General features: G+C 46.2%; 8 protein-coding genes and 1 long non-coding RNA gene across 18 annotated transcripts in view; 6 read left to right on the forward strand and 3 right to left on the reverse strand.

Moving 5' to 3' along the window:
* fnbp1l (formin binding protein 1-like) overlaps nt 1-10,976 on the forward strand; it is a 29,494-nt gene extending 18,518 nt beyond the window's left edge. Inside the window, exons 2-16 of one of the 3 annotated variants that reach the window (XM_076989661.1) lie at nt 40-155; nt 2,259-2,309; nt 3,319-3,466; nt 3,561-3,623; nt 4,131-4,235; nt 4,469-4,597; nt 4,789-4,935; nt 5,053-5,256; nt 5,833-5,970; nt 7,273-7,382; nt 7,532-7,664; nt 7,857-7,951; nt 8,222-8,364; nt 8,565-8,723; nt 9,591-10,976. In XM_076989661.1, the coding sequence (XP_076845776.1) occupies nt 40-155; nt 2,259-2,309; nt 3,319-3,466; nt 3,561-3,623; nt 4,131-4,235; nt 4,469-4,597; nt 4,789-4,935; nt 5,053-5,256; nt 5,833-5,970; nt 7,273-7,382; nt 7,532-7,664; nt 7,857-7,951; nt 8,222-8,364; nt 8,565-8,723; nt 9,591-9,598 (1,749 nt within the window). In that variant the 3' untranslated portion in view covers nt 9,599-10,976. Of the gene's footprint in view, nt 1-39; nt 156-2,258; nt 2,310-3,318; nt 3,467-3,560; nt 3,624-4,130; nt 4,236-4,468; nt 4,598-4,788; nt 4,936-5,052; nt 5,257-5,832; nt 5,971-7,272; nt 7,383-7,531; nt 7,665-7,856; nt 7,952-8,221; nt 8,365-8,564 lie in introns of all 3 variants that reach the window. The other 2 variants (XM_076989660.1, XM_076989662.1) reach the window with 2 other exon arrangements.
* A 1,595-nt stretch (nt 10,977-12,571) lies between these two features.
* Nucleotides 12,572-70,452, reverse strand: bcar3 (BCAR3 adaptor protein, NSP family member). Of its 6 annotated transcripts, none has more exons than XM_076989654.1 (14): nt 70,151-70,452; nt 63,342-63,560; nt 58,684-58,798; nt 40,902-41,229; nt 35,010-35,049; nt 21,014-21,142; nt 18,108-18,547; nt 17,662-17,762; nt 16,408-17,144; nt 15,639-15,754; nt 14,277-14,448; nt 14,034-14,145; nt 13,607-13,810; nt 12,572-13,481 (listed from the first exon to the last, which is right to left on the reverse strand). In XM_076989654.1, exons 2-14 carry the CDS (start codon nt 63,429-63,431, stop codon nt 13,306-13,308), a joined length of 2,760 nt encoding a protein of 919 aa, XP_076845769.1. In that variant the 5' UTR covers nt 63,432-63,560; nt 70,151-70,452; the 3' UTR covers nt 12,572-13,305. The 6 variants fall into 6 exon arrangements, with proteins under 6 accessions (XP_076845769.1, XP_076845768.1, XP_076845771.1 ...); XM_076989653.1 differs by having other exon boundaries at nt 13,607-13,813; nt 70,151-70,450; XM_076989656.1 differs by lacking the exons at nt 58,684-58,798; nt 63,342-63,560; nt 70,151-70,452 and adding an exon at nt 52,545-52,948 and having other exon boundaries at nt 13,607-13,813.
* A 3,378-nt stretch (nt 70,453-73,830) lies between these two features.
* paox1 (polyamine oxidase (exo-N4-amino) 1) lies at nt 73,831-78,233 on the forward strand. Of its 3 annotated transcripts, none has more exons than XR_013125062.1 (8): nt 73,831-73,987; nt 74,216-74,403; nt 74,681-75,104; nt 75,458-75,651; nt 76,158-76,407; nt 76,547-76,659; nt 76,835-77,255; nt 77,786-77,924. XR_013125062.1 is itself a non-coding variant. In XM_076989611.1 (8 exons), exons 2-8 carry the CDS (start codon nt 74,226-74,228, stop codon nt 77,930-77,932), a joined length of 1,464 nt encoding a protein of 487 aa, XP_076845726.1. In that variant the 5' UTR covers nt 73,831-73,987; nt 74,216-74,225; the 3' UTR covers nt 77,933-78,233. The 3 variants fall into 3 exon arrangements, 2 of the variants coding, with proteins under 2 accessions (XP_076845726.1, XP_076845727.1); XM_076989611.1 differs by having other exon boundaries at nt 76,835-76,992; nt 77,786-78,233; XM_076989612.1 differs by lacking the exon at nt 77,786-77,924 and adding an exon at nt 77,256-77,779 and having other exon boundaries at nt 76,835-77,036.
* A 145-nt stretch (nt 78,234-78,378) lies between these two features.
* Nucleotides 78,379-79,817, forward strand: mrpl55 (mitochondrial ribosomal protein L55). The gene is made up of 3 exons (XM_076989614.1): nt 78,379-78,567; nt 79,177-79,378; nt 79,523-79,817. The coding sequence occupies exons 1-3, from the start codon at nt 78,524-78,526 to the stop codon at nt 79,673-79,675; spliced, it is 399 nt and encodes a 132-aa protein (XP_076845729.1). The 5' UTR covers nt 78,379-78,523; the 3' UTR covers nt 79,676-79,817.
* A 93-nt stretch (nt 79,818-79,910) lies between these two features.
* slc5a9 (solute carrier family 5 member 9) lies at nt 79,911-86,058 on the forward strand. The gene is made up of 13 exons (XM_076989610.1): nt 79,911-80,260; nt 80,453-80,524; nt 81,125-81,229; nt 81,366-81,530; nt 81,625-81,730; nt 81,802-81,882; nt 82,444-82,649; nt 82,945-83,080; nt 83,214-83,321; nt 83,550-83,700; nt 83,975-84,143; nt 84,416-84,631; nt 84,815-86,058. Exons 1-13 carry the CDS (start codon nt 80,072-80,074, stop codon nt 85,148-85,150), a joined length of 2,040 nt encoding a protein of 679 aa, XP_076845725.1. The 5' UTR covers nt 79,911-80,071; the 3' UTR covers nt 85,151-86,058.
* A 166-nt stretch (nt 86,059-86,224) lies between these two features.
* Nucleotides 86,225-91,028, forward strand: gclm (glutamate-cysteine ligase, modifier subunit). Its single transcript, XM_076989678.1, has 7 exons — nt 86,225-86,610; nt 87,557-87,622; nt 88,579-88,663; nt 88,763-88,819; nt 89,053-89,255; nt 89,469-89,583; nt 89,935-91,028. Exons 1-7 carry the CDS (start codon nt 86,488-86,490, stop codon nt 90,102-90,104), a joined length of 819 nt encoding a protein of 272 aa, XP_076845793.1. The 5' UTR covers nt 86,225-86,487; the 3' UTR covers nt 90,105-91,028.
* Nucleotides 91,029-91,399: 371 nt separating this feature from the next.
* Nucleotides 91,400-98,299, forward strand: dnttip2 (deoxynucleotidyltransferase, terminal, interacting protein 2). The gene is made up of 7 exons (XM_076989570.1): nt 91,400-91,555; nt 92,893-95,369; nt 95,464-95,602; nt 96,096-96,191; nt 97,249-97,413; nt 97,573-97,682; nt 97,869-98,299. Exons 1-7 carry the CDS (start codon nt 91,487-91,489, stop codon nt 97,966-97,968), a joined length of 3,156 nt encoding a protein of 1,051 aa, XP_076845685.1. The 5' UTR covers nt 91,400-91,486; the 3' UTR covers nt 97,969-98,299.
* spata6 (spermatogenesis associated 6) lies at nt 97,801-114,496 on the reverse strand. The gene is made up of 14 exons (XM_076989571.1): nt 114,340-114,496; nt 112,214-112,351; nt 110,143-110,191; nt 109,987-110,028; nt 109,295-109,419; nt 108,969-109,049; nt 106,434-106,679; nt 105,264-105,384; nt 104,856-104,896; nt 104,614-104,780; nt 101,184-101,280; nt 100,014-100,135; nt 98,480-98,670; nt 97,801-98,241 (listed from the first exon to the last, which is right to left on the reverse strand). Exons 1-13 carry the CDS (start codon nt 114,427-114,429, stop codon nt 98,511-98,513), a joined length of 1,479 nt encoding a protein of 492 aa, XP_076845686.1. The 5' UTR covers nt 114,430-114,496; the 3' UTR covers nt 97,801-98,241; nt 98,480-98,510.
* A 1,223-nt stretch (nt 114,497-115,719) lies between these two features.
* LOC143490981 (uncharacterized) lies at nt 115,720-132,410 on the reverse strand. The gene is made up of 5 exons (XR_013125060.1): nt 132,307-132,410; nt 130,623-130,776; nt 126,917-127,079; nt 116,568-116,664; nt 115,720-116,156 (listed from the first exon to the last, which is right to left on the reverse strand). It is a non-coding gene; the product is annotated as an uncharacterized LOC143490981 (long non-coding RNA).
* Between the last annotated feature and the right edge of the window lie 3,638 nt (nt 132,411-136,048).

Genomic DNA, 136,048 nt, shown 5'->3' on the forward strand with positions numbered 1-136,048 from the left:
CCTCAATGCCCTCCTGTGTTCCCTCACTTCCTCCTGCAGGACCAGTTCGAGAACCTCGACAAACACACACAATGGGGCATCGACTTCCTGGAGCGCTATGCAAAGTTTGTGAAGGAGCGGCTAGAAATCGAGCAGACCTATGCAAAACAGCTGCGGTGAGTTACCTAATCATCGACCAGAATGACCATGCTGGCTGACACACAGAGAAACACACACACACACACACACACACACACACACACACACACACACAGGGTTATCTCATGTTTGAATAAATCCTGCTGGGCAGAAAACCATTTACTCCAGACCTTTTAATTCACTCAGCTGCATCGAAAGTCGAATCAGTTGATCAATATGCAGAAAATACCTTCATTAAATATGTATTATTGTAAATGTGTGTCAAATTTATATTGATGTCAGATGGTTGTCAACAGAAGGTTTCTTATATTGGGGAAATCAGGAACTTGAAACTGTAGTTTTCATTATAATCTAAATTTTCATCATGGCCAATGGCCTCTGAGGAAGTCAGTATGTACTTTATTTATTAGCACACAGATCTCTCTCTCTCTCCTGAAATGTTCTGGGGTTGCTGTAGTTCATCTTCAGAGATGTGTTCTTAAGATGTGTTGGTGAATCAGCAGTACAGCCAATCAAAGGCTCTGATTTAAAGTGGCAAGTCAGCCGCTTCAGGTCACTGGGTCACATGTGGTCGCACGTTTGCTTCTCCTCTACAGATAAGTCTGGCGCACACAAAAAAATGACAATAAAAAACATGAAAAATGAAATTTAAAAAGTGAAATGTTAAAAAAAAAAAAACATGCATTTACGAAGTCTCGCTCAACAAATTTCTATAGTAACTATGAGAAATAAAAGCTGCATAATAACACATCTGAGCATGTAGGGTCATTTCTACGTCTGGTGTAGCCGCAGCACACTGCCTGAAGCTGTGCTGTGTAGATCCATAATATTGATGATCTTGATGGCTCTGATGCTGTGAAACCCCGGTGTTAGATGTCTCAAATCACCGACACCCTACGGAGTGTCTTCCCTTGGACGAAGTAAGTGATGATTCTGATGAAATATCAAAAAAGAGATTTAGACACATGAGACATGAGGACACTGCAGCTGTGGCTTGTCCCGCTGTCTCCCTGTCCCCCTCCTCCCCTCCCTCTTTCTCCTCTTAAAGGAAGCCAGGCCCTCGCTGCACTCCCTCTGGGCATTCCACTGTTGCCAGGATACAGCAGTGTAGCCCCTCCTTCAACGCTGAGTATCTGTGATAGTTGTACTGTGGCAACATGCGTTCGGTGTACCTGACAGCAAAGGTTTCAAGGACCTTTCTTGACTAGCACACCTAACACACGCTAGGCCAAAACACAGGCCGCTCTGACTGACAGCGGCATCATATCAGGCAGCTCGGTGCCTTATTTGACTAGGGGCATGTGCAACCTCAGAAGAAATACTGTGATTAAGCGCATGCGAATGAGTAATAATTATTCTGTGGTATTTGGACTTAGTTAGAACCTATCACGGTAAAAAAAAAATTATCACAATGTGCTCTTGCTAGATATACATTCATAATTTATTTTGCCCACGCATGTTTTATTCTTCAGAATCATGGTAGGATACTGTCTCTGTATCAAAACACAACATAATATAGCTATATATTGTCATAGCATGGTCATGAACTGATTCTGCACAGGTCCATAGCCATGTAGCACACTGAGCAGCTGTGTCGGTGTCCTATGTCACTTTGGTAGAGAGAAGCGTTCAGTCTGAACTGCTTTTATGAGGTGAATTGCAGAAACCACACCTAGGGAAGCGGTAAGCATTGCTAGCCCAGTGTGGTGGGCATCTGGGTGGGGGAGGAGATCCTCACTTAGCCCCGCCCCCTCCAACCCCCATCACGTCCCCCCAGGAGCTGAATGAGCCTCAACGTGGCAACGCTGCTTCTAATACAAGCTCTCATTCATCAGCTCTCTCTCTCTCTCTCTCTCTCTCTCTCTCTCTCTCTCTCTCTCTCTCTCTCTCTCTCTCTCTCTCTCTCTCTCTCTCCGTGTTTTGAAGAAGGTCTGGGGCAAAGGGAAGGGAAATGAACGTGGGTGTCTCCTGTTTTTTGCCCTACTTTATCTCTCTGATATGATACATTACACAGACTGAGCTCTTGCACATGGTATAAAAAAGCGTTTCGTGGTCAGAAATGTGATGTTTGAAGCAGTTCTTGTCATGGGTCATTGACCGTGTGCGCTTTGTTTTAACAGGAATCTGGTTAAGAAATACTGCCCCAAGCGTTCCAAAGACGAGGAGCCCAGGTGAGTTTAAGAACACTGTCAACACAAAGTTGAGCCCCATAAATAAGTTTTGACACGTTTCTGCTGTTCCATTGCAGCCCACCATAAAACCGATCAATCCAATCTAGCTACAGTAGTGATATGGATACAGTACAGTGAAATAGTAGCAGCAGGGGGCGTGTACAAGTTGGCCATCTGATTTGAGAATCGGGAAGAGAGAAGCAAACCCTATTCAAATTTTGTTTTGGAAAAGGGAAACCGCCATTATTTAGTTTCTGTTTTGAAGTATAAAATAGAAAAATGGCTAATGCACTATTATCTGATTTCATTTCTTGATATTCGTTTAAGAAATGCATTTTTGCCTCTTTCAAAACTCATTTCCCAGTTTCTATTTTCAAAACAAATCCAACATGGCCGAAACATACATGGATGGACAGAGGCCTCCCAGACCCAGCACATGTCATGTAGTCTTCAGCTGAAGTGGGAGGGGTCTAAATGGGGTGGGGCATAGGAGAGCTGACACTTGCTTTTAATGAAATGCTGCTCATCGCAGTCACACTACATGATGGTCAGAATTTCCACTTACCTGCATGAAACGGCGTGTGTGTGTGTGTAGGGGGGGTGGGATGTCTGTGGGTGGGTGTATGGGGGAAGGTTTTTAATAAAGTGAGTAGGTCAGCCTTGTCTGTCTGGCAATCAGTCAATACAAACAGTCTTTAGTCCTCCCAACACATATTGCAATAAACTGTCCCTGCCTGTTTGTCTCTCTCTACCCCTCTCTCTGTACATAAACGTGTATGCTCAGTACCTAAAGGCGCCCAACACTTCCATTGTAGGGTGATTGACACTAGACTGATTCTGAAGCTATTATGTATGAATACTCATTGTGTTGATGGAAAGGTCAGCATTTCTCAGTAGTTCTCTCAGTAGTGCTTTCAGTACTTCTCTGCAATGTCTATTATTCCGACAATATGTTCAAGGTGACGACTGACAGTGTGTGTCTTCCCCCCCTCCCGCCCCCGTTTCACAGGTTTACGTCATGCCTGTCATTCTACTCCATACTCAACGAGTTGAATGACTATGCGGGTCAGCGTGAGGTCGTTGCCGAGGAGATGGGCCACAGGGTGTACGGTGAGCTAATGAGATACTCGCTGGACCTGAAGGCAGAGAGGAAACACGTGAGCACCTGCATCGCACAGCGTGTCCGTTCAGCAGACCTGAGGCCTGTCTTCTTCAGCCGTGTTTAAAGCATGTGTGTGTTGGGCTCCACAGCACCTACAGGAGGGGAGGAAGGCCCAGCAGTATCTGGATCAGTGCTGGAAACAAATGGACAATGTAAGTGGCTGTTAGATTGTGTGTCTTGGCTGCAGTGTATGAGTGGATGTTTGTATGGGGTGTCCCATCGGCAAAGTCTCATCCAGCTGCGACGTGGTCTCCCCCCATCATCCAGATATTAGAGAGAGAGAGAGAGAGAGACCGAAGGGAATGGTGGGAAGGGTGTTCGCATAAATTAATGTCCACTACCTACATACACACACTGTACACAGCAAAGCAGTCTGTGTGTGTTGTAGATATTGAAGCAGGGTTGTTTTTACAGCTTAACGGTTAATGCTAGTGCTGGCCAGCCACAGCTGAATCTCACATTGACAGTGTCCATTCTGTAATGCCTTAGGTATTCCTCAGTGTTGCACTGTCACAGAATTAAACACAGATGTCCTGACGCACTCTGGAGGCCGGTCTTTATCCCCCCCCCCCTTCCGATTGTTTTGGGGGGGTATGTTGCCGGAGGTTTCCAGAGCTGTTTGGCAAGATTCTGATTCTCTTCCTGTGCGATTATGGCAGAGCAAGAAGAAGTTTGAACGCGAGTGCAGAGAAGCTGAGAAGTGCCAGATCGTCTTTGAGAAGTTGGACAACGACATCAATGCCACAAAGTCCGAGGTGGAGAAGGTGGGGCACACTGCTGGCTGTGTCGGTCATCCCAAAGGACATAACGCTGATCACACCACGCATTAGAATGGATCATTTTTTTCCCCTGTAACATTTTATATATCTTGCTGCCAAAAACATATTTCAGTTTTCCATTTTAGTTTTCAGTCTTGTGATCCACTTTGGTTCAGCTCTAATGGAGAAGGCTGTTTGGTCCACCATTGAGCGAAAGGTCCTTGTCTCTGTGGTATTAGGCCAAGTCCCAGCTGTATCTGAGGACGCACACGGCCGACGAGAGTAAGAACGAGTACGCCGCCCAGCTGCAGAACTTCAATGGTGAGCAGTGGAAGCACTTCAACGCGGCCATCCCACAGATCTTCAAGGTGAACCTTCACTCCGCCGCTCTCTGGCTTTTTGGGTTGTACCTGCATTCAGGTCTAAGATGATGCAGAAAGTCCACCTGCCCCGGCTTGTGCAGCACCGTGTCGCAGCGTTGCCGACAGTGCCGTAGACCAAAGACGCCGTGCTTTTGTGTAGATTTATAGTCTGCGCTCGCTTGTTTGCTTTTGTGTAGAACCTCCAGGACATGGACGAGCGTCGGACGGTCAAGCTGGGGGAGACGTACCGGAGCTTTGCGGAGGTGGAGAGGAAGGTTATCCCCATCATCTCCAAGTGCCTGGAGGGCATGGTGACCGCTGCCAAGAACGTGGACCAGCGCAGGGTGCGAACACACTCATGGGCTCGGACCCGTGTCGGGGCTAGCTCGGACCTATATAAGGCGTCTTTAGGGCTTTCGGTTCTCAGCCGCCAATATTGTCCTGATTTTCTCCTCCTACAGGACTCTGCGATTGTGGTAGAGTCATTTAAGTCTGGCTTCGAGCCCCCGGGCGACTTCCCCTTTGAGGATTTCAGCCAGAATATCCAGCGCACGGGATCGGATGGCACCATCGGAACCCCCAAGAACGACACGGGCAAACCCGACCCTAAACACTCAATCGCAAAGGCCAAGAACAAACTTTGGCTCTTCGGGAAAAAGCCCAAGGTACCTGCACATTACACACACCACCAAGTTTTATACCGGCACAAAATCTTGCACACATGCTAAAACCATGTTCCCTAATTGCATACAAACTCAAAAATTGCTCTGCTGTACAGTAATAATTTACGCATTTTCTGCCAACTGTATTATGCTGAATTATGAATTCAGTGGAATACAAATGATGTCACCTGCCTTGAGACATGTTGTTCCATAAGTCGTATCTTACAAGACAGTAAAGACTTTGATCTGCCAGTGTTGTAAAAAGCTTTAACGTGTAGTTAATAAGTAAACTTCTATTAATGGTGTCGAACCTCATGCTGTCATGCTACCAACCAGTTTACATTCTTCATAATGTGTCGTATTTTCATTCAACATGATTTTTAGTGTTATATATATGATTATGTAACTAATTATGTTCGCGATCATATCTTCACTGATGTATTTCTGTATTGATACTATGGTCCGCACTATGTGACATTTGCTACCTTTCATGAAGCATTTAGCTAGACTGCTGCCGGTTAAACATAGTGGTTTGTATGTTTTTGTTTATTTGTTTATTTTGGTGTTTTGTTGCCCCAGTTACCCCCACCCATTCCTCCTCCACCCCTCCCTAGTTTTGCCTCTGCCCACTTTCAAGTTGAGCGGATAGCTCATTGTCTGAATGAAATGAGAACGGTAAAGTCCAAGATCCCGTCTTTCCGGGGTGTGAAGAGAGGGGTAAGAGCCGTGTGTGGGGTGTGTGTGTGGGCTTGCGGTGACTTTGACTATCCAATACCGAAAGACTTCTTTCTGACCAAGATTAGCATGTCTGAGGTCCACATATCCCACTTCTTAGAGTGCTCATCTTCCATCAGTTCTTGCCTGAGGCAGCTGACACCAGCTCACATCTCTGAAGAGGGTACTGATTTTGTGCAGGGTTAAAATCAAGGGCAGCAGGTGTGTGTGTGTGTGTGTGTGTGTGTGTGTGTGTGTGTGTGTTGGGGCAGCAGAGCAGTAAAGGTTCGTTATCCGTAGCCCTGAGTCACATGTAAGTCCAATTCTCTTAACCGTATCCTCCTCGCACAAATACAGCTGTTGAGCTTTTTCACAGGCAGTCGGGATAATAGCTAACGACGAAAACGTCTTCACGCTGCACTGCTCAGCCCTTTTGCTTACGTTATCTTCCAAAGGATCTCCACCTGAGGCCTGCTGCTTAAAGTGAATGGTGTTCCTTCACCAGCCTGATGAAGCAGCAGAGGTCTGTAGAATGTGCCGGTGTGAGTGGACTAGCATCACTGCACTAACCTAACCCTGTTGTCCTGGCTGCGTTAACCCCATCTTACCCATGGGGACGTTTAGAGCACGGCAGCTGTGCTTGGTTACCTCTCCCCAAGCCTGCTGCTTCGGCACCACGCGGCGCTGTTAATCTCCGCCCGTAACCCTCCTTGGAGCCGCAGTATTGACCAACGCTGACGAGCTACTTTGTGTTGCTGTTTTTCTGTGTGTGTGTGTGTGTGTGTGTGTGTGTGTGTTTTCATGAATGGCGTGGTCTAACCACAACCACTCAGTGGTCGGTGAAGCCGGTGAGTTGGGCGCTGCTATGGTGTGAAGTGCAGTAGACGTAGCTCTGCCTGTGGACATCAGTAGATTGTAGAGTTGTAGGGTCCCTGTCCCTCCCAAAGACCGAGGATGTAATGAAAGTGAACATGGCCTGTTCTCCTTCTCTAATGACATCTGCCTTCATTTCTTTTGGATGAGAATACATGCATATATAAATGAAATGGTGAGATACTGTATTTCAGTTTAAAGATCTTTGCTAATCCTTGATAATCTTACCTCAAAGATACGAGTCCACAAAGAGCATGTAGTTTTGTCCTCTGCTTAAAACGGTAAAAAACAAAAACCCATGGAACTCTGGGAAGGACACCTCTCTCACGTTCTGTTTTCTTTTGGTAGCGCTCAGAGAGCGTAGCTGCATGCAGGTGTTTGGATACAAGTCCCAACACGTTAGCAGCTAAGCACTAAGCTCTGTCTTTCCAGGCCCCAAATCTGGAGGATCTCAGCCACCTTCCACCAGAACAGAGACGCAAGAAACTACAACAAAGGATCGACGAGCTCAGCAGAGAACTGCAGAAAGAAATGGACCAGAGGTAGAACTTCAGTTCCGTGAAATATTGTTGTCTGTTTTACACTTTTGCGTTATTACTATGCATTCCATTGCAGATAACAGTAAGTGATGTGTTTGTGAGATTAATCTCGTGGTCAGCGTCATCGGCTTGTACTCATGTCTGTCTTGCAGAGACGCATTAAACAAAATGAAGGATGTTTATGAAAAAAACCCACAAATGGGTGATCCAAGCAGTCTTCAGCCCAAGATCTCAGAGACCATATGCAACATGGAAAAGCTACGCTCAGAGATCCACAAAAATGAGGTGAAGTGCCCCATGGTGATGGTCATATAAGGAAATGCGTCCCCAAAAGGCACTGCCGGAGAGCCGAGCTGAGCTGCGCTAACTCGCAGCGCTGTGTGATAGTGACACCTGGTGGAGAATTCTACACAGTGCATGTGACTTGTGTGATGGGCTAATTCCTTCTGTCTGTCTGTACCGTGCCCCGTCCCAAAGTCATGGCTGACGGAGGTGGAGGGGAAACAGAGTTCTCGTGGCGACCGAAGGCCCAGCGGTGACGTGAACCACCATGCACCTCATGGCCGAGAGAGGTACGCATGTAAACCTCAGTCTCACAGGCAGACTGGTGACTACCAAACAAAGCACCTTCACTACTGCCAAAGAAATCTGAACTTCACTCATTTACATGGCTCAGTGTTTTTAAGATTTGTAGCCCCACGTTGTCATGTATTAAAAACAAAATCTGAGAGCAAGTGCTTGATTTGGCCAAAAAATGGAAGTCTCTCAGTGAGTGACCAGCATACATTTTGTGTAAAAAAACAAAAGCAAACCAAAAACCAGTAATTGTGTTGGTGTTGTAGTCCTGAGGGCAGCTACACGGACGATCCCAGTCAGGAGCACAGGTCCCCCCCCCAGCCTGACCCCCACGAGTTTGACGACGAGTTTGAAGATGACGACCCTCTTCCTGCCGTTGGCCACTGCAAAGCCCTCTACTCCTTTGACGGTACGCAGCTGTTCCTAACGAACGAGAGCTGGTTGAGCTTGTTACCGTCCTCGCGTCCATCCTTCACCCTGCCCTTATGAAACGCTAACCGCACCTCCACGCGTTGGCACCCTCATGAGCGTGTTTGTGTGTTTCTTTTTCTGTACGCCCCGTGTCTCTCTACCTCCGCGTGATGACTTTGAGCAAATGTGTCTTCACAGGCTCCAACGAGGGCACGTTGGTCATGAAGGAGGACGAGGTGCTGTACGTTATAGAGGAGGACAAGGGAGACGGTTGGACACGCGTGCGCAAGCAGAGCGGCGAGGAGGGCTACGTGCCCACGTCTTACGTGGAGATCACCATGGAGAAACACAGCAAAGGTGCGGTCACCTACATTTGACATCACCCACAACACCCATGACATGGCTGCCCGCGTATGACATCATGAAGGGGAACACCTGCATGTCCGATTGACTCTACACAGCAGCGTGGCCCAATCGTCCTTTGTTCACTGTGTGAGCCCATGGACAAGAGACACACACCCTTATTTTCACTTCTTTCATGTACTTTGACTGTGATGTGGTTTTCCTACCAAGATATGACATTTGCCTAAGTGGCAGGATGCTTTCTTTTTACAACTTTATAATTTATCACCTTTATTTTCATGTATGTCACATTTGAGTTTTTTTGCATGTTGTTACTGCATCATAGTTTTAAGCAAAGTTGATGTCATGAATTGCATTTCTTTGTTTTAGTTTTACTCAACAGTTCTTTCCAGAACGGTGATTATTTTTCCCATTTTGTAATGACGTCTTGTCAGCACAGCTGATTTTTCTATGTGTATATTGTATTCATATGTTCTGCAATTGCTGATTTTGCTACTGCTACGGGACTCCTCTTTGTATCTGTGCTACATGACACGTTTTAATAGGGTCACCGTTTGAGTTCAGAGGGTCAAACCATTATGTGGGAGGCTTTTTTTGGTGCCCTTTACAACTTGTATGTACTTGAGGGATCTTATAATTGAAACTTGTGCAGGCGCTGTTGTCTTTGTCTCAGAGGTGCATTTCTAAAGCCAGCATGTTGGGTATATATATATGTTCAAAATCGCTGATCTTCAAATCACTATGACAAGACAGAAGATCTACAGAATGTTTTTGCACCCTTGTCACTGGGTAATTCCTTGGTCTTTTCTGGCATTGGTGTGTGTGTGTGTGATGGTGCTCTCTCTCTTTCTGTGGCTACAGGTACCTGAGTGGATAAGTGGGGCTCTGTGGTGTTGGTGGAGGGGACATGCTGCTCTGGGTCTGTTAGGTAGTGCAAGGGACTTCAGAGACGGTGAGAGAGAGAAAGAGAGAGAGAAGGGGGAGTTTTGGGGGGCAGGTTGCATGTATGCATGTTGGCTCTCATCACCATTAACATCTTTCCATTGCAGCGTAAGCTTGTGGGATGGGTGTGGTACAGGGGGACATGGGCTAGAGGGAGTAGGATCGTAGCGCATGCTAGTAGGAAGCCCAAAGAGCCAATAGGAACTAACGCTTTCATTCTGGAACCGTTGCCTGGCACTAACATTGCACCTTGTTGCACTCCATTCTTGGATCGTCATGGGAACATTTTGCCCGCGCCATGCCATTCTGCTCACCTTAACACGCATGATCCAAACCTGCCCTTCCTTGAAGGGCCTTGCTAGGATGCAACAACTAGGCCTGTTCACTTCTAAATCCTTACCGCCGCATTTCTGTGATGTCTGCGTCCTTCATCGAGTGTGTTCTCCCATTCCCTGATGTATTGCCTGACGCACCCTACCACCGTCGGTTCTGTGAATACATTGCCATGCTGCATTGAACATGATCAAACCAGACTAGAAGCAGGGCCGGACCGCAGTAGCCACAGCAACAATCCCCAACACGACAACCCAAGTGGCAGTCCACCTCAGCCTGTGCTGTGGATCCAAGGAGCCGGCCGCAGTACTGCACTGGACCAGCAGAGGGCGTCCGGACACAGGCAAACCAAAGTGGACCTGTGGGAAAATCACCTGCGATGCACTCAGCCCTCCAGCAATGCTTTATAACCTTACACATCCCTCTGCTCACCTTCAGCTCATGATCTCGCGTGAAGAACAGGCAGAGGGCCTCTTAATCTCTTCCTAATAGGCGTCCACGCGATCCACAACGTGCATCCTTCAGTGCGTGTATTTGTGAATGTGATTCATGCATATATTAAAAATGGTATGTATGCATATAGATATATGTATACATGTGTATATACCTAGTTAGTTTTTATTACCAAACTGTAAGTATTAACAACTTTTATTTCATACTGAATGTGGTTTTTATCGTGTCTTTTTATAGGGTTTTTTAACCGAGCGGATGATTTCGCTTTTAAGAACCGTGCCGTTATCGCTTTGTAATCATGGCTTTTTTTTGTTTGAACACTATTGTGTACAGGACCCAGGTCTTAACCAACGCACTTTTTTACCCTACTGCATTTGAATTGGAACCTAAATGAGAAGCCGACTGTGGCTGCTGCCTTTTGTATAAATGTACAGTAACACGGTGGTGACCACTATGTTCTGGGTTGTGTTTGATCAAAAGCACGAGCAAACAAATAAATGCTAAACTCTTTCTGTCCCATTCCGTGTGTGGCTGTGGGTTGGGAATGTATGATTTTCAGCATTCAGACTGTGAAATGTAGGTAGGTGGGGGGTTCCTTTTTTACTTCATTTTGATCAAGCTAGCACAATCTATATAATTTTATGCCTCATAAATTTCTCAAACTGTGTTGAGAAAACTCACGTGTGAAATATTTTTTTATGTTGTTCCGTACCACTACTTCAAACTTATTATTCACAAAACCACATCAGATGAGTGGCATTCAAATTGTCGCAAAATATAGAGTTGTTCTTTCAAGATGCTTTTTGAATACCATCCAAATATTAAGGGGAAGATGGACCAGAGTGAAGTAGGTCTTTTCTCAATCACAGTTGGAGCAAACATTAACACTTTGATCAGAAAGCAATAGCTGCAGTATGATGAGGCAGTATGGCTGCAGTATGATGAGGTAGTATGATGAGGTAGTATGATTGTTGCAGTATAATGAGGTAGTATGATGGCTGCAGTATGATGGCTGCAGTATGATGAGGTAGTATGATGGCTGCAGTATGATGAGGTAGTATGATGGCTGCAGTATGATGAGGTAGTATGATGGCTGCAGCATGATGAGGCAGTATGATGAGGTAGTATGATGGCTGCAGTATGAGGAGGTAGTATGATGAGGCAGTATGATGAGGTAGTATGATGGCTGCAGTATGATGAGGTAGTATGATGGCTGCAGTATGATGAGGCAGTATGATGGCTGCAGCATGATGAGGCAGTATGATGAGGCAGTATGATGGCTGCAGTATGATGAGGCAGTATGATGGGTGCAGTATGATGAGGCAGTATGATGAGGTAGTATGATGGCTGCAGTATGATGAGGCAGTATGTTGGCTGCAGTATGATGAGGCAGTATGATGAGGTAGTATGATGGCTGCAGTATGATGAGGCAGTATGATGAGGTGGTATGATGGCTGCAGTATGATGAGGCGGTATGATGGCTGCAGCATGATGAGGCAGTATGATGAGGTAGTATGATGGCTGCAGTATGATGAGGTAGTATGATGGCTGCAGCATGATGAGGCAGTATGATGAGGTAGTATGATGGCTGCAGTATAATGAGGCAGTATGATGGCTGCAGTATGATGGCTGCAGTATGATGAGGCAGTATGATGGCTGCAGTATAATGAGGCAGTATGATGAGGCAGTATGATGGCTGCAGTATGATGAGGTAGTATGATGGCTGCAGTATGATGGCTGCAGCATGATGAGGTAGTATGATGGCTGCAGTATGATGAGGTAGTATGATGGCTGCAGCATGATGAGGCAGTATGATGGCTGCAGCATGATGAGGCAGTATGATGAGGTAGTATGATGGCTGCAGTATGATGAGGCTGGTCGTCACGTCCATCTTGTGCCTTCTGGGTGCTGCAAAGCAGTGGCTGTCATACCGGCCACTAGACAGTGTCTTCATACTTGTTAGTAATTGAAGTTATATTATGGAGTGTTGTAAGATTCTGTATCTTCTCATTAAATTGTTCCAAGGCAATATACAGGTGGTTACTATTCTTTTTTTTTTCCCCAGTAAAATACAAACATGAAAAGGCTGTTTCAAAATAAAACAATGTCCTTCTTGAGTTAGACATTTTATTTAGACATTTGTCTAGATTTCCTGCAACATTTCACAAAGATATTAAAATTATTTACATGTCAGACATTTAAGAATAAAATATATTACACAGACTACCACTCGCGTGCTTACCTTAGTTACAATTATTTACACCATATATTTATGTTTTGTTTCTGGATACACGGCTGACCAGTGGCAACCTACATAATTTATGATTCTGGATAATTAGCTAGGCACCTGTTTTAATGTACGTGTTCTACACACTCCGAGCACTTTCACTGTGTGCAAACGCAGAACTGTGGTAGTTCTCCTCCATCCATGTATGAACATCTTCCTCTCACCATGTGGCCCTTCAAATAATAAGCTAATCATTTTATTTCCACTTCTAGTAAGCGCATGTTTATTGCTCCATTTCTTAATAAAAACGTCCTCACGCTCCTCTCGGTACATCTCCGTCTTTTTGGGTTACTTCATCTCGTTGCACATGTCAGACTGTCAGAGGTTTGTGGAACAGGAAACCCTGTTGTGCTAAGCATCCCCTCACGAGGGTTGTTTCCAACATTTCAGTGTTGGTGTGCATCTGGATTTAGGTGTACAGTGGTGTCTTTGGGAAGTCCATAGTACAAAAGGTCTCTCTAAAGGAATTCCTTATTCTGCACCAGTTTTAGTACATCACATGGTGATTGTGCAGCTACAAGGATTATTTTGTCTTTTTTTCCGATCTGGGATCCGCTGGCCTCAGAGTTCTGTGTGTTTGACGGGAGGCTCGAGTTTTCTGGACAGCGCGGTCAAAATGAGTTTGAACTTTTCGTATCGTTCGGCCTGGTTCACTGCTGCTCCTCTGCTTCCCCAGAGCAGCCGAAGCTGGAAGTCGGTCTTCAGGATCTCCAGCATGTCCTCATCAGGACGGAAACCTTCCCGAGAAAGAGGAAAGGGCAGTGGTGGATGCATATGAAAACATGATCAGGCTGCACTACAGGAAGAGTAAACTTGCGTAGAGAAAGAGGAGAACAATATGTTGTTTTTGGAAGAGGCTCACCTTGCAGGATGCGTTGCGCGTTGTAGGAGTAGGTGTCGGCGTTGCGCGCAACTGCACGGGCCTCCTCTAGGTGGCGTAGCATGATCTCACAGCCCTGGTCGTTGCTTTCCCAGACCTCCATGCCATCAGAGGCAACTATAGGCCTTTCCATCAGAGTGAGGAGGGGCATGAGGAGGGGCATGGTGGCAGAACTCAGTGGCGCCTCTGCTGGAGAGAACAGAACTGCTAGGTTAAAGACCACCAGTCGTCCCCACTAACATCACAGAAAGGAGCATAAAGAGGCAGACCTGCCCAAGAACTCGGAGATTTAGAGACCCTATTCCCTTCCAGCTTGAGGCGACAGCCCAAACTACAATAATCTGAACCTGGAAGTCAACTGACAATGATAATAAGGAATTTGGTGATGTACAAAAGATCAGAAACTTACCATTTCCTTCATAGAGGCTATTGTAGAACGGTCTGAGGGATTTCTCATAGATAATGGCGGTCTGCGTGTATTTTCTGCGTAGGGTGGTCCATGTGTGATCCAGTCTTGTGATCTGTGCGCATATCAAAGAGACTTACTTCAGTCTTACCACACAGCAGTCCTTCTGAATCCTTTATCTTTCGAGGTAACCTCAGTGCCCCGCCCCCCCTGTGAGGTAGCTGGGGCAGTGCTGGTGGGCTCTACCTGAGGCATGTCCAGTGCTTTCATTACGGAGGAGAAGGCATAAAGGTCTCCCATGGAGTCTTTCAGTTCCACAGCAACCAGAATGATCCGGTTTAGCGTGGCTGCTCTCTCCTCCAAGCTTCCTGTACATCCCAGAATGTCCACGGCAACACCAATCGCCATGCTGTTATGCCTGCGTTTGAAAAATAAGGATAATTTAAATATTTGTAATTTACATGAAATTGAGGGAATTCCATATGAATCTACAATATTGCTACCCTAACAATTAAGGATTTATATTTTCTAGTCATAAAAATAAAACATTACAAAGAGTTTACAAAGACTAGTATTAAATTTATGTATTATTGAATAATTGTTTAAAATTTAGTTTATCGAGGGTTAATGTTTAGGTCATAAACACCCTTAGTCATTAATAAGCAGTATTACATATAAACATAACAGGGGGCTCTTCAGTACTAGTACCATGGTGCCATTCTACACTAGGGTTAGGGTTTTATAAGACCACCTTTATCAAAATTAGAAAAGGACAGAAGTGGTCTGGGAACATTCGCTCATTTCATTTCATAGGTTCATTTCTGAACAACAGGACGTCCTGCTGGTGGTTAAATGGCAGTGAATTATCAACAAACGTCTGATGTGATGGAGAAGACGACGTGGGATACCAACAAGATCTTAGATATAACTTAGAGGAATTAATGAATCTTAGATGAAGATCAAGCAACAGGTCATACTTATGTATGTATTATAACTGCTTAATAACTGTTTTAATTGTATTCAACTAAAATAATGACAACTGATAGTAGTTTTACCCTTAGGCGTTTTTGTGAATGGATAATAAAATACAATAGGGTGACCAAACGTCCGTATTTCCCGGGACATGTCCGTATTTCACGTCCTGTCCCGGGCGTCCCGGGATATTTTTTAAAACTGTGGAAATGTCCTGGTTTTTAAATTATGTTAATCGGGCCATTAATTCTACAGGCACTAGACCCTGAGCACGGCGCTGTATGACACGGAATCCCTGAGCCTCATCAGTTGAGCCTCATCATACTCAACTGGCGGAGAACCAACAACTTACGTTCGCCGCCCCCCCCCGCTCAACAACTTACACACAGTGTCCTGGTTTTCCCAAACAAAAATATGGTCACCCTAAAATACAATCACAACTGCAAAGCAGAGTGGAAAAACACATAATCATTACAATATTGTGTCTTTGAAAACGTGTCAAGGTTCTTGCTACTTTTCTGAAGAAAGAAAGAGTAACTTGAAGCTGACGGATGTCATGTGGCATATGCTAACTTTTACTGCGTCGTCTGTGTGAGCGCCATCAGACGCGTTGCAGACAGAGAGGAAGGCGCTTACCTCTCCATCAGATCCTGACGGAGTTGCTTCCCATGAGGAAGCGTCACGAGTTCCAGCCCGGAGGTCACACCCATCTGACCTTTCATCTCCTCGGAAACATTCAGTATCCTGGCAACCTTAAAATGCATATAGCAGTGCATGAACATGGAGCCAGAATGTGCAAAGGAAAAATCTCAAATATTGGTAAATTTACCCTCAAAGATGGAACCAGTAGATAATCATTGTGTTTGTTTTCATGGGTGGGTTCTGGGGTGGATTTAATCCAATGGTTGATATAAATAGTCTCTTTAATCTAATTTACACATATTCAAATGTTCTGCCTTCCCTCAACTTTAAAGAGCACACCAGACAGATGTCTTTTTATCGCAATAATAACACTTTGTGCTCCTGGGTGAATCTTCTTCATGCTTTGCATTTAGCCCTATTGTGTAGTGCTGTCACCCACGTGGACTCTTCCCCGTTTGGGACTCCACCAGGCTGGCAAGAAGAACGAGTCTCTAACGTGGTGTCTGAACATGAGGATGAGTCATATGGAGATGCTAATTATGGACCTGTCACTACTGATTGCAGTCAGGGTTAGGGTGTGGAAGGCTTGGTTATCCTTTGCTGTTTCATTAGTATTTCCATGGCTGGTGGGTTGCCTTTTAAAAGCTGATACAAGGTTTTCACTGGTAGGCTTAGCAACTTCTCACCAGTTTCTGACTGGTAGGCTTAGCAACGTCTTACCAAAACAACCTGACACTGCACTGACATGGTCTGGTAATCTTACCTCACAGTCTACTAGCAGGATGTGCTTGGCAATGGTCTTGGGGTCCTGACTGACCAGAAGTTCTTTGGCTCTCTTCAGCACCGACATCTCCAGCGGCTTATTCTCAGCGGGCAGGAGCCTGAACGCGACGTCTCCCGGCCTGAATGCAGACGCTGTCTCAAACAGGGGCCGCCGGAAACCCGGAACCTTCCTGCCGTCTTTTTCGGGTGCCTTTCGGGCCACGCAGCTATGCTCTTCCTCCCACTCCTCGTCATCCTCCTCGCTGCCATCCTCCAGGGCCTTGATGGCATGGTGGTAGGAACTGCGATCCAGCTTCAGGCTTCCACCACTCCTCCTGTTGTCCTCCATCTTCAACCTCTGCACGTAGCCGTTCGGGTCGGCCCGCGGGCCGCCCATCGGCTCCCACGGCGCTGGGCTGCAGGGGCCCGGCTCAAAGTAGCCCAGCGCCGGGCTGACCGGGCCGGCCGCGTGCCGCTGGGCCGGATCGGCCGTAGTGGCGCGGGCCTGCAGGCGCGGTGATCGGGGGAGCCTTGCAGATGGCACTTTGCTGGGTTTAGGGGGGGGTTTGGGGAACAGCTGACTGTCAGAACCCCGAATGGCCTCACCGGCCTGGCTCTCAAAGGCCATCCTGCGTGGCACTGTGGGGCTGAGGGCGGGCTCGCTGCCCGTCCTGAACACAGGGGACCTGGGACACGACTGGAGCTCCATATGGTGTGTCTGGACCTGAGGCTTGGAGCCTGGAAGCAGGAGAGGACACATTAATTATTTATCTATTTACTTATTCATTATCATCACCGAGAGCCCTTTACAAAAAGCTGCACTGAACGCGAGGAGAGAGATTCAGTCTCTCTTCGCAATGTGCTGAAAGCAGCTAAAGTAGACCAGGGAAATTTCAGTTCCAGGCTTCAATGCATAATACCAAGCTGCAAATTGCTGTCAGTTGGAATTACACGGGCCCAAAATGATTTTTCTGCTTCTTCTCCTTTCTAATTCACTCTGCGTAAGATTCCTTTACAAAGCAATTATTTAGCATTCCAAGTCCAGCGTCTCTGTTCACACACTCTCACGTTCTAGCCCTCTGAAACTCTGCGTCAAAGGTAGGACGCCACATTGACTTTGAAAAGAACTTCGGCCGCAGAGCGAGTGTGCGAGGAGGAAAATGAGCGGTTTTCCGGGCTGTCAGCAGGGCCGGCCATCAGCGGGGAGGCACGACAGGGCGTCAGGAGGGATGAAAGTGGACAGGGGCGTGCTCACCTAGCGGAAGGAAGCTCTCGGACTGATGGGTCTTCAGCGGCCGTCTCCTGTCCTGAACGTGGTTCAGACACGCTGGCTGACTCCCGCACTTGTCTTTAGTGCTGTGAAGGACAGAGACAGGAACGTTTGGTGCTGAGAAGAGGAGCCTCCGCCAGACTCACTACCGTGAAATATAGCAGTCAATTTGATGCATGCTCTGCTTCTGTGTGTGTGTGTGCTGCCTCTGTTCAATATAACCTTGTAATTTTGTTGGGGTGTTTTGTTTTTTTTCTCATTAGGCATTGTGTGTTAGAAGCTTCCACTCCATCTTTATCTACATATGATATTTCTGTGCATTTTCTGGTAAATTCTCGGTATTCTATATCTGTGCAAACTCTTGGTGTGCTAAAATATACAACTGGAGCTGAGGTGTCTACAGTGATGCACGTCACAACCTCGTTCCTCACCTCAGAAGATTCCCACGGCTGAGGGTGTGATCTGGGACGTGTCCGTTCATGATGTTCAAGCTCAGACGCTTGGATGTCTGGTTCTTCCTTTCCCTTTGGCCGGCCTCCACACGTGCCCCTCCCACCCCGTACTTCTCCTCCAAGCACCTGAGGGGCAGGGTCCGGTTGATGGGCTGGAAGATGATGGCCCCCACTACCTCGGAGACGGGCTGACGGTTGCCCACGTAGTACCTCACCAGGGCAGGGACGCTGTCGTATCCCTCCGCCTCGAACAGGTACTGCACCCTTGAGTAGGACTCGTTCATGATCACCACCTGCTTGTTGATCTTAAAGTGCTGGGGACTGTTCTTCCACTGGCAGGTCAGGACATAGTTCCCCGGGCTGGAGAGAGAGTCTCTGATCAGGAAGTCTCCATCCCGCTGAATCAGGTTCTCAGCCACCTGAAGAAAGACAGAAGGTCATACTGGAGATGCTTTTCCATCTCCTAAAAATAGTTTTTTGTTTTTTTTTTTCATTTGTGCGGTCATCTTTGTGTCCTCATTTACATATTATCACTAACACACCAGACTCCATATATTAGCTAAGGTTTAATAGTTTGTTCACCATTCCAAATACCCTTTCGTGCAATTTTACAGCTTGCTGAATTTGATACCTACTTCAAATAAAATCACTTGCTAGGCTTGTAAATCAGGACATTACCAGTAATACTGCCAGCAGCACAAGATATTTCAACAATCTTGTGTTGCTGGTTTTAATTGGTTTCAGGCGTATACTGCTGCCAAATGTTCTTTGCTGTTGAAAAAATAAAAGATAAAAATCTTTGACCGTTGGGCTATTATGTGCGGCAGTGATACACAAGTCATTGTTGGGGAAGTTTTTGAAGACTCTTAAACTTTCCTCAATCTCTCCAATTTACTTTTTGATTACTTAAATACAATATTTGTTGTTCAGTTTTTCATTTGGAGGGGTGCTGATTAATTGGAAAAATAAACAAGTCAAAGTTCTGCTGTCCAGAACATCACAACCTAGACATGAGGGGGGAGGGGGGCAGGAAGTGAGTTGTTAAACCTTGTTAAGATTTCTTCACTATATGAACCAAGACTTACTCCAGACTCTGTCTATGAGCAGTGACTGTTGGAAGGGAAAGACTGTACCTCACACTGCTTCCTTTTACAAACACTTAAAACAGATGAGAGCTGAGACAGTATTGAGAATGACACAAAGGGAGAGGGAGAAAGAGAGACCTCTTCCCAAATGGACCTACCAAAATTTTATAATCTTAACAACTAATTATTGGTCAGAAACGAGGGGTTGGGGGTGGGCCGTGAAATTCGCTTATACACACTTTCTGTACACGCAATCATCGTAAAATCATGGAAACATTTCAGTGTTTTAGTGTAAACTTCAAAGTGTTACATTGCTGGATTTAGTTTGGTCATGTATAACTGGGTTCCAGCAGCTAGTCAGGTGATCATGCTAATGTGATGAAACCTGTCGTAGGTTATAACAGGCTACATCTGTTCTCCACATCTCCCCCCCAATGTCCATGTTTAATGTGGATGACTGAACAAATTATGATTCAAGCTACCGTCTTACAGTAAACTGGTTGTTTCAGTTTTGTAACTGTAACTTTGTAATACAGGTTGTTACCTGCCTACTGCTACATAAAATTAGTGTCATACAGGAAATAATCCTTCACTCTCATCCCCAGCACATTTTCCTCTTTCACTTTTATGACACATACTCCACCCAACCCTTTAGAAATCACCGTCCCTGCCATGTGCAGAAATGGCGATAGAATCGATGAATGATCCTTCCCTTTTATACGGTTTGTTTGGTCAGCCTCACCTGAGGATTTGTGACCGCTGCTATGTGTGCAAGCTCTGCTGAGCTCTGACTGTTCAGTAATGCATGATCGAAAGGTGTGTGGAGCTCAGGGTCTCCCCTTCCACACCGCTGACTAACACACACTCATACAGGACATCATAGACATGGTAGTCGTGATGATTGCGATGTGATGAATGCTATGAATACGAGATGTCTGTTTAAATGTCTCCCTGGTCATACCAGTGATTTAGTAGAGCCATGTTTAGTGTGTAAGCAACATACCTGGAATGCCCCTGGACATTGTATAATATAGTATTATACTAATATTGTATATTAGTATCATTCTAACCAATAACTGACTATGCTGTTTTAGCGATCTAAAATAAGAGGAGCCTGAGACACCAAACCTTTCAGCATCTTTGTGTACTTTCCATTAAATGTTGCTCAACCTGTTCTGGGCCGGTTTGGCTACTGTGGACTGAGTAATACACAGAAATTGCAAACTGAACTCAGTTTGTTTCTAGTTTACCCATAAGAGCATAATAAGGTACGTCGGGAACACCAACGGGCCTGTCCCATCGTAACACTCTTCTTCCAACGTGGCCAGCTAGCAGCACACGGCCTTCAAATGAAACGTTGGGAGCAGCAGAAAAGTCTCACTGAGAAGGTTTTTAAGAGCTAAGCAATACGGCTTATTTTTATACAACAAAATAAAACGAGGTTTAGGGATTGCTGGCCAAATCATGCGTCAAGGGTGGCTGTTTGCAACAGCCACATGCTTCCATTTCATTATCATTTTTCACAAAGAGACTGAATGTTCCTCTGCCAGAGAGAAGGCATGACCCACGAGTCGTTCCACACCAGTAAACAAACAGCCGTCCAAAAACCCTGACCAAAAAAACATGAGTGGTTGTCCCTACGACCCAACACCTACAATTCCGAACCACTCTAGCCTGTCCTATAGGACACAACACATAAAAACCCCCATACAGCAGTTATCCTCAAGCAGTAAGCAGCAACTTTTCACCTCATCCAGATCACAGATGAGGTGTCCAGGCTGGTGCCCTGTGTGGGTATACCTGTCTGGGGATGGCTCCATGGTACCAGGCGTGGCTGCGTGGCTCCTCGCCGCACTGTTTCAGCTCCTCCTCCAGCTCCCTGCGCAGCTTCTCCGGAGGTCCGTCCATGATGTACTTGTCCCGGGAGAACTGCACATAGATAGGAACAACAGAGCCCTTCAGAGACCTCAGTGCCATCCTGGTGTAGTAGACACGCCGCACGCGTGATGGGCCCAGGCAGCACGCCTCACACTTCTCTCCCTCACGCTTCTCTCCCTCACGCTTCTCTCCCTCACTCTTCCCCTTCTCCTTCCTCTGCCTCTCTGTTTCTGTCTTTCTCTAGATGTGACTGAGTGACGGAAAGACCTGTTCTGTTCTCAGGGCGGGTCATTTCCATGACTCTAAAGCCCCTCCCCCTTTTTCTTTGTTCCCGCCTCCTGTGGGCCCTGAGACATACCCTGCCCTTACCTGCAGGCACACATTCACACACACACAAACACACAAACTCGCTGGTTCCTGCTCTGCAGTGTGACTCATTTTGGGAATGGATGACTGAATCACAGAAGGGTTTTGTAATACCGGAAGGGACCGGAAGGGAATTATATTATCAATGGACTGTTTACAGGAAATCAGTGTTCTCCAGAACCAATAAAGTTTCATTATCGTAGTGAAACGCGCCTCTTACTAGAATCAACAGGGTTCACCAGTATTAGTAGCATTAATATTTTTCTACTAAAAAAAATATTTCAGTTAATATATATCAACAGAAATAACCATAACCAACAGAAATATGTGCCATCATATAGCCCTCCACATACACAACATCAATCCCAGAACAACCACAAACCTTTACAGTCACAGTGTTACTGCACTTTGACCTTTGACACATGGGGACTACTGGCCCCGTGTGTATGTCTTAGGGTTACAGCTTCTGGGAACAGAGCTCTTAAAATTAGGCTTAGAACTGAACAAATCTTGTACCAATTTGTTTATTTTTTACCTCCTCCTGAGTCCATTTTGGGAAAGAAATATGTGCTGTTTGACAGAGACCATAATCATGCATTTCTATAAGTATCTCCCTGCTGGGAAGAAAACTGCTCCATCTAAGATGAGAAGTTGAAGAAGTTTGTGCGTCTTGGTCCTTTCAGTTAAGTTTTGAGAATGCTGACTATGTGCGGTCCCCCAACCTCAGAGACCTGAAGCAGCTTCACGCTCACCACAGCCGTGGGACGCACCGTGGCCATCGCCGCTTAACCTCGGGCTAAATCTGCACACGGAGAGTCCCCACCACTCCACACTGAGGTTCCCGTAGCGCTATGAGATGAATGTCAAATAAAACGGGAGTGAGAGTGTGTGTGTGTGTGTGTGTGTGTGTGTGTGTATGTGTGTGTGTGTGTGTGTGTGTGTGTTTGCATCAAAACTCCAATTGATCAAGTAAATGCAGGAGTAGGCGTGTCAGCAGGTGTGTTTAATGAGCCTCGTGCTCTTCCTCATGCGCGGACCTAGCCGCCTTTGGCCAGGATATTTTATTAGCGCTGCTCATTTGAGAGAGAGAGAGTGAATGTCCTTTAGCCTTGTAGCTTAAAATAGCTTTTATAGTCTGATGAACTGGTGGTCTGGTGCTCTTAAGCCTGGCGGTGTGCCCAGCTATTACCACTTGTGATGATGTCACTGTTTCAAGGTCCCGATGTCATGTTTATGTGCTTAGTGTGACATGCAGCGGCATTCAGATTGTGACCTATCAAGTGTGGCGATAAAATACACGCAGAAGGAGAGAGTCCGCTCATAAGCAGAACCACATTCTGCTGCAAACAAACAAATGAGGGGTCAAACCCAGGGGTCGTGTATACCGTCTTAAACGTACACACGATGCCTCTAATGCCATCCGATCCACCAATCAAAGTGGAGGATGAGAAACGAGAGACAACGAGGAGGGTACCGCGGGGTGAAGGGGCAGCTGTCCCACCACCCACACCTCTCCCAGAGGGGCCGACAGCCGGGGCGGTGGAGTTTGAACTTCAGCCCAGCCTCGTGTGCTCTAGCGCAGGCCACCGCTCCCTGTCAGGCGTGGGGAGCGAGGAGTAGGACCATGGGCTGGAGACAGACTCTCCAGAGGTAGCTATGCGCTTGCCTGAGAATAACATATCTAGGAAGAATGGTCCTACATTTCAAGGCAATGAATTGTGTGGTAGGTGTTGTGTCAGGGAATGTAGGTGTGTGGTAGGTGTTGTGTGGTAGGTGTTGTGTCAGGGAATGTAGGTGTGTGGTAGGTGTTGTGTCAGGGAAGTGCTATCAGAATGTTCGTAGATGACAGGTTGTAAACAGTTTGCTGGAAGACTCTGTTTTGCTTTTCAGTTCTGAACTTTAAGCCAAATGTCCACACACACACACACACACATATTACCCTGCAGAGTTCCCACAATTACTGGAGACTGAGACTGAGTCCCAGGATGGCAAAGACAGATTGGAGCAGTATGCACTGGGCTTGGGTTTAGACAGGGTTTAGGAGAGAGAGGTCACGTTATTGTTAGATGACAGCACACTGCAGCATGTAAATGCCTGTCTCTAGGGTGGACCTGTTAGACAGTCAGGCATCAAGAATGCTGACTGGATTTGCACTGTGGAGTAGAACAACTTCAAACTTTGAGTGTCATTGAGATGCAATTAAGCATATTTAAAATTCATAGTAAAAATCCTAGTCAAATGAAATAATTATAAAAAAGTCACAGCGAGTAATTAACTGACATATCAAAGGAACTCTCCATGTCCATACACAGACTTTATTTCTTTTCTTTTTTTGCCATAAATATGGCATATATAGAGACAGTCCTCCCTAGTGCACTTCAGTGATGACTGAAATAAACCCTGATGCCACTGGTGTTGTGGAGGCAGACGGGCGGGGCTCTCTCGCCATGTGGTCAGGACCGGGCCGAGCCAACACCCCACAGGCCACAAATTACAGTGACCAGATGACACATACTTTTACACTGGCTGGAGAAACCATCGCACAGTGGTCGTTTGCACAGTGTCTTTGTAATCACCACGACCACAGCGTCACCAAAAAGTCTTAAGAAGAAGAAAAAAAAAACTCAAAGAAACTGCAGAATGGAAATTCCAAAATTCAAACGATGTTGAGTGTATTTATGCTTTTCTTTTTCCCAGGTTGCTCTGGGGTATAAGAGCTTCATAGCCCTTTGAAGGGCTCCCATGCCAGGGGGCGTGGTTTCTCCGGGCACCTCAAGCACGGGCGTTCAGCAGTATGCCATCACTGAAGCTGCTAATGGCCGCAGGTGTAAACGTTTAAAAATAGCTAAAGTGCGATTACCCAAGAGCGTCTCCGTCTTGCTGGCCGCGCCCCTAACACCTTCAGGAAGACACGTCGGTACTGCACTTAGCCCTCGGATCAATCATCTGAGTGTCTGCTCGTTTAATAACGCTGACATTTATATCAAGTGTGATCTCTGACTCGTCATGCGGAGTCCGTTTGCATGAGTGATCGTGGTGATTCGTTTAAAAGGGCCGGTGTCATCTCTGACACTCTAGCTGTGAGTCAGAAAGCTATTAGCGGTTGCGTTCTGCTCGTGTCTATTGTTGGTCCCTGAGTGTTGAGTTTTTTTTTTTTTTATTGTCATATATGTTTTTTTTTATTGTTTATATGAAAGACTCGGATGAACTAGTCCAATGAAAGGCATGGTTTGATTCTTGTTCATATCCACAAGAAGGATATAATACTACATCACAAACATCCTGAATGACACGCTCAGAGATTTCACATTGAGGTTCAAACATGTCTGAATGTCCTCTCACCGTCACTCAAATCTCCTTTTCCATAATGACCATGTGATGAGTAATTCGCCTGAGCATCAGTTCACATTCCTGTCTCACAGTCCATCAGCACGTTAAACAAGTGCATAAACCATAAAGATGTAAACACAAAAATCGGTTTGAGTGCGACGTGTCACAGAATGCTAACGAGGTCACATGCTAATCACACCCATGTGAATTCAGAGGTTGCGTTTGCTCAAGATGAAACTTTGTAATAATCCCCCTCGTGATTACTTACTTTTGCCTCAAAACTTCCTGTGGAACATAAGGGATAAGCATCAGAAGGGACACTAGGACACCCCAGAGGTTTTGTGGGTAATTAGTGGCCTTTCATGGGTAGTGGTGTAGGGTCTCACCCTTCCTGAGCCAGAGTAAATTGAGAGCACCATCTGAGTCTCCTGCTCTCAGGGGCTCAGAACAGGCCAGACACTTCCAACCACATCACTCCCATTTCTCTGCCCAAGGGAGGCCCAGCTGGTCACCATCACATCTACGTGTGCGCTGTACAGGCTCCGGAAAAGCTCAGGGGAACGTGGGGAATCAGAGAACGGGCTGTGGCCGATGCTCACGGAGGATTTATGGCCCTTTTAAAGTGATTGTGTTTTCTCATCCCTCTGTGGTACAGTACGTAATCTTTGAACCCCCACCTGCTTCAAAAACACAGCCTCATTCAGACATAATCCAGACTTCTCCTTTAGTGCTTGGCCAGGGCATGTAGTTGGTAAATTTGTACATATTGTTTGGATGAAGTGTAATAATGTGGAACCAAAGTCTACTTGAATCATTCCTCTCCAATTCCTCCATGATGACACTCTTTCCTCCTTTTCATTATGCCCATTAGGTTCTGTGTGGTGAATGAATGAATGAATGTTTTCCCATTCATCCATCTATCTATGTTTCCCTTCCCCATCCAGACGTCCCTTCCTGCGTGGTGCTAATCAGAGCTGCTCTGGGCCCATAATGAGAGCAGGCAGTATGGGGATTAGGGCTTAGGGTTGGATCACTGTGGACCACTTTCCAGAATTCCCCCCTAGCACACCACATTTCTGTTATAGATGGAGAAGTATCTTAGTGGCTAAGTGTCTTAGCCTCAGGACTTGGAATTCAAATGAATAACATCGACACGGGGAAGACGGATGCTAATGTAACTGTGTACTGTGGTGAAAGGAATACTACAACTCCCTGTTTTAGCACCCAGGTCTTTCATTTAGAAAAGAGGTCTGGATGAATGGCTGAAAACTTGGCTAGACTAGCAATGGCCACACAGACGGATGAGTACAAGATCCAGATGGGAGCTGGCACACTAACGCAGATCCGTACGGGGCCGCTGTGGAGCCGACGTGCGCTCTGAGCCAGGGGCCCGGTGGCTGATGGGAGCTCGCCAGGATGTGTCAGCAGCTCTTCGGTGGGCTGCCAGTCACAGGGCTTCACACGGTCCCCGGGCCCCTCTGAGCTCACGCTTCTGTCACACTCCTGGACCCAAGTGCCACTTGTGGGGTGAGCAAGCTGGTGAAGTGTGTTCAGCGTGCGTGTGGGTGGAGCGGACGGGGGTGGGGGTCCCAGATGGAGCATGAGACAGATGCAAATGAGGAGGCCACTTATTTGAGTAGGTGAACATGACATAGGGGAGGAGGGGGGCGTAGGACAAACGCAGACTGTGGGGGTGGGGCTTCAGTGAAACACATCCACCAGGGGGCAGTATAGCAGTGTGGTAAGGCAGAGCTGCTCGCTCTCCGGTGCGCTCACGCCCACCCACACACACACGCCACCCAGCTCGCGTTTGCCCAGAGGAAACGAACTTGGGGATCGTCCCGCTACAGAGTTGCCCCTTCATGGCCCGGTCCTCTACATTGCTGGATCCGGTCTGAATAAAGGGTTCATGCAGTGGACGTGAACACTGCCTGCTCTGTCTGCCTCACTCCCCCTGACCCCCACACCAGCCCAACGTCACACCATATACTGGACGTCTCCATGACAACACTGCTCTATATTTAGAAACCCCCCCCACCACCCCCCCAAAAAAAAACAGCCCCAAAAATCTGAGAAGATCTTCAGACACTGCCAAGGTCCAGTGGGCCAGCTGACCAGACGCTAGTGATAACACACACCCTGCTATTTCTCGACAAACTGCTCAGTAATTCTATAATATGGATTACTGAGATTCTTCTGAAGGATTACCCCAGGTAGCCCTAACAAACCTGGTCTCCTTCTCACATTGTCTGCAGTTTTACTCTGACTCTTAACGGAGTTCCACGCCAGCGGTGCAGACGCTGTTGGATGGCACAGAAGAGAGGAGGTAGTGCATTGAACACTTTGCCTGCCGAAAAATATAAATAATTCAATATGCATGTTCTCAAGGTTTCCAGCTGTATGCGGTAGATTCTGTGCGTCCCAAGTGCTTCTGAACTACAGCCTGGCTTCAGTTTTTGTCTTTACATTCAGGCTATTAATAAACAGTTTATTTTAGTGCATTATGACCCATAGGGTCATCTTATATTACAAGCTAGCATCATATCTATATAAACGCATAAGGAACAAATATAGAGCCGGCTATTTCAGGTGCTGCATCCAATACATGGAACATGTCCTAAATAGTTTTCCCAAGCCGTGATCAAACAGACTGATAACTGGACTGTTGTTCACACCGAGGGTCAGCTCAAAGCAGATATAGTTTAAAAAGTATATATTATCTACTATATACTATATTATCTACTATCTAATATATACTATATACTATGTACTTCATACTATGAAGAAAGAATTGACATTGTTTAAATGCTATAGCCACGATGCTGAAGAATGTGTGTAACACAGACACACCCACACACTCAAACCCTCCAGTGCATCTGAAGGAGGGGTAGACGTCTGGCACACGCCACACTGTAACAGAAGCAGCATCTTAAGAGCCAGACTCAAGACTGGCACAGTAACCTGCTTTTAACTACATATCCCCTCCACTCTCTAGAGGTCACACTCCTCCAGGTGCTACCCCAGCCCGGCCAAGTGCACGTCAGCCTCACACACACACACACACACACACACACACAACAGCCACAACTTGCATGCCACGTGTCTGCGAAAATGAACTAAATTTACTTTGAAGTGGGAAAGCCCCAATGCAATACCAAGATTGTTGCAATATTACTATATAGAGGCAGTTGTGAGTCTTTTTGGGGCATATGTAAAGTGTCTGATACTGACCCAATCTGGAGCGAGGCTGTCGCTCACCTTGGCCCCGATGACGGAGCTCCTCTGGTAGACGCAGCACAGGGCTGCTGTGATGGTCCTCAGCACACTGCATCTCTCAGACATTTCTCCAACTCTCAACACTTCCACAGTCTTTGCAGTTAAGTTGTGTGCACCTGCTGATGTCCAAAACTCACATGCTCACTGCAGTCCCCGACGCACTCATCTTTGGGAGCTTGTGCGCTGTGTGTGTGTGTGTGTGTGTGTGTGTGTCTGTGTGTGTGTGTGTGTGTGGTAGCAGCTCAGCCTAACACCGTGAGTGCGCGTGTGTGTATGAGGCCAGCCTTGCATATGCTGTCCCATGCTGTTGCTCTCAGCCCCGGACTGTCCATGTATGGAGTTATGCTTTTCCCATGTGATCCTAGCATACAGCCAATCAAATCACAGCCATCTGTAGTTACTTCACAGTCAACCTCTTAGCCACACCTCCCAACTCTCAGGAAGGGGGAGACGAGGGGTGAAAGAAGGAAAGAGGAAGGGAGAACGTGAAAGAGAGAAAAAGAGGTTTTTAGCTCTTTGTGGGGACTGAATGTCCCTACAATGAAGAAAACTACTAGAAATGAGATACTATGAGTATATGTGTAACCCCCACGAAGTAGAGTTTATGTACATCTACATACACGAGTGGATAGAAATACAGCTCAAAAAGAGAATAATGAAATATACATGGGCACATTCTGTGGGTGGGGGTGAGGAACAGGGCACGAAAGCTCGCAAGAAAGGGCTAGTAAGGGGCGGGGGGGGGCAGAAGGGTCTGAGAGAGGCTGCTTCTATAACCCACCTAAGAAAAAGTACCTTGTTGAGAAGCTGGGAAGTCTAGTCCTCCTTTTAGACTCATTACTGATCAATGGCCTCTGTTATGGTTACGCCTGGAGATGTGTGGAGCTTGGGTTATTATATTTAACCATAACGACTTCTGATTCACCAAAAGATGAAGAACTATGTATTTCTTTGCCAATAATATTTTTTATAGATTTTAATATTTAGATATTCATATATAATAGTTTCCCAATGGTTACTTTACGATACAGTTGAATGCTTTTTTTGTTGCATAATCTCACTCAGACCAAATAGTGCTGGACACACAGTAGTCTCATGACTTCCAGAGCCCACAAGTTAATTAAAGTGTTACTTAAGGTGGTAAAGGTTTAAGTCTTGTCCAATCACTGTGTTGATTAAAGCAAGGAGACTATCATATTTGAAGACTACAGACATTGAAATGTATATCTTTCAATATTAGAAGTTAGAAGTTCACGAGTCATACAAATGTAAATGTTAAATTTCTTTTGAAATTCAAATTTGTCCTGCTTCAGGCTGGCTGACCCTTGCCTGTGCATAATTTTAGCATAACATAAAAATGACAGTATTATTATGCCATGAACACAAAAACATAAAGCATTTAAATGTTAATCCAGTCTCTATTTATCTAAATAACTCTTTTCAGGAACAGGATTTCACATCAAACATTTTCTAAATCTTAATATCACTCCATCGCTTTTGACATTTAAAGCTCATTCCTAAAGAGCAGTGAAAGCTTCTCCCGTGAAGCATTACAAACCAGATGAGGCACTGAAGAGAAGCGGTGTGATCGGGTGTGACAGGCCCGCACCCGTGGGAGCAGGACCACAGCGCAGCGTCTGCCCCGTCTGCACGGCCGCAACTCAGAGGGGAGGGGGTTCGAGTGTGGGGGCATCCCTCCGGGAGGGGGGGGCTCTCCGTCTCCCCCAGCTGGCCTGATCCGTGGCAGGGAGACCGGGGGACCGGCAGGGCCACAGGGGGCTTTGAACGGCCACATGACCGTCACTCAGACGCTAACGCACCGGCCGTTCGCATGCAGACGAACAAGCACTTAGTGTTATTGCCTGAGCGCAGCTAGCTGGCTAAGTGGAGGGACTGTGTCTCGTCGGGAGCAGACAAGGACTTTCTCTTGATTAGCCCGTTTGGTAAGAGCATTAGAGATTCTGTCCTTTCACTGAATTGAGAGCTGGAATGAGTGTAAGGAGACATTCTAAAGACATGGAGATTAAAACACATAACTATTTTGTTTCCAGTTTGCTTGCAAAACAATCGACTGGGCCTGGATTAGCTCATGTAAACTCAACACAGTGCACTCACTATAGTGCAGTATACTCCTGCACCCATACATGTGCACACACATACACCAACTAATGATTTCAGGGTGTGCATTATTAATTACCCGACACGATACAGTACATCCGTTGGCTCAGGGCAAAGACTTTTGGCGCTGCCCACAGAGGACAACATCTCTGTGTTAAAGAAGGAAGAAAAAGCAAACAGAGAAGCATAATTATACACCAGAAAAAACAGCGATGAGGGAAAAGTATGCCTGTCTAATAATACGAGAGAAAAGTTCAGCTAGACTGTTTTAATTACAGCAGAGCCATTTGTGGATGCAAAAAGTTGCATGTCTAACAGCTATCTTCTGTCCCCCAACCCCACCTCCCTCCCCACACACACACACACACTTCACCCCCTAGATCACTCTTAAGAGGTAAACAAAGACATTATGGCTGGCTGGCACACCCTTGGAACTATTCTGGAATGTTCTCCCAGAGGGTCAGCTCCTAAACTAGCTAATTACAGTCAATAAAGCGGCAGAGTCCTGCGAGCAAATACATTTTTCCCCAACCCTGTAGGAAACGGAGTCTGCTTGGTGTTTGTACGCACGAGAGAGTAAAGGACCAGTTTAAAAACAGAGCTGAGACCAAGTGGTGCAGGACAGGGTAAATATACATCCATCCTCAAGGACTTATAGCAGGCTGCATGGGACGGCAGACCGTAACTACGATGTTCTCAGAAGACGCGCTGACAGACTGCGTTGAAAGACCTCGAAAGGAAGTGTATTTATAGCAGACCTCCTTGCCTCTAGGGTATGGCTTGATAAATAGCTGAATATGGGTGTTATATGTAATTATTCACAGAGGATATCTGGGTCTTAGCTGTCTACATGGGCAAAGTCTAGTTCCAGTTTCATCACACCACACAATATGGGAATGGAGTGTTTGGACACTGTACACATGGTATTAGTCCCACTGTGCTGCGTTGAACAAACTAAACCAAACATTATACTTGTCAACATGGACCCGATGTACAAATAATAATTTCTTATATCTATATATATTTGGGGGCAACAACTTGCACCATGAACCTTGAAGGTTTTAGTGTTTATCCTGAAAAGAGACCCTACAATATTTATTTTGGACAACAGCCATTCTCTGTTATATAGTTACATATTGCTCTGTGATAAACAAGTATCGCCACTAGAGGGCAAAGTGTGTCTGTGTGTATGTGCAGTGTCGGTAAGCGGGTTGTGCATTAGCACACAGACCCACTCATTGTGAATGTTTCAAGCCAGGCTATGTTAGCAGCAGCTGGCTTACAGGACCAGCTTCGGTCCTATAACGAAGGCAATCTCACCTAAATCTAGCTTCGATTCAGGGATTAGTGCGTTCGTCACTGTCTGGTTGGAACAGTTGCACTCCTAACCACCCTTAATGTCCCTTATCCGCTAGAAGTCAGCCACAACTGTTCTGAGATCAGCTGTAAGCCTTCTGGACCAGAAGGCAGTTGTGCTGTGAGTGTGGTCGGAGATCAGCGAGGCTGAGGACACCAGAGCTCACGTGGAGAACACAGGCGCCTTGTTTCTATAAAGCTCTTTCATGAGTCCTACCAGCTTACTGTGCTGTCGGCCACTGGGTGTGTGTGTGTGCCACTGGGTGTGTGTGTGTGTGTGTGTGTGTGTGTGTGTGTGTGTGTGTGTGTGTGTGTGTGTGTGTGTGTGTGTGTGTGTGTGTGTGTGTGAGATACTTGTGTGATAGCTTGTCTCCTCATGAGCACATGAAGGTCAGCGGCTGAGTTTCAGTCACGTTCATTCTTCTATCTGCTCGTCGCCCTGGCGGTTTGTGTTTGTTTGTTTTTTGCGGTGTGTTTATGTCCTTACATTCATGCACCTCCACCACGATGAGAAGATGGTTGTCTGGCAAAAACAACCACAGCTCCTCTGCATTGGCAACGTTGGCTAAACGGTATCACAGCAAGCAGTGATAGAGTTTGTAGAGTGAGTTATCACTGTAACGCCTGTTACTCATAACCGGACAGGGCACAGTTTCCTGACTGGTGCACCAAACCTGTCTGGCCTCCTTTATGAGCACCGCGATGAAGCCGTAATTTATGCCCCTCTGTCCAAACATCCTCAGCTCCCTTTCCGGGGGGAGGGTGTGGGGGAGGGGCTGCAGGAGTGGAGAGTGGGAGAGAGATGGGGGCGGGCTGGGTAATTTGCCCCCCCCCCCTTCCCTCCCCGCCACCCAATCAAATGCTATTTTTAAATGTGGAGTCCTCTTCCAAGCAGTTCCCACCCACCTTCCTCCACTCCCGAAGGTGGATGATGATAACAGCCATCTCACATCATCGTGACAGCGATCTCTGGTTCACACGCAATGCCGCTCAGCCCAGTGATTAACACTGCAGGGCCCGGGTGGAGACGGCAGCCCCCTCACTCGCTTTCACTCAAACACGTTACGATCTTGGAGAATTTCTGAGAAAGATCATGGCCTTTTAACTACCACAAGCATTCAGACAGCTCTGGGTTAGAAGTTTTCCTTCTGCACGGACTCTCTGGATCTTGACCCTGACTGCCAGCAAAACACTGGCAAGCACAAAAATGGAACTTCTATTGTGGTCCGGCCACAGGAAGTGACATCAGCATATATGCACTTTGATGTTTCTTCTCTGATTGCTAAAGTCCTGCTAGAGAAAAGCAAACATTCATCAGAAACTTCAAAAACAGTCGGGCGGGATGGAGAGAACGTTCAGTCCATAACCTTAGCTCAAACTCACTTACTCTGCACCATTTGAACATTAAACATAGCTCAAATTTAAACATGCAGCACAATTTATTCAATCTTGATTAAAGATTCAAAATGCTTAGACACATTTTTAAGCAACTTGAGGCACTTCCATACATCACAAACACATGAACTAATAGCCAAGGTGCTACATACTACATACTTTCTGGGGATTAATCCACATAAATCCCTCCTGTAGTGAGTGAGAGACAGAGATACCGCGGTTTTCTCCTACAGGCTGTGTGCATGTGACAGGTGTGCTCTGCTCTGCTGTCTCTGTGGTGTTGGTTAAACAGAACCCAGGAAATCCTACACCAGCTAATGAGGGCGAACTGAGGTTCACCTTCACCACAGAGGCGTGAGAGACAGGCTTGGCCTAGAGGAAGTTCCTGAATCCAGGTATTATCCCACAAACACACTTACACGCAACATACACACACACACACACACAACCTGCGGTGCGCAGACTCTAGTTTGTGCTTCACAGCCGATGAGTGATATTTTGGACTTTGGTTTTGTTTTTTTCCTGTATCATCCACTCACTTAAATCATATCTCCAAGTGTTTGACAGGCTGAGCTGGAGACCTTAAGCTCCACATGGGCTGTACAGTCAGCTCTCCTCAGGTTCCACATCACCATCACATGAACAATACGGCCGAGGAGGTTCGGATTCTCTTCCACCCAGTCACACCTTTGAATCACTGCTCACTATCACACTCCTGCGCAGTTCTGGTGAATCGCATGCAGCCATTGAGCAACTGTGTGTGTGTGTGTGTGTGTGTGTGTGTGTGTGTGTGTGTGTGTGTGTGTGTGTGTGTGTGTGTGAGTTTTACTGTTCATTTTAGACTGTACTGCATGTATGAGGTAAACTTTTGAAAGGCCTGTGTGTGTGTGTGTGTGTGTGTGTGTGTGTGTGTGTGTGTGTGTGTGTGTGTATGTGTGTGTGTGTGTGTGTGTGTGTGTGAGTTTTACTGTTCATTTTAGACTGTACTTCATGTATATGGTAAACTTGTGAAGGGCTAGTGTGTGTATGTGTACGTGTGTGTGTGTGTGTGTGTGTATGTGTGCGTGTGTGTGTGTGTGTGTGAGGGAGCTGGCATCTCAGCTGCCTGAGAGAACAGAATGTGTACTGACAGGGTGAAGCACGGCACGACTGCCCTCATCAGTGTGCACTGCTGCAGGTGGCCCCTTAGAAAACCTGATCCTGATCCCCCCCCCCCCCCCCCCCCCAACAGCCCAAATAACACCACTACTCTCTTCAAGCAACTCTGCACAACAAGGTTACCGAGACTGATGGCAGCCTTTCAGAAACAAATGAAACTCTCTGGTGTCCATACATATGCATCAAATGTGGGGGGGGGTTTGCGGAGCCGCAACTAATGAATGCGTTTGGATCAGTATTAGTGAAGTTACTGGTTCTGAAATAATTTCCTCATCTCCCTCACAATTAAGGCATTATTGCTGAGGATGTACTCAGTAACCTTCTCCAAGATGGATGTGATATCAAACAGAGCTGCTGTGATGTTCCTTGTGTAAACTCTGCCTCTGGGGTTTCCTGTGTTCAAGTAGGAGTTCTCTAGGGCTTTGGAGGGGGGCGTCTGTGTCTATTATCACAAACCTGCTTCCCAACCCTGCAGGCAAGGAGTCCCAGTTCAGCACTACTGTGAGATCCGATCTGAATCTGGCCCAGGTCGTGCCACATCGTACTGAAGCCATTCAGAACAACACGTACATGTGCACTTGAATAACTTTGGCTCTGTGTGTGACAGAAGCCCTGGGAGAGACACGCCGTGCTCTGTCTCGCTCGATCTGCGGAGGCTGGAGGAGACATGGAGGAACGACCGTGACCACACGTGCAAAGATCTGCACTGCAGTCGGCTCCTACTGGACGTGGACCTGGCCACCCAGACGGACATCTTGCCCAGTCCTACCCATTTACAGTGGCATCTACCGCCAGCAGGCATATTATGCAAAGATCGGAGCTGAAGACACACACACACACACACCCACACACACACACACACACAGGCACACACGCTCAACAGACATGCAAACAGTAGCAGGGGAAAGTGGAGTCTTACCTTAACATACTCCATGGTGGGGTCCATGCCTCCAGTGTCCCTGCGGCAGAGAGACAGGACTCGCTTTAGTGAACACATTCACAAACCCCCCGTCCTGTCTGCGTGAATGTATGTCAGAGAGACAGGACTCGCTTTAGTGAACACATTCACAAACCCCCCGTCCTGTCTGCGTGAATGTCTGTCTCTCTCCTGGCCTGTGTGTACTGGGTCTTTGACTGACTGAGGCAGACTGATTCTTTCCTGCCAGTGCTTCTAACCACTGAGTCCTTCACATGGCCATGTGAGGGGACCCCCCACCACACACACACACACTCACACACACACACACACACACACACACACACACACACACACACACACACACACTCACTCACTCACACAGCACTACAGATTATAGATCATATCAGGCTAAATACTGCACAAGAGGAAATACCTTATGAAGAACGACATGGAGCCATGAGGACAGCACCACCAACACGAGCTCACAACGCCGCCCGTCCCGCTAGGACAGACGTCTGGACCGCTGGGCTTGGGTCGGCCCTCCCTCTCCCACTCTCCCTGGCTCTCTCTTTCTTTCTCTTCAACTCAGGTCTCTCTCACACACTTTTTTGCGGACTCCATTTGAAACTCTCTCAGATTCAGCAGCGTAGGTTTCTGTGACTGCCACACCAAGACTGATGAAGTGTCTCACAAGCCAAACCTTCACACCCTTATATCCTTACACCAAACACTACAATATTTGCAAGATAATAGAGGTCTATTTGCGTAACGCCAATTCCCTCCTGCGGCTGTGGGACACATGACTCCCGCTACCTCACTGCAGGGTCCTGCTCGGTCCCGTCTGCTGCTGCAGTGTTTTGCTCTGCGCGGCACGCAGGACCCAGAGGGCGGAGAGGAGGTGTGGGTGTGGTGGAGGAGAGCAGAGGGGGGGGGGGGGGGTGTGGGTGTGGTGGAGGAGAGCAGAGGGGGGGGAGGAGGTGTGGGTGTGGTGGAGGAGAGCGCTCATCCTCGGGCTCCACTCAGCCCTTTCTCCATTTAGCTCCGTCTCCTCCGCCCACGCCCACTGCGGCCTTGCCTGACCCCAGCAGCCAACTTTCATCTCACACTTAAAAAACCCTGCCTTTCTGTGCCTCGTTATGGCTCCCTCCCTCTCTCCCTCTCTCTCTTCCTCTCTCTCCCTCCCTCTCTCTTCCTCTCTCTCTCTCTCTCTCTCTCTCTCTCTCTCTCTCTTTCTCCCTCTCTCCCTCTCTCCCCCCTCCTCTGTCTTGACTTCCAGTAGGGTGTGTGATTGCGTGTCATATTCCCTCAAGGGAAGAGGGCTTGTGTTTGGTGGAACAGCTAGCTCAGGTGCCCAGGGCCTTAAAGTGTCCTCCTGGAGAGAAGTAGCTCCCTTTAGACATGCGTGGGGATGCTCAATGCTTCACTGATGATCCCAAGCATCCTAATCTTCTATTTAATTTCCAGATTTGTTAAACTCCCCTACAGGCACATGGACACATGACTTGATTTAAATATGAATCCTCTAATGCACTGCAGTTGCAATCCCTAAATCTTTCTTCTAGCTGTTTATTCACTGCTTTGTCTATTACTTTGCCACCCTAAGCTGATTATGCATTTACACAACACCCCCGTGAAGTACATATCCTCTGTTACTGCAGATGTGTTACAGGGAGCTATTCTTTATTTACTAAAGGCCTCAGCATGAAAACTTTACTAGCTGGAAGTTTCTAAGCACTAATTAAACCCTCTCTGTAGGAACGTAGCGGGAGATTTATGTTAACGCTCACTCTGGGCTCCTTCAAGCTAACCATAAGTTCTGCGTCCCAGAGAGGACCGGCGGGCCCTGAACACCCATCACACATCCATCGCCCTCTGCTCCATCCGCTCTGCCAAACCACAGCTGCATTGTGTCCCACAGCAGCGGTTTGCGCCGGGCCGAGTGGACCGCGGCAGGGAGAACCCGTCAGGTCACGGAGAGGTGGGCAGGCTATTGCTGGATCTCAGTACACGCCAGTCCTCTGCAAACAAGACACTTCGCATGCAGTGAGCCTCTAATCCACAGCCACACACGGGGCTGCAGTTGAGAGCCCTTACGCAAACAGGCGTGCACACACACTCAAGGGTCTCAGTGTAACAGTGGCCATCGGACACTAGGGGCAGTGTGAGTCTGAGGCTTCATTATAACAGACCCTTCATTATTCAGTCCCTCTCTCTTTCTCTCAGTCCTTCTCTCTTTCTCTCAGTCCTTCTCTCTTTCTCAGTCTTTCTCTCTTCCTCTCAGTCCTTCTCAGTTTCTTGATACAATCACAAACTGCTCTGGCAAGGCAAGCAGCAGTTGAATCCACCTGTGTGTGTGTGTGTGTGTGTGTGTGTGTGTGTGTGTGTGTGTGTGTGTGTGTGTGTGTGTGTCTACATGTGCACGCTTGAGCACAACAAGCAGGAGAGAACTCACAAAGCTGATGGTTAAACAGATCTGTTTACACTTCAGATCAATGCGGCTGACGGAAATCCTCTGAATGATCTCCACGTCTGCACTTAAACCAGCAGTAATGATTATGCAGAAAATGATGCCAAAATCATACTGGACGGGTTTTTAAAAGCGAAGCTTATTCACAATGCACCATAAACGTAAAACCATTACTACATTGTGAAACGTCCAGCAGGTTGGTCTGGCTGGGTCCACATGTTTCGAGGTGAGCGCAGTTGTCGTGATGTTTGCTTGGGCTTATCACAGCTGTTTGTGGAGGATGTTGGTGAGGCGAGAAAAATCGAGCCGTTCCGAGAAGAGCAGGTCCTGTGATGACGTGCCCAGCACACGGGCCACGCAGCCTTCTATCACCCGCATGTTTAATCAGCTGTTATCTGCCCGTAGACCGCCGGGCCCAGATAGAACACACACACACACACACATACACACACACCTCAGAGTACACACCCACACAATCACGCACATACAGACACACACACACACACACAAATTCGCCACTGTTGCTCCCTCACTCTATGTGAATCACACACAAAGCCACGAGCACACACACACACACACACACACTGTCTTTCAGCTGGTTCGTTTTAGCCCCGCTAAAATGCTCTCGCTCTACGATGTCTCACCAAAGCATCAATCCTGCCCGTTACACACGTGCTCTCGGCCAGATCTGCTTTACCATCACCCCTTTCATCTCTTTCTCCAGCCTCCTTCACTCCAGCCGTTATCTCACCTCCAAGCTACAAGTCTTTACCTCTTCTAACCTCAGATCTCTGTAGATGTATATTGTGTGTTTCTGCATGTGTGTGTGTGTGTGTGTGTGTGTGTGTGTGTGTGTGTGTGTGTGTGTGTGTGTGTGTGTGTGTGCGTGTGTGCGTGTGTGTGGAAACAGCTGTTGTCCAAATGCAGATAAATCAGAGCAGGCCGCCTGATGTCCACCACAGGGAGAACGCTCCCTCTTAGGTTCGTGTCGTATTTGTTGTTGTTATTTTGCTCAGAGGAGTCTGCACATGAGGTCACTCCAGTACGGAGGAGCCGTGTCTACACACACCCAGCTCTGCCTTTCTGCTGTGCTGACCACCATGACCAGCCTAAAGGCCCGGCCGTCTGCCCACGGACCAGAGCCAGAAGTCTAACTCCAGCGGTCACTCACCTGCAGACGTCCAGACAGCCAGACAGACAGACAGACACGCCGGACCAGGTCAGAACTCCAGGAGCCCGGTCAAACTACTGTACACCTCAATAGCTACCTTTACCCTTGCAGACAAATCCACAAAAAGAGAAAAAAGGCTCTGTAAATTTCTGACTTGGTAAAAATACTTAATTATTAAACAAACAAACAAACAAAAAACATAAAACATAAATAGAAGTTAATAAAAAAGTTATTCTGATCTGATCTTCTGTATGAAATCCCTCCCTCAGTTCTAATAAAATCTGTTCTTGTCTACAACTCCTCAGTGTCTTTTCCCCTATCTTCTCCTATCTTCTCCTCTCTTCTCCTCTCCTCTCCTCTCTCCCCATATGCACACAGACACTGTGGTCTACCTCATCATCTTTTCCACATGTCATGCGGAGTTGCAGCGAGGTGTCGTTATGGCGATGAGAGGTCACTTCCTGCTCTGTGGTGGGCGGGGCCCTGCTCTGTTATGTAGCGCCGCCATTTTTCACCATCGCTGTTTTTCTCTGGTGCTGAACTAACAGACCAATATTAGATAACCTTCCAAATGTCAGGGGGACAGATGCTGTCGTCCTTGGCCGAACCAGACACACACCAACGCATTAAAACACGTTCACGCAATGACGCACTATTTGTCCGGTGCGTACGAGGGCTGTGTTTGTATTGTCAGAGTCTACTAGAGTCAAAACGCAGGATAGGCCACCATGTAACATCCAGTCTTGTAATAGGAGCAGCTATTATCTCAGTAGGTGATATGTAACATGAGTGGGTGAACCAATTACCCATAATGCCACAGCGGGGATATAAGGTAATAACTCATATGATAAAAGTTTTTTTTGGATGTGCTTGTCACTTGTTAAGAAGGCCTTTGTAGTGCTTCCCCTAAGGGATGAAGACACGAGACACAAGAGAACCTGTGAGCGCACCATTAATGATCTCCAACAGCGGGACAGAGGTCTTGGTTTGTTTTGTCTTTTAAGTAGAGTTTTTAAAAGGAGAATGAAGACAAAGGTTTGGCTCTGAGAGCTGTTGGAGTGTGCCCATAGCTCCCCTCCTCGTACAGCTGCTCTCTGGGGCTGTGGAGAGCATGGAGATCATCGCTCCTTTGGCCAGGACTCCTTTGCTGAGGCAGAGATCCTATCACAGAAGGTGGACCTGTTTATCAGGGCTAATTCAAACACTGCTGCTTTGTTAACCCATTGTGATAAAGAAATCAGAGACAGACTGGCCTAAGGCTGGAGATGGAGACAGGAGGGGAGAGACACGGTGAGACATGGAGTCATGGAGATGGGGGAGACACAGGTTGACAGACAGCGGGGTAACGAGAGAGAGGCAGAATAGAATAACAGAACTGATGACTGGTTAGTAGATTATATCTAAGCTGGCTGGCATGGTTACTGTAACCATGCAATAAACAGTGAGCAAGAGCAATTAGGTTGGCTACTAAACACCAGTGCGTTAGGTCGGCCGTTAGATAAAGTTTTAAACTGCTCGGAGCAAGTGAAGCTCGCATATTAAACCAATTTCACTGGTGTAATTTTACCAGTTTGTTTGTTTTGTTGTTTGTTTTGCGTGACTGCGGCGAGCCTGATGTGTTAGGTATGCGTTGCTTTATTTCACCAGGATGTCAGTGCGGAAGTGAAGTGCACGTGTGAAAGAGCAGGTCATCGCTCGTCCTGACGACGGCGTGTGTCACGCGCTTGTGTTGATCATCACTACCGAAAAAGCATCAGATGGGAAGGGTGGACAGTTGCACTTCCTCCTGTCTGTCTAAGTGTGACCGCTAGGCAAACATGTTTATTACAAAATCAGCTGCCCTATGTGTGGTTGGTGCTTTCCAACCAATTTAGCCTCTGAAAATGTTAACAAGCCTTACAAAAGAGGAATATAAAAACGACGACCCTGCTGCTGCTGTTATGACTGGACCCTTATCAATGGGGAGAAATGAGACGATCGCTGACCTTCAATAAAAACGAATGTCGGAGGGTCAGCGGCTGCCCAATCACGTCTGCGGCGGGAGCAGCGTGCTGGCCTACAGCCAGACACGCCCTCCTTCTAATAACAGAAGGAGCTTCTTGGCAGCTCCCGACAACGGGCAGAAAGGTAGCCGCCTCGACCCTGGAGGAAGCAGGCGGCTCGTGTGTGTGTGCCTGACTGTGAGGTGCGGCCGGGTCCTCACGGGGAGGGCGGAGAGAGGGCGTGCGGTGCTGGGTGGGGACGGGTGGTTCACCTGTGGGCCGTTAGCTCCTTCCGTCCGGCGCTGAGAGGCTGGTGCTCCTCTATCACGTTGCGCAGGAGCGGGGAGGACGGCAGGGGAGAACGGGCGGGGTGCGGGACTGTCCCGCACACCTCCCAGGGCCTGGCGGGACCACCAACGCCTCCTGCCTTCTTCCTGCGGGGCAAGGTGCCGTGGATGGAGCCGGCACGGTAGGAGGGCGGGGCCGTCGGGGGCACACCCGGGCTCAGCAGGTCCATGGAGGAAGCCAGCGGGCACTGGCGCCCCACGTGCAGGTTCCTGGGCAGGCTGGCGAACCTCCCCTCTGCCATCATCCTCAGGTCTGCAGAGAGGTGAGCGCACAGTGGGATGAAGAAGAATGCATAATTAAAAGAGAGACCGTGACCTCATAGGTCATGTATTCCCTCCGCACAGCTGCTACTACGTCTCATAACCAGGACATGCAGTTACTGTATTCCATGCATTTCATACCAGACAAAAGTACAAATTATGCAGTGCTATGATTACATAGCTGCCTGAGGGAGAGAGAAGGGGGGGGGGGGGGGGTTGACAGATATGGCTGCCGCTAAGAGGGAACCTGCCATCTGACCACATGAGCAGCAGATAAGACTCCTGTGCGTTAAAGCTGTTTACTCCAGCATTCCACGGCCTGCCTGTGGGCCCACTGGCTGGTGTCAAAGTGCCTTCATCTGCTTCCCACCAGAGGCGGGACAGACTCGGTGGCTCTGAGATCCTCACTCTCCGCGTGATACCATCTCTTCACTTGTTCTTGCACGTCAAACCACAAGTGTCTTACTCATATCTGGATGTATACGGACCAACAATGTGGACACAGAGTTGTTGTTGTTTTCCTTCCTGTGAAGGATCTCGTTGACTCCTGGTTAATGCAGGTGAGCTGAGTGCTCCTGTCATTAAAGTGCAATCTCAGGACACTCAGGGTTGTCAGGTACAGGTGTGATCTCTATACCTACATTTCTTTCTTTTCTTTTGAGCCCAGGGCTCTGAACCCCCCCCCCCCCTCTCTCTCTCTATTTCTCTCTCTCTCTCTCTCTCTCTCTCTCCATATATGTTCTTCCAACTTCTAGAATAAAAATCACAGCACCACTAAAACATTACAAACAATGCCCCACCCAGTGTGAATTAATGAAAGCCATCATAGGTGTTACATGAGCCTGCTTAAGAAACAGAAAGCAGAAGTGGTGTGTGGCTGAACTGGCCCAGACACAGTCACTGCAGGGTTGTGTGTGACTGAACTGGCCCAGACACAGTCACAGCTGGGTTGTGTGTGACTGAACTGGCCCAGACACAGTCACAGCTGGGTTGTGTGTGACTGAACTGGCCCAGACACAGTCACTGCTGGGTTGTGTGTGGCTGAACTGGCCCAGACACAGTCACAGCTGGGTTGTGTGTGACTGAACTGGCCCAGACACAGTCACTGCTGGGTTGTGTGTGATTGAACTGGCCCAGACACAGTCACTGCTGGGTTGTGTGTGATTGAACTGGCCCAGACACAGTCACTGCTGGGTTGTGTGTGATTGAACTGGCCCAGACACAGTCACTGCTGGGTTGTGTGTGATTGAACTGGCCCAGACACAGTCACTGCTGGGTTGTGTGTGACTGAACTGGCCCAGACACAGTCACTGCTGGGTTGTGTATGATTGAACTGGCCCAGACACAGTCACTGCTGGGTTGTGTGTGATTGAACTGGCCCAGACACAGTCACTGCAGGGTTGTGTGTGATTGAACTGGCCCAGACACAGTCACTGCTGGGTTGTGTGTGATTGAACTGGCCCAGACACAGTCACTGCTGGGTTGTGTGTGATTGAACTGGCCCAGACACAGTCACTGCAGGGTTGTGTGTGATTGAACTGGCCCAGACACAGTCACTGCTGGGTTGTGTGTGATTGAACTGGCCCAGACACAGTCACTGCTGGGTTGTGTGTGACTGAACTGGCCCAGACACAGTCACTGCTGGGTTGTGTATAATTGAACTGGCCCAGACACAGTCACTGCTGGGTTGTGTGTGATTGAACTGGCCCAGACACAGTCACTGCTGGGTTGTGTGTGACTGAACTGGCCCAGACACAGTCACTGCTGGGTTGTGTGTGACTGAACTGGCCCAGACACAGTCACTGCTGGGTTGTGTGTGATTGAACTGGCCCAGACACAGTCACTGCTGGGTTGTGTGTGATTGAACTGGCCCAGACACAGTCACTGCTGGGTTGTGTGTGATTGAACTGGCCCAGACACAGTCACTGCTGGGTTGTGTGTGATTGAACTGGCCCAGACACAGTCACTGCTGGGTTGTGTGTGATTGAACTGGCCCAGACACAGTCACTGCTGGGTTGTGTGTGACTGAACTGGCCCAGACACAGTCACTGCTGGGTTGTGTATAATTGAACTGGCCCAGACACAGTCACTGCTGGGTTGTGTGTGATTGAACTGGCCCAGACACAGTCACTGCTGGGTTGTGTGTGACTGAACTGGCCCAGACACAGTCACTGCTGGGTTGCGTGTGACTGAACTGGCCCAGACACAGTCACTGCTGGGTTGTGTGTGATTGAACTGGCCCAGACACAGTCACTGCTGGGTTGTGTATGATTGAACTGGCCCAGACACAGTCACTGCTGGGTTGTGTGTGATTGAACTGGCCCAGACACAGTCACTGCAGGGTTGTGTGTGATTGAACTGGCCCAGACACAGTCACTGCTGGGTTGTGTGTGATTGAACTGGCCCAGACACAGTCACTGCTGGGTTGTGTGTGATTGAACTGGCCCAGACACAGTCACTGCAGGGTTGTGTGTGATTGAACTGGCCCAGACACAGTCACTGCTGGGTTGTGTGTGATTGAACTGGCCCAGACACAGTCACTGCTGGGTTGTGTGTGACTGAACTGGCCCAGACACAGTCACTGCTGGGTTGTGTATAATTGAACTGGCCCAGACACAGTCACTGCTGGGTTGTGTGTGATTGAACTGGCCCAGACACAGTCACTGCTGGGTTGTGTGTGACTGAACTGGCCCAGACACAGTCACTGCTGGGTTGTGTGTGACTGAACTGGCCCAGACACAGTCACTGCTGGGTTGTGTGTGATTGAACTGGCCCAGACACAGTCACTGCTGGGTTGTGTGTGATTGAACTGGCCCAGACACAGTCACTGCTGGGTTGTGTGTGATTGAACTGGCCCAGACACAGTCACTGCTGGGTTGTGTGTGACTGAACTGGCCCAGACACAGTCACTGCTGGGTTGTGTGTGACTGAACTGGCCCAGACACAGTCACTGCTGGGTTGTGTGTGATTGAACTGGCCCAGACACAGTCACTGCTGGGTTGTGTGTGATTGAACTGGCCCAGACACAGTCACTGCTGGGTTGTGTGTGATTGAACTGGCCCAGACACAGTCACTGCTGGGTTGTGTGTGACTGAACTGGCCCAGACACAGTCACTGCTGGGTTGTGTGTGATTGAACTGGCCCAGACACAGTCACTGCTGGGTTGTGTGTGATTGAACTGGCCCAGACACAGTCACTGCTGGGTTGTGTGTGATTGAACTGGCCCAGACACAGTCACTGCTGGGTTGTGTGTGACTGAACTGGCCCAGACACAGTCACTGCTGGGTTGTGTGTGCTCAGCCCATTAGAGAAGACTGTTAAGCATAGTCACCCACACACACAAGCATATTCATGGCAGTGCTGGTGCTATGATCTGTGCCCTTTGTCTCTTTGCGGTGTATGTGTGTGCACATGTGTGTAACTCAATCTCACACCGCAACATCTTCTCCTCTCATGATCTCATTCCAGCCAGAGGGGCAGATTCCACATTGAGACTACAATAGTCCACCCAAACCCATTCCACTGCCCTGTTACCCCCCTGTAACCATGCAACAACCCCAACAGCATGGCGCACACTGGCGTTTGTCACCCACATGATGATGAAGCCATTCCAAGGTGTGTGAGTCTGCACGCTGAACCTCACCTCACTCACCTCACCTCAGCACTCTCACCTCACATACCTCACCTCTCTCACCTCACCTCTCTCACCTCACATACCTCACCACTCTCACCTCACATACCTCACCTCACCACACTCACCTCTCTCACCTCACATACCTCACTCACATACCTCACCTCACATACCTCACCTCTCTCACCTCACATACCTCACCTCACCTCTCTCACCTCACCACACTCACCTCACATACCTCACCTCTCTCACCTCACATACCTCACCTCACCTCTCTCACCTCACCTCTCTCACCTCACCACACTCACCTCTCTCACCTCACACACCTCACCTCTCTCACCTCACATACCTCACTCACATACTTCACCACACTCACCACAAATACCTCACCTCTCTCACCTCACATACCTCACCTCACCTCTCTCACCTCACCACACTCACCTCACATACCTCACGTCTCTCACCTCACATACCTCACCTCACCACACTCACCTCTCTCACCTCACACACCTCACCTCACCTCTCTCACCTCACATACCTCACTCACATACCTCACCTCACTCACCTCACCACACTCACCTCACATACCTCACCTCACTCACCTCACCACTCTCACCTCACATACCTCACCACTCTCACCTCACATACCTCACCTCTCTCACCTCACCACACTCACCTCACATACCTCACCTCTCTCACCTCACATACCTCACCACTCTCACCTCACATACCTCACCTCTCTCACCTCACCACACTCACCTCACATACCTCACCTCTCTCACCTCACATACCTCACCTCTCTCACCTCACCACACTCACCTCACATACCTCACCTCTCTCACCTCACCACACTCACCTCACATACCTCACCTCTCTCACCTCACATACCTCACCTCTCTCACCTCACCTCTCTCACCTCACCTCTCTCACCTCACATACCTCACCACTCTCACCTCACATACCTCACCTCTCTCACCTCACCACACTCACCTCACATACCTCACCTCTCTCACCTCACATACCTCACCTCTCTCACCTCACCTCTCTCACCTCACATACCTCACCTCTCTCACCTCACCTCACCTCTCTCACCTCACATACTTCACCTCACATACCTCACCTCACCACAGTCACCTCTCTCACCTCACATACCTCACCTCACTCACCTCACCACACTCACATACCTCACCTCACATACCTCACCTCTCTCACCTCACATACCTCACAACTCTCACCTCACATACCTCACCTTAGCACTCTCACCTCACATACCTCACCTCTCTCACCTCACATACCTCACAACTCTCACCTCACATACCTCACCTCACTCACCTCACCTCACCACTCTCACCTCACATACCTCACCTCACTCACCTCACTCACCACTCTCACCTCACATACCTCACTCACCTCACCTCACCACTCTCAACTCACATACCTCACTCACCTCACCTCACCACTCTCACCTCACATACCTCACCTCACTCACCTCACTCACCTCACCTCACCACTCTCACCTCACATACCTCACCTCACTCACCTCACTCACCTCACCTCACCACTCTCACCTCACATACCTCACAACTCTCACCTCACATACCTCACCTCACTCACCTCACCTCACCACTCTCACCTCACATACCTCACCTCACTCACCTCACTCACCACTCTCACCTCACATACCTCACTCACCTCACCTCACCACTCTCACCTCACATACCTCACTCACCTCACCTCACCACTCTCACCTCACATACCTCACCTCACTCACCTCACTCACCTCACCTCACCACTCTCACCTCACATACCTCACCTCACTCACCTCACTCACCTCACCTCACCACTCTCACCTCACATACCTCACTCACCTCACCTCACCACTCTCACCTCACATACCTCACCTCACTCACCTCACTCACCTCACCACTCTCACCTCACATACCTCACTCACCTCACCTCACCACTCTCACCTCACATACCTCACTCACCTCACCTCACCACTCTCACCTCACATACCTCACTCACCTCACCTCACATACCTCACTTACCTCACCTCAGCACTCCTCACCTCACCACTCTCACCTCACATACCTCACCTCACTCACCTCACCACACTCACATACCACACTCACCTCACATACCTCACCTTAGCACTCTCACCTCACATACCTCACCTCACTCACCACTCTCACCTCACATACCTCACTCACCTCACCTCACCACTCCTCACCTCACTCACCTCACATACCTCACCTCACTCACCTCACCTCACCACTCTCACCTCACATACTCACCTCACCTCACCACTCTCACTCAATACCTCACTCACCTCACCTCACATACCTCACTCACCTCACCTCACATACCTCACTCACCTCACCTCACATACCTCACTCACCTCACCTCAGCACTCTCACTTCACCACTCTCACCTCACCACTCTCACCTCACATACCTCACTCACCTCACCTCAGCACTCTCACCTCACATACTCACCTCACCTCACCACTCTCACCTCACATACCTCACTCACCTCACCTCACATACCTCACTCACCTCACCTCACATACCTCACTCACCTCACCTCACATACCTCATCTCACTCATCTCACCACACCACACTCACCTCCTCACATATCTCACCTACCATACACCCATTCCCTACTTATACTGTGTGTGTAATGGCTCATGAAAGCTCTCTGTGTTAAACCTCTTCAAATCTAAACTTATCATATTCTTCAGTATCTACTACAAAATTTTCAGCAGCTTCATTGAAAGTACAGAAAAAAGACTGAGGAATGAGAGTCTGGAGTCTATGGAGGCTTCTCGGAGTGTCAGGAGTTCATGGGAGTCTGGGGTTTGATCCCAGACCCTGCACTGTCCTGAGTGTTTACACCGCAGTATGCCACACCTGGAGCACCTGCGTGCCGTCCACGGCCTTGAAATGCGACACTCCATTCACTCTTACTGCTTTTCATGTGGTGCGGATCGGGTAGCAGGCGTTAACATGCACAGGTCCCCACCACAGTGCTTCTTCCAGCTGCCTGGAACGCACCCGCAGTAGTGCTGTAGTCATCTCCGCCGCTCCACACCTCACCTTTCACTCACGCAGCCAGGAGGACGGTCGGCACGGCCGGATCTGAGCCCCACGGCCCACTCCGGGGCATTCCAGCGCAAACGCCTGCTTCCTCAGGTCAGAGAGCAGTCAGGCGGAACTAGCCGAGCTCAGAAAACAGCGGCCTATGAGTCGGGCTTTCGTAATAACGGTGAGATAGCGATGGACAAAAGATAAACAACCGATAAGCACTACCAGCTTCTTGCTAAGCATGATGGGTATGTGAGTCAGAGAGCCGTGCTGTGTTACTCACCTAAACCAGTATGTTCAGCATGGCGATAAGGTGAGGTGAAAGGTCACCACCCTGCAGCCTAACGAACCCACAGAGAGCAGCATCCCACAGCAGAGGAGGGCAGGAGGCCAGCCATATCTGCCCATGACTCCTCTCCTGACATGCTCTCTGAAATCTCTGCAAATCCCTCGGTCACTCCCTTTCATGCTCGGGGGACGAAACCCCTCAGCACCTCGCGCGCCTACAGCGTGCCGTCATTTTCCGCTGGCATGCATTCAGCGCTTTATATAACCACCGTCTGGCATGTGCGATTGGCGCTCCCTGGTGGAGTGGAGGACTCTGGGTAGTAGGGCAGGAACCCCAAGGCCACAGTGTGTGGCGGGGGAGACAGCTGGTGGCCCTTAAGAAATACAAGGGTTTTACAGGATTACACAGCACAGATAGTTAATGGTTAACTTTTTCCGATAGCCAGAGGTCATGAATATGCAAAATGCAAGATAAATTTGTAATAAATCTTATTTGTGACAGAGTACATTTGCCCAACTTAATGGCCCCATCTCAAATGTTACACTCATTTTTCTTTCTAATATTAAATGTCCCATGGTGCAGTTCATTCTGTCCTTCACATGGCTTCTGTGTCTCGACAGTCATTAAAGACACAGTCCAGTCAGTCAACAGCTATTTCTCATTTATAAATGTCCCTCCCTCCCACTCCTCTATCCATCTCTCTCCCTTTCCCTCCCTCTCTCTCCCTTTCTCCCTCCCTCCCTCACTCCCCCCCCTCTCTCTCTCTCTCACTCTCACTTTTTAACCTTTCAATGCACCAGCTGTTTGTTCCTCATATCATTCTCTACATTACACAACACACACACACACACACACACACACACACACACACACACACACACACACACACACCAGAGGTGGGACCAAGTCAGTGTTTTGCAAGTCTCAAGTAAGTCCAAGTCTTTATACCTCAAGTCCCGAGTCAAGTCTCAAGCAAAGACACTCAAGTCAAGTCAAGTCTCGAGTCAAGACAGGCAATAGTCAAGTCAAGTCCCAAGTCTGAAACTTGGAATTTCAAGTCCTTTCGAGTCTTTTTTTTTTTTTTTTACCAATGTTGCAGGTATATTTTAAATGTAAATAACAGACATGCGTTCTTTTTAAAATCTGTATTCTCCTCAAATCTTGATAAAACATGTGCAACTGAAAACACGAAGTATAAAAAAAAATTAAAATTACACCTCTTTATTGCACAGTTAAATTTGTTAAACTTAGCTGCAAAAATATTCATACTTTAAACTACAATTTTCCAGAAATAAATATTCTGTGAAAAAGTTCATAAGTAGAACTCATGTTTAAATAAAAAGTGCTGATATTTTCACAGTACAATACAAAGAACCATAACAGCATTTTCCCTCTCTTCATCTTATCTGGTTTCTTGGAGAACATGTGTGAGTGACACAAGACAAACAAATATAAGAACTGAACAATTAACAGGAATCTGCAACTTTAGACATTTCAGTAAACTATTCTGCATTGCATTTGCTGGTCAAAAGTCTGTATGTCATTTTGTGCACGATGAATGATGTCCCCATAGCTGAAAACTCGCTCCCACTTTTGTCAATATATTTTTTTTCTCGACGTAGATGTCTTCAAATACACAATCCATGCTGAGATAGAACTGGGATATTATGATGGTGACAGAGAGAGGCTCTCTTCCAGAGTTCAGATACAGAACCCAGGGTTACCAACTCTCACGCATTGAGCGTGAGACACACGCATTTGACCGTCTTCACACGCTCTCACGCCACACAACCGATTTCTCACGCCGGAAAAATTCTAGTTTATTTACCTCTGATCCACATCTATGATTCAATGAGTTACTAGTTCGCTCTGGCACCAACCACTGGCGATCGATCGATCGCGATATAATACTTAATTTGTGTCCATTTTACACCCCGCCCGGTAAAAATTTACGTTCGCCAACCCCCCATTTGATTGGTTGTGCTGCAGCTCATGCACACACACACGTACAGAGTGTGGAAAAGCAGAGGACTGGTCTGCGTCAGAAGGACGGAAATGAAATTAATGGGGCGCACTTATAAATATTATTATGCGTTTTAAAATTTTAGATTTGGGGTAAAAAAAATCAAGTCTTTGCAAGTAACAGGTTCAAGTCCAATTCAAGTCCCAAGTTATTGGTGTAAAAGTCCAAGTCAAGTCTAAGTCTCTGAATAATTTTTTCAAGTCAAGTCAAAGTCTAATAATAATGACTCGAGTCTGACTCGAGTCCAAGTCATGTGACTCGAGTCCCCACCTCTGACACACACACACAGATTCCACTTCTCTGGTTCATTCTGTTTCTGACATTCTGTCATCTAAGTGTGACTTAAGACTCCTTTGTTTTCTGGGGACTCCATGGTTGTAATCTCTGCTGAGTTCCTCCGTACCTCCTCTCGTTCACGGTGAAGGTCTTGTGGAGCCATTCAGCCTCCTCAGGCCTTTGTTTTTAATAAAGCCGCTCTGGACCCATGCTAACTTACTTTAATGCAGATTAGCTGGAAACACTTACGCAACAGTATTAGAGGCTGATGTAGCAAGCGGATCAGAAGAATAACGGACCCATCGCTGGGTCACGTTATTTTTGTGTCTTGCTCATGTAGACACTTGACACAGCTCTGAGAGCACACAGAGTCACCCGCCCACTCTTCAGAGCTTAAATTCATAAGAGAGGCAAATATTCTGCGGCTTTCAAAACAACGAGCGAACTATTCTCATAGCTGGATTCTCTCGGCCCACCCACCCCCTCCTCGCCCCCCACGGGAGCTGGTGGGAATCTCGTGAATAATGCAGTTGCCCTTTAATTAATTCAAACCTGCTTACGGGGGACAAAGGCCCGGGTGAGTGTGTGGGTTTAAAGAGCTCTCAGCACAGCAGCCCGGGAAAGAGAAGGTCTTCTCTACTTCAAATGGAGCAGCACAGTGTCCAAATCGATAAGAACACGTAAGGAAGCCCAACAGGAAACTTTAACATTCTAATTGGCAATTTACTCTGTTTGTTCATTGGGGATTTGGTCTAATGGAGCATTCGAACATGCGCTCTAAATGATCATGTCCACTCTATGTGTTCTGTGAGTTTCTGGTTCTGATCTGCGGTGGTGTGCTCTATTAGAGACAAACGCCACTATTTCTAAGAATTACGCACCCACAAACACAGAATCTCAGTGGACCGGTTACAACAGGAGACAGCATGGGAATGTCCTGTTGCTCTCCTGCACACGGGGAGCAGGACATATGGGCCATACATCACGCCCTGCGCCCCAGACGACGCACTTTCACCCCTCCGTGGCCTTTTTCTCCTTCTGCAACACAGAGTCACAAGAGTGCGTGGCCACAAATCACACCTCAAGTGCCACCGCAGCCTGATTCAGGAAAGACGCCCGATCCATCTCATCGGCGACGGACGTGCAGAAGTGTGAACGCACCGCACACCCATTGTGATCTTGCTATAAAGCAGCCATTTTAAGTGCCACGGTGCAGATCACAAGCGTGTTTTCTGAGCGCGACACAACAGCAGTGACAGCAGCACAGCTAATCCAGCGCTGGAGCAAGAGGACGGGATTAGATGATGCACCCCACGTCTTGCCCAAGTCTCCAGCAGCAAGTCTTGACAAGCAAATTACTGGCACACACACACACACACACACACACACACACAAACAAAGGAACAATACTTTTCACGGACCGTTCCTTTGAGGGGGGGCTATGAGAAGAGATGCCCCCTAACACCCCCCCCCCCCCCCCATGTTGCTATGGTACGACCCGTAGCCTTGCTTTCAGACTGTGAGTCAAGCAGAAAGATGGGAGGCATATCCATCACGAGATCATTAAAGTTCTCAGCAGTGGCTGCCACTCTTACACACACACACACACACACACGCGCGCGCACACACACAGCCCTCCAGCGAGAGCAGTTTTTTTAGACATTCACACCAACAGAGTTATAAGCGTACTGTCACAACCCAGAGGCAGACGGAGTCTAACACTCTTTTTCTCTTCATTTACGGTAAATCCAGTATTACATCAAACTGAATTTTATTTGACATGTACTTTCTTTACTTGATTTGTACTGTATTTACATTTCCCTTACCACAATATAAATCATAAAGACTTTACAGCAAACAAATCACAACCTGATTAAATCTCTGTCCACACATTTTTCTCCTCTCTAAGAAAAAAGGAGCATGTGTTACACCTACAACTGAGCAAACTCAAGTACACAATTTAAACCTTTGGAATCAAACCTCACACTCAGCGCTGAAGCGTACCTGTCTGAACGTAGACTGGAGTATCCTGGCAAACACGCACACGCCGATAGTTCTTCCTTCTCCTAGCAGTGACTGAAAGTAGCTCACAGCTCTGAAGCAGTCATGGTGACCCAGCGCACAGGTTCCCAGTGACGGATAACCGGCGTATCCAGTGACAAGAGCTCTCTGCTTCCTTGAGAACAGACCTGCCCCACTGCCACTGTCCTGCTATGAACTGTGCAGGAGATTTTCTCTACAGGAGTCTCTCTCTCTCTCTGTCTCTCTCTCTCTGTCTCTCTCTCTGTCTCTCTCTCTCTGTCTCTCTCTCTCTCTCTCTCTCTCTCTCTCTCTCTGTCTCTCTCTCTCTGTCTCTCTCTCTCTGTCTCTCTCACTCTGTCTCTCTCTCTCTTGCTCGCTCTTTGGTTCCCCTCAGGGGAGTGATTGAGGTTTTCCCAGACACACCCTCTTTACTGGGCAGAACTTGAGGAGTTGTCTCACACACCCAGCTGACTGGCCAGTCCCTACCCCCAGCCTCTCCCATTCTCTCTCTCTGTGTGTGTGTGTGTGTGTGTGTGTGTGTGTGTGTGTGTGTGTGTGTGTGTGTGTGTGTGTGTGTGTGTGTGTGTGTGTCCTCAGATTACTACCCTCCAACGCAATCTTTATTCACTTGTACACAGTTTTACATTCTGTCATTCATCACACCACTGCTACTGTTAAACAAAGACTTTAAAGAGTTGTTTAAGGTTAACAGTGTTGGTTTCTCAGAGCCTCTAACTCTGTGCTGTGAGAGGAGAGACAGGAGAGCCTGCAGTAAGAACTCTGGTCTGGAGACCCGGTGAAGCAGGGGCCAGTGCTGCTGTGGTCAGTCAAACGCGTACTTTCCCCTCTCTTTGTCCTCAGATTCCTCCTCATTGTCTGCAGGACGATAACAAACAGCTCAGCGATTACCCCTTCCTGTCCACAGCAGGCAGACGGCAACTTTGTTTGGGGTGGGGTGGGGCTGGCTATAGGGATGGGATGGTTGGGGGGGGGGGGGGGGGGTGCATGAGACAGCATGCTTTGGTTTTGACTCCTTGTGAGGTCCTGAGACCTGTACCAGAACAACCACATCTAGACCCTTGAGACACTGAGGTTCTCATCTGAATCAGCGTGTTTTATTGTGGCTGATAAATGCAGGCTGAGAAAACTACAAATGAGTTTAATGGCTGAAGCCGCTGACACAGAACCAGACATCCGAGCTTAAGAGGCATCGTCTCGTGTTCCTCGTGTATGTTCCACATATTTCTCACGGTCATAAGGAGGCATGGTCATGAAATAAAGCTCTGTATCTGACATCCTACAGACTACAGACAACACTGGAGTCATAGCATATGGTTGATAATCTCATATTCCATTGTGACTTTATGCAGTTTAATCCCTAAAGTCCCCAAATGTTTCTACTACGACACCCACAATGAGTGATATGAATTAAGGACAGAGGAGAACTGACATGATTCTACAGCTTTGTCTACCTTCTCTCACTCCTTCTCTCTTTTCAGTCGTCCTTCAGCCTGATAAACTGCACCTCCTCGGGCATCTAAAGTCCAAGCAGGAGTGCCTGACCCGGCCACCTGTAAACCCCCCAGCAGTGAACTCCAGCCAGGGGGGAGGGAGACCTGTCTCCCCTTTCACACTGAAAGTTTTTTCACAAAGCTGAACTGAGAAATATCACTTTTTTTAGTTTCAGTTGGAGAAACCAACAACTGTATTCGAGTTTCATTTCATAATCATCATTTTCATACATTAAAAAGATACAGACGCCACAGCTCAGAATGCTCCCAGGTACTGATGTGGACTGAATGGTAGGTCAGATGTGGAATGTGGCCTGGGTTAGTCACCTCAGAGACTTGAGTAGCACCAGGCACCAGGCTGACAATCAGACTGTCCCTGAAGAACCGACCGTTTCCCCAACACACAGCTCCTGTTTGTCACAACTCTCTCTATCTGTCTCTCCGTCCTCCCTCTCTTCCTCTGTCCTTCTGGTACTTCTTTTCTCTCATTCTTTCTCTCTCTCTTTGTGTGTGTGTGTGTGTGTGTGTGTGTGTGTGTGTGTGTGTGTGTGTGTTCCAAGGACAGTACTCATAGTCTTTTCTTTGCTCTGTCCAAGGCTGAATGAAAGGGCTGTTTACCAGGACATGAAATGTAAACTGTGCTGCTGTTTTTTCGGAAATGCCCCATTCCACCACTTTAGTCAGTAAGGAGGGTCTTGAACTGATATAAAGCCCATTTCCTGCTGAAAGTGAAAACTTGAGGTCAGACTGTAGTCAGGAAAGCACGATTTCCAACTATCTGTAGCTGCTAAGAGCCGAGTACCCTGTATGCATTTGCACACTTAGTACACACCAAAAAGAACAAATCAGCATGGATATGAAAAGATCTGAAAACATGTTTCGTTTTTAACCTGAGGAACAATAAACTCCCGATCTTGTTGGCCAGATCTATTTTGGGACTTCTGCCTCATCAAGTCATGATGTAGAACGTGCTCATGAAGGCCGGTGTTTTCTAGCAGGAACTGAAGGCAGCTCACATGAGCATTACTGACCGTCATGTGCTGTCACCTGTTAACACAGCGCTGTCACCAAGTCCAGTGGCCTTCAGAATCAAACCTAACAAAACACATGCGACCTGATCCAGGATCAGACGAAGCCTTGCTGGTTGGGATTCCTGAAATGGTTGTGAAATGTCAATGTATCATCCCAATTATCCACACTGGAATGAAGTCATATAGCCAGGGTCAACTTGTAGGGTCGCTGAATTTAAACACTTACCTGACCGTGGCTAGTCCATGACTAGTCCATGACTGTTAGCCGCTGTTCGTGAAGACACACAGTCCCAGTTCACGAGTGACATTTGTCAGACAAACGAGAGAGGTTAATGAGGGGAGGTGTGAAAAGGCAGTGACTGTTTTACAGCCAGGCCATCTTCAACCTTGGGAGAAACCGGCCATGTTTGTCACCGTTTTCTCTCTGGATGTGCTGGGTTTCCAAACATGTTTTGATTTTGCGATGTTGTTGTCACTGTTGGTTTTCTGCTTCGTTCTGAACCACGGTAGAGAGGAGCCTGACTGGAAGCAGCAACGTGAGGGTGCTCCTCACGACCCACAGGAGACCACACACCCGAGGAACATTCCGGAAAAAAGAAAAAAAAAGAGCGCAGCCGGCACATACAAAATGTCCGTGTAATGTGAGGGTGAACACCCATGTTGACATCTGACTGCTAGCACTTTACCCAGAATCTCTGAGAGTCTCATCACTGGAATCAAGAACGTCTCTATAGGTCGACTGGAGTCTCATTTTCAGTCTAGATGTCTAACTGCTGTAAAGGTTAGTTGTTTAACGTGTTTAGCCTATCAAATAAATGCCACACTCTCCACAGGCTCAAGAGAATAGAAAACAACAGCACACCACTCCACGACTAACTCATGTGGGAAAACATTAGACAAGCTGCTGAATCAACCACTAAATATCCAACTATACCTACCAGCTACTAAACAACCAAATTCTCAAGAAAACAGCTCAAATAATGAGTCTCGGCTATAAATAATGCACCCAAGCAAGCCCTTCCATGTCCAAATGTGTTTGTGACCCTTACTGTGAATTTATCACGGTCCAAAACACTTGTTCTTACTGATCTGGAATCAGCGCTAACGGTAACGCAGGCTGCATGCTAGCAGCTCTTTAGTAGCTCGAGGCCCCAGCAGAAGCAGCCCGACATGCACCATGTGGCCAACAGCAGCGGGGCCACAAACACGCACCTTTTACAAGAAGTCAGAAATGTTCTGGCTTGCTCCATCTTTAAATAACTCAGGCTTGCACGCGCATTCTTGCTTTTGGTGTAATTGCTGCACACACACACACACACACACACACACACACACACACACACACACACACACACAAACTGCATTGCAAGAATAAGCAGTTTGGAAAGAAATTTGGATTTCTTTCATTTTAATTCAGTGACTCAAGGAATGTTAAGGACTATAGTGTAGTCTCTAAGAGCCTCTCAGCTGGCCTGAAGCTACTCTCATACGGTGCTATTGTGTGGTTGCTTTTACAAGGCATTTGATATGGCAAAGCCAACATGTTTAAAATAATTTTGTAGCTGTTCCTGTAATCACAGCATTTCATTGTAAGTGGAAAGATTCAGTAAAGGTACTAAAATGTTAAACTGAAGTGAATAAAACATTTTCTAAAAACATTTTTGGTGTGAGGAGTCAGAAGGAGTTTTGCCTTGAATAAAACACCAGCCACAACACCCTGTGGTATCGTTTGTTTTGGGAGGAAGTCGCCTCTCAGACCAGAGTGTCCTTCAAGTGTCCAATCCGAGCCACAAAACGCACCTGAGGAAAGCGTGGAGCTGTCTGCTCAGCGCCGCTACTGTGCTGCGTCTGCGTGCCCGGCGTTATCTCCTCTCCCAGAATGTGTAGATGAGTGGGGAGAGGAGGAGAAGCTCTCGGGAGGAGCTGCTAAAGGTGCCAAAGCTAATTCCCTCCAGCTTCCCAATAGTGGGGTCTGCATTGCATGAGCCAGTTGTGGTGGACAACCAGGATTCATTATGAGAGGACTCCAGACCTCTCGTTTGAGGGGACAACTATAGGCTTCTGCATCTGAAGACGTTACTGTACTGTACAGAAGACAAAGAAGCAGACCACCCTCTGCTCAAAGCGTCTGGAGAGGGCTGACCCACGGCAGGCAATACAACAGGCCATTGAGTGTGTGTGTGTGTGTGTGTGTGTGTGTGTGTGTGTGTGTGTGTGTGTGTGTGTGTGTGTGTGTGTGTGTGTGTGCGTGCGTGCGTGTGCGTGTGCGTGTGTGTGCGTGTTTCACTATAGCAATAGAGTGGAGGCGCTGTGTAATGTAGCGACACAAGCTTCAACTTGTCAGTGTGCTCTGAGTGTGTGAGTGTATCTCAACAAGTGGGTGTAAGACTTAATTATACAGAGGACATTGGCCCCCAGGTGTTAAAAGTTTGGGAACCAGTGGAGTTTAAAATTTCTGAATGTATGCCTGCGCATATGTGTATGTGTGTGTGTGTGTGTGTGTGTGTGTGTGTGTGTGTGTGTGTGTGTGTGTGTGTGTGTGTGTGTGTGTGTGTGTGTGTGTGTGTGTGTGTTTGTGAGACTGTGCACACCTGTGAATGTGTCTGTGTGTGCGTCTTAATGCACTGAACACACTTACGTCGGAAGCAGGCTCTTGCTTGACACCCTATCTATGTTGACAGTAAACGTGCATTACTATGTGCTCCTTGGTGCTGATGCCTGCTTGGCTCCTGTCTGCCCTTAATTCCAGCATGCTGCATAATTCCAACACTCATATCTCTTTCATGCTTCCCAGCTGAGTCCTGACATCCTAGCACAACACCTAATTACCCTCTCCTCTGATGTAGACCTCCATAGAGGCTCGGCTGGCGTCAGCAGATCACACAGACAGAGCCCGCTCGCGCACACACACGCAGAACCAAGCGCGCTCACCCCTGCATGCATCCTCTCTGCCGGCCAGCGGGTTTGTCCTGAGTTTTGTCAACTGAACCCTGTTGACAAGTGGTGAGTCCAAACCCACACAGACACTCCGTCTCTAATACAGCAATGCAAAGCAACAGACCGACAGCTACACTCACAGCACAGCACACACAGAAAACGAAATGAATGAGCAACAGACAACGGAGACAGAGACAAAGGTGAGACAGTCGGAGACAGAGACAAAGGTGAGACAGTCGGAGACAGAGACAAAGGTGAGACATCCGGAGACAGAGGGTGCTGTGGCATCAGTGACACAATCCAGCTAGAACAGCCATCCAGATAGACACGATAGAGCTCCTGTTTAGTCAGCTTGTGTTTTTCGGCTGTGTGTGTGTGTGTGTGTGTGTGTGTGTGTGTGTGTGTGTGTGTGTGCATGGGTGTGTGAGATAGAAATGAAAGAAGAGTAAAGTGATTTAATCCCAGCGTGTTTACTGTGGGCCCTCGGTCGTGTGGAGCTGACTCACGACACCGTCACTCTGTGTTTGGACACGACCTGGATCTGCGCTGAGACAGAGGGCTGTGACAGAGGCAGCATGGGGAAGACGCGGAGGGAGAAGTCGTCGTCTGGGGCCCGACTGGGGCCTGTCTGGTATCACTCACCTCGCTTGGTCTCCCTCTCTTGCAGGGTCTGGATGCTGGAGAGGATGTGGATGCGATGGAGTCGGTTATGGACCCCCAAACACAACAAGTCCATCTCTGTAATGTGCAGCAGGTCCTGAGAGTGGGACAGAGAGAAGTGATAGAGCAGAGATAGATGCCATGGGGTTATCTAGTGTGTTTCTCCGCTAACTTGCCTCATACACTTGCCTCTAACAGTCCTCATACACACACACACACACACACACACACACACACACACACACACACACACACACACACACACACACACACACACACACACTAACTCATGTGGTTTAAGCTAGTAGCCTGTCATTACTTCCCAGACCTTGTTTGAGTTCTGCTTCCTGACCTTGTTTGAGTTCCACAACAACAACGTTTTTACTGTCTGCACAAAAAACTATTGCTGCTTTGTTTCACAGAGTGGTCCAGCGTTCCCTTGTGAGACAAAACAACAAGCCGTATAATTGGAGGTGGTGAGCTATTTTCTGCTGTTTAGCATTTCCAGAAGACAAGCTTGGGCACTCTCACATTCACACACCCTTACACACACACACACACACACACACACACACACACACACACCCTTACACACACACACACACACTTACAACTATTTGGAACCTGAAGGTGAGCATTACATTTAAACTCCACGTAACACCTCATCTCATGTTAGTCAATAAAAGGGTTTTAAAAACAGCCGGTCCCTGCTGGTACGACCATGGCGTGACGTCCCATGCGGGATCCCACATCTGCTCCTTTACGCATGGTGTTATGGGAAAGGCTGGTGTTCAGTGGCTGGTGTTCAGTGGCTGGTGTTCAGTGGCTGTTGACCTACGGCTGGAGAAACACGCACACGCTGCATTAGACTCTTTGTGTGTCTTAACTCCCGAGCCCCAGCGGTCCCGTCCCCATCCCGGCCGAGTCACTGCTATCAACAAATACCGTCCCGCTCTCCCCTTTCATCCTGCCCTGTAAAAACAGGCTGGTTTGGAGGGAGGGAGGGAGGGAGGGAGGGAGGGAGAGAGATGGGGATCATGAGGGTGTGGGACCATTGTGCATCTGCCCTGATTTCTCACTCTCCCCCCAGAGCACAGTTGAGCCTAACAAGCCATGACAAAAAACCAACATGCACCATCACATTATGTCTCTGTGCCACGTGTGGTCCTGCAACGATCCTGAAAGTTCATTTAAGCCATTGTGCTCTGAGAATCCAGTACACTGAAAACACACACACACACACACACACACACACACACACACACACACACACACACACACACACACACACACACCTTGACAATGTGTTCACTGGTTACTTAGAATCTCTGAGTCATTAATGTCCCAAGCTAGTACGAACAGCAAAACTCGATATTCCCATTTAGAACAGGTAAGGGTGTGTGCGTGTGTGTGTGTGTGTGTATGTGTGTGTGTGTGTGTATGTATGTATGTATGTCTGTGTGTGTGTGTGTGTGTGTGTGAGAGAGAGAGAGAGAGAGAAAGAGAGAGAGAGAGGCAGCCTGCTTATTCAGAGTGTCTTTGTGACAGTTAAAGCTTTCCAGATCACTGGCTGCGGTCTTTGTTTTTGATGAACGGACCAGCAGCAGGACTGGGAGTCTTCAAAGCAGGTCTCTCTGCAGGTCTGTCTGCAGGTCTGTCTGGGGCTTTTCAATATCCTGAACAGGATATCAGGAACTCACCAGCTTGCAGCTTTCGCTACGTTTGACATGGTCGTCTCCTCCCTCGACCGCAGAACCATCTAGCACGTCTGAAAACACACACAGTGACCTGTGCGGTAGCAGCGCAGGAGGGTGTTACATCACTCCTGCTCCAGGAGGCCCCGTCATCGTGTTCCCACTGCCTGCTTTGTGCAGTAATGGATCAGTAATGGGCATTTCATTAGCTCTCTGCTTCCTGCAGGCTCTGCAGGGTCCCACAGCACTTTCATTACAGAAGCGATAACGCGGGTGTAATTCATTCCCCTCCGTCCCAGCGCCCGGCAACATGTGACTGCAAAATGTAAATAGGGGCCTTCACTTCTCAGTGGGCATAGATGTTCAGCTCTAACTCCTGGCTTTGCTGGGTTTTAAATCGTCTTCTAATATGTCCCGTCTGGCGGGGAACTATTGTGTTGAGGAGCATGATATACACCTTGTAAAGGTTATTCAGGACGTTTACTGTAAATCGTTAAGGTGAACAAATGTCTTTATGAGGTCATTGTACACCAGCCACCTGGGCCTGAGTGTGTGTGTGTGTGTGTGTGTGTGTGTGTGTGTGTGTGTGTGTGTGTGTGTGTGTGTGTGTGTGTGTGAGTGTGTGTGTGTGTGTGTGTGTGTGCATGTGTGTGTGTGTGTGTGTGTGTGTGTGTGTGTGTGTGTGTGTGTGTGTGTGTGTGTGTAATGTATATTAAAGAAGAAACAGGTGCTGGTGGCCAGGTGGTAGCAGCTAATGTCTCATACAAAAGATTTATTGCTCAGCATTTAGTACAGTCAGTACTAAAAGAGAGAGAGAGAGAGAGAGAGAGAGAGAGAGAGAGAGAGAGAGAGAGAGAGAGAGAGAGAGAGTTCCCGAAAAATATTTAGTGAAGACTGTGGTACAGATCCTCTCACAGGGCATGTGTTTAAGACTGTGGTACAGATCCTCTCACAGGGCATGTGTTTAAGACTGTGGTACATATCCTCTCACAGGGCATGTGTTTAAGACTGTGGTACAGATCCTCTCACAGGGCATGTGTTTAAGACTGTGGTACAGATCCTCTCACAGGGCATGTGTTTAAGACTGTGGTACAGATCCTCTCACAGGGCATGTGTTTAAGACTGTGGTACAGATCCTCTCACAGGGCATGTGTTTAAGACTGTGGTACAGATCCTCTCACAGGGCATGTGTTTAAGGCTGTGGTACAGATCCACTCACAGGGCATGTGTTTAAGACTGTGGTACATATCCTCTCACAGGGCATGTGTTTAAGGCTGTGGTACAGATCCACTCACAGGGCATGTGTTTAAGACTGTGGTACATATCCTCTCACAGGGCATGTGTTTAAGACTGTGGTACAGATCCTCTCACAGGGCATGTGTTTAAGACTGTGGTACAGATCCTCTCACAGGGCATGTGTTTAAGCAAAACAGTGTTGTGTCATAATCCTGTGTTTAAGATGACATGTAATGGTAAAGTGATGGTTGTTTTCATTACGCTGAGTGACTCACTCCACCTAAGACAGCTGTTGACAGACATTAGCACTCCTCCTTAAAGCCGTTCCCTGACTCACTGAGAGGAACCAGGAGCTCCAAGTGAGACCAGTTAGGTTTCCAGAAGCTCCAAGTGAGACCAGTTAGGTCTCTCCACTTTGTTCAGGGTAAACAAACAAACAACAAATGATTCCCTCTTTCTCCACTTCCCTGTCAGACAGAGGTGTGCTGTCAGTTACCAATTCCGTGGCCGCCCCAAAACAAAATGTCCCATCAAAGACAAAAGCATCTTACTTTTTTTACCTTGTGTATCAACATGTTAATTTTTTTTTCCAAAAATCAATACTTTGAAAAACTATTACTGTAGATGTAGCATCAACTAGCTACATTAGCTTATCATCATGCATGTATGCGTGTGTATTAATGCATGCACAGATGCCAGCACTGTGTGATCTATGTAAACCTGCTCTCTGTGTTTAGCACACCAAAGCATTCCAACTGGGACTGAAAATGAACAGCTCTGTTATCTCTCTCTCTCTCTCTCTCTCTCTCTCTCTCTCTCTCTCTCTCTCTCTCTCTCTCTCTCTCTCTCTCTCTCTCTCTCTCTCTCTCTCTCTACAGGACCAGTACGGATGGACCGTGTCCCTAGCCTGGTGCTGGACCCAGTAACACCACTGCCAAATGCGAATAGTTTGAGATGTACCAGGGGAAAATCCTGAAGTCACCTGATTCCATAAATAACCTGATTCCATAAATAACCTGATTCCATAAGTCAGCTGCTCAGAATCTACAACATGAAGAGAGAGATTTGCACTCCAAATGGCAGATTAACGCTTTGATAGCAATTTTATTCTGGCTATTCATGTTTTCCAAATGTTCAGTCAACAGAATCTATTATATACATGTCAAATGCCATTTTTGATCTCTAATGTCCCTGTGCCAGCAGACAATATACATATTTTGTGGATCTTCTTAAAAATGTTCCCTTACCTTCCTGACTATATGTAGGTTTACATATCAGTGGCACTGAGTAGCACTCTGATGTTCAATGACTCTCAATCAAAGAGATTACATTCCATAATGCGTGCGTGCGTGTGTGAGTCAGAAATGGGATCTCGAGTGAGTGATGATTTTGGTAATTTGGGATACAACCCCTTTTTTCGCAATGTATTACAACATGGTTTATCGCAAGCAGGAGATTGGAGATAAGCGTCAAATGTAAACAAACGAGGGAGCGATAGCTTCAGCCACGTGGAACCTTTGGCTTTAGGGAGTTTAAAATCCTTGGACATAACAGAAGGACAGCAAGGTGTAAGGAATGTGGGAAACAATTGTGTGTGTGTGTGTGTGTGTGTGTGTGTGTGTGTGTGTGTGTGTGTGTGTGTGTGTGTGTGTGTGTGTGTGTGTGTGTGTGTGTGTGTGTGTGTGTGTGTGTGTGTTGTGTTCTCCTCACCTCGACACCATCATACTCCTCGTCGAAGAGAGGGCAGTACTGTAGCAAGCCCAGCTGACTTAACCATTTGCAGATGGCCAGGTGCTTCATGGTGGACGCTCCACCTCCACAGCCCTCTCCACACAGCCCGAGAGCGCGTCACGGTTTCTGTGGTCACGGTTACTGTGGTCACGGTTACTGTGGTTACCGTGGGTACGATGCAGCAGCTCCCATCAAGCACTGCTTAACAAAAAAATGTAATAAAAATTTAAAGCGCTTTTTAAATTCACACCCAAACACAAGTAAAGGCATTCTTTGACTAGAGAGTTCAAGCACAGGAACACAGACACTCTGAAGAAATATATCTACAGTAATACTGTTGATTTGACTACTATGATAAATACAGTGAGAGAGTGAATTTAAAGCTTAGCAAAAACTACATAACCCATTGGAATTTAAACCATGGATGACAGATTCATACTAGGGATCAAAGTAAAAGATCAACACTGAAGTTTGACCTCACATAGCAAAGGTAAACAACCTACCTACACAACACAGAGGTCAGAACATTCTATCTACAGAACTTTCTAGCAACAGACGGTGTGAAATGTTCCACACTCAATTGAAAGTGGCACTAAATATATCATCAGAATACGATGTTCTACTATGTAGTCCAGAACATTCTACCTGTAGAAGCTTCTACCTGCGGAGGGCTGAAGTCAGAACCTTCAACCTACAGCTGACCTGGTCTAGGTTTGAGGGGAGTGCCTGTCCTTTAGCGCATGTGACAGTCATCAAGACAAAAAGTCTCACCTGCTGCAGACTCAGTATTATGCAAACAGCAGCTATTCTACTACGACACTTAACTCACTTTGCTGTAACTTGTGTATGTGTATGTGTGTGTGTGTGTGTGTGTGTGTGTGTGTGTGTGTGTGTGTGTGTGTGTGTGTGTGTGTGTGTGTGTAGGCTTTTCTGTAGATAAGTCTGAATGTAGCCGTGCGCTGACAGCATTCCAATTATGAATTAATGGTGTGCAGGCAGACAGTAATCGCTGTACAAACTAGCTCCTGTCTGTCTAATAGGTGTTATGACAGGTCTGTATTTCTGCTATATCCTTCTGCCTTTCTGCACACGCTTAGCTGTTCACCAAGACGTTCCTTTAACATGAAGCATGATGTCCAATTTGTAGGTCAGAGATTTCATAAAACATATTTTGACGCAAATTATTCTCAGTGCAGACAAATGACCACTAAAGTGCTTTATTAAAATTGGGATAAAGAAGTGAAACGTTTCGTCTCTCTTGGCAGGATCAGCCAAGTTAGTAAAAAAGCTCTTAAAGGGAGGCCATTACAGTTATTAGATCATTGTGTGTGTGTGTGTGTGCGAGTGTTTGTTTGTTTGTTTGTGTGTGTGTGTGTGTGTGTGTGTGAGAGAGAGAGAGAGAGAGAGAGAGAGAGAGAGAGAGAGAGAGAGAGAGAGAGAGCTAGTGGACCATGTCAGAGAGAAATGCTTAAAGCACTTACACCACAGCTACAGAGCCTGTTTCCTAAATTCATCTCATACTCAGATAAGTGGTACACACCACCATCTTAAACCTCTGATCCTCCATGTAATCATCGACCTCTTCCACAGTCAGCTGGGTTAGAGTGGGCACAACACAAACAGAAGAGACGCAGTGGTCTGCATGTGCTGGGGTGGAGCGAGTTGAGCCTAAATCAGTCAGCGTCTGATCTCCACGGACACCCGGAACAAGCCTTGAACAATCCCAACACACTCTTCCCCGCGGCTCATTTTGCTAATGTGACCGTTCATCAACCGTGCTGCCCCTATTCCTCCGCAGTGAGACTGCATGCGTTCACAACAGCCTGTTAAAGCCACTGCAGACATGGCAGAATACGTCTCATATTTGGCAGGAAGGATCTGATTGTAAGGTTTTATTCTCAAACGTGAGCGCGGCTGTGTTTGCGCGCATCACGTGAAACCACGTGAGCACACGAGCGGGTCATCTCCCACATGAATGTTCATGTCTGTCAGCAGCTCTGTAGCAGAGACATGTGGCCGTGGCCGTGTGGTGAGTGACCTCGGAATGATGAGGTGTTGAGCTGCAGAGAACAGGCTGTTATCCAGCACTTCAATATGATGAATATGAGCTCACGGGCATCTCAGATGTCTTTCTGTTCAATCTGCACGAGATGTGCACCCCCAAAAAAAAACAGCGTGTGCGTGTGTGTCCACACCGGTTACACCGGTATAAAAAGTTCAATTACAATGCAATTCATAAGTATTTGGACATCTACAAAGTTCTGGGGGGATTGGCCTTGCACTCTTGCTGCTTCTGTAATAAAACAATGACAAAATTACTGAAGCTAACGCAGCTTTTTATTTAAGGGCATGTGAATGTGAATGTGAATTAGAGCGCCTCACGGCATTTCAGTCAAGTTTCATTACACCAAAAGTATTTAGCTCACTGGCTGCTCCAGTTGGCCAGATGGTATCACCGCATAATTAAAGCACTAGAGAGCAGGCAGAAGGTGTGTGGAGTCTGAACGCACTGTTTTCATCTGAGGACCAGATGCCAGTGAGGACTGCCACCAGGAGATAGAAAATGTCTAAACCAATCAGAGGTGCTGGCCAAATTGTGGGCCAACTCTAATCCTATTGAGGTTGCATTTCAGTTAGTGTTAGGACTGACAGCAAAACCCCTTCGAAACAATCAGAACCTATAAACATCATAGGACCTTGATGGAGGACCATGATGGAGGACCATGATGGAGTCAAGGTGAGAAGCTCACTCTCATACAAACACAGAAACATATGTCTGCTTTGTGAAACATGCACTGGTATCACACTCAAATTCCTACACCTAAATCTCATTGGCAATTGAACTGTTTCATTTAGGACAACATTCATCTATCCAGCCACGCCTGGTATACTGTGGTACAGCGCCACAACAATCAAACCCATGTAACTGCCAACCGCACTGCAACTGCTGTAGCCCACTAGATCTGGATAAGCAGCTACGAATGATAAGAATGATGATCCTGACGATAAGGAAAGCTGATTGGCTCCCAACTGAGAGGGTAGATTCAATCCCCTTAAGAGCCCCACTGCATTGTGGGTGTATTTTCCTGGTATTACTTTCTAAAACACAAATACATCCATGTATTACACACATACACACATGTACAAAGACGCAATGTTGTCTGCAAAGCTCTGATATTACTTAATTTAAAAAAAAAACTTTTCCAGCTTCCTTCTGAGAACATAAAGGGACAGTTTTTCTTTTATATTTTTCCTTGATGTCCACTTCCTGTGTATGCATGGCATTATATTCCCCCACTCACGATTCATTTTTGTACAACCCTCTGTAACCCTTACAATAGGCATTTGGTGTTTATATACATACATGTGACCGTAAATGTGATTTTATAGAAGTTAACACTATCACAATATACCCACAAATTCAGTTTTCCATGACAATTGCCCTTTAGAACTGCCATATTAAGATCTCTTCCCATTCAATATGCATAACAAATCTCTGCTGTTGGACATCTTGGGTGATTTTACACAACAGCAAAAGACACTAAAGCCAAACATGCATCTTAAACAATTAGCTGTACTTACTTTATTACTTTCGCGAGTACAAATGTTGCAAATACCTTATTCCAAACTATTTTTACCTCAACCAAACTGAGTGCAATGGACACTTGACCTACCACAAATGTGTGACGAAGGTACAGGGACTTATTACTGCACTCTGCGGTCAACTGAGATGTGAAGCCACACACCATACTGCTTACTTCCACGTCCTGTTTGTGACCAACACAGAGGCCAGCTTCCTGGTTTCTCTGTTGTGGTTGCAGATGTGCAGAGAGAGATTCAATCTGGCAGAATATTGGCAGAATATTGGACAACTAGAACTTTATGGTCAGTATCTCTAAGTCACAGTTATTTTGCAATAAATGCTATAAGGGCTGGTGTAATGACATATACCAGTGCTTAGCAAATAAAATGAAGCACAGAATGAATTTGAACATTTTATATTAAAATTACAGTAGCTCCTCAATATACATGGTAATTAATATTAGTGTGAAAACCTTTATAATCTAAGATTTGAATGTATACGAAGTATGTGTAAGAAGGCATATTTGGAGAATACATTGCTGTATATCAAAGGGACCATAATCAAGAAACCAATATAATCATTTATGAATTTTATAGATCTTTAGCACTAGTGTCTGCAGTTTACTTATAAACAAAAATCTGCTATATCATCACCATTAGTTTGTGCCCAGCCTCTCTAAGAACTGATTTGATGTCAAACAGTGAGAGTTCATCACTGCCTGGATCCCTCCAGGCCTGTATAGCATCAAAGCAGAGTGGTTTAGATCTGAAGGCCCCACCCCCTGCCTAAAGGCCCCGCCCCTGCCCGAAGGCCCCGCCCCTGCATGACGCCCACTCCCACTACTCTTGTCCATTGCATTTACCACTGCAATTACTGAGTTTCACTGCTTTAAAACAGGATGGGTTACCACAGATGACAAGTATCTGGATATGGTGGAGCTGCAGAGGTACCGGCTCTCTCCACTCTGCCCAAACTTCTGATCTGCTCTTTTGGGACCAGAACTCACATCACAACAGCTGGACTTTAAACAGCAACAACGATTTGGATTTGTTTCCAAGTAATTATCGTAATTATAGACTAAAGGGAAGACTTAAACAGCTGAGATTATAAACACCTGCTCAGTGAGTATTTAGAAGATGGTGGAACCTTCAGTAAATATGTCCCAGTTCAGCTTGGCCCCTTTATTTTTCCCAGCTGAAGGTATTAAGCAGTTCATCGTGTCAGTGCACAGCAGCTGGACATTAAACAGCTACATCGAGTTGGATTGGTTTTCCAAGTAATTATCATAAATTCGACATAGGCATTAAGAAACTGTCAGATATGTGAAGGCACAAAACATGTTTTCATTTTCCTCTTGAGCCAAGGATCTTCAACATAGGAAAACTTGGACTACCATTAGGAAAACTTGGAAGCCTGACCTTCAAGGGCCACCCTGGGGCACTCTAAAGGGGCACATCAGAGGTCACAAGTATGGAAAGCCAGAGTAGTCAAAATTCATCTGAAATAAAACGTGTTTAGTTTGAGACTAATTTTGAATACACTGGCTTTCCATACACAGATCCAGATCAGGGGCTCCATCCTAACATGTGGTTGGAATACTGAGAACCATATTCCTTTTCAATAGCCTATATTGTACAGGCATAGGTGGGAACAAAATGTATTATAACTCATTCAACTCAATGGAAAACAAAGGAAAACTTCAACAGCTGAGATTATAAATACTTGCTCATTGAGTATTTAGAAGATGGTGGCACCTGCCCCCATCGACGCAGATGGTAATTCTGAAGTGAGGGGGACCAAGCTGTACAATATATACGTTTATGCTTGTAGATGCTAGATTTCGGATGGGGTCGATATAAATCTGGAGGGGACATGTCATCCCCGTCCCCAGTGCCATCTGCGCCCCTGCCTGCCCCAGTTCGGTTGGGTCCCTATTCAGACCCAATCCACAACCCTTTTAATGTGTAACAAAGTATTTGGGCAATTGACATTTTCTATAGGCTAGTAGCTATATTACTTACGGTTGAGGTCAAACAAAGTAATATGAAATGCAAATACACACACAGAAAGCACTCATTTGATGTAGATTTAATTACTACTTCGTGGGTAAATGGTATCAATATGAAATTGAATTCAGAGGCAAGGGCACATTCAAAACTATCCTTTAATTAAGCCAACTGCTGCTTCTGCCAATCAACTGGTGATTTTATTTTACCCAGCTGAAGGTGTCGTTTCAGTGCTCCACAACTGTGGCCCCATCTGATTGAATAGGGAGGACAGTATCCAGAGACGAGGGCCGTGCTCCCAGATTGGGTGTGCGTGCCTTTGGCGGGGGATCCGCACGATGAGAGAGACCACATGAGAAAGCTCCCGGCACGTCTCACTGATGTGGTGAGATCGGAGCCTGCATGCCGCCCGGGGCTTATCGGGTCTCGGAGCCTTTCTGCACCTCCCCACACAACCTCGCTCTAAATTACAACCAAGCTCGCCAGCTGTATCTGCAGCGCACGTGCAGCCCGGAAAGCGCTGCAGATTCACACAGAACCGAACTCTGGAGAGCTCTCGGTCACTTGGCCCAAGAGATCCTTATTTCTCTAATGGAAGCCGGTTGAAACGACTTGGCGTTGATGCCAGAACTATGATGAAAAGCACAAGTTTGTCCACGGAGTTCTGGAAAAGAACCACACCACTGATGACGGGACACCCGGGACAGCAGCGTAACGTGTCTGTGCAGTCAGTCCGGGAGAGGACAACAAATGACAGGAGAGGGAAAAGCGCACTATTTAACTGCAGACTCCCTGGAGATAGTCCTAACGCATGACAGCGCTAATGTGTACTCTCAAGGGAGTCCTCATTTCCAGTTCACACTACATTTAAGCATCACACCACTGTATTTGTTTGAGCTACGCCAACACTACAAGTCTATTCTTGAGCTCTAAATGTACTGATTTACATGGTAATGGGCTTTTAGGTCGTCTCAAGGCCAAGGAATGCAAAGAAATCCGCTTCGTCTGACTGACTGATTTTCCATAGGCTACAACACTTGCAATCAACCTCAAAACAATATTCCACTTGAACTCATTAAATCCCCCCAAAACACTAATGAATAGAGTTATTACTGAAATCTTTATCAAAATTAATTGAAATTAATTTGGAATTGATAACGAAGGCTTGAAGAGGCGGGACTATAAGTTGTTGAACTTACCTTGACGATTTGGGGCAGACCTGTGATGCTGTCAGTGGCGATACAGCCTCACTTATAATCGTTGTAATCCCGGTAAAGACCACGAGCCGCATGAGTCTCGAAGTGCAGAAATAACCGGGCTGCTGCAGTAGTCTGCAGACGCAACGTGTGTCGCAAATCAATTATTTAAGTTTAGGAGTTTTTTATAGTGCAGTCGCGCGGGTTCGCTCGCTGTTCTCGCGCAGCAGAGATGTGTGAGATAATCAGATGATCAGATGATCGGGATGCAAAAGCTCTTCCCCGTTGCCTTTCGTCTCAAGTCGTTTTCACCGGGACGCAGAAAGACGCAGCGTCGACAGAACCAACAGACACGAGCATTCTTATACAGTGCTGCGGATCCGTGCGGATGCATCACGGGCAATTAAGTGTTTACTGCGCATTATGTCCTGGAAGGGACTTGGGAACTTTTAACTTTAATTTCCTCTATTGTATTTTACCAGGACCAATTTACCTCCGTAGAAAAAAACCTTAAAATACCTTAAACCCCTTCAACTAAATATAAGACATGTTCGAATGGTCAAAAACGTTGGACTCGTGTATGTTTTGGACATGGGTAGAGACCCCGAGATGAAAATAGAGACACTTAAAGAAACATTTAAATGAAAAGACATGCTGCAGTTGTTAGTCAGTGGGGGAAATTTTCTGCACCAAGAACTAAAAAAAGAGTCAGTGTTCTTTGGGGAAGTGTCATTAGTTTCAAATGAATGCCTCATCGCGCCTGTGGAAAGATGTGCTCTGTGATCATCGCTTCGAGGCCTCTCCCATTCTGTGAGAAAAAGTGGCACGGCCTCTCCCGTGCAGGCAGCTCCACGCGGGCACGGGTCATGGCACGAGCGACAGCGCGTGCGCGCATCAGAAGACGCACCAAATGTGACATGCTAGTATGGAGATGCGCTGACTGTAATGGATGACATGACTGGTAGTACCAGTCTGGTAGTTCTTGTGTGTGTGTATGTGTGTGTGACAGAGAGAGAGAGAGAGAGAGAGAGAGAGAGAGAGAGAGAGAGAGAGAGAGAGAGAGAGAGAGAGAGAGGACAAACAACCCAACAATGGGTGCAGTGAGAGAAAACAAAGGTGGCATTGTTGGTGGCATATTTTTTTTTTTTTTGCTGGAGTAGGAGAGAGAAGTCACCCACACAGAGTCCTGGTCCTCCTGGGATTTCTGCTCTCCACTTCGGTAACTTGGAACTTGTGTAGCTGGTGTAGAAGAAACCAGAAGCTTTTAGAATTGAAGATAGACACTCTGGGTTAAAACAATAAATAAAAATAAATACATTGTAAATAACTGTAAAATCTTGCTTTAAATAAATACTTGAGTCAAATTCTATCATTTTTACCTAACTTGTGTGTGTGTGCGTGTGTGTGTGCGTGTGTGTGTGCGTGTGTGTGTGTGTGTGTGTGTGTGTGTGTGTGTGTGTGTGTGTGTGTGTGTGTGAGTAAAAAGTGATGCACTGTTTTAGCTGGACAGTCCTGCCCTGACAAGCCACTCCAGCTCACGGTGGAAACCTGCACCATGAGAAAACAGCACTAATCTCTCCCAAACCCACCATGCCTAAAAATACACAGTATTCTCTTCTCTCCTCTATCATCCCTTAGGCTATAAGAACCGTGAAACGCCTAAACAGTATGAAACTAGACATGTCTGAACTGACAAGGTACACAGAGATAGAGATCACCGAGCAAAACCTCAGCGCTACTGACACTTGAGTGCTCTGGGTCACAACAACAACAACAACCAACGTGAGTGGTGGTGTGGTCACGGTCTGGCCACCCTGCAGAACCCCGCGCATTGTCTCCACCATCTGTGGCTCAAACGGACCTCTCCACTCCCCCACAGACAACATCATCTATCACTCACACTCACCTGCTAGCTGGGTGCACCTCCCCCTAAGCCCTGATGGAAAGTGAGACTGCACACAATAACATGGAAAGATGATAAATTAGAGCCATGATAAATTAAAGTCACAGTAAGGTCAGTGGTTCTTTCAGCGTTGGCTCAGATAAAGGGTGACTCAGGCTGTGACAAAGGGGAACCACTGCTGGCTGCTCTGTTGCCCTACCTTCTCCCAGCCCTGCAGGAGAGGGCAACCGCAAAATGAAGCACAATCTTTTAAAAAAAGGGGGGAAACTTGGGGTTTAAAACTGGAGCTGTAAATTCAGTAAATTTTATTGTGTGCACATGTTTGCAAGTGGAGCAAATTTGACATAGATTTAAACATGCAAGATAGATTTGAAATTGATTTAAACATGTAATGTAGATTTGACATAGATTTATAATATGTAAGATAGATTTGACATAGATTTATAACATGTAAGATAGATTCGACATAGTCTATATAATTGGCTGCTAGATCAGCAGGATCTTCTATATGTTCCTTATCTTAAAACCATTTACAGTGTAGCTGCAGTGAATGAATATCAACTTACAACATTAAGGTTGTGAGCCAAAAGAATCATAATAAATCATGTGGAATTTAAAGACTGAAAGGATGCGTGCTGAAGCGCACAACCCCATAAAGGAACTCTGGAAAAAATGTCGAGTGGATCCCTACTGAACTAATTAGCAATGACTATTTGATTATTTTCCTCCACTGCTTGGTCACTCAAGCCTAATACCTGAACTACTGTATTTAGGCCAGCGGTTTTTAAACTGAGCGCCGCGGCCCCCTAGTGGCCCGCAGAGGTACTGATAGGAGCTTGTTGGACAGACGTTTTTCTTTTTTCTGTTTTGCAAAGTAAAGCTCCTTCCAATTTACATACATATATTTTTGGCATATGACCGACAAAGCTAGTTGGTGGGTTAGCATGATACGACGCATGAACTTTAATTAGTGCGTTTCTGAGTGAAACGTTTCTATAGTCGCCTATGAGTTTTACCCCTCATCGATAAATTGGATAAATTGGTTACATTGATTAAAAAAGGACGCATGAAATATCCCGAGGCTGAACCCTCAACAAGTGGAGCGGCCACCGCATCTCTGACCAGGCATACTGGTCTTTACTGTATATGCTTGATGTTTTGTTTGTTTTTGTTATGTAATTATACAATCGAAATTCGATTAGATACTTTGATTGTTTTTCTGTATGTGTTTAGATTTTAATTAGTTGATTACATTTTCATTAATTCTACATTAATCCTTAAACGGACTTGATGACTTCATGACTATGTTAAAAATACAAACAAACAAAAACAACAACAACAAACAGTTTAATGAGTCTCAAAGGATTTTCTTTTCGTCCCATTTTCTTATTTCTCCGCATTATAATATACTGTAGTTTATCCAGCAGATGGATACTGCGTCCGCACCCTCTAGTGACTGATCAAGATTAGCACAAGCGACGCCACGAACTCTTTGTAGCCCCTGAGATCCCACGGCGTCTGGCTGACTTATGACAACACGCAATTTACTAAATAGGACAGTGTGATAAATTATTCCCTCTCTTTGATTAATGACCCGTTATACCTGCCAGTCGCTAGAAATATAAAAGGCTGCATCTGCAGAGACGATAAAAATTACAATAAAATCAATGGCGTACCTAAAAGGAGGTTATTTTCCCAATACGTCAGGTTTCATAATGTTTAGACCTTTTTTTGGTATAAAAACTAAGCAGATTTGGGAAATGGAAAACCAGAAACGCCCCTTTCCAACAAGGAAGTAACTTAGACGAGTATGCAGATGTTGCTCTCCCAAAGCCCAGTTGTGTTCTTTATCACCTATAAGATGTGAACTTCAAATCGCATGCGACATTAATACGGATTTTATCATTCTGGACGTCCGCATTTAATGCAGTATTAAGGTAAGGACTATTGCGTTGGGATTTTGAATATAATTTACCTTTTGTGTTTCATTTTTTTATTTAAAAAATAATTAATTTAAATAAGGTGACCATATTTCGCCTGACACTGGACAGAAACGTGGCACTGTGAAGAATGTCGAAAGCAAATATCAACATAAAATCTTGATAAAAAAATATCAATATTAGGCTATTCAGAAATCCCAGCTTTCCTCTTTTGCACATTTTTAGGTCAACCAAAATGTCCGTCGTTGTGGGAAAAGAGGACGCAGTGTTGCAACAGCCTCGGATTGTGGTGATTGGCGCTGGTGTTGCAGGGCTCTGCGCAGCCACCAAGTTAAGAGAACTGGGATTCACCCAACTCGTCCTCATAGAAGCGTCCGGGACGGCTGGAGGACGAATAGCAAAAACAAACATAGGTGAAGTCCACTTCATGAAAAAAAAACATATGATACTACAACATATAGGGTTGTGCAAAGGGGAAATGGTGTCAAATTGTCAGCACACGATGTCCTAGCACATGATCTGGATTCACTTCTTAAATTATACATGAACTGCATCAACTTTCATGTGACGAGAGCTATTTTAGTTCAGACGAACAACATTGTGAACTAAATGACTATGGAGTCTCATTTACAATTATTTTTTCAACCTGCCGTTTTGTTTTGGCACAAAACATTTGTTTGTGTTAAACAGGCAAAGGATGGGTTGACACTGGTGCCCAGTACATCCATGGTGCCTCTACAGAAAACCCCGTTTACCGTCTTTTTAAGAAGTCTGCCCTTCTCAGCCAAGTCTCTGAAGAGGGTAAAAGCATGTTTTACCGACACAGTGGCCGCAAAGTCAACGAAGATTTAGCCGAGCGCGTGAACGAGGCCGCTGAGAGAATAACTCGCCTTCGTAGTTCTAACTCTGGGAGAAGCTTTGGAGAGCACTTTGCAGAACAAGCTTACAGTGTCTCTGAGAGCTGGCAAGATGAGGAGAAGAAGGATGTCCAGAGTGTCCTGGCCTTGTTTGGAAAAGAACTGCTGCTTGATACTGGGGCCACAGACCTTCACAAGGTCTCCTTAGACTCATGGCAGTATTACATCAACATGGGAGATGACCTCAATGTGGAAGGGTATGTTGCGTAGCGCCAACCTGTTTATCTTATAGTTTATAGGTGTATTGTTTGTCGGCCATGCGCTGGTCCTTCATCGCTGGTCAGTTTCTAGCCACAGGACCATTGCTGACCAGATTATTGTGAGAGTTGTTGGCAATTCTGAACGCAAAAGAGACACTGAGCGTGAAGACCTGAGGGTGGAGAGAGTGTGGGCCAGGGGTACTGATGTTGGGATATAGACTCTGACTGTACATCTACAGGATGCTTCAAATAACTAAGGGATGATGATGATGATGATGATGATGATGATGATGATGACGACAATAATAATATAATAAAACAATTATTATTTTGATTAATTATTTTCTCAGGCTCATGTTTCAAATAGTGGAGGACTTAGTGGAGGAGCTTCCCAAAGAGCAGTTAGTGCTGAATAAAGCAGTGTCTAAGATTGAGTGGGATGGAGCTTTCTCAGGTGCGGAGGGGCAGGGCTTCCCTGTACGGGTGCTGTGTGAAGATGGAGAGGTGCTTCTGGCAGATCATGTAATCATCACCATCTCTCTGGGTGAGCAGTTCAGTTCACTGATAAAAGCATGCACAGTTCACAAAATGTGTCTGAATTTTATCATTTAAGATACCAACTGAGGTATCTTTCAATAGTGAGAATATAATATGATGCAAAATCACCCCTTTGAATCTTGTAGTGTAGAAGATATCTTCACAATGTTTGTCTATATTGGCACATATAGTAAGATAAATTGGATAATTTATAGTAATATCAGATCATTTATAGGATAAAATTCAGTTTAATTGGACAATATGACACCATAGACTGCTGTTACTGAATCTCTGTAAATTATTGTAAATATTTTTTGTGATACATGCAGCTGGTCACTGCTCTTGAACTACCAACAATCTCTGAATTGCTCAGATAAGCATATTGTGATGTAATTTAATGCAATATAAAAATATGATCGTATTGCCCACACTTGCTATGGTGGGATGTTTTGATTGAAGCCCGGTCTGCACATCTCTCTGCACAGACTGACCATACATGTTTATTCCTCGCAGGCTGCCTGAAAGATCAAGCAGCCACTTTCTTCAACCCAAGCCTCTCACTGGAGAAGATGGAGGCAATCAATAAACTGCGCTTTGGAAACATTGCCAAGATCTTTCTGGAATATGATCAAGCTTTCTGGGACAGCGATGTCAGTCGTATTAGTCTTATTTGGGACGATGACTCTGTGGCTTCGATATCCACCAGCACAGCTGAGTGGCTTAGACACCTGCAGCTGTTCACTGTCATGAGACCCAAAGAAAAGTAACTGCCATGTTGAACTATAATTTGTTGATCGTTTGAAATTGTTGATCATGTTCCTTAAGAGGTTCTACGTTTAATATTTCAAATGTCACATTGTTGATTTGAGGAGTTGTATTTGTGCTGTTGTGTTTGTTGTCAGGTTTGGTAATGTCCTGATTGGCTGGTGCCCCGGTCATGTGGCTGATCTGGTTGAAACTTTGACAGAGGAGGAACTGTCCACTGCCATCACCCAGCACCTCAGACTCTTTACTGGTACATTAACAAAGCAGCACCACTCCAACACTCAAAACCACCAATCTATCAGAATAAAATTAAATTAAATACATCAGTCTCTCTGTCTCTCTCTCTATCTATCTCTCTTTTTCTCTCTCTCTCTCTCTTCTCTCTCTCTCTCTCTCTCTCTCTCTCTCTCTCTCTCTCTCTCTAGGAAATCCAGCTATTCCTCTACCTCGGACAGTTCATTGCACACAGTGGTCTGCTAACAACTTCGTCCGTGGTTCCTACACTTTCCTCCCTGTTGGTGTAGATGGGAATGTGATGGATGTCCTGGCACAACCTTTGTTGGGTACAAAGAACCCTAGCAAGGTAGAAGGAGCTTCGTTACACATATATTAAAGAACCCTAGCAAGGTAGAAGGAGCATCGTTACACATATATTAAAGAACCCTAGCAAGGTAGAAGGAGCATCGTTACACATATATTAAAGAACCCTAGCAAGGTAGAAGGAGCGTCGTTACACATATATTAAAGAACCCTAGCAAGGTAGAAGGAGCATCGTTACACATATATTAAAGAACCCTAGAAGGTAGAAGGAGCATTGTTACACATATATTAAAGAACCCTAGCAAGGTAGAAGGAGCATCGTTACACATATATTAAAGATATTTGACCATCCCGGACAGTCTTTCCCCTTTAAACTCAGGTCCTCTACCAGATGCGTGGGATCTTGAGGCTCCTGAGGAGTGTTTTAGTTTCAGGACTGCACTCTTCTGGATCGAGATCTCAGATGTTGTTGCAGGGATCTGCTGGAACCATTCTTCTAGTTTGAGGGTCACAACCCTTTGTGCTCCAGTTACCACTGGACTCACTCACCTTCCACATCTTTGCTAATGCTTCTTCTATTTCTCAAGCATTTCAGGTTCCTTGTTCCTGATGTCGATATCATTTCAGATTACCACATCTGTCACTGTGTCTCTCTTCTGCTCTTTGTCCATCACTACCATGTAGGAATGAACATTTCTAAAACTTGTTAGCCATTATAACATACGGAATGGTGATTTCTGTTTGCAAATATGCATCGAAGGAAAATACATAAAACTTTTAATCATGTAAGTGAGAATTTAAGTGAGAAAAGTGCTCTTTGTTTATTTGTGTTCTAGGACCTTCAGGTGTTGTTTGCTGGAGAGGCAACCATAAAGACACTCTACAGTACAGTCCAAGGAGCTGTGGTCTCTGGGCACAGAGAAGCAGAAAGAATTGCGAGGCATTATCATAGGACAGCGCCCCCTGCTGTTCACTGTGACTAATACACAATTAAAAAAATCCCAGGAATCATATTATGTCCCTCAGGAACACTGTGGTGCCACAACAATTTATGCTTCATTTTAAACAAACCATCAAATAGATAATTTAAAACCTGTAAGAAGGGTGAGATAAAAAATGTAAAATGCAGATTTAATGTAATGTGATTGATGTAATGACTATCATAATGCGAATACTTCTTTAAATGGTGACTAATGCAATAACATGAACACACTATTCAGTGTTGCTTTATTGAAAGAATAATGATGTTATGGTGTTACAAGAGAAGTGCAATAATAAAGTGAGATAAATAGATTAAATAAACCGTCTGTGTTGCACATATTATCAACAATGAACCAATAAGTTAAGATTGTAATAATTTTACGTGAACTGTACTATGAGAACCTAATGTAGGAACCTTGCATTTCCATGTGACATGTTTCTAGACGGTAATAGTTTTGCAAACGTACCGTTTTTCATGTAGCAGGCTGTCTAATTAAACGGTGACCTTTTCAGTCCCCAGTCCGAACTATTTACCATTTTAACTGTTCTTTTCCCGGCATGAAGTAAGGACAAACCACGTTAATGTTATAAATATGGCTGTAAATAAAATGTGGACGTCTCGCTGCAGTATGTTTAGGTGAGTAACGCGGAGCGGTACTGTTAGTGAAGTTAGCTTAGCACAAACTGCGCTAGCTGGACGTCACCCGTTTGGGTGTGTAGTGTAGTTAGTGTAGAGAACTGTTAAAATGTTCCTCCGTTTGGCTACTTCTTAACCCTCAAGCGTTACGGTTAGTTAGTTAATGGTGGTGTTCCTCACACATGTAACCTACATAATGAGATTTGTCAGTAGCTGGCTAGTTGTAGATGAAACGTTTGTCATCCTATCATGAAACCAGTGTCCTGATATGTACCGCTTTGTTCGACATTGGCAGGTATTTAATTCACATCTAAGTGTTTCTATATTTAGGTGTTGTGCTCAAAAGCTATTACATATTGTAGAGTTCTCACAGTGGCGCCTGCTTAGTTTCTTATTTTAATCCCTCAAAACCTAATTTGAATGTCGTTTTTCACCTCGTTTATGTTTAGTGGGTTTCGATCTTACAATTAGACAGTTAAAATAACTGAAGCACTATGGTAGATAAAGGTTCTAAGTATATTCTCCATGAAGTAATGGTATGGTTATGCATCCTAGGTCTTTCTCCTGGATGTCAGTCTCTTAAGTGTGTGTGTCTTTCCTCAACATCAGGTGTCTTCAGCAAGCAGTCTCCCAGAGGTGTCTCCTTGCTGTGTCTTCATTTCACAGCACACAACCTCAATCAGGCTCCAATAGAACCTCTGTGGTGCGTTGTGGTAGAAAGAAATATGAACGCATGTACCCGGTTCTGCTGGTACATCCAGACGGGTCCACCATCAATATCAAATATAAGGAACCCAGAAGAATAATAATGGTTAGTATATAGTTTTTGGTTGTGTAACTTTTTACATTTTTAAGGTAATTGGCATGTCAGTCTCAGCCACGTTTAAAATATATCGGTGAATATGAGGACAGAATGAAGCCTGTCAGTGTTTTTTTTGTTTGTTTATACCGTCAGATGCCTGTGGACATTAGCACACTCTCAGAGGAGGAGAGGAAAGCCAGGATGAAGAAGAGGGATCGTAACAGGGGATTAGCTACACTGAAAGAGGAGGAGTTTGAGGACGACTTCAAAGTGGATGACTACAGCAAGTTTTGGAAGAAATCATGAACAGTCCTGAAATTCAAGAGTTAATGGCTGTCTCGGTGAACTTCACTGCTTACATTTCAGATGTACAGAGTCTTTACAAAAACAAATGTGGTTTTGTTGTTGTTTTTTAATATATCTTGTCATTAAAGGTTTTTGCCATCTAGATAGTTGTGGACCTTTCCTTTTGACTTTATTTACATGCTGCTTAGTTTACATGCTGCTGCAACATATATTAATTTATAGAATCGATTATGCTCTTTTTTAGAAAATTATTTAGTCAGCACATCTCAAATGGCAGTCAGGCTAGTAATTGTTTCAGTACAGCGCATCCTCATTTAGAGTGTTCTCAGCAATGCTTCCAGTTTATGTATAACCCATGAAGTGAGTTCTCAACATTTTTTGATAACAACGTGTCTAATGATTGACCAAATTAGCACTAGCCTCAAAGTTCACGCTCTCTTGTGTAGCATTTTAAAAATGACGCCTGCACCTGAGCTTGTGACGAGCACAGTGGATCCTGGCACAAATGGAAGGTTTACCTTGGAGGTTGCTGATATTGTGGTGGTTGTGGTCTATTTTGTGTTCGTACTGGCAGTGGGAATATGGGTAGGTTAATAAGCTGTCCGTTGTGTGCTAAAGGGTTACATAACGGTGACAGGTGCATTAATTCATGCTTTTGAAGTACATTACTCCTTTCAACATATTTCATATTTCTCCATGTTTAGACATTATTTTAATTCACTGAATGGTGGCTGATGTAGGTACATGTTCAGTTGTTTGCATGCATGTGTTTTGAAGTCATCAGTCAGGGCCAACCGGGGTACCATTGGAGGCTACTTCTTAGCAGGAAGGTCCATGACGTGGTGGCCAGTAAGTTTTCGCTGTTTTGGTTAAGTTGTACTGATGCACTAAATATTTATAGATGTATACTGCATAAACTGTACTGTGCAAATGTCTTTTTTCCTGTTATTGCTGTTGTGTAAGGGAAGGTCACACTAAAAATTTGCAACTGTGACTTACAGTTTTAAATGCTGTATAGCCTTCAACTGTCCTGTATTTTCTGGTTGTATGTTAATGAGACAAAGCAGTAATTATCTATGGTCATTATACAATCGCTAAAACTACAAATCTAATGGGATTTGCACAGTACCGCATGTACAAGGAAATCTTTGAGTTTTCATTGCTCACTTCAGTATGCCCATCAGGAAGGAAGATACCACAGAGCTAGAGATAATACATTTTCTTGGCATTTAGCTCCAGTTGGATACTGATAAGAATAAATGCACATGTTGAAATATTGGTTAAATATAGATAATACAAGCAAGCAAATGTGATTTATAATACTGTCTTTAGGGCTTTTTAGTGAAAGGGAAAAGATGAGGTGTATAAAATCCTTTTACTCTGCATTAGTGATTTGTATTTGAAGGTTTTCTGAGAATTGGACTGTTTCGGTGTGTTCGGCTCTGATAGATTGGCGCGTCTTTGATGTCCAGTAACGTGGGCAGTGGCCTGTTCATTGGATTAGCAGGGACAGGGGCAGCCGGAGGAATCGCTGTGGGGGGATTCGAGTGGAATGTGAGTCCAGCTGTTCCAGGATCTGTTCACTTACTCCACACCGTTACCAATTTAACAGCAAGAAACGCCTTAGACGTCCTCAGTTCAGTTTACACGGGAGCACTGTGTGAGAATCCTTCTGCTGTGTTGACACTAGGCAGCATGGGTCCTCATCGCCCTGGGTTGGATCTTTGTGCCCGTGTACATTGCTGCCGGAGTAGTCACCATGCCTGAGTACCTGAGGAAGAGGTTCGGTGGCCAGCGCATTCGGATCTACATGAGTGTGCTGTCGCTCATTCTCTACATCTTCACCAAGATATCAGTAGGACTCCTGAACGTACCTCGAATAAACGAACAGCACCGCCTAGTGGCACGTACTAGTATAGTATCTCACTTTCTCGTTTCACGCTTTCCAGACAGACATTTTCTCTGGAGCGTTGTTCATTCAGGTGTCACTGGGATGGGACCTCTACCTCTCCACGGTAGTGCTGCTTGCGGTCACGGCGCTCTATACTATAGCAGGTGAGAGCGCGCGGCGGGGACCAGCTGGTGCACCGGGGTCACGTGGCCCTCTAACTGCTGCTGTATTGCAGGTGGGCTGGCAGCGGTGATCTACACTGACGCGTTACAAACGGTCATTATGGTGGTGGGAGCATTCGTGCTTATGTTCATAGGTAATATTACTTTTAACCTTATTATGCCCTTACATCCTTTATGGTGATTAGTAACATGTATTTACCAGCACAGAAATTTACATTGCTAATTTCAAATTGACCTTATTCATACTGTTCAAAAGTAGGGTGAGATGTACTGGGATGGTATAATATTTTTTGAGACAATAGAACAATGGATACTCCACCATCTATAAGAAACAGTTATAAGGTATACAGTCAGAATGAGGAATAGATGGCTGTTATTACCATCATCAAAACAGCAAATGAAGGAATGTCGTACACAAGGCTTTCATGAAGTCTATCGACAAAAAGCATTTTTTCATACATCAAACATTCTTACCATGGCAATGAGGAAATTCAATGTATTTTGGATGTACACCTCTGATATGATGTAATATTTTAGATTTACTACAGCTTTAACTAACTTAATTTATTCAAACAACATTCCCATCAGGGTCAGCAGACCCACGTGTGAAATATATGTGTAGCACTTTTATACTAAAACTGGCTCTTCACACTATTTTCCTCACTAGCGCTATTGTACGTTCTTCCCCTGCTAAGCGTTTAATAAAGTCGGCTGGTACGAGGGCCTGCAGGAGCAGTATAGCCAAGCTGTGCCGGCCATCACTGTCCCCAACACAACGTGCCACCTCCCTCGACCTGATGCCTTCCACATCTTCCGGGACCCATTGACGGGAGACCTGCCCTGGCCGGGCCTCCTCTTTGGACTCACCGTGCTGGCCACATGGGTGTGGTGCACCGACCAGGTGCTGAGTGCAGCTGAGGCAAACCCACATCAATAACACAGATACACGCATTAAAGAGGCCTGCTCTTAATGTACTCGTAGGTTTACGTTGCTTGCAATGTTTGTCTTTTGAATTTGAAATCTAGTTTGACTTGTGTGAATAGGTCAAAGGTCATAAAGGATGATATAGCCTGGAGTTCTGGGCGTTGACGGTGTCCTTCTGTCTGAGCACCAGGTTCTCTTGCCTGAGAACGCAGCTGTGAACAGGTGATACCGATGGGCATCGGCATTTAGTGCTGCGATCTGCCATCTACAGGTGATAGTCCAAAGGTCCCTGTCTGCCAAAAACCTGTCACATGCCAAAGGAGGCTCAGTGCTGGGGGGTTACCTGAAGACCCTGCCCATGTTCTTCATCGTCATGCCAGGCATGATCAGCAGAGCACTCTACCCAGGCACGTCTAATCGCTTTCCACTTGCCTCTCATGATTTGCTGGAAGCCATAGCAGGCGTGAACTCTTGGTGAGGTGTTACTGTTCGGTGAATGTATTTGTGTTGATACACGTGGCGTGTGTATGTGTGCCACAGATGAGGTGGGCTGTGTGGATCCAGCGCAGTGCTTTAAGATCTGTGGCGCTACCGTTGGCTGCTCGAACATTGCCTACCCTAAACTAGTGGTGGAACTCATGCCTGTTGGTAAGACGGCATTCTCCATGAAACCATTAATACAAACAAAATAGCAAACACACTCTGAAAACCATGTTGTTTGAGTGTTTTGACTTGTTTATGAAGCTGTTGATCTGAACCCCTTTCTCTTTCTCCCCCTCCTTCTCTCACTCCCTCTCCCTCTCTTTCCCCCTCCCTCTCGCTCTCTCTCCCTCCCTCCTCCCTTATTTCCTCCTCTTTTCCCTCCACTCCTTGCAGGGATGCGGGGGCTGATGATCGCGGTGATGATGGCTGCTCTCATGTCCTCCCTCACCTCCATATTCAACAGCAGCAGCACTCTCTTCACTATGGACATCTGGGGGCGTGTGCGGCGCCAGGCGTCCGAGAGGGAGCTTATGGTGGTGGGCAGGTACTCCCACTCCCCCCGAGGGCATCAGCACGGTGCTAATGAAGGAAGGGTCTGCTCCCACCCCTGTGTGACTGTGGCACATGTTGAATGTTTAAACCTGAAACCAAAAATGTTAGGGCAGTTGTACTAATATGGGAAGACCTTAGCATATTACTGTATTAAAAAACACATTATTTCTAATCTTTCTAATTTATTTGTTTAAATATCTTGTTTGTCCAGCATCAGGACCACTCCTTTATCTTTATCTTGACCCTGTTGTGATTTGTATCCGTAGGGTGTTCATTTTGGTGCTGGTGGTTCTGAGCATCTTATGGATTCCGATCATCCAGTCAGCCAATAGCGGGCAGCTGTTTGACTACATTCAGGCCATAACCAGCTACTTGGCTCCTCCCATCACTGCAGTGTTTCTTATGGCCATTTTCTGGAGTCGAGTGAATGAACATGTATGATATCCTTCAATATGAATTGCTGAAATGATGATGTCATCTGATCATTGTGCTTTGCCTTTATTAGGCTAATCATTATGACAATATAATAGTGAGTTAGTTTTGAAATTGCTTTTATTCAAGCTCCTTAGCAGTTCAAATCACTGTACAAATACATGCTGCTGTTTCTGTATTTAATGCTTTCTGCCTGAAATAATACTGAAATCTATTTGTTTAACTGTTTAACTTCACAATCATCCCCTAAGAATCGTTGTCTGTCCAACCTGCAGGGTGCATTCTGGGGTCTAATGGTGGGGCTGGTGGTGGGTGTAGTCCGTATGGTAATGGAGTTTGCCTACGGCACGCCCTCGTGTGGGCAGGAAGACCTGCGTCCTGCCCTGCTGAAGGACGTGCACTACCTCTACTTTGCTCTTATCCTGCTGGCCCTGACAGCCCTCATCATCACAGCAGTGAGCCTGTGCACTGCTCCAATTCCAGAAGAACATGTAAAGCTCCCTCTGTCTCCCCACACATGCACAACCTTGACCTGCTTATAATTTACACCTATCACACAAAGTGTCAAACTGTATCCAGGAGCCAGTACATTTCAGTCTAAAGTCCATCTGTGACATTTATTTATTTATAGTTGACCTTTATGGTCATAACGATGAACCTGAATCTCTCTACAGCTCGTTCGACTGACCTGGTGGACGAGACACAGTCAACGGCCACGTGTGGATCTGTATGACCCCTGGGCAGGCCTGTCATCACCTCCCATGACCTCTGACTCTGTAGACCCAGGCCAGGAGCAGGGTAGGGACAGTCCCGCATGCTGCAAACGCATGGCCATGTGGTTGTGTGGGCTGTCCGAAACCTCGCGGCCGCAGCTTAGCAGCGAGGAGCAACAGGCCCTGGAGAAGAAGCTGACCAGCATCGAGGAGGAGCCCATCTGGAGGAGCGTCTGCAACGTCAACGCCCTCATTTTGCTTACAGTCAACGTATTTCTTTGGGGCTACTTTGCTTGACAGCAAAATGCTTTGGAAATATACAACAACTCCGCCACTACGAGCGTTTTGTTATTTTAGAAATTTCAAACCATGATATTCAGCTGTTTGAAAATCAGTACAGCTTAAATGCGTGCAATGTAATGATTGTTAAGTACATAATAATTGTTCAACATTATGCAGTGTACACAGGATAAAAAATAATGTAGCAAAGCGTGTACCCCAGTTGTTTAGAACAGGCATCAGTGTCTTTTCAACTTTGCTCTCTTGTATTTGTCTTTAATTAATCCTAAACTACAGACGCTATTTCTGAAAGACAAAAGACGTCATGCAAAATGCTTGTCTGCTGATAAAAGACCTGGGAGGATTCTTTTCATTTTGATACTTCTGTGTAGCTGCAAACAAGGTGTGGCATTTTTGTGGCATTCTGACATTTCTCAAGTTGAAAAACATTTAGTTAGATATTATAAACTAGCTACTATAAAATTAGTTTCCAATTGAGCTTACATATATAGCCATATTTAGAACATGAATAGACCAGTTTAATTTTGGGCTGTTTACAAACTACAACTGGTTTACAGAAACACAGAAACAGTACTATGATGATCAGATGCTTTCATTAATATGTAACAGTTTACATTATGTTTCCTTCAACTAATGTCATTTACAAGTTGTGAACAGTATTAATATTGTACCTAACACATGTATTGGGTTAATGTTCTTCAGTGCTGTCTATGGCAAATTAAACAGTGATATACACTCGGACATAGTGTATAGAAAAAAAGGTTACATTGTTGAAGCTTGCATGGTAAATATTTTAAAGCAGAAATTCATGCTTTGTTAATCTTACCTGATGTGCAAAATAATATCAGTTAATTGAATTTTTATGTAAAATAATTAATGCCAACTAATGTATTGAATGTGCTGTATCAAACAACTTAATATATAAGTATTATATTATATTAGTGTTATATTGTGCTAACAGCCTGGTTTTTTTTATTGTGCGTGATTTAATATGCCACGTCATGGTGACCATGGTCAATGCAATAGTTTCAGCCATAGGCAGTGGAACCGGTTCGATTCCAAACCAGATTTTCCAATGGATCCTGTTTGAGTAGTGGGAGGCATGCTTTGGGTTTTCGCTTTGATACTTGAATGAACTACCGCAGGCTGCAAACGCAAAGTCGTGTCAAACCGGTAGCTACGTGGGAAGCTTAGTGCAGAGCTGCTATTTATATGAGCTGAAAGATAAAGTGAATCTCAGTCTGTTTAGCAATTTTGACATTACTAGCTTATTAGCTAATAGACTTGAACACACTCCGGCATTTATTTATTTTTTTTAAACCCGAACACGGAATATGGAGCCTGGTGTCAACGCGAAGTTGTTAATCGATAATGCGACGACCCTGAAGCTACACACGGGCAATTTAGTGAACCGCAGTCGACTCAAGAAGAAATGTCCATCTTCCCCAAGTGAGGAGGTAACCGAGCTCGCCGATCACATTCACTCAGACTTACATTCGTACTGTTACAGGTACAGGCGTCATGCGCGCGCGACTGCACCCAGACACGCGCGCGGCTCGTTCGAAGCGCGCGTGCAGTTCCAGTAATAGCGAGGAGCTCGCGCGCTGTGTCGCCAGGTGACTAGCTTAGCCACACGAGCTAACCCGCTATTTAATTTCGTTAAAGTATTAGCTGTACTGCTAGCTCGGCATTAATACAGGAAAACCGCTATTCACATCGATGACCCATACATTAGAAAGAGTTAACAAGCTAGCAGTAGCTTCTGGATATAAACCTACTCGGCGATTATATTAATAATGTGATGCTGGATATCGAGTTAACAGTTAATCCAGAAGTAGAAGTTTAAATGTCCCAGCTGCGTTATATGTCTAGGTAGCGTAGTTAGCATTATATTAGCTAGTCAGGTGATTAGCTGACTAAGCTAGCTAACGTAAGTGGCTTGATGAGCTTGGGTAACTAGTAACAGGAACATGGTGCGAGGCCCGAATGTCAAAGCAGTATTGTACCAAGAACAGTTTCATTTCCCCCTTTAATTTGCGTTTTACATTACACAATATGTTTAATTTATGTTTAATTTTAATTTACAAATGTACACTTGATACTACATCACGATTTATACGAGCATTAAAAACCAAAACTTGCACAATTTATCACACCCATTCTCCAATCTTAAAACTAAAAGTAAATTCAGTTAGTGTAAGTTACTTTAACCCGTGAAGGCACTCATGAACAGACACTGAACTTTCTCCTAGTCAGAGAGACTATTACATGTAGCCCCGAGGCCAGGGTTTACTGTATCTGAAGATATAGCTGCTAACATATGAACTGAATGAAATAATGTGCTGTCTGCGAAGTGTTAGAATGGGCTTATCATATTTGAGTTTTATATCATTTCATCCTCAGCTCCAAGACTGTATCAAAGCAACACTTGGTGAATGGTGTGCGACGATACGGCCAACACTGGAAACAGTAAGTGTTTACAACCACACCCAGTCTGATAACAAAGACAACCAAATGGAACTTGCTTATAATCAAGAATGTGAATGACAAACAGGTTGCTTTGGGCAGTATACACTACAACTCTTAGCTTAATCCTCATGTTTAGGTAGCTAAGTACCCATTGTTAAAATGGTTGTGTTAAAATGGTTTTGTTGGGCTGGGTAGTTTAATTTGAATGGAGATGTAGCACCACACCCTGTTTAACTAAGTTCAACTAATGGACTGCTGGAAGACTGACTCTAGGTGATCAAATAAGAGTAATCAGGTGTTGTGCTAGTAGTGCATGGAAATCATATGTACAAATCAGTACTGCTCAGCCCTGCTGCATGCATTGTCTGACCTGCCCCAAACTGTAAAGGTGTGATGGCCCAGTTCTGGCCCGCGTGCCCCTTGGAATGACGGTGGCGATGACTTTGTCCGAATCCATGCTCCAGAACGTGGCAGTCTACAACTGGGCCAATTTTGGCCCAAATTAGAAGTGCTTTACAGATATTTCTATACATATAGACACATGTACAGCAGTTTTACACGATGGGTGACAAACTACTGTAACAAACAAAGAGTACATGTGTCATTGCCATAGATCTCTTGTAAGTACTGTAGATGGAGAGTGTTGGTCTCTAAATCTTCTGACTGGGGTCATTGAGGCTATGTCACAATATCTGAAGAAACCTGCTTTTTTGTGTTTGAGCACTCGTAGGCAAGGTGGATTTATTTATATAGCACATTTCACACGTAGCAGCAATTATGCTTCAGGATTCAAGATAAATGTGTGATGCTAAATTCAAAAGTTAAAAGTTTCAAGCAGTTCATATTTTGTGCAAATTCACCCCAGATCTTGGGGAGGTGTTTTTTGAGTGAGGTGTTTGCGTTCTGCAGGACCTGCAGTCTTATTGTTCAGTGATCGTTTGGTCTGTATCTTATAGGAATTGCCCTCCATCCTGGATTGCACAATTCCCGAGAATACAGAGCTTATCACACCTGAGGAAAGAGACGAACTGAAAGTTTCTGGTACGCAGCGTTCATCCTTGATCTACAAATGAAACAGATGAACTTGTTTTGACTGTGCCACTGTAATCATGCAATCGTGCAATTTTCTGCTCTCTACAGTCAAGCTGTTTCTTGGCGAGTCTGACTGTCCGTCCATTAGATATGCTGTGGACATGGGTATGTTCCAGTCACCATGATTTTTATAATCAATCTAGAATATCTTGGATAAATGTCTCTTTGGTAGTAGACCTAGAAATCTTTCCTGTCACTTTTGCAACTTGATGAAATACTGTAGCCTCTGTAATGCTCTCTGAACTACTTTGGCATTCCTTTTTGAATTTATTGCTCATCTGCAGCTTTATGATAAGGATACTGTGGCTGATGGTGTCTGCTTCCCTATTCTTATTCAGCGTGTGTGTCGTTGGGCGTGTCCCAGCTCGACTCTGTGATCATTGCCCCTCCCCCGCTGTCTGAGGGTGAGAGTCTCACTCTAGTTCACCTGCAGCCCATGTGGGCGGAGCTGGAGGGACTGGTCCAGGATCAGAAAGCAGCTGCCATCGGCACCTCCGACCTGGACAAGACACTGCTGGAACAGCTCTACAACTGGGCACAGGTAGGAGTGACTGGCGTATCTCAGTCATAGACCCCACTGACCCTTGGGGGACTTCACCACAGCATGTTGATGTTGAAAGATTGGGGAGAAGGGTGTATGTAATTTATTAGTATTAGATATTGCTAAGATGTTCTGAAATGCTGCAGGTATTTTGATTTTTATTCGTATCGTGATGTACAAATTGCCTGAAAGTGCATTTGCTGTCTTGTTAAGGTGAAGCCCAGCAGTAACCAGGTGAACTTGGCCTCTTGCTGTGTAATGCCTCCAGACCTCACAGCATTTGCAAAGGAGTTCGACATACAGCTGCTGACACACAATGACTCCAGAGGTGCTAATTATTTCCTGCTTCCCAGCCAGCTTATCTTAAGGATATCAGCTGCATAAACAACGTGCTGCTTTAAAACTGTGTGTAACATATTCAATTGTTTGGCCGTTTTTTGGAGGGCATTTGGATAATGTTTTAAGCTACAGTCATGCCAAGGCTGTTGTTTTTAGTGTTGTGTGTTCAGAAATGGCAGATATAAATTCCTCTTTAACACCCATAAGAAAAATAAATCCACCACTCTACAAAGCCAATGCCGCAGTTGAGTTACAAATGTAAACTTGCAGTCCATGTACAGTGATCTCGGCAGTGATCTTCTTGCACAAGTGTGACTAACGGTGTTTTGTCTGTGTGCAGAGCTGATCAGTGCAGTGGGCTTTCAGGAGGCTGTCCAGGAGAGTTGCCACAGCCTGCAGGGGGCAGACTGGAGGCTGGAGTGGGTCTTGCGTTACTCCATAATCGTCAAGAGCCGAGGCATCATCAAAGCCAAAGGTTACCTTGTTCACGCGAGGAAGGACGCCCACTAGGGTCTCACGGGGTGGACGAAAATCCCTGCCTGCTAAATTTACAGAAAGCAAGGCTGTTTAGCTTGCTTTTCAGAAAACCTTTGGCAACATTGAAATTGACGGTCCAGTGTGGTGGTAATTGAACTTTAGCTGACCCCCAAACCATGCTGTGAAGTGAGCACCACTGTTTAGATTGAACAGGATTTTGTCTAACCTTTGTATTCTGACCTACTCCACTGCAGCCTTTGCTGTGCTACTAAGTTTACATTTTACATAATGTAACAGATAGCTGACTAACAGGAGTGATGTACTATGCTCAAATGTGGTCAAGTGCCTCGTTTGATTTGTTTTTTTTTTTGTCAGCCATCTTCTGAGTTATCTTGGATCTGCTAACAGCAGAAACGAAACAGAAATACACTACATGTTGCAGAAGATTAGAAGTCATTTTAGCAGGGTAAAAGGTGACTCCACATGGGGGGGGGTGTCTCTGGGGTAAAAATGAACTTTGAGGTAAAACAGATTTGATGCTGTTCTAGTGTGGGATCCACCAACAGTTCAGTTGGCAGTGAAAGATGCCAGTAAAGACCATACATAGTGATACATTATTAAAAGTTTACTAAGAAAGGATTTTTATAGATTAGACATTCATTTTTTTGATGATTTTTTTGATGAATTTTTCCCATTTCACTTATTTTCCTGCTGTTGCTTTGTGTCATTTTACTATACTTAAAATGTGTAATAGATCAATGACTTATCATTTATAGATTTTGATATTCTATTGTTGGCTTGTTATCTGGCTTGGTTACATGCTTTACATATGTAAGACAAATATTTAATAGAAACGGACACATGCTGAAATCATGCATGACATGAAAAGCTCGAGTTTATTGTATATAACACTGGAAAATTCCACACTTGAAGGATTTGCTTTCGAGTATCAAATTGATTGTCTGAAATATATATATATATATATATATATATATATATATATATATATATATATATATATATATATATATATATATATATATATATATATATTTTTTTTTGAAATTTTTTTTTTGCTTGTATATTTATTCATTGTGGCTACCATTGAAATATTTGGATCCAGAAAGATATTTCAGTACTGTACATGCAATTTCTTTTCTCGCTGTTCTTACGTAAGCTATACAATGTTTTTAATTTGGTTTATAAATCTAAAATTCAAAGCCGGCTCTTTTTTTCTACACTATGAAATATGTCGTAGTACTAAAACATGAAATGCACTCCGTAAGATTCCGTGTCGTATCTTCCGAATGTCTTGGATCGAATGAGTGGGTCGGTAGTTGATTGGTCGAGCCTTGGTGACCTAAGAGCACGTGTGAAATAAAGAACCCGGATATAGACGCGTGTTCGTCGGCAAGATGGTGGCCACCAGAAGAGGGCCATGCTTGAGCCCTTCAATCAAGAAAGAAGAAACCGTACTACAATCTGTATGTATTGGCTCATTTTCCGACCTCTGCGATTTGCGGTATATTCATCAACTTGTTCCATGGTTGTAGCTCAACAGCCGCGAAAAATGTATTGAAATGCAGTACATTTTACTGCTAGGTAGTTACGCCTGCAAGCTAACGGAGCTAGGTTAGCTAACTAGTTCATTGCTGTGATGAATTGAGAAATAATATTGATGAGAGGCAAATATGGGCATGGTAATAGCCTATATGATGACTGTAATGTCATCTCGATTTTTAAGTTAATTATCTAATCTATGTAATTATCTAGTATAGTTAAAGGTAACCACAAGTGTCAATATTACTTTTAATTACATGAGCTGTCTTCATATTTATTGCTTTTGATCGGTGTAACTTTTACTTGTTTGTATGTTTCTCAGCCTCTTGTACTTTAATGCTTCTTTGTGACATTTGCTCTGCTGGTGTGAAGTTGTGTTCTTCAACATCCATCCAACCAGGGACTAGAGATGATGTGCCGTTTAGTGTTTTTTTTTTTTATCCTGACTTATCGATTGCGATTATTGTGGTGTCGCCATTAAATAAACAAATACAAACAAAATAGATTTTTTTTTGTCAGAGACAAAAGGGGTGGCCAACCCGTTAGAGACCAAGAGCCACTTTTTTTAACTGTTACAGCAAAGATTTGGGCACGCTTGAACATCATCCATCCCTTCCTCACTCACTCACACACACACACAGAGGCGGTCTTTGCATAGAGGCGTGGCTAGGCAACTGCCTTGGGCCCCTCCCACTGCAGCCCACTGTAGGGGCCCCCTGACTAGCTAACTTATTTCTCGCATATTAATGTTGATGGGCCCCCTAGTTAAATTCGCCTTGAGCCCCCAAATTGCTAAGTCCGCCACTGCACACACACACACACACTCGCTCACTCTCTCTCTCTCTCTCTCTCTCTCTCTCTCTCTCTCTCTCTCTCTCTCACACACACACACACCCCTCTGCTCAGATTTATTATAAATGTCACACAAACAATGTGGGGGCAGTTATGGTCTGGTGGTTAGGGAACTGGTCTTGCGACCAAAGGGTCCTGGGTTCGATTCCAAGGCCTGAGACCATGACTGAGGTGTCCTTGAGTAAGGCACGAGGTGCCAGGCTGGGGGTGCCAACTCTGTTCAAAACGGCTTCTGTTCATATTTTTCATGGTTCTTTATTAATGCTTTATTAATTTGCTGAACTGATGCATGGTTAGTTCAACAGCTCCAATGAATCACTGATGATTTTTGATGATGCATGTTAAGCATGTAGCCCAATGATATGATGTTTGATTTTTACATTTATTTTTTATTTGTTTTACACAACAGGAGGCCACTCCCACCACCAGGATAACGAGACGAAGAACAGTAACGATGGCGAACAAGTCTCCGTCCAAACAAACGTCCGGTTCTCAGCAGGATAATGCAGAAGGGCAGAGCAGAGCCCTGTCTGAACCATCAAGCACACCTAAAAGACACACCAGAAGTTCCAAATGTGCTCCCACGGACTCCAACCACGAAGCGGACGTCTCTGATTCCGAATCTTGCTGTTCTGTAGCATCAGGCGTCCTGGCTGTCGCTGCCACTAAACCGACCCCTAGGACCAGGAGGAGAGCGGCAGCCCAAGCAACACCTGCGTCTGCTGCTGAGCGTGATGCATCTGAAGAGGAATCTTGCTCTTCAGATCCTGTTAGCAAGCCGAGCAGGTCCACGAGAAGCCAAAAGAAACCAACCTCAGTCCTGGCAGAATCCACCAACTCTCGGGACATCCGTGAGTCTGAGGCAGAGTCGTGCAGCTCTGTAGTATCTCAGTCCAAAGGTGTAGACACTCGCATGATCACCAGGAGCCGCAGGAGGACAGCGGTTCTCCCAGACGTGGCCAACCCTTTGCAGGCTGACTCGAGCTCCTCTGCAGTGTCTGGTCCCCAGGGATCCTCTCTGCGCAGATCCGCACGCATCAGAAGGACGAGGCCCGTGGAGCCCATCCCCATCCACTTGGAGCAGGGTGAAACTACTGAAGCTTCTGATTCTTCAGGGCCCAGCAGGACCTTAAGACACAGAAGCAAAGCGAGAACTACAGACGAGAACCAGCCATATGACTCTGAGGGATGTCGGTCTGGCCCTAGCACGAGTCCCTGGAGAAACACTCGCAGTGGAGGTCGTGTTGTCGATTCTGATTTGGACAGTTCTCTGGATAGCCCGTGCTCTCCCAAGGGCAAGGGCACTCCCTGCCGTAGCCGAATGGGCACAGCCAGCAGCAACCGTACGGCTTCCGCTTCCACGAGATGCAAAACGAGAGTCCTGAGCAATGTGCTTGATGCACCTTCAGTGGCATCTGAGGATATAGACATGGAGAGTGAGGGCGATCCGGTCGACACCCCCGTGGATGTGCCGTTGCAGTCTGCACATCCAGCTATGTCTGATGGAGAGGACGCTGAAGACACAGAAGACAAAGAAGACAATAAAACAGTTATTGGTGTTGATCAGGAACACTTGATTTCTGAGGATGGCAAAGGTGATGATACTCTAATGTTTGATGACTCCGCTAGTGGCGGTGCAGGGGCAGAGATGGTTGAATCTGAGAGCAGACACGAGACTGTCTGCATGGAGGAGAACCTCAGCACCAAAGTACAAGAGAAGAATGATGATGATGATGTCAGAGAGGAGTGTGAGACTGAACAAGCCCAGCCTCATTTGCAATGTTCTCAGTCAGGTGATACTGTGACGATGACCAATGAGCCAGAAGACAAAGTAGAGGGGACAGAGTACAAATCTGAGTTGTTGGTGGGAGATCTTGCTAGTAAAGCAGACCAAGACCCTTCTGAACTAGCTGAGAACGGTGGCAAGATTAGTGAAGAGGCTGCAGAAGTCCTAGATGGCTGTGTGCCTCAAAAGGCCTTTGCAGACCACACAGTAACACACAGTGACGTGGCAGATCAGAAGGATGAAGATGAAGAACATGACATGGACAAAGAACAACCCATGAATGTAGATACATCAGCAGATGCTGTCAGTCATATGTCTGAAGACTGGCCTAAGGATGAAGCTGTGGGCCAATTACAGATTGAGGATGAAGCTGTGGGCCAATTACAGATTGAGGACGAAGCTGTGGGCCAATCACAGATTGAGGACGAAGCTGTGGGCCAATCACAGATTGAGGACGAAGCTGTGGGCCAATCACAGATTGAGGACGAAGCTGTGGGCCAGTCACAGATTGAGGACGAAGCTGTGGGCCAGTCACAGATTGAGGACGAAGCTGTGGGCCAGTCACAGATTGAGGACGAAGCTGTGGGCCAGTCACAGATTGAGGACGAAGCTGTGGGCCAGTCACAGATTGAGGACGAAGCTGTGGGCCAGTCACAGATTGAGGACGAAGAGGTGGGCCAGTCACAGTTTGCGGAGGAAGGACCCTCTTGTAGCTCAAATGCCCAAAAGCTCAAGACAACACCTGTCAAAGGGGGGCCGAGTTTGTTGGACAGCAGCGAGGATGAGAGTGAAGATGAGGGATGTATGGAGGAGGAAGATGAGTACTCCGAGAGTGATGCTGAAGTTGTGTCCTCTGAGGAGAGCCAGCCAGGCCAATCAGGGGAAGCAGACTCTCCACACAGTAATTCCCTGTTTGTTATTGATGCTCGTCCCGGGCTTCAACCTTGCAAGAAGTACTACATTGATGAAACACCCCATGAAGGGGAAGACCATACTGATGATTTTAAAGCTGATGATGAATTTGTTGATGATGAGGGAGATGATGATGATGATGATGATGAAGACTCAAAAGCACTCTTCACCAACAGAAAACCAGCATTGTAAGAATTTTCCTCTTACACTTATCAGTATTCCAATTAAATACCTGTTTTCTTGACTGATAATCTGCTTCATCTATTCACCACTTTCTTACAGGACAGAGTTGTCCAGTTCCATTGATCCCGGTCTGAAAGTGAAGGAGCTTGGTGGATTATACATCAGTTTTGATGGCAGCAAATCAAAGTCCATCTCCAACAACTTGAAAAAACTGAAAGACCAGAAGAATCAGGATCAAGTAAACAACCTTTTGATTCTAATAGTGATTGAAGGCATGAATGTGAACACTGCACGATGAGAATTCTAGGTGCACACTAAGACACTGGTTTAGTCTCAGTTGGGCTACAGGCCATTTCTTGAAGTTCCTAATAGCACACAGTTAGCATTGGTTAATGAGAACATACAGAACAACTTCTTGCACCATGACTGCAGTCCAGGCCTTTGGCACCTCTGCGGATGGATGTGGATGAGCTGAACTCCTCAACCTTCACTTCTAATCATGTTAGCGCAGCACTGATGTGAATTTGGGAGGGGGGATTATGGTAGGAAGGATGGAGCAGATCAACTTGTCCTGGATGATGCAGGCTGGCAGTAGTCCTACCACTCCACTACCTACTACACTTCCTACAGCAACTGAAGAGCTATGCTTAAACTGGAAAGTTAATAGTGGTTTGTGAAATGCAGGTGACTTGAACTGGGGTTGACTTTATATTCCTGTTTGCATTTTGCAGCTGCTGAAGAAGAGCATCATTGTTGCAGACTTTGAGAAGAAAGACACTGTTCCACCGTACAAGGAGTCCAAACGTGCAGCTAAACTGAAGCGCAAGGTGGGGTTTGGTCCCTCTACCGAATCGAATGGCGCCTGACATACCGACACCTGTAAACCTTAGTTTTAGTCTTAGTCTTTTGACTATAAGGTCATTTAGTTAGTCATAATTTAGTCATTGGATTTGTTTTTAGTCTTAGTCTAGTTTTAGTCAACTATCAAAAGAATTTAGTTGACTAAAATATAAATGGTGTAATAGTCATTATACACACTTGCACAAAATGAAACATTTATTAACCAGTTACAGAATATTATTGTTTGTATGTGCAATATATACAAAACAAATTTCCAAACAACTTTATTGACCTGAACTTGGTTATTGAGCATAACAATAACAAAACATTGATGACCAGTTGGCCCGCTCTACCTGAAAACCTATGGAGTTTGTTATGAACGATGCATATTACATTCTATATAAAACTGGGTGCCGTAAAAACAATGCCATAGCCCGCAGATGTCGTTTTTCCCGACATCATCCCACATGGTTTACACACTGTCTTCTTTTTCTCAAAGTCAAAGGAGAAATGTGTCCATATATCTCCTCTTATCATTCTCCCTGCTGACATTGTCGAGTGAACTTCAAGTTGAATTTCAAGAGTGACCAGTTCACAGGCTAATATGGTCTTCCCAGGTTCTGTGCGATGTGAAGACTTTAGTACTGATTGGACGCTTACCCGGTTTGTCCCGCCTCTCCGTGTATGCTAAAGTAGTTATGGTTGGATCTCTTAACTTATCCCTACCTTTGACTAAACTAAATCAGGTCTGATTGAATGTCGTCGCTGGCCAATATTTTCGTCTCGTTTTTATTTGTTGACGAAAATGACCATTAATTTCCTCATCGTTTTTATCCCTTCGTATAGTTTTTATTTAGTTATCGTCTCGTTTTCGTCATGAAAAAAAGGTTAGCTGACGAACGAAACTATGACAAATTATTCGTCAACGAAATTAACACTGATACCGACGCCTGTAAACCTGATATACTGAGATGGCATTTCTATGTAAAAAAATTAAATAAATAGATAAAATCTCTGTAAATAATGGTGAACTGCCATGTTTAGGAGGAGAGAGCCAAGACCACTGGGGACAGCTGGTTCAACATGCGAGCTCCTGAGATGACCGAGGAACTGAGAAATGACCTCAAGGCCCTACAGATGCGCTCAGCCATGGACCCCAAACGCTTCTACAAGAAGAACGACAGAGAAGGGCTCCCCAAATACTTCCAGGTCACAGCACACTGTACAAACCTGTGTGTCAGTCATTGTCAGAAGTACATTTTTATTTATTTTTTGCAGTCACGTTACTGCCTTTATGTAAATAGACCAGGCACTTGTACAATCTTTGCTTTCTCCAACGGCCTTAAATAAAGCTTCTCTCCTCCGCAGGTTGGAACGGTGGTTGATAGCCCAGTAGACTTCTATCATTCCAGAATCCCGAAGAAACAGAGGAAGAAGACCATCATGGAGGAGCTGCTGGCTGATGCAGAGTTCAGGAGGTATGTTCAGGCCTCTGAGCACAAGGGCTAGGTGGTTACGGGGTCGTTGGTCTTCATGCTCTTGGCTTGCGTGTCAAACGTGCGCTGAATGGATGAAGATGATTTTGTCTCTGTGAACTACAGTTTAATAAGTATTTATTGGATTTAACAACTGTACCATCACAATATCCTATTTCACTTCCTCAGCTATAACAAGAGAAAATACCAGGAGATCATGTCAGAAAAGGCAGCAGAGGCGGCTGGAAGGATTAAGAAGAAGAAGCATAAAATGAATAAAAAGAAATGAGATCAGTTTTACACTTGAGATTCTGGTTTTAACATGTATTTGCAAGTGTTGTAGCTTGGGCAGAATGTCTGACAAATTATGTAGTTTCTCTGACTGAATTTTTAAATAAAACTTGGTGTTTCACAAAAATTTTAACAAATAGCTTAAAAAAAATTTAGATATAAAACAGCAAGAAGTTAAAATTTCCTGGCTTTAGTGCTTGCATTTCTGTTGTTCCTCTGAATGAGCAGCACCAGAGTGGGAGGACCCCAGGACACGATCAAAGAATTCCTTCTGTAAGACAAAATCAGACTCACTCACTGACTGCATTGCCAATAAATCCTACAAGCCAGTCTCGTATCTGCATTTGATCTGTTCAGAAAACTGCGCCAGCTTCATTATCACATGGATTTAAGCTTTCATTACAGCGGCAGGTAACTCGATTCTCATCAGTTGACAGAACAACACCTTCCATTTCCTTGCATGGATTCAGGATGTTATAATTGGCAAAGGTTTAAAAAAATGCACGCACTGGCAAAATGGAACGGTGAAGTCATCTCAGATTAGTCACTATGTCCAGATGCTTTTCTATACAGGTTCTTGTAGATCTTGCCAAGGCTGTCCTCAAACACTGCTCGGTGTGGCTCTCCACTGTATTTGGCTGCTTCGTTGGTCCAGAATGTTCCGTTATCTAAATGAACACATGGCTCTCCTTGAACGACCCTGCAACATGGAAAACATGGTTTCTGCTGTGCATTTGATTTGAAAGTTACTCTGGATTGGGTTGACAGGGTTTTTTTTCCTACAGCAAAGACGATGTAACCTCATTTGAGCTGCTAAGCTTAGATAAGCGGTTCATGATTGCTGGCTGGGGTGATGGATGACCCCGTGACTACTGCCACTGGTGTGACATTCAGCTGCACCTTTCCCCAAAATCCCCACCTTTTTTTGTCATTTTGCCTTGGACTACAACAGCTTGAACAGGATTGTCAGTTCATGCAGCAACTTTATGCAAATTGTAAATAATAATAAACAAAGATGCTGCAACAACTCTTCTAGGGGGGAGAGGGGAGGTGGAGATAAATTTCATTCTGGTAAGTGTGAATGTCTTATTGTAAAAGGGAGAAGTTGTTGGCTCACTTGTAATTCACAGTGACTAAAAAGTATTTACACCTTTTTTCTTCCACATTTGATGTGTTCAAAAATGGGGATTTTTCACCATCTAATACCAATCCTGCTTTTCAAAGAAACACCCTTGTGTGCGCAGAAGTTTGCTAATTTCCTCTTACAAACCCTCAAAAGGTGAAGCCAGGCTCTTCTCTCTCCGTAGGTACCGTCCTGCCCTAATCCTGACCACATATGCTGAGTGTTCTCGTTGCGTTAGCACGCCATGACCCCTTGGGTTTTTCCTCCACACCCTGCCCAGCTGCTGTTTGGAAACTTGTGTATCGGGTCACGGCGATGCTGAAAACTAAATGTCAGATGCACTTCCACTGCTGCTCCTGGACGTGCCGGGAGGAGAATCAACTCCTGCTGAGGAGAAAGTGGGCCAGTACCATGACTCCACCGCAGGGTGCAGTTATCTCCAACTACCTTAATGCCAATAATATGCAAAAAATAAATAAAATTGGAGGTTATGAAATAGACCAGATAGTGATAATGCAAATTGAAGTATTTTGGAGTGGCCGTCGTTTAAATATGGACGAGAGTGGTTGCCCACTGAGGTCAAAGCCATCATCTCCATGTTTGCTTCATGTCCTCCTCGTTTGGTGCCCGGAGGAAGGGGCTTCCTGTTAGAACTGCGCTGAGGTTGGGCTCCCAGAGATAGCAAGCGGTACAGTTTGTGAACATCTTAACTTTAAGCCTGAATGCACATATAATTCATAATTGATTTCATTTGTTTTGCGTGGGTGTTTTTTAAAGCATGAAATGATCAGCTGAACTTTGTCAACAGATATCTCCAGTCAGTCTGGAATGTTCTAGAGTCCTACCTACAGATCTCTAAAGGTGTGTTATGAGAGCCAGTGAGCCCGTGTTCACTGTGTTAATTGAGAATGAAGGTGGACCTTGGAGGGCTGCGTGGCCGTGTGTAGCGGGAGGCAGGATGGGTCGGGCTATCACACGCGGTGTAGGAGCAGGAAGCAGCACGTTCACGCTGGGTCGCTCCTCCCTTCTCCCGCGGCTCCTCCTGCAGACGTAGGGAGACACGCCAAGATGTTTAGTACTGCATTTTTACTCATGGGGAAATTGATTGGAAATGGGTTTGCAAAGGTCTGGTGGCTGTAACAGAATCTAAAGTGCAGCTTCCGTCTCTGATTAGTATATGAGTGTTTAACGACCCCCCCCCCCCCAAACACACACACACTTCGAGGAGGGGGGGGGGGGGGGGGGGGGGGGTTAATTATGCTTTAGATTCAGCGTTGCCACTGTATTCCAGTGACTAAAATGGGGGAAGTGGTGCGTTTAACCATGAACTGTTTGAACAGTGCTGAACATCTCCATAAGACAAGAAACTCAACAGGGTATAAACGATGAGGGGGAACACATGAACAAACACAGAAGGCCATTACTGCATTCATTTGCTGGGAAATCATTACACAGGTCCGCGTCTCCATTTACCCGTTATCCATCTATCTATCCATCTATTTAATTCACCTAATCTATATGGACAGCACTTTTAATCACATTGTCACAAAGCAGATGTACAGAAAAGGTCCCGGATAAGACGCCCTGAGATGAATCAGCCTCTGGAGGGAGAACCTGCCCTCCAGCTAGTGGACATCAACTGAATGGTTGCAAGGTGAATGGTCCTAGAATCAGACGATGGATACGAGAGAGAAACCACACAGCAAGCGTAAAACACGTGGGGGAAAGAGGGCACGTGTGCAACTGATGGGAAGTGAAGACAGTAGCAACCAGTGGAGGAGCCAGGCGAGGTCAGGTCCACTTGTTCCAAGGTAGTGGAGCATTTACCTGAATCTAAAATTCAGGCTTTTTTAAAGTCTGTACTTTGACAGGAAAACCTATACCGTGGCATTTACACAGCTGCAAAAACTTTAAATTCCTTACCAAACAGGCTAATTTAAAACGCATTAAATGAACCGTCACAGTGGTCGATTTATTGGGTGTCTCCCGCGTTGATTGCGGGGCCCAGACGTGAAGGTCAACATACGGCAGGTTCATGCAGCATTCAAGTTCAGCTGGGACAGAAGCCAGTGGCCTCAGTGGCTACTTACAAACGAGAGTCTGCAGCGCGGGGAGTGAGCGTGTAAGACCCGCTCAACTCGCCGGTGGATCTGCTCCCACTGGGACGGGCTGGACGGGCTCTGAAACCTGCACAGAGGAAAAGATGGATGTGATGGATGCTGGATTTCCTGTCCTTGTGTGTGGACGTGGGGTTCTTCTGACTATGGCTAATAGTTTGATTAATTTCCGGTCACAAATTAGTAACATTTAGCATTAACATATCCATCTATTTGGCCCTTTTTGTACTTGTAAAGCAATGTGTATGAGATTTAAAAACATTTCAGTCTGATGCGTTACCATCATGTAATACCACATTTGAACACTAGTCTGTGCTGTTGTCCCTTGGATTGGGACACGAGGGTGTACAATAGATGGTATGACAAATATTTGAAACATGTTTCACTGAGTCCATGAAGATCAATCATGCATGTGCACAAACACATTTAAGCACGTCTCATTAATGCTGAAATCATGCGCATATTGTGTGCCCAACGTTACACATGAAACGTGCCTTAAGAAGCCCGTGGACAAATGTTCAAAGGGAAAATGCCCTAGTACACTGCTGCGGAGGGTTCTTTCAGGCCATGGACACAGGAGGACACTTATAAGGCAGAGTCCAGACTGCCAGTTGGGCTTTTTATTAAGAAAAAATGAAGGGAAAAAAAGTACAAAAATAAAAAGCCCCACACTATTAAATTTAGATGAGAGGGTGTACATCTCCAAGGGTTTGAACTGTAATGGGCCTAACCCAGGCAGTGCTTCACACGGTTAGCTGTGTCCAGCGATTAGCACACGACAAGCCAACAAGTGGAGCGGGGACGGACCGAACTTCACAAGGCATCATTTCACTTCCCATCAAAGACTTCCAAAAGACGTGCCTGCTCTCTCATTGGGTGAATCTAGCGAACCGGCCGTAATCTGCAGGCCTCTGACTCCGGTCATGCTTTCAATCCAGACAAAAGTATCACACATTTCCTGCTATTTACTCTTCAATTTACTCCTGGCTTTAAAATTGTCTATTGATTTTAAATGTTTGCTCCTGTCCCTGCAGGAGGGGATATGTGTGTGTGTGTGGAGAGAGAGAGAGAGAGAGAGAGAGAGAGAGAGAGAGATAGAGAGAGAGAGAGAGAGAGAGAGAGACAGACAAACAAATAAACATTTGCTGGTTTAGCAGGCTGTTGTTCAGATCAATGACAAGGGTCTCTCAGAATGTATTAAACTGTGCGCTGGGTCAGACGCGTTAGATCTTGCAGAAAGACGATCAATACCCTTTTCCCTTGTTTTCTCAGGGATTTTCGTCTTTTTCTTTTAAGTAATGGACAAACATGACTGGACATCAGATTTCGTCATTCGAAGCCGTGGGAGTAGATTCATTGTGTGTGTCGTCAAAAATCAAATCTATAGATGGTTTTATTTGGCTTTGCTCTTATGAGCTTCACATTTAGTCAATATCACATAATTGGATATTCATAGGGGACACACCATGAGGTGGACCTTCACTTTATTTACCCTCCATATGTAGACTGAACATGGAACAAAAATAATAAATATAAATATATAGATTTTAAGAAAGGACTGGAAAGTTCCCCCCAAGGCATAAAAAACGACAGCTTTGGATCAGAACACTGACAGTTCAGTAGGAACCGTCTAGTCTAATGGCCACATTAATAAACAAAAGTGATGTTTAAAATACATGAAATATGTGTATTGTTTGGTGGTGGTACGTGTGGAAAAATAATGGGAAGGTTTTTGAGTACAGTGCAGAATATCTGTAATGTAAATCTGATATTTTTCCAGATGCACTATGTACATTCCTGGAATTCCAAGCGAAGGACATTTCCCTCTGCGTCTACAGCAGGCGTGCGGTGTGCGGCGTGGTGTGTGCGGTGTGGTGTGTGCGGTGTGCGGCCGCATGGAGCCTGCTCTGTAATCTCAGCGTGTCAGTGTAAAGTCTCAGGGTCTTCTTGACATCATATCTTCAAAGCTGAATCTCCATTCAGATATTGTCCAGCAGAACATCATGCTTTCATCAGGCACGTCTAAACAGACGGCTGCATGTTAATTCTCGTGTAATCACTTCATTTAACAGGTCCCACATACCACTCTCAAAGAGTCAAGCAATTACGAGCCACCAAGGTTTTACATGTGGTTTTTCAGCTCTGATCTGAAAAGCGACCTGCACACCACTGGAAATAGGTGCTCTGATGGGTAACTATGTGGTATGTGTTTTAATAGACCTGGCCTTTCTTGCGGTTATGGAAATATTGGCACGATATTTTTTGCAATGACCCTAAATAAATAAATAAACAAAATTAAATAATTAACAGGAAGTATGCATGAACAGGTTACAATATTATATCTTGATATAGTTTGATTAAGATAAATCATAGTAGTAATAATAATAAATGTTTGTGGATTGATAGAAATATGGATGGAGAGGGTGCTTACATAATCTGTTAAAAATGGCTGTGCAATATGACCAAAATCACATTCTGGTGTAGGTCATTTCATGTCCAAAAAACAATACGCACCACAATATAACAATTTCTGTTAATAGAAAGAGCAAATCATATATAAAATAGTTTATATTCCATGGCCATGTGGAATTTCTACATATTCAACAAATGGAGATATTCTCTCTCTCTCTCTCACACACACACAACATGTACACAAAGTGGATGAACTTGACTGGCCTGTACAGAGTCCTGACCTCAACCTTATAGAACACCTTTGGGATGAATTAGAGTAGAGACTGAGAGCCAGTCCTTCTCGTCCAACATCAGTATGTGACCTCACAAATGTGCTTCTGGAAGAATGGTCAAAATCCCCATAAACACACTCCTAAACCTTGTGGACAGCCTTCCCAGAAGAGCTGAAGTTGCAAAGGGTGAACAAATGCCATATTGAACCCTATGGATTAGGAATGGGATGTCACTTAAGCTCATATGTGAGTCAAGGAAGGTGAGTGAATACTTTTGGCAATATAGCTTATGAAATGACATTTTTCTGTCATCACCCAATATACAACGTCATATTGCACAGCCATACTGAAATACTAAAGCCATAACTGCTCTTAACCCAAGGAAACCTGTATATTTGATCCATTCTATAAATCTCATGCCCTGTGTGCATACCAGGGTTCATTGAAGGCAACAAAACAATCACTATTGATTATGCTTGACAATAAAAAGATGATACCGCAAACCATAAACAATTTTGCAGGTAAGCAAAGGATGAACTTTTCAGTGGCGTGCACAAAGCCGCCCAGCGTAGCGAACGGATCCCTTTAACTGGTGTAAGCAGGAGCTCCAGGGCACCAGCATGGTGCTTCCGAGGGAAAAACAGAAATTCCATTATCGCGTCTTAGCTGTGAGCAGACGGCAGACGGCCGCATGGCTGGGGAGCTGATGTTTATCTTACCTTTGTCTGAGCGAGGCCCGGCTCAGGAGGGGACTCCGGTCTGCGTGGCCGCCGGGCACTGGGGTGGAGTGGTCAGCAGGGGGCTTACACTTTGGAGGACTTCTGGGTAACGGCGCAGACGGTCCTCCAGGGGATAAACGGCACCCACTCAGAGAATGACCTCCTCTCTGGAGATAGAGAGGAGTTATTTTTGCCTATATAAAGTTTTCATGTGGTTTAATTTGTGCTTATATGTAACTTACCTGAAGAGGTTTTGACCTGAAGCTTCCATAAAGTGCAGAGTCTGGGGAGAGAAAATAAGAACTCTGATGAAAAATCTTGAAGTACCAGCAGTAAAGAATATTAAAAAAGACAGGAGTCATGGCCTTTTCTCTGCAGCTCCCCCGAAGGCTCCAGTGTATGACCCCAGTGTATGACCCCAACGTTTGACCCCAGCATATGACTAACATGCGCTGACCACACAACTTCCCCGAAACAGCACAACTCGTACATAGCTGCTTCATGTGGAGAAATTGAATCCCGTTAAGTGAGTGTGTGCAGTGAAGGAGTTACAATTCAGGTACACAAGATGTTTCACAGTTGAAAATCAGGTACTTCAAAACATGCATGAAAAACAAAAAAGCAAAACAGCACAGCCTGCGTGTCTGAACCTGCGAGAGCTGCGGTGTGGCGTCCAGACGGCTCGTGGACGGAGCTTCTCTTGGGTGAAGCCAGCAGAGCTGGAGGAGATGTGGGGGCTTCAATCAGAGAAGAGTTTGGACTACAAGGAACCTGCAAACACAGAAAGCAATCAGCTTTTAAGTCCCTGTTTAAGAAGACAAATAAGGTGCAGCCTGCGTTTCAGCAGGTGAAGGAGTTGAGCTGCATTACTGCATTGACTCAGCGGCATTATTTATTCAATTGAGTTTGCCTTTCATTCCGGAGTTAATCGCCTGACGCGCAAGGTTAAAGCAGAGAAACTTTGAGACGCAGAGAGAGCTCATTCTTCAGTCGGCCGTCGGCCAGACAGCAATTAAAGTGCCTCTTCTGTAATTTGACAGCCACGCGAGGCTGGTGTCTGATGAAGCAGTCTGTTTCATACAAGCAACCGCACTGATTTCACTTTCACATGTGTAATGTATTTGAGCTAATTTGACAGGCAGAGAGCAGGTATGATGGTCTGATCATGGCCTGACTCTTATTTTTGATAATCGTGACACAAGGACTTTCACTTCCAGAAGGCTCCGCCCCTTTTAAAGATCCGGGAATGGAAAATGCCACGCTGATATCACGAGGTTCGGATCAGAATCTCACCTTTCATAGCATGACAGCTTTGATATTTACACCTCAGGACCTGTTGTTTTAGTGAAAACACAGAGATGGAATCAGGAGGACGGGGAACCTTCCGACACCTTGACAGAATCGGCCAGAGACATAGCTGACGCAAAGCCTACTCACTCACCAACATGTCAGCTTTCCACACCTTCAGAGGTAGAACTATATATATATATATATATATATATATATATATATATATATATATATATATATATATATATATATATATATATGCCAAAATTCTAACAAAAAACCTAGAAAATCGCTCTAAGAAATGAGCATAAAAACAAAAAAAGACAACAGCAGCAAAAACAGTGCAAACTTTAATTTCCGGCCGGTCTGCTAATGTTGGGGTTGCGTGAGCTGGTGTCCTCTTGCTTCTGCACCTGTAGCACTAACCACCACCCCCCACCACGCCACCCCCACCCCCCCACCTCCACCACCCCCCCCACCACGCCACCTCCACCACCCTCCCACCCAACCACCCACCCCCTTTGCCCCACCACGAATGGAGGTTGAGGAGCCGTCTCCTTCCTGAAGGTGTGGGGGCCGAGCTGCAGCTGGCTGAGGCGTTGTCTCATCTCCTCGGAGAGCTGGCACATCCTGCGGTGGGTGTAGGGCGACGGGCATCGGCTCAGCGAGGCCACCGTGGGCCTCTGATAACCACAAGGGGGCGCCGGTTTGGACCTGTGTGCTGCTGCAGGGCTTGCTCTTACACGGCAGGGTTTAACGGGAGACGTGCACCGCGGCTAGAAACCAAGATAAGAAACACACTGTGAAACACACCGAACTGTGTTCCCCACATTTGAATTAGCCGATGTACACGTTGAGTGCTCATATGGAGCAAAGCCAACACTCTTTTGATGTATGTGTGTTCAGACCTGTGCTTGAAAATGCTCAGATACAGTCACAATAATCAAACCCACTACACGCATCAGCCGCATAAAGACACACGGATACACTTTTCTCTTCTGCTCCTTGAGTTAGCCGTCTAGGACCCGTACGCGTGTCAATAGCCCACGGTCAGAACTACTAACCCTTTTATTCACACCACACTTCAGCCAGGTCAATCCAAACACTGGAAACCTGATGTAAGCCTTCTCTCTGGGTTCCAATCTCACCTTCGCAGGCAAATTACTCCAATAACTCTAACAGAATTCAGAGGGCCAATAACTGGGTTCCTGCAGGCGCATCTTAGATAAATACATTTTTTAAAATGTTAATTGCATTTGATGGTCGGTTTCAGACTAATATGATAATGGCATTACATGGATGTAAAAAAAAACTAGGATAATTTAAATGCTAATTGGAAAATTCAGGCATATGAAGTAATTAAAAAAATTAATAAACAATAAGCAAATAAATAAAAAAGCAGAGAAATAAATCATGGTAGAGATTGCTATTTGGAGACAACTGATCTAATGAAATGAAACCAAGTCACTCTCTTCCCTTTATTGTCCTTTCCTTCCTTGTCTTTCCTTTCCTCGTTTTTCCGGCGGAGGCTCAAAGAGTTGGTTTTAAAACCCGAGCCCTGCTTGTCTGATGTGATTAGTGGCTCTGCTGGTGTTGCTAACAGCAGATAAAGTCGCATTGCCCTTGAAACAACAAAGCCGGCACTGCGAGTAGCTTATTAAAGCAGGAACGCGCCCCGTTCCAAACGTGTGCAGATCACACGCAGAAAGCCCCGCTTTAAGAGCGTGCTGTGCTGGGTCCAAACCGGTAGCGTCCACAAAGGCAACGAGCCCTGAGACACCGACAGCAGTGGCGCCGGACTAGACGAACGTCCCAGGAACAGGACAGAGAAGGAGGAAAGAGCAGTCTGCAGTCAGTCTGCGCAGGCGTCAGTCAGGAAGGGTCAACGCAGGCCTAGCCTGATCGCTCAGCACACACAGGCCGCAGGAAGTCATCAGTACCCATTTATGGTCACGAGGAATTCCTGACACACACTGCACATAAGCAACAGTCACTGGGCCATTAGTATCCATTCTGTATCATGACTGTGAACTTTACACTTCCCGTCTCCAGTTTTCCTGGCATTGTCTGTTGTATATTGTTAATGTTTTTTTCTCCCCACTAAGAAAATTGACTTTGGAATTAAAGCAGTTTTCCAGGGGTTGCTGTTAGAGTCTTTGAGCTTTCTGATAAATGGACGAGCACTTTACTCTGACGCAGTCGGCCTCCTAAAAGCCCTGTTCAAGGATACACATATCCGAACCCATTACACTGCTAAAACTGATAGCATCGCTAACGTGACAGAGACCTGAGAGAGATGCGAAGGATCTTCTCCATTTAAGACATTAAAATGGAAATTTTATGCAGTTGTATTCAGGGTGCCCTTTATGCAAAGGACACAGTCATGGAAAAGCTAAAGGAGAATCTACAAATCAAGAACTGATAGACCATCTGTTTCTCCAAACAAAAACAAATAAAGAAGGAACGTCTCAGGAGCTGGATATCAATCCTCCTGATCTAGCACTGTGTAATTAACTGCACAGGAAGAGCCCATCCTTAAGAGTGTTGTTAAACCATTGGGATGTCAGGAGGCAAAGAGATGAGAGATATATAGGGGCAGACAATTAGGGTGATTGACGGAGCTTTTCTATCTGAGGCACCACATCATTCTGTCAATGTCGCCCCAAAGCCACTTCCACCTCATCTCCCTTGCATTACACATTAAATCAATGGGCTTCACAATAAAGACCACGGGCGATATTATCAAAATCTCAAACATTTTAAAGTCAGCAGTTTTTCAGTAACAGTAAAAAACAAAAAACGATAAACACATTCCAACAAATACATAAATGATTGAGATATGTTAGCTCTTTGATCCCCCCTGTAGTCCTACTGTTGCATGACCACACACCACACACACGCGTGTCTTTAAAAGGAGATCACGGGCTTGGACACACTAGCACAAATGAAAGTTCGGTCCTTTTAAGACTGCTAAAGCCCATGGTATTAAATGGAACACACTTCCATTTAATCTTCACTTAATCGGTGAAATGAAAACAAAATATAATACAGAAGATAAAACTCACTGAGATGACTGAACGACCACGTTTCATATCACACTCCTCAATAACGGACGTGGTTGAAAACTCGACTCTAGGAGAGATCCCCTTGAAGGAATGAGAGAATTAAGAAAGAAAGAAAGATAGATAGATAGATAGAGAGAGAGAAGGGGGAGAGAGAGAGACAAACTTTTACAATGATGAAAATACAGAGGGCAAAGGAAGATAATGCCACTCTTGGCAGATCAATTTGCCCAAACAATCTGTGTCCTCAAGCAAATAGCAGGAAAATGGCACTGGCTTTTAAGATGCATCAAAGATATGATAGCACAGTGAGTGGAATAGAGACACACCGGGAAGGAGACAGATTTCTTCATCAGAATCTCTCTCTGTGAACCAGAGGTGTGGGAGGTCAGTCTCAGGCTGGGGTAGAGGAAGTCTCTGGTGTTCTCCTCAAGGGTGGCCAGAATTTCACCCTCTAGGTATGCAGTAGAAACATCAGGGCACAATGTGGATCGCTCCTTGGTACAAGTTCATGCTAACCTGGGACCTCCCCCTACTCCCTGTTCAGTTGTAGTGGATGAGGTTATTGTCAACACAGCCTTGGACAGTCAGGATCATCATCTATAGCTCAAAATGCCTTCAGTGTAGGAGGAGTATGTCATATGCCATTGGCAGCTGGGCATCATCACTGAAGTCATGCATATTTATGTGAATTCATGCATATTCATGTGAAGCAGCAATCCCACTGCTGGACACAGAAACCTTATTTACAAACAACTCTCTGGGGTTCCCAGTAATTACTACTGACAATGGTAATTATAACCAACACTGATGCTGCATTCGGATGGGATTACCATCGTAATCAAATTTACTGGAATTAAAGCAAGAACAAGGGAAAAGCAGTGAACTGCATCCAGTGATAAGTGGCCTGGACGTTTGAGGACAAGTCAGCAGTATCAAGGTGGAACAGTCAATCTAAAGCCGGGATTAAGCTACAATTCAATGAGTGTGAACAGTCGAGATGGAGCAGGACCATCTCTACCTGGAGGGACGAGTTGAATGAGCTCCAAACAGGTCGTATCATCTGCAGGGAAAACAAAAACAAAACAAGAAGGTGTAGGAGTGTTTATTAGTTTATCGATCAGGTGTATATGAGAAAAGAAGTGGAGTGGTGAACAGAGCTCCACCCGGCGCTCACTCTCCAGCTGATCGGCTACATCACCAGGGTCAACTGCTTGTGTGAATCTCTGTTGGGGAGGAAGAGATTGAGAGAAAGAGAGTGAGTACGTTTGGCAGAATTCAGTATCTCATATCATCCCATTGTGAAGACTATGTGGCGCTTATATAACAGCAACATGAATCAATATGTCGAGATCTGTCTGTGTGTGTGCGTGTATGTGTGTGTGTGTGTACAGTGCTGCTTGAAAGTTTGTGAACGTTTGAGTAGTTTAGTTTTTTTCTGTTTTAGCATGATTCTTTTTATGTTCACTCTCTTTATCCGTACAGCGAGCACTCAGAACCTCAAGTTTGACTCGACTCGAAACTGCATGCTTAAAGTCTCATGGAAGACAAAGCTCCAGACTATTCTCTGTCCTGGCTCCAAGATGGTGGATCTTGGTGTATGGTGGATCTTCCATTAGCTGTTCGGACTGCAGAGTCTATTGCTATCTTCAAGCGTAGACTGAAGACACACCCGTTTGTTGACTTCTTAACAGAGCACTTACTCGGCACTTGCCTGTCTATGTGTTATTTGTGCTTCTTGTCAAACGTTTAACTTGCAAAACACTAGGTAATGACATTGACTCCTGTAGTTTAGTAGTAGTCTGACTCAATGGTATCTTGAATTCTGGCCTATCTATACTATTTCCTAGAATGAACTCTGTGATCAGATGCAAAGCACTTTTGTAAGTCGCTCTGGATAAGAGCGTTTGCTAAATGCTGTAAATGTTCATCAGTTCCATTTAGTTGTTTTGAGGGAAATGTGTGAGTTGCCAGCAGACTACATGAAACATGGAATCAGTTCGTGTGCAGAAGTAAATGAACCACAGCTGCATTGGTAAAGTCAATTAGGTGAATGACTCAGATGAAACACATGTGAGTGCAGGAATCCTTGGGAAAAGATGTGAGCCACACTGATTAAAAGGGAGCAGAAACCAACCAAACCACAGATGAACATTGCCAAGAGGAAAGGAGACATCTGAGAACATCAGGAAGAAGGTGGTGACAGCCCATCAATCTGGGGAAAACTAAGATAACCTCCAAAAGATTCCATCGACTGTAAGACAAATCATTTACAAATGGAGGACACTCAGCATCACCACAACTTTGCCCAGAAGTGGATGGACATCAAAACACCAAGAAGCACCAGAAAAATAATAATTCAGGTAAAGGCCAACCCACACGTCACCTCCAGAGAGCTGCAGACCTCTCTGGCAGCATCTGAGATAAATGAACATGCGTCTACAATCAGCCGAAAAATCAATAGACAAGGCATTCATGGGAGAGTTGCTAGAAGGAAGCCTTTGCTCTCAATAAACAACAAAGTTGCCGTTTAAACTTTACCAGAGAGCACTTGGACAAACCAGAGGCTTTCTGGAAGTCCATATTCACAGGCAATATGTTTGGAGAAAAGTCAACACTGTATATGAAGAGAAGAACCTCCTCCCAACAGTGAAGCATGGTGGTGGACATGTGAAAGTCTGGACCTGCTTTTCTGCCTCTGGACCTGGACGACTCCATATTATCCAGGGAACCGCCAACAAGACAACGAAGGAATGGCTTAAGAGAAAGGAGACGCGAGGACACTCGTTTCTGGTAACAGAAGACGTTTGGTTGAAGTAATGGTTGCAAAAGGAGGTGCCACAAACTGCTAAGAGTTAACATACTTTTAAAGTTTTTCTATTTTTAGAAATTACTTTTGTTGAATCAATAATGAAAATATGTATTTTTCCTGTGTCCCTTATTTTGAAGGTCTGTTTTACACAACTGAGATTTGGATGTTCAATTCATAAAATTATTTACATAATAAAACAATGAACAATGTTTGTGTGGTTAAACTTTCATGCAGCACTAATATATACTGTATATACACACACACACGCGTACATATGTACATGTAGATTTAAACATCTACTTTTCATATATATACTGGTTCCTCCTATTAATTCAGAAGCACTTTACTTGCATAGCTGTAATTGATATTTAATTGATGAGTGTTTACAGTATCTGATCTATGACATACTGTATGCAAACTGGGTGGACATCCCTACCTTGATAAACACCATCTTTTCATGTAGCAGAAGAGGAAATGTTGAAGACACACACTTTGTCTTGTGGAACTGCCCCATTATTCGGACACTTAAGTAAACATCCTCTTGAGATGGTAACAGGACTCCTGGACAAGTGATCTAGAACCAGAATCAGTTTTATTTTCCAATTAGGTTACAAGCAAGACAATAAATTGCTCGAGAGCACATGTAACATATCAGACAGCTATACAGAGCACAAAGAATATACAATAAACTGGACTTTTAAAAGATCAAATAAAATAGATTCTTAAAATAAAAGCAATTTAAAAGCATCGCTGAATTTATGGGAAGAGAAGTTTACTCAACAAACCAGCCTCTAATAATTCACACGAGTACTCCCAGAATGCCACATGCCTCTCTGTAGACTTTATTTAGTTTAAATTAAAGGTTGTAAGTCATTGATTTGCAAGTGATTGGTTAAGTCTAGTGTCTTTTATTTGTTTAATCAGCGTGTTAGGAATGAGTGTCCTGTTGTCATGGTGTGGCTGTCTCAGTGATTTGTTGCTCATTTCTCCATTCTAGTCTTCCCTTTCTGCTTGTTTGCTGCTCTAAGGCTCACAGCGGAGGAGTGGGCTAAGCGCCTGCCGGAAAGAACAACCCTCAGCATCAACACCGTGGCTAAGAAGATCACTGCTGCCTCCGACTTTAGACCAAGTGCAGCATAAGTAGGAAACAGATCACTTCCTCTGAGACTGAGTCATGGGTGTCGCTGCTATGACTAGGTGTGCTAGCATTCACTGTGAACCACACACACGGTGGCTGGGAAGGGAATTCAGTGGGAACGAATGGGAACGACCTGTCACCGGTAGCCGAGTGGACATAGGAGGGAAAAGTGGGTTGTTGTTGTTGTTGTTGGTGGTGCTGGTGGTGGGGTGTCTGAGCCCAGTTCATGAAGTCTGGCCTATTCAGGATACATGCATGCTTGGTTTGGATTTCCTTATAGTGGCCAGAGCCATGCCCGACCTAAGGGAGTAAATACTAGGCTTTGTAAGGAGTCCAGGGGTTTGGGGGTGCTGCACACACTGCATCACAGCCAATTGGTGGATCTCTAAAGGCCAGGGAGGGCAGTGTACACAAGCAGCACCCAAAGCAGTAGACAGGAAAAACAGTGCTCACTGTGTTTACAGCAGATGATTGCTGGACTTTGTAACGCACCAGCCATGTTTTAGTGTTTGATGGCATCGACATCCCCAAAGATTGGTGCATCATTAATCTAGACGACCTAGACCACTTCCAAAAAATAAACACACTCAGGTCTGAGAACTGCTGAGTCCTGGCGGACATGGACTAGCTCACCAAGTGCTAAGAGGGATACGCTGTCCCATACGGAGTGTCTGTGTAACTCCACAACCACAATGTATCAGCACTTATGACTGAGGTTTGCAACCAGATGGGCGTCTAGAAGACTCAAGCAGCACAGCTCCATCCACAGATCGACGTGCTCGTGGAGCCGTCACCTGGTCCTACTGGCAAGCTTCTCTGCCATACATTAGCTCAGCAAAGGTCCTCTTACGCGGGGAGGGGAACGCTGTGGAGGTCTGTCAACATCTCTACACCATGCACCATCTTGCCAGAGTAATGCCAGCACGTCACATACAAGCACACGACTCACTGCCAAGGACAGCTACTTTCATCAGGGGTGGAAGTGTGGCTGTTAGACCCGGGCCACACAAGGAGATGCTGACCCACACTTCAGCTGATGAAGTCCCTAAACGGAGTGGTCGCTTAAGAACTGGACCAATCAGGAGAGCAGGACCACGGAGAGGACTCCCAGAATGCCGTGCGCCTCTACGCGGATTTTATTTAAATCCAATGTGGTGAAGCTTATAAACTATATAGTTTAGTGTTAAATGTCTACCGTCATTTCTTAGTTTAATGTTCTCTTTCTGATGGTCTAAATGTTTCTGTCAACAACTAGCTAGCCACAAGTAAACTAATCTAGTTAACTAGCTGGGTTAAGGCTAGCTCGCTAGCACTTGTTGCTAGCAACAAAGGTGCTGATGAGCAACAAAAAGAGAGAGATAGTTAGATAAAGATACGTTAGCTAAGTGGCTAAAAGAAAATATCAACGCGTCGTGTGAACTTACAGCGCGGAGACTGAGCTCTACGGTACATTTGAACGCTTTCGGACGTGCTGGTGAACGTGAAGACTTCTTGGGCGGCGTCCGTCCTCCCATTTTTAAATCATCGTTGTCATGGCTACAGCCGACGCTTCGGTAGAGAAGTTGCTTGAAACGGGAAATGAGGAAATGGTCACGTGATGATGGTCAAGTACAACAACCCACATCCTGGCTTCTTTGTACGCGCGTGCTAAGAGACAAATTAGTGAATAAAGTTTCCCAACTCGAGGCCATGAGTAGTCAGGTTTCAGTATGTATTTCAGCAGGGATATGAGAGAAGACTGAAGAGATGTTATCTTGTCTGTTATCCAGAGACACTTCCAATTGTCAATCATGTTACAGATGTAGGTAAATGTACTTATGCCCACAGACTCTTAATGGTGGAGCACAGCACAGCCAAGGAGTGAACCCCCACTTTCCCACAAGTGGGGGCAGTGTGGTTACCCTCTGCAATATAGCAACCACTGAACAAGAAGCTGGAAGTCCCAGACAGATATATTATGTACATATATTATCATTATGTGCATTTAGTGCAGCTTTTAAAAACACTGGGCAGAAACCAGCCAGTGAGATGACGAGACAGAAACTTGTGTTTAAGAATGGAACATGACAGTGTTGGGGGGGGGTGATTAACATTTTACAGGTGCACAAGGACAAGTAGCCGCTGGTGCGCTTCGTTTACCCATGCAGGCAAATGGGAGTAATGGGTTGAGACACAGGTAAAAAATGACAGCACAGTGGGGAAGGGAAATATTCCGTGCAAAGCACCTTTCGTGTGTATGTGCGTGCGTGTGTGTGCGTGCATGCGTGTGTGTGTAAATCTGTAGATGGATGTGTTTTCTCATTTGCATTAGCTCTCTCCATCTTCTCGTCTACCATATAAAATGGGAGTCATTTGTTTATGCAGGTTCTGACTGATTGCCTCACTTATTCCGAATGACTGGCCTGAAAAATACATGCTGCTCCTCGTGCCACTCCTGACAGATAGTGGGAGTCATGTCTGAGGGAGGGAGAGGGTGGCGCTCCACCAGACAACAGCCACACCGAGAATTTCCTTTGCATATTGTATGGAATGATCTCCAGGAATGTATTAGAAGATAGAGTATGTGTTTAGACATACTCCGAGATAATTAATTTCATTATGAAAGATCAAAAAATTAATTGTTCTTTGCAAGATAAATTTAAATCTAACTATGAACAAACATGCTTAGTAATGCATTTAAAATTAAAAACGTCTTGGCAAAAGCCAATGAATTCTATTCTCAAATACAATAAAACATCACGGTAATCACAATCTTCCTAAACATTCTTAGCCGGCAGAGGAAAGTACCAGGGAATGAGATAAACCCAGAACACAGAAGTCTGAATTTTAATGCATGCAATCATTTACACAATCAGAAGTGCAACTAAATTAAATCTTCTGTGAAGAAGCAAATCCAAAAACAAGAGATTGTACACTGTTGCTGGTATTTCAAAAAGACAAAACAAGGCAAATAAAAACAAGTAGGTAAACATCACCTTTTCATGTATTATCTACACAGTTGGACGTCTTAAAAACACAGCATTGTACAGACAAATCAAAGCAGTCCATATTTTTGTTTCTTCACAAGTTCCCGACATCCCAAATGTCCATTAAGTGATGTGTCTTTGTGCCGGGAACCCTGGGTAATATTGGGGTTCAGGAGTCTCTGCTGCCCTGAAATCTTCTTTCACTCTTCTCCCCATTGTGATTCCTTCCGTTTCCGGCATTATTTCCCTGGTGACTGCTAGATGCTGCATCTAGACTGTCAACAGAAAAAGAATGTTTACAAACAAAAGCCTTAACAACAAAAACCAAAACAGGTCTAGTAGACTCTTGTAACCTCAACTCACATTAGACTTCACTGTGGGGAAAAAACAACTTTTTAGTCTCTGACTTTCTCTTTTGTCTGGGAAGGTCAAGTGAGGGAGGTTCCTTTGTCTCAGAAAAGACTTGCTGGGATTGGAGGGAATTTCCTGGTCATGACCAGGAACCTCCCTCAGGGCTCCAATAAGGGTTCTAAAAGAACCCCAAAGGGTTCTTTGTAAAGACTACTCGCTTCCGGATACAACCATCTACGTGCAAAAAAACTTCGTCTCTAGAAGAAAATAAAAAAATTAAAAAAACAAAACAATGGAAATTTGTTGTGTAAAAGCAGACAGATGACCGTACATACCTGCTAACGTGACTTGTTAGTTTAGTCTCATCAACCAAACTATTGAGTTTATAGTAGTCCAGGAACGTCCGGGCTACGTTCCTACCCAGCTTCATGTCTAGGGAAAGTAGGTTAAGGAGCCAGCACAACCTTTGGACAAATAGCTATCATAGCAGCTCTAAGAATAAACAGCAATAATAATAATAATCACCATAAATATCATTATAATAAAACAAAAACAACAATAACAATAATTTGCATTTTGAAAAATCCCAACTTAAAGACACATAAAACAATCAGGTTTACAAAAATATTTCCTTAACCCATTTCAGGGGGGCCCACCAGAAGGTCCAGAATACCATGTGCAGTTGTTCAGACACCTGGGTAAAAAGGCAAACCGTCCGAGGGCCGTGTAGAGAAACAGTGATCTATGTAGGGTAGGGTCAGACATCTATATGTTTGCTTTGCACTACACAGGGATTAGGGGCCTTGTTCAAGAGCCCAGCAGTCTTAGAGAAGAAGGACACTAGTGCCTCCAGCCTATGATGGATTTTTCATGCTCAGACATTGGCTGCATTCCTAAACGTGGAAGAGAAATCTGTTTTGCGCTGACATTTAAAAGTGAAATCTCCTCAGACCCACTTCGGCAGGCTACCTTTGTGCGTTCAAAGGCACATAAATGGCAAGGCAATACTACTGCACCCCCCGAGCTGCACCGCTGCCACAGCGCCCAGCACCTCCGGGCCCTTAAATCATCACTCTGACGTGCTGCCATCAATTGAAATATAGACAGATAAATACATATAGCTGCAATATAGATAAATAAATAAATAATAAGCGCAGTGTTTAGTGCATATCTCGCCAGGACGATACCTGACAGAATAATGCTGACAGTAAATAACCAGGACAGCGCAGCCACGGCCTGCCGCTGGTGAGCGTAAATCAACCGTGTTTCTGTCAAGTCAGCCAGAAGGAAAGAAAAAAGAGAAAGCAAGCAAAAGAGCGTCCTCTCCATCGCACTGATGTAGTAGTTACTCATAGCCAGGACTTTATTTAAATTCATACAACTACCCTGCAAGCGCTTCTGTGTTCCGCGATCACATTACAGGACACATCTATTATCCCGAGCCCTCCATCATAACAGTAGGCAGGCTTTTAGAGGCCCGCGGCATGGGTGCCACACAACTGATACGGGAAAGCGGAGAGATGTTTCGACACGAAACCACAGAAAAAAAACCTCTCTGCACTAAAGTGCCGTGGCTAATGATATGACAGCATTAGCGTGTCGCTAAAGACTACAGCGCAGGGATGAAGAGGAAAGAATAATGTTTATAGCCTCATAGGTGGAGAGCTCATGGTTCAACAAAAACACCCAAACTTCCATCCAAGTGTTAAGTGGTGTTAGTGGTGAAAGTGCACGCCAGTCTGTAATAGAACATGAATATGTTCACATTTATTTTTAACATAGGGAACTGCTGAGACGACCGTCCGAGGACACACAGCTCGTCGCTTCAGGTCAGAACTAGAGTGTTGGGTCAAAGTGGAAGTGATCTAAGTTAGGGTTGCGTGCCACAGATGGCCAGACTCTACGGACACCTTCCAGCATGTCACTAAAGAGGTCTGAACCATTTGTTCAAAACACACTAGCCTAGAAAGCCTAGAGTATAGCCTAGAAAATTCATAGCCAAGATAAACAAACATGATATATAAATCTTGCCCAGCATATTACTACGTGTTACTCTAGGTGATGCAATAATAAACGTGGTGTTAGCCCACCATAAGCTGTGGGGTGTGGCGGTTGTGGTGACACGGTGAGGAAGGGGCTGTTCACTCCGCCTGTATGTTGTGAGCGCTACATTCTTCTGAGGATGGCCTGACGTGATCAATCCAGACAGAGATGTAATGTTTCACCTTTAGATGTCAGTTAGTTATTGATGTCCAGATATGACATGTCAGACTGTCAGAGTTCTGTGATTGAAACAAGACCTCTGGAAGAAAAACAAGGTAAAAAGTGATTCAGTCATTTTTTATTTTTTATTTTCCAATTTCTCCCAACAGTCAGAAATTACCCGAGCCACATAAATCCAACGTCTATGGTTTAAATCCTATTACCCAAAAACTATTAACTCAAAAACAATCCATTCCTGGCATGAATGGTATCTCTGTGGATCCTTCTTGTATTTGAGCACACACATTCATGTACACGCATGTACACACACACACACACGTGCGCGCACACACACACACACACACACACACACACACACACACACACACACACACACACACACGCAGATTAAATGACATTTCTATCCACATTCCTCTCTGATTTACTATGACACCACAGCGTTATTCATGATTGCCTCAATTTCCAAATATAATATGACAATTTTTCAGCTAAATAAAAAGGCAAGAGACAAGGTTGCTCATCCTATTGGGCACAACATGACCTTGATCAGCAGAGAGGGCATGGCATCTGTCTTTGATCTACACCATTTTGGCTCAGAGAGCAGCAGTTTCCTCATCCCCCCTTGCTCTCTGTATCCCAGCCAGCTACTACAGAGTGTGGAGTCATCCTGGGCTCCATCCTTCACCCAGCGGGCTGATGGGAACTCTCTCCATGACTCCTATGCCTGTCTTCACACCCCATCTGGCCAGGGCTGCCACCTCTGCCGCCTTCCAAAAACAACAAGGGCTATTTTTGGATGCTAGGAGTTGAGCAGGCCAAGGTTCACTTTGAAATTGTGTGGGCAAGTCATGACAGCAGATGTATTTAAATCACGGTCTTGGAACGTGGACAGGTCGGTATACACAGGTACAGAGAAAGAGACGGCACGACCTGTCTGATTTGTCTAAGCATTACTTTAGAAGCATCGAACCACTATTCTAAAGCTTGCCAAATCTCGCTCATGCCTGGCATTTTTGCTGTGACCTCAGAAAAAAAGTTTTGTGTCTCCCCTTGATCAACAGAAACTCCACCAGTGTGTGTGCGTGTGCGCGCGCGTGTGTGTTCGGCGACAGAAATAGACTGGGAGCCTGCCGCGTGCAGATGGCCTCTCAGCTTGTGATGTTACATCGCACACGTCCATACCAGGAAGCCGCTGATGGACAGACCGACGAGGAGGAGCAGAGGACTTCATCAGCGTCGCAGCTGCAAGCAGGCGAGCTCCTCGCCGTTGATTGGCCGCTGGCAGCGTGCCAACAGCAACCCGGGCCTGCTGAAGCGCCCGTGCCGGCGTGAAGAAAAAAAAAAAACACGCGCTCGTGCCCGCAGAGGGCTGGAAGTTTCCGGAACACTCACTCGCCCCTGCAGGAGGGCAGACAAGAGGGGTGTGGCCTGATGACTAGGCGGGAAGGCCGGGTATCCAGAAGCAGGAGCAGGAGCCAGAGGTCACCACGGGGGCGGGCCTCATGCGTCATCGGGCAGCCACAAGGTTCACCTTTAGCACATGGGCAGAAGAAGGAGAAAGATCGCGACAGGCAGAAGGAGATACGCCCGGTGACACGATCCGATAACGATCTGCACTGTGAGCACAGCCGTCCTTTCACAGCAGATATCAGGAAAGATACACAAAGGAGTTTGTATTCATGCCGTTATCATGTTAAGTTCCTCTATGCCTCCATGTCTGTCGAAACCTATCAATACAAATGATGCACTCCTACTATATTTTGGAAGTAGGAATGTCACATTAGGATTGCTTTGTCTCCCTGGAAGAAAACGCCTCGGCAACTGATGGATGGAAACCTACAGCAAAAGAATTTCCACTTCCACTCAGTTTGCTAGCAGTGAAGGAGGAGGGGTGTGTGCAGGCGTTAGCCTCACTGGTGCGCGTGTTGTTGTTAATACTATTACGCACGCCTGCCAGATCGATGCACTGCCTTTGGTGCAACTCAAGGACGAGGCTCCATGGGGCTGATGGGACGCGGGGGAGACGGACGTCTGCACGCACAGGCAAAATGATTTGTTTACCAGGCTGCTTATCCGCAACACGGACAGACAGACAATGATGCCCCGGTGACAGGGAACAAGACACCGTGGTCCTGGAGCCAGCCGCCAGGCTAACGAGCAGACAAATTAGGGCCATCAACGCCATCGATACAGCGGAGTGACAGGCCTGTCACACAGGGGTGTCACGAAGAGCCAATTAACGATGCTAATTAAAACAGCAAACAGGAGAGCGCAGGAGGCGCAGGAGGCGCAGGAGGAGCAGGCAGTCTCCCCCTGCAGCTCCAGGCTCCCGGCCCATCTCGCCTCTCTCCAGCGGGACGACAGACGCACACACACCCTTCTCCGGCTCTGCCGGCGCTCCGTCTGATTTCCGACTCTGCCTGATCTACGCCACAGTCGGGTTTGCAGCGAGCTTTGTTCGTTGCGCGAGGGCGAGCGGCATCCTCGAGGTCCAAACGGAAACAGACACGCAATCCAGGGCGCGATAGGGAGGTGCCGGCCGCAGCGGTCACGGGGGCGGGGGGCACACACGCACGCACACACACACACACACACACACACACACACGGGCCCGCAGGACAGAAGACGGGGTGCTAAACGGCCGAACCGAAAGCCGGCGCTCTGAGGGAGCAGCAGCCGCACTGCGATTGGCCACAGGCCACGACGCACGCCACCTACACAATCATGTCCATTTCATGGCACAGGACTCTCAAAGAGCAGAACATGAGCGGGTCTGATGACCCCTCAGCACCACCCGCTCCCGGGCCGGAGGGGGAGAGAGAGGGTGGAGCGAGAAGAGCAAGAAACCCATCAGTTCTTTTATGGACCATAAAGGCCATTAAAAGTTTCCACAAGTTAACTGCAGTTCGACCCGAGCAGCTCCCGCACACCGCCACCCAGAAACAGAGCGCTGCTGCACTTCTGAAACACTGCGACTGTGCCGACTGCAGCACATTGGCAACGTTTAAAACGAAACCATTTAGGAATCAGACGGTGGCCGTCACCAAATCCCGCCCGCCTGCTGCCGAGCCTGGACAGGTGGGCTTCACGCGCTGCGTTGAGACGCTCCATTCGCAGGCCCCCGGTGCTCTTTACTGTCTGCCCGTCAGAGGGGCCCTTTAGACCGCAGATAGCTGTCAGTGCGTGGAGCGTCCGGCACCGTCTCCTTCTGAAGCCGTGATTGACACTCGACGCGAGCGGGAACCACCGAGCTGTCTGCGGCCGCTCTGTGGCTCTGCGCCGTATCAATCTGGAACTACGCCGTGGCCTGACCCGGCCCTCCAGCCTTTGTCGACACCCACTCCTTCCCAGGCAGCGCAGCACCTAGGTGGGCCGATGACGGAGCCGACCGCTCGGCATGACTGAGCGGGGCTTTTCGAGCCGACGCCCGCGGATAACGGCTCTCTCAGTAGCCATCTGCAGCCTACAGGACAGCGCAAAATGGTGTGGGCTGCCTCTCGCTCGGCTCTGACACGAGAACTTGTTAACCTGTCAGAGCTTAAAGGGCAACAGAGTCCATTCTGGACAGCTGACTCAGAACAGACTTTTCTGGAAGACGATAATGTTATGCGTGCTTAGCTCAAACCTTAGTCCATAAACCCAATCCTACCTCAAACTGTAATCCTAAGGGTAAAAAATATCCTTGCATTATCGAGTCAGCCTTCATTCAAAACCAAAACTCAACCAGATAATATAAATGATTAAAAACAGCTAAACCTCCCAAATATTATAAAATGCTGCTCAAAAAATCAACCAAATTGGCAGTTCTATTTGAGAACGGTCTGGGCGTGGTTCTAATATTCTAATAAGCACGTTCTTTTAATTGACAGCTCGCTGTCACTGACCTACAGCAAGCTGGGCTGCTTAACCTGAGCTGAGTATAATGGTGCAACCTGAGTGATTCAGCCATACAACTCTGTGGATATCGATGCCTCATTCATGGGTGCTGATGGAGTGGCAGGTTTTTAAGGTTTCTATGACAACACCTGGTTTAATATGTGTAGAATTAACTCATAACTCTGCGAGATGCAATCTTGGTGTCACCGATACGCCCTGATGTGTGTGGAACCATGAGATCTATAAAGTCAAATTTAGGCCTGCGTAGAATCTGTTACACCAAGACAATCACTACAGCGGTATATTGATCCATGTGAATGAACGTTGTAATTAATGCTTCAGTCTGACAGTATGGCAATGCTCCCTTACAAGAAACATGCTCAAAATGCAAATTACACTCAACACTGTCTAAGGAGTTTTGCTTGCTATCTAGCAAGGTTGCTCAGACTCGAAGTGAGAAAACTTTACCCAACATTGGAAATTTTGACGAAATAAATTAGTCTTCTACTAAACTTTGGTAGGATATTTATAGGATCCATTTTCTATAAGTGCACTTTCTATAAGTGCATTTTCTATAAGTGCATATACATTCTAATGATGTTTTTTATGTAATAAAAAACATCATTAGAAAGACATTTTGCTTTACAATCTGCCTTGTATGACAGGATTCACACTCTCACCGTGTAACACTCTTAACACCTTTCCAAAATGTAACAACCTAACAAGTAATAAATCATGACCTTAAAAAGCAAACTCTGGGAACCTGGCACCGAGAGTTGTTTTGGAGGGAATTTAACTTTGCAGCAAGACAAGAGAAGGTGCTACAGAGTTGCAGAGGAACCATTTCTCAATCAAAGTGCCCAGCTGAGTTTTGAACGAGCTCCCAGATTCTCCCAGCTCTCATCTGTCTCTGCAGCACTAATGACGGTCTGGCGTCACAGTTTGTCGCCTGGCTTTTTCAAAACAAGTTTTCGGGACAGCCCGGCTCAGAGAACACGACGCTCCCGCGTTTCTAAGGCATTACTTGTGACCAATTAAGCTGTTGTTTGGATAGAGGCATGCGGGACAACAAACGGAGGCCCATTCCGGACGCTCAGAGCTTTTGTAACGACGGTCGAACCTCAAAGAAAGAACTTCCTATTAAAGTGATCTTTATAATTATGGCCGCAGACGTCCCAAAGCTTCCGTTAATCAGACCTGGGCTCTCTGAAAGGTCACGCTGGCGGTCCAGTCCTGTTCTCCTCCACCAGCGCAGCTCCAGGAGGACCTATAAGCATGAGCAGCGGCTCTCCGAGAAGCCGCGATTCCAGCACAGGCATTAGTCAGCCCACGACGCCCGAGGGGACGGTCGACAGGCATAAAAATCGGAAGCGGGCGAGGACGGCACGCATCGTAAGTTTCCTCCATTTTGGGAGAAATTACAGGTGAGGATAAATGATTAAAGGTTGTGAAATATATCCCCCTTGTACGAGCTCCGGCCCATGTCTGGCCCGTTCTCCCTGTCTGTAATGAGACAGGATGGTGTGACTGGGAGACTGGGAGAAAAATGGGGGGGAATTGGGGCAGTTGAACCAGTTCCCTCAGAGATCCAGCAGAGTCTCTTTAGAACGAACTGTAATAAAATACGCCATTAAAGGACAAGGTGAGGTTTCCATTTGCCCGGCTACATGGCAGTCATCAACTGACGGGGCGTGTGTTTGTATGCGTGTGAGCAGTTACGTGCTGAGGTTAGGGGGGGTGAAATCATTTCGCCGCAGCGGGTAATTACATCGGTGTCACTGCTTTTTTCTCCCACTTCTTCCCTGTGCCCCCCCCCCCCCACCCTGATCCCCCCCCCCCCCCCCCCCCCAAGTGGAGCCGCACTCGTAAAAGGTCTTTGTTGATGATTTACACGCTCCATAGACCTGCCCGCCGGCCCATAAAAACGACATGTCAGATTCCGCTGACCCCGCTGACCCCAATCTTTGCACTACATGCGGTGCCACCTGCCCTCTGTCTACCTGGGCCCGAGCTGCAGGCCATCCGCTCTGCGTGTGAGCGTTCTACACGTGCCACCCCCCCCACCCAACGCCGTCTGGGTTTCCCATGTCATTGACTTCGCTTTGGTCTGCCCCTCAACAGGGTCTCCCGCTCTCACACCGCATCACCCTGAACCCCAATCCCGCCATTTGTAACATCTGCATAGGGAGCATCTCAGGACCTCCTCCTAGGTTTTGGCTTGGCTCCCTTCCTGTACCATGCAGTCCAAGCTCCAGCAGCACCCGAGCCGACCCGAGTCACCCCGCCACCAGACACGCCGCTGCCGCCAGGATACAAAGTCACTATCAGTTTCAAGGAGAAGGGCATCATGGGTAAGTTATGACTCCGCCCAGCCAGCCGTAAACCGCCTCTTTTCTCCGCCGGCATCCTTTTTCACTAAGAGAGAATAATCTACGGTGCCGCGGAGTAATTCTACATAGACGGGTCCTTTATTATTGAGCGGTGGCCTAGCAGGCCTTGAAGCTGACAGTTCAGCGGAGCAGCGGACAGGAGACGACACCACGCTGAGATGGGGGAGAAGGTGAGAATCAGTCACGGGGCTTCACTGGCCCTTCTGATCCCAACAGCAGATAAATAAAAGAGGAAGTACAGGAGTGGCACGCAAATGAGAGACTGTCAACAGCTGGGTGGATGACGGAGTGATATGAGCGAGAAAAGACCGAGCGGAGGGAGGGAGGGAAGGAGAGGGAGACAGGGTGAAAGATGGATAGAAGAGAAAGAAAGGCATAGCCACCGAACACGTGTGCATGCAGCACACCCTTCTCCTGCCACTAGGGGGCACTTGGGCTACACACATGTTTGGGAGGTTTGCGCTAAAAAAGCCACTGGGTCTGCGATCTCCTGCTGTGTTCACTGTGAACTTCAGCCATGCTATAGATCTGCACAGAACTCCTTAACAGGTCCAATATCCCCCAGAGGTTCGGTTCACCACTGCTGGAAATTATCTTAATTATCTTATCTTTTTATTATCTTATCTGCTAAATGGATTCCATTTCGATGGGCATCGAAAGTTCAGGAACAAAAGAATGTTTAAAATCCTCTATCCATTACCTTCGAACTGTCTGCATGGGGCAGACTGACCATACCGTCTTTCCAATTAGCTCTTGCTCTTCAGAGTTGCAAGGGCATGCAACTTCTCTCTCTCTCTCTCTCTCTCTCTCTCTCTCTCTCACACACACACACACACACACACACACACACACACACACACACACACACAGCCCTATCGCCAGGTGTCCCTATTATAGTGGAGCTTCAGTATTTTCCAACAGAGTGCATACCCACACAGATCTGGCCCTGCTACCCTGATAATGGCCCCCTGCAATAATTAAGGACTCAGTGACCGAGCGTGGCTAACACCGGTACAGCGCGGCAGCTACATGCGGTTCAATAGAGTGACATTATCAGGCGAGCCTTCATTAGTGAGCTCCGGGCCCGCGGCTTACGTTGCCTAGCGCACAAGCACCAGAGAGATCATGTCAGTGAAGGAGACGGCTGCATGACCACAGACACCACCCTCCCCCTCCACCCTCCCAACACCACCCCCTACCCCGTCAGTCATGTGAAGCGATTCTTTCTGTCCAGTCATCTACATCGAGAGCAAAAGCCCGAGGTGGCTGGAGTGTTCTACAGAGCAGGGTGGAGGTCCAGGTGGAGGTCCAGGTGGAGGTCCCCCACTTGCCCTGCAGGAGACGTGGCAGGTTAATACATGAGGCAGGATGTAGTTGCAAAGCCGCAGCATACAAGCGCACCCCACAGGTGTGTGTGCCCCACGGGTGTGTGTGCCCCACGGGTGTGTGTGTGTGTGTGTGCCCCACGGGTGTGTGTGCCCCACGCGTCTCTCTGCCCCACGGGTGTGTGTGCCCCATGGGTGTGCGTGCCCCACGGGTGTGTCTGCCCCACGGGTGTGTGTGCCCCACGGGTGTGTGTGCCCCACGGGTGTGTCTGCCCCACGGGTGTGTGTGCCCCATGCGTCTGTGTGCCCCACGCGTCTGTCTGCCCCACGCGTCTGTCTGCCCCACGCGTCTGTCTGCCCCACGGGTGTGTCTGCCCCACGGGTGTGTCTGCCCCACGGGTGTGTCTGCCCCACGCGTCTGTCTGCCCCACGCGTCTGTCTGCCCCACGCGTCTGTCTGCCCCACGGGTGTGTCTGCCCCACGGGTGTGTCTGCCCCACGCGTCTGTCTGCCCCACGGGTGTGTCTGCCCCACGGGTGTGTCTGCCCCACGGGTGTGTGTGCCCCACGGGTGTGTCTGCCCCACGGGTGTGTCTGCCCCACGCGTCTGTCTGCCCCACGGGTGTGTCTGCCCCATGGTTCTCCCCTCCCCATGATGATATGGAGAGTCCGTATATCCTTAGAACTCCCCGAAACTCGATGAGGGCCCGAAAATAAAGTCTTGCACGCCTGCAGAGAGGAGACGGCGTCCTTCATCTCTTCATCTCTGTCTCTCCATTTCTCCACCGTGCTGCAGCCACCCGGCGTGTTGGATGGATGGGGGGGGGGGGTGATGGAGAGGGAGAGAAACGGACCTACGGGAGGGAGGATACAGCTGTCTTCTGTGTACGGGATGGGCGTGGCGCTTCCGGCCGTCACGTAACTGTAGAAGGACACCTCCAGGGTGTAGCAGTAGGACGTGTCGTCCAGTAGACCACCCAGGAAGCGCCGGCCCGTGCCTGCCTTCACCACGTCACGGTTAAACGATGTGCTGGACTAAAACGTGTGAGACACACACACACACACACACACACACACATAAAGGGCCGAATACACATACACAGGAATCAAACAACTGATAAGGGCAGTGATTCTAAAAACACTAACTGTAGCTGACGAGAGTTCAGATAAGATATCATAGTATGACTTTTACCTTTTAAAGTGATGTCAGCGGAGAGATAACACTTTACAGATCAAAAAAGCTCTCATGTGCGCTCCGCAGAGACCGCACTGTTGGGAGTCAGAGCATAATTATGCGTGTGTACATTAGCATGCTTAAATAATTAATGCTAATTTTTCCGTGTTAGCAGTCCATGAGTAGGCGTCACACGGCTTTTCCCAGCCAGCCGCTCCCGCTGTGTTCCTAGTCTGTGGGGGCTCCTCAGTTCTACAGGCAGGGCGTGGTGAAGGTGACTGATCTGGGGTCAGTGTGACATGCAGCCAGTGGCCAGGTGTGGTGGAGAACCCCCCCACCTCCCCTCAGCTCCACCCATGGCTGAAAACGAGGGAGGTGGTGCAGAGCTAAAGTAACTGCCCTTGGTCTCTAACTATCACACACGCCTTCACATACATGTACACGCACCCCCCCCCCCCCCCCCCCCCCACACACACACACACCAGTGGCATCAGCACAAAACAGAGGAGCGTTTTCAAAAATGCACACATATGCAGATGCTCACTGTTGCACAAACCTCCACGCATGAACGCACAATCCAGTGGTGCTCACCTCTGTGAATGGCACGCACCAGCAGCGTTTTCACCATCGTGTAAATAGCAGGACATTTGTGTGTGTGCGTGTGTGTGTGTGTGTGTGTGTGCGGGCGCTGCGGCTCTTTGTGTGCGGCTGAGAGGAGGGGCAGTGTGGTCTGCTGAATGGCTGACTGAACAGTAAAGGTTATTCCTCAGGCTGCACACTGCAGGCACAGCTGTGAAATGTCACACTGCATGAGCTCTGAAGGTCAAAAAGATGCCCAACTGCACAAATGTGGGATTAGGGTTAGAAGATGGGCAGGAGATATGTGTGGAGATCTGTGTGCACACAACACACAGAAACTCTCCATTCCACACAAGTATAACATAAGGAATATGCACCCCCCACGTCTTCCAGATATTTCTGCACTGCATTACCAGAAGCGATTCTGATGTCTTCTAAATGCTCCGTATTCGTTTCCATTAGTTTTTTCTGCATGAGCACACACACACACACACACATGAACACACACCATCGGTATGCCGCTCCTAGTGCGTCTGGACGGACACTCTGCAGAGAAATGTTGCCGCAGCCGTCTGGAGAAGCCTTGCCCCCCCACGGCTAAAAAATGTACAGAAAAATGTTCAGTGGAAATGACATTGTGGAAGGTGCTGAGAGGCGTGGGAAGAGCTTTTGGGAAGGAGCAGATGCATCTGTGCAGAAGCGGCTGAAGAGAGAACCCCTCTCCGCCCCCCACAGCCTGCAGGGCCACAGCCTGCAGGGCTCATTAAGAACAGCACACCTGGAAAGTTTCTCTCTCAAAAGAGGACATGATGCAATCAGGCGCTGGCTTAAAATGTCCAATTATTGTAGTGTCCAGCTTTCCTTTGTGCAACAGCGACTCTTACCATAACGGACGTGTTTACAAGGCACCCGTATTTTTCATGGCACAATAAACAAGAAAACAATAAAGAAATGAGTAGAGTGGAAGTCTTGTGAATTGTTGTGAAGGTGAACTGTTGTGAAGGTGTGTTGTTGTGAAGGTGTGTGCTGTTGTGAAGGTGAACTGTACACAAGGTAAACTGTTGTGAAGGTGTGCTGTTGTGAAGGTGAACTGTTGTGAAGGTGAACCGTTGTGAAGGTGTGAACTGTTGTGAAGGTGTGTGCTGTTGTGAAGGTGTGTGCTGTTGTGAAGGTGAACTGTTGTGAAGGTGTGCTGTTGTGAAGGTGTGAACTGTTGTGAAGTTGTGTGCTGTACTGAAGGTGTGTGCTGTTGTGAAGGTGTGTGCTGTAGTGAAGGTGGGCTGTTGTGAAGGTGAACTGTTGTGAAGGTGTGTTCTGTTGTGAAGGTGTGTGCTGTTGTGAAGGTGAACTGTTGTGAAGGTGTGTGCTGTTGTGAAGTTGTGTGCTGTACTGAAGGTGTGTGCTGTAGTGAAGGTGGGCTGTTGTGAAGATGTACTGTTGTGAAAGTGAACTGTTGTGAAGGTGAACTGTTGTGAAGGTGTGTGCTGTAGTGAAGGTGGGCTGTTGTGAAGATGTACTGTTGTGAAAGTGAACTGTTGTGAAGGTGAACTGTTGTGAAGGTGTGTGCTATTGTGAAGGTGTGCTGTTGTGAAGGTGTGTGCTGTTGTGAAAGTGTACTGTTTTGATGGAGTGCTGTTGTGAAGGTGAACCGTTGTTAAGGTGAACTGTTGTGAAGGTGTGTGCTGTTGTGAAGGTGAACTGTTGTGAAGGTGATCTGTTGTGAAGGTGTGCTGTTGTGAAGGTGTGCTGTTGTGAAGGTGTATTGTTGTGAAGGTGAACTGTTGTGAAGGTGTGTGCTGTTGTGAAGTTAAACTGTTGTGAAGGTGAACTGTTGTGAAGGTTTCTGCTGTTGTGAAGGTGTACTGTTTTGAAGGAGTGCTGTTGTGAAGGTGAACCGTTGTTAAGGTGAACCGTTGTTAAGGTGAACTGTTGTGAAGGTGAACTGTTGTGAAGGTGTGTGCTGTTGTGAAGGTGTGCTGTTGTGAAGGTGTGTGCTGTTGTGAAGGTGTGTGCTGTTGTGAAGGTGAACTGTTGTGAACGTGTGTGCTGTTGTGAAGGTGTACTGTTGTGAAGGTGTGCTGTTGTGAAGGTGTGCTGTTGTGAAGGTGAACCGTTGTGAAGGTGTGCTGTTGTGAAGGTGAACTGTTGTGAAGGTGTGTGCTGTTGTGAAGGTGAACTGTTGTGAAGGTGTGCTGTAGTGAATGTGTGTGCTGTTGTGAAGGTGTGTGCTGTTGTGAAGGTGGGCTGTTGTGAAGGTGAACTGTATACAAGGTGAACTGTTGTGAAGGTGTACAGTTTTGAAGGTGTACTGTTGTGAAGGTGAACCGTTGTTAAGGTGAACTGTTGTGAAGGTGTGTGCTGTTGTGAAGGTGAACTGTTGTGAATGTGTGTGCTGTTGTGAAGGTGAACTGTTGTGAAGGTGTGTGCTGTTGTGAAGGTGAACTGTTGTGAAGGTGTACTGTTGTGAAGGTGTGTGCTGTTGTGAAGGTGAACTGTTGTGAAGGTGTGTGCTGTTGTGAAGGTGAACTGTTGTGAAGGTGAACCGTTGTGAAGGTGTACTGTTGTGAAGGTGTGCTGTTGTGAAGGTGAAACTGTTGTAAAGGTGAACTGTTGTGAAGGTGTGTACTGTTGTGAAGGTGTGTGCTATTGAGAAGGTGAACTGTTGTAAAGGTGAACTGTTGTGAAGGTGTGTACTGTTGTGAAGGTGTGTGCTATTGAGAAGGTGAACTGTTGTGAAGGTGAACTGTTGTGAAGGTGTACTGTTGTGAAGGTTGTACTGTTGTGAAGGGCATGTTGGCCTGCGTGTGGGGGGGCGGGGGACTCACAAGGGAGAAGTCAGGTGCGTTATGACACAGGAGGCGGGGGAAAGACGGCCTGCCGCTGGACACGCCCCTCCTCCTCGAACACGTTCCCGTACATGAAGCCGTTCATCATGGTGGAGTGAGAGTGCACGTCGATGTAGAACTCCAGACTCACCTTCTGCAGCAGGAAGAGGAAGAGAGAGAGAGAGAGAGAGAGAGAGAGAGAGAGAGAGAGAGAGAGAGAGAGAGAGAGAGAGAATCAGTGTGCATACAGGTGAAGTAAGAGAGCAAGCGGGAGTCTGAAAAAGGAAATGGAAAGGTGAGAGGTCACACTCCCGTGAGTGTGTGTGGACTCGGTGAGGGTTCTGAAACAGGAAGTGCAGGGTGATGACCGGCAGCAGCGTTGCCGTGGGTGCGGGAGCTACTCTCCGGCAGACCATTTCATAAACTGCCTTTAATAATCACAGCACGGCTGAGGGAGATTCATTTATGTTCCTGTGTCAGCAGGCAGGCCTAATGCCCCACTATCTGGCCAGTACTTCACCCCCTTCCATAAAACCACTCATTAATTTGGTCAGCAGCGTGGGTACAATAATAACTGTCAGGGACTCGCAACACAAAAACCCCAGAACAGACATACAATAACCCCACTGAGCAACCAGTCGCCTGTCACTTGAAAGAGAATATTTACAGACTCTAGGAGAGAGAGGGAGGGAGGGAGAGAGAGAGAGGGAGAGAGCGAGAGGGAGAGAGAGAGGGAAAGAGAACAGAGGATACAATGTGTGTATGCTTCTCTGAATGGAGAAGAAAAGAGCAAGTTAAAAAAAGACTGGGAGTATGCTAGCCGCGTGTGTATCAGAGGAGCGGCTTTCATCCATGAAAACAGCTCAGCTCAGCTCGTGCCACGCTGCAGGAATAAGGAGAGGAAAACCCTTCAGAGGTGCGTCTGCAGCCACCCACGTGCCATTCCGGCTCCGCGCCCGCACCCGCGCTGCAGAGGAAACCGCGCCGCGCGTGCAGCTGGCCGGCTCCAACATGGCCGCCGCATCATTAAGCCGGTGCTCGGAGGAGGAGGATGAGAGAAGCACCGCGTGAGGTTTCTTGTAAGGACGGCCCATCACACTGATGAGTGGGTAGCTGTTTGGAGGGTGAGCGTTTGATGAGCTTTAGTGGTGTGTGTGAGCGTGTGTGTGTGTGTGTGTGTGTGTGTGTGTGTGTGTGAGTCACCACTCACGTGTGACGAGCCTTCACAGGGAGCATTCTGCTCTGTTTGTCTCAGCAGAGACAGTAGGCTTCATCTCCTTTTCTCTTCCAGTTTTCCAGTTTTGCATAGTGTACGCATCTGATAATGCATACAATAGACCTGGCTTTGCACCCCTGACCTCTCTCTGTCTTACTCTCAATCTCTCTCTCTCTCTCTCTCTCTCTCTCTCTCTCTCCTCTCTCTCTCTCTCTCTCTTGCTTTCTTTTCTTGTGCTCTCTGTACAGTACAGCTCCACCAAGACTCCCTCGTCTCATTACACATTCCAAAGCTCACCTAGACTCCCGGGGGTCGTCAGCCGGAGAGAGAGCGGGAGGGAGAAAGAGAGGGAACAAGTAGGTGAATTAGAGAAAAAGAGACAGAACGAGAGAGGGAGACAGAACGAGAGAGAGAGAGAGAGAAAGAGAGAGCGCTCAGGAGGTGCTTGGTGCTTGAAATTCCACTCACAGCCAAAGCAATTTCCTGGCGAGCGCGGGGCTGTCAGGCCTCTGATGGCAGGCGGTGAAATATTGTGGCTGGGAGTGAGGCGGCTGCCCGCATGCCTGCCTGATGGATGGAGCCCGCAAGGAAGAGAGGGAAACAACACACCAGGAAAAAAAAAGAGGAAGAGGGAGAGAGAGAGAGAGAGAGAGAGAGAGAGAGAGAGAGAGAGAGAGAGAGAGAGAGAGAGAGAGGGAGAGAAGGAGAGACAGAAAAAGACAGAAAGAGGGACAGGAAGAGAGAGAGAGAGAGAGAGGGAGGGACAGAAACAGAACGCCAAATTCAGCTACCATTAGGGCAGCTTCATCAGTTTGCTGAAGGGGTTCCAAGGGTCCAATAGAGGCAAAAAGCATTCTGATCGCCTGCTCAGCCCACACCACGGTGCCAAGACTGGGCCGGAGGCGGGGATTTCACACACACACACACACACACACACACACACACACACACACACACACACACACACACACACACACACGCACGCACACACACGTGCGCACACACACATGCGCACACACACATGCGCACACCCACATGCGCACACACACACACTACACCCACTCACACACGCATACACACACGCGCACACACACACACACACTTACACACACCCACACCCACTCACACACCCAGTCACACTCACTCACACATACACCCACCACACCCACCCACACGCACGTACACACACACACACTCACACAAATGGAGCTTGGACTGTTACACTTACACTTCTTACACTTCAACAAGGACTTTAGATTCAAGTTTGTGTAATGGCATTATATGCATGGGGTGCTAATTGCCTTAGATGGGTCATTGGATGCTTTGGTCCATTAACAAAATAAGATTGGAGATCTAATGCTACTGCTGCAATCGTTTATGTTTCAAATGTTTTTGACCTGATGTATGTCCAGTAGCCCCTAATCACATACTGACCTTAATCATCGTGTGAAAGACTGGGCATCTTTTCACAAGAAACATTAACAGCAAGTACGTTCATCTGTTTACAAAGACTCATTTAAATGGTCAAAACTCCATAGAAACTATACACAAAGAAAAAAACTGTCAAGGGCAACAACTGCAGAGAAATACAGTCAGCAGCCCCCACAAGCCCCAATGTCAACAACAACCCCTGCCAATCACTCGCTCCTAATGTGCTGTCAATCAAAGCTGGACAATACTCCACCAGTCTTAACTCTGATTGATTGTTCAATTAACTTGCATCTTTGACCTCTAGATTTGTTCATTTGAATTTGTTATTAACCAATTAAAGGCAATTATGAAATTAGGAATATGAAAACAGGAGATGAGTGGAGCTCTGATGCACTGAATACTCAAAACACGGTTTGGGAGGAGAACGCGGCGTCGGTAGCCATCTGTGTGGCCGACTGTGGACCGCATCCAAGCTGGACCGGCGTGTCCGCACTTACGGCAGAAGAAACGAAAGGCCAGAGGATCTCAGATGGATGAGGACTTATCCGAGGCGTAGTAATTAAGGCTGGACCTTAAAGGCCCATAAACATTATGCTTATCACTAGCAGGGAGGAAATGGTGCTGATTTAAGCAGGATTAGGAGCCGATGCGTTTAACCGCAAAGCACTTACCATCAGCAGTACCTATAACGAGTGGGTGCAACAAATTCTTCTCCTGTTCAAAGTTGCACCAGCCTCAGTGAAGTGGAGGGAAAGAGTTCTGAGACGTGGCTCACGTGGCTCTTTATTGGTAAACAGGAACTCCTCTTTGAGTAATGAGTAATAAAACATAAAGGGATGTTTATGTTTATAAGGAGGATATTTTAGACATACACGTTTGTGTATGGACACACACACACGTATTCAGGGGCAGAGAGGATGAAGACCACGGTCAGTCACTCAGATGAGGCTTCTTTATTGCCTGCTCTCTTCTGCACCCTAGTGGTCAGAGCGGTGTAGCCCTTGTGGACGTAGAGGGGACTCGTGAGACTGTGCTATGCTGTCAGCACACACCAGTACCTGCATCTGTTGGGTTCAGCTGACTCAGCGAGGTCTGGAACCGGAGCGAAAGCTGCCTTTCCAGAACATTCCTTCCTGCTCCCTGAGCAGAACGGGCAGAAAGGTGCCTGAACGGGGGGTGTGGGGGGGGGTTCTTCCCGCATGCAGTGAAACTGACCCCCTCATTCAGATGCTGTAAATGCGCTCCTGCATGTGTAGGATGACTTCTCTCCACTCCCTCTCGCCAAATGCTCCTTTTAACGCTGTATTGCATTTAATCAGCACAATGAAAAGTGCCGCAAATCCAGCAGCGCTACACTGCTACCTCCCCCGAGAGAGAGAGAGAGAGAGAGAGAGAGAGAGAGAGAGAGAGAGAGAGAGAGAGAACAAGCTTATGGGAGCACCCCTGAAGGAAAACAGTGCAGATGTGAGCTGGGGGTGATCTTCTCCTCGGCAGTGGGGGGTGAGAGATGATAGCCCTAAATTGCTCGTAAATCTCACAGATGGGTAAATAATGTGTAGTTGACACCAGAGGACACATACATGTACACACACACACACACACACACACACACACACACACACACACACACACACACACACACACACACACCAGTTAAAATGACTAAAGAGAGGGAAGCAGGGAGCAGCAATGCGGGAGAAGAGTGGTTTCAAGGTGCAATATCCATCTGGCCATCCTGACAGGACCTAATACATTTGTTTCAGATGGAAAATTAATTTTCTAATATTAAAAAGGTCAGAAATGAGCCATGGCAATGGTGGCCCCTTTGTCATCTTTAACAAATGATCCAAAATGGCGTTGTCAGATTGTGGGGAGATGTTTTCTATGATGAATGTTCCCAGCAATCAGCCAATCAAAAAGAATCCCCCGCCTCTCTCCTTGATAAATGGGCTGGAAAAGCAGGGTGTTGCCACGGAGATGGGCCCATTTGTTTCTTTATTCCTGAGAACAGGAACAGGCATGCGCTACCATGGCGACGGATTATATTTACCTGCATGACTGAGTCTGGCCATCCCTCCCATGAGGGGTGCTCAGAACCGGGTGTAATATAGCGTAGTGTTTGTGACGGGAGACCATTCAGGTGACTTTACTTTTCAGCAAGACTGAAAAGTGCGATCATGTGTCACCCGAAAGTGAAGTTGTACAAACTTTTCGTCTTTCCAGTTTCACAAAGACACAAACTTGTGGGTGTTCTTGTTATTCTATTGATGTTTCTTCAATGCATCTGAAATGCTTTCTGAGGGCTGATTATGTATTTGCGTATAGAGGATTAATGCATAGTGATTGTGTATTTACCTTTAGAGGATTAATACAGAGTGACCTAAAAAATTGCACATGTTGACGTATCTTGGGTTTAAAGTCAAAGTTTTTAAATACTAGTATGTCAACCCACTATAGGGTGGTAGGCTCGTGCTTGTGTGTGTCTTTGTATTCGTGTGTGTATATTTGTGTGTGTGTGTGTGTGTGTGTGTGTGTGTGTGTGTGTGGTAGACTGTAGACTGTTCTTGTGCCATGAGGCTGGCACTGAGACTGGTTGGTAAAGTTCTGTGTCTAATGGGATTAACCACAGACAAAGTGGATCTGCCAGCATGACCCAATTGGTTGTGTGCTTGTGTGTGTGTGTGTGTGTGTGTGTGTGTGTGTGTGTGTGTGTGTGTGTGTGTGTGTGTGTGTGTTGTGTGATTGTGTGTGTGTGTGTGTGTGTGTGTGTGGCAGGGCA

The sequence above is a fragment of the Brachyhypopomus gauderio genome, unplaced genomic scaffold, assembly GCF_052324685.1.
Source record: "Brachyhypopomus gauderio isolate BG-103 unplaced genomic scaffold, BGAUD_0.2 sc69, whole genome shotgun sequence".
Taxonomy (NCBI): domain Eukaryota; kingdom Metazoa; phylum Chordata; class Actinopteri; order Gymnotiformes; family Hypopomidae; genus Brachyhypopomus; species Brachyhypopomus gauderio.

Coding starts and splice junctions, on each gene's coding strand:
- bcar3 (XM_076989653.1), bottom strand. CDS start 63,431: ATGAAGCACCTGGCCATCTGCAAATGGTTAAGTCAGCTGGGCTTGCTA. Junction 17,145..17,661: donor CGAGAGCTTCCTTCCGCTAG/GTGAGCACGCCC, acceptor TCCTGCTTCCAG/GCTCCAAGCCTCAGGTCCAG. Junction 13,482..13,606: donor CGCGCAACGCATCCTGCAAG/GTGAGCCTCTTC, acceptor TTTCTCGGGAAG/GTTTCCGTCCTGATGAGGAC.
- paox1 (XM_076989611.1), top strand. CDS start 74,226: ATGTCCGTCGTTGTGGGAAAAGAGGACGCAGTGTTGCAACAGCCTCGG. Junction 74,404..74,680: donor AATAGCAAAAACAAACATAG/GTGAAGTCCACT, acceptor TGTGTTAAACAG/GCAAAGGATGGGTTGACACT. Junction 75,652..76,157: donor AATCATCACCATCTCTCTGG/GTGAGCAGTTCA, acceptor TATTCCTCGCAG/GCTGCCTGAAAGATCAAGCA.
- mrpl55 (XM_076989614.1), top strand. CDS start 78,524: ATGGCTGTAAATAAAATGTGGACGTCTCGCTGCAGTATGTTTAG. Junction 78,568..79,176: donor TCTCGCTGCAGTATGTTTAG/GTGAGTAACGCG, acceptor CCTCAACATCAG/GTGTCTTCAGCAAGCAGTCT. Junction 79,379..79,522: donor AACCCAGAAGAATAATAATG/GTTAGTATATAG, acceptor TTATACCGTCAG/ATGCCTGTGGACATTAGCAC.
- slc5a9 (XM_076989610.1), top strand. CDS start 80,072: ATGATTGACCAAATTAGCACTAGCCTCAAAGTTCACGCTCTCTTGTGT. Junction 83,081..83,213: donor CAGCAGAGCACTCTACCCAG/GCACGTCTAATC, acceptor TGTGTGCCACAG/ATGAGGTGGGCTGTGTGGAT. Junction 84,144..84,415: donor GGAGTCGAGTGAATGAACAT/GTATGATATCCT, acceptor TCCAACCTGCAG/GGTGCATTCTGGGGTCTAAT.
- gclm (XM_076989678.1), top strand. CDS start 86,488: ATGGAGCCTGGTGTCAACGCGAAGTTGTTAATCGATAATGCGACGACC. Junction 87,623..88,578: donor TACGGCCAACACTGGAAACA/GTAAGTGTTTAC, acceptor TGTATCTTATAG/GAATTGCCCTCCATCCTGGA. Junction 88,664..88,762: donor AGACGAACTGAAAGTTTCTG/GTACGCAGCGTT, acceptor TGCTCTCTACAG/TCAAGCTGTTTCTTGGCGAG.
- dnttip2 (XM_076989570.1), top strand. CDS start 91,487: ATGGTGGCCACCAGAAGAGGGCCATGCTTGAGCCCTTCAATCAAGAAA. Junction 91,556..92,892: donor AAGAAACCGTACTACAATCT/GTATGTATTGGC, acceptor TTTACACAACAG/GAGGCCACTCCCACCACCAG. Junction 95,370..95,463: donor ACCAACAGAAAACCAGCATT/GTAAGAATTTTC, acceptor ACTTTCTTACAG/GACAGAGTTGTCCAGTTCCA.
- spata6 (XM_076989571.1), bottom strand. CDS start 114,429: ATGGGAGGACGGACGCCGCCCAAGAAGTCTTCACGTTCACCAGCACGT. Junction 110,029..110,142: donor TGTAGCCGATCAGCTGGAGA/GTGAGCGCCGGG, acceptor TTTTCCCTGCAG/ATGATACGACCTGTTTGGAG. Junction 109,420..109,986: donor CATTCAACTCGTCCCTCCAG/GTAGAGATGGTC, acceptor CTGCATACCTAG/AGGGTGAAATTCTGGCCACC.